We start from the raw sequence: 110,000 nt of genomic DNA on the forward strand, positions 1-110,000 counted from the left end.
TCGCGCACTTCTTGAGGGTGCACTTTCAAGGTGTATCGTGGAGCTAGGGCATCTTGCAATTTTTGCATCTCAGGAATGCCACAGGGTGTGCCTTTGGACAGTCCGGCTTGTTGTAACAGGAGTTCTGCTTCATTTCGTTGTTTGGCTCGATCGGATCGTTGAATAGTTTTCCAGGTTCTTTTCCATTCTACCGTGTCGTTCTTGTTGGCATAGGTTCGTCCCACCACGATGGCACGGGCTAAACACATCTGGTCTTGAGGGTTGTTAATTCGGACGAGACTTGTTTTGGTGTTGCGAAGGTCGTCCACCAATAAGACCTTTTTGCGTCCAGTCTCTTGAGGAGGAGAGACGTGGGCCATTTTCAGTGTGGCTTTACCATCGGTGATGTCAAACTGATCATTAGATTGTTGTACGTGTTGAATCTTGTCCATGACTTTGGAAGGGGTTAGTTCTGCGGGTCTGCTAAACTCGATCCAAACAGGGGATTTCAAGCTGTCGTGATCTATGGATAGTGTCAAGAAATCGTCTTCTTTGGGTTGACATTGTTGCTTTAGTGTGGTGAGCAAAGAATCCCACATCTCGGTGATAAACCCTTCTGCTTTCTCCAATGGTACGTCGGACTTGAAATCTTTAAACTTCACCGTGTAGGTGTAAGTCGTGGTTCTAAATTTTCTAGAGGGTCGCTTTTCCGTCTCTCGAATGTGATAGTACTTTTCAGGGTTAACTGGTGGACTTTGGTTTGGAGTGGGCTCTCTATGTCTGGTCGCAGACGTGGAAGGTGTTGGTTCAGGTTTGCTCATGTCTTCGTTTTGAGCGAACACTTCTTTTCGTGTGTGAGGCGATACGTCACTTCGCTGCCTCTTACGTTCTTCTTCTCTCTCACTGAAATCGTGCGATCGTTTCATCTCGATTGCTGATTCAGAAATGATTTAACCAAGTTCATTCTCTCCATATATACCCTCTCTACCTCTTGTTGTCACAATGACTTGGTATATTTCACAAGGGCAAGTGAAAGCCAAGCATATAGGAGCCCAACGACAGCGGTGCGTCTTAAACACCTCATGCATCTTGATGACCCTTCGATTCAAACCCTACCACAAAAGAAAAAAGTTGCAAGAAAAAAACCCAGACAGTTGGTGTCTTCAAGAGAGCTAGAGACGCCGGCACTGTGTCGCTGGGACACGTACGTACTCCAGAAAACTACGCCACTCGACAACGTTGTCTCCTTCTCTCAGTCACTTCTACTTTGTCGCTGAATACATTCTACCAACCCTGTTTTAACACACGTTTCTTCATCTGATATTTTTAAAAAATATACTAAACGCATTTTTAAAAGAACTACCCTTTTTCGACAGCAGTGACGGCGTCTCCTGCTGCTGTTACCACTGTTGCTGCACAAAGATGATCTTTCCTTAAGATCAAAATATGAGACAGAGCAAGTAAGTTGTGAAGTTGAGCGGAGGTGTCTAAACAACAACTGTCAAGCCCCTATGTTCCATTTCTGTTTGTGATAATAAACTTGTGATACTTCACATTTTCTAAAGTGGAAATCTTTACAAACCGTACAAAAGTTATATGACTTTGGCTTCTGACAGTTGTACAGACTCTTCACTTTATAAGTGTCACGAGAAAATAGTGTATCCAAGTTTTACCATTTTCCAAAACACCCACACACTTGCAACGTGACCAGAATCTGTACTTCTTTATTTGTGGATATCCAACAGACCCGTCCCAGCATATATAGCTGGTTAAGAACTGTAGGAATATCACCTCATTTTTTTCAGAAATATCAAAGCTTTTATGTGTATCTTCCCTGTTCCACCCTTTATTAGTGCTTAGGTATATTCCCTAAACAACACAAACAATTTGGAACAAAATTAAACTTTGAATTAAGGTTTCTCTCTGTTTATACATTTTTTTTCAAGTTGTTGGTACATGGCATATGACATCCAAATACTTTCTCAAACTGAGAGGCATTTCTACACATGTCATTGCCTTTGTTAACTTCGGTTTTGTTGGTTAGTCATCGTTAATCTTTAATTCTATTTTTATGATGTATTTCTTTTTTGCTAGAAGATTTAATTTATTTATGTTGTTTAGTCTGCTGCTGCAAAAAAGAAAATGCATGTATCTATAGCAAAGTGTTTCAGTTTGTTCAGTTTTTTATTTCAAGCTCTACAAAAGGTACCAAGTTTGTCTTGCAAGGGGATTGAAACTTTAAGTTACGCGGACGTGAAGGAAAACATACCTTTGTTACTACAATTTGCTGTCTTTGTGATCGTTCTAATCATGCTTGCCTTATATCTTTTTGTTTTAGGATCATATTTCTTCTGATGTAAATACATACATCAATGGATAGACAGCTTGGGTTATCATCCTTGAGGTTCACTGTACTTTTAGTTTCTTTACTTCATACAAACCCCAAAATCACTAGCTTGAAGGGAAAAAATAACAAAAAACTGACACCTGGTACTGTAACACATCTGTCTCTGTTGATGTGAGTGTGCTTGACAAAATGTTTGAGTAAGATTAAAAATGTTTGTCAGTTTCAAAACTCGAACCAGTACTGTGGCCGTTTAATATTTTCATGTGGCAAGAAGAAATGGTACAATACGCAACAAATGGATTGTACATTTACACTCTAATCTGTCTGCACTGCAATGGTAACAACGCTCTTGCGTTGACATTATTTTGCCACACTACCTAAGAAAAAACAATTCATCACTCATCATAAACGATTTCATTGGCTATACATATTTTCTTACCGCTTTCGCTTCGAATTGACTTCAGTACCTTTTCGCACAGTGACAAGATCGGACGTGTTTTTTGCTTTTTTTTTTATTCTGCGGCTGGTCGCTACACTACTTGCTCTGAATTTACAACCAAACATTGTGTTACGCATTGTAAGTGACTTCATTGGGCCAACCGATATTTTACACTTCTGTCTCTATTCATATGAGTGTGCTTGTCAAAATGTTTGAGTAAGATTAAAAATGTTTGTCAGTTTCAAAACGCGAACCGGTACTGTGGCCGTTTAGTATTTGATCTGGCAAGAAGAAATGGTACAATACGCAACAAAGGGTTTGTACGTTTACACTCTCCAATCTGTCTGCACTGCCATGGTAACAACGCTCTTGCGTTGGCATTATTTTGCCACACTACCTAAGAAAAAAACAATGCATCACTCATCATAAACGATTCATTGGCTATACTTATTTTCTTACCGCTTTCGCTTCGAATTGACTTCAGTATCGTTTCGCACAGTGACAAGATCGGACGTGTTTTTTTTTTTTTTTTTTTTTTATTCTGCGGCTGGTCGCTACTTTACTTGCCCTGAATTTACAACCAAACAATGTGTTGCACATTGTAAGTGACTTCATTGGTCAGTCGATATTTTCCACTGCCTTAGCTTCAAATTGGTTTCACTTGTTATTCGCACCGCGAGATAATCAGACGCGTTTTTCTGTACCTGACCATTAGTCACTTCACAAACAATAAAACTAACACACAAATGATCACGCCATGGGCGACTCATGGAAATTATGTTAGTCATGTTACGAAATATATCACGACTTGTTTGGATGTACTTTTCTGTGGTCACTCTTAAGCGGTAAGAAAATATGTATAGCCAGTGGAAAATATCGACTGACCAATGAAGTCACTTACAATGTGCAACACATTGTTTGGTTGTAAATTCAGGGCAAGTAAAGTAGCGACCAGCCGCAGAATAAAAAAAAAAAAAAAAAAAACACGTCCGATCTTGTCACTGTGCGAAACGATACTGAAGTCAATTCGAAGCGAAAGCGGTAAGAAAATAAGTATAGCCAATGAATCGTTTATGATGAGTGATGCATTGTTTTTTTCTTAGGTAGTGTGGCAAAATAATGCCAACGCAAGAGCGTTGTTACCATGGCAGTGCAGACAGATTGGAGAGTGTAAACGTACAAACCCTTTGTTGCGTATTGTACCATTTCTTCTTGCCAGATCAAATACTAAACGGCCACAGTACCGGTTCGCGTTTTGAAACTGACAAACATTTTTAATCTTACTCAAACATTTTGACAAGCACACTCATATGAATAGAGACAGAAGTGTAAAATATCGGTTGGCCCAATGAAGTCACTTACAATGCGTAACACAATGTTTGGTTGTAAATTCAGAGCAAGTAGTGTAGCGACCAGCCGCAGAATAAAAAAAAAAGCAAAAAACACGTCCGATCTTGTCACTGTGCGAAAAGGTACTGAAGTCAATTCGAAGCGAAAGCGGTAAGAAAATATGTATAGCCAATGAAATCGTTTATGATGAGTGATGAATTGTTTTTTCTTAGGTAGTGTGGCAAAATAATGTCAACGCAAGAGCGTTGTTACCATTGCAGTGCAGACAGATTAGAGTGTAAATGTACAATCCATTTGTTGCGTATTGTACCATTTCTTCTTGCCACATGAAAATATTAAACGGCCACAGTACTGGTTCGAGTTTTGAAACTGACAAACATTTTTAATCTTACTCAAACATTTTGTCAAGCACACTCACATCAACAGAGACAGATGTGTTACAGTACCAGGTGTCAGTTTTTTGTTATTTTTTCCCTTCAAGCTAGTGATTTTGGGGTTTGTATGAAGTAAAGAAACTAAAAGTACAGTGAACCTCAAGGATGATAACCCAAGCTGTCTATCCATTGATGTATGTATTTACATCAGAAGAAATATGATCCTAAAACAAAAAGATATAAGGCAAGCATGATTAGAACGATCACAAAGACAGCAAATTGTAGTAACAAAGGTATGTTTTCCTTCACGTCCGCGTAACTTAAAGTTTCAATCCCCTTGCAAGACAAACTTGGTACCTTTTGTAGAGCTTGAAATAAAAAACTGAACAAACTGAAACACTTTGCTATAGATACATGCATTTTCTTTTTTGCAGCAGCAGACTAAACAACATAAATAAATTAAATCTTCTAGCAAAAAAGAAATACATCATAAAAATAGAATTAAAGATTAACGATGACTAACCAACAAAACCGAAGTTAACAAAGGCAATGACATGTGTAGAAATGCCTCTCAGTTTGAGAAAGTATTTGGATGTCATATGCCATGTACCAACAACTTGAAAAAAAATGTATAAACAGAGAGAAACCTTAATTCAAAGTTTAATTTTGTTCCAAATTGTTTGTGTTGTTTAGGGAATATACCTAAGCACTAATAAAGGGTGGAACAGGGAAGATACACATAAAAGCTTTGATATTTCTGAAAAAAATGAGGTGATATTCCTACAGTTCTTAACCAGCTATATATGCTGGGACGGGTCTGTTGGATATCCACAAATAAAGAAGTACAGATTCTGGTCACGTTGCAAGTGTGTGGGTGTTTTGGAAAATGGTAAAACTTGGATACACTATTTTCTCGTGACACTTATAAAGTGAAGAGTCTGTACAACTGTCAGAAGCCAAAGTCATATAACTTTTGTACGGTTTGTAAAGATTTCCACTTTAGAAAATGTGAAGTATCACAAGTTATTATCACAAACAGAAATGGAACATAGGGGCTTGACAGTTGTTGTTTAGACACCTCCGCTCAACTTCACAACTTACTTGCTCTGTCTCATATTTTGATCTTAAGGAAAGATCATCTTTGTGCAGCAACAGTGGTAACAGCAGCAGGAGACGCCGTCACTGCTGTCGAAAAAGGGTAGTTCTTTTAAAAATGCGTTTAGTATATTTTTTAAAAATATCAGATGAAGAAACGTGTGTTAAAACAGGGTTGGTAGAATGTATTCAGCGACAAAGTAGAAGTGACTGAGAGAAGGAGACAACGTTGTCGAGTGGCGTAGTTTTCTGGAGTACGTACGTGTCCCAGCGACACAGTGCCGGCGTCTCTAGCTCTCTTGAAGACACCAACTGTCTGGGTTTTTTTCTTGCAACTTTTTTCTTTTGTGGTAGGGTTTGAATCGAAGGGTCATCAAGATGCATGAGGTGTTTAAGACGCACCGCTGTCGTTGGGCTCCTATATGCTTGGCTTTCACTTGCCCTTGTGAAATATACCAAGTCATTGTGACAACAAGAGGTAGAGAGGGTATATATGGAGAGAATGAACTTGGTTAAATCATTTCTGAATCAGCAATCGAGATGAAACGATCGCACGATTTCAGTGAGAGAGAAGAAGAACGTAAGAGGCAGCGAAGTGACGTATCGCCTCACACACGAAAAGAAGTGTTCGCTCAAAACGAAGACATGAGCAAACCTGAACCAACACCTTCCACGTCTGCGACCAGACATAGAGAGCCCACTCCAAACCAAAGTCCACCAGTTAACCCTGAAAAGTACTATCACATTCGAGAGACGGAAAAGCGACCCTCTAGAAAATTTAGAACCACGACTTACACCTACACGGTGAAGTTTAAAGATTTCAAGTCCGACGTACCATTGGAGAAAGCAGAAGGGTTTATCACCGAGATGTGGGATTCTTTGCTCACCACACTAAAGCAACAATGTCAACCCAAAGAAGACGATTTCTTGACACTATCCATAGATCACGACAGCTTGAAATCCCCTGTTTGGATCGAGTTTAGCAGACCCGCAGAACTAACCCCTTCCAAAGTCATGGACAAGATTCAACACGTACAACAATCTAATGATCAGTTTGACATCACCGATGGTAAAGCCACACTGAAAATGGCCCACGTCTCTCCTCCTCAAGGGACTGGACGCAAAAAGGTCTTATTGGTGGACGACCTTCGCAACACCAAAACAAGTCTCGTCCGAATTAACAACCCTCAAGACCAGATGTGTTTAGCCCGTGCCATCGTGGTGGGACGAACCTATGCCAACAAGAACGACACGGTAGAATGGAAAAGAACCTGGAAAACTATTCAACGATCCGATCGAGCCAAACAACGAAATGAAGCAGAACTCCTGTTACAACAAGCCGGACTGTCCAAAGGCACACCCTGTGGCATTCCTGAGATGCAAAAATTGCAAGATGCCCTAGCTCCACGATACACCTTGAAAGTGCACCCTCAAGAAGTGCGCGGACCTCTGTTGTTTCGAGGCCAAGACTTTAAGGACGGAAAATACATTCATGTCTATTATCACGATGAACATTTCGATACCATTACCGCCATCCCCGGATTCCTGGGATACAGATATTACTGTGAGAAATGTGACCGTGGTTATAATAATCGAGAGCAACACAAACATTGTGGATCGAAATGCCGAGGATGTTTGGCCTCTCCACCCTGTCTGAGCGAAGGGCAAAAACCATTGCATTGTCCTGCTTGTCTGCGCACGTTTTTCAGCCCTGCCTGTTACCAACAACATCTGAAGACGCAAGGTTCACAGCAGAAATGTGCTTGTCAACTCCTGAGATTGTGCCCTACGTGTGGACAAGGCATACGTACCAATAGTACCAAGGCACACGTATGTTCAGGAAAAAAGAAATGTCACATTTGTCATCACATCGTGGACTTGAAACACCAATGCTACGTGCAAAAATACCAACCCCAACCAGAGAAAGAGGATGGTCACAAGAAGAAAAGCAATTTCATCTTTTTCGATTTCGAATGCATGCAAGAGACTGGCATTCACATTCCTAATTTCTGCGTGGCTCATCGAGCGTGCGAGAAGTGCATTCAAGAACCTATCTTCAGTCATTGCCCTCACTGCAGCAAGATTCCTGGAGGACGTGAAAAAATCTTTCGGGGACCGAACACGCTAGCCGATTTCGCTCGATGGGTCTTAGACCCCATCGACAAGACGTGGAGCCAAGAGGACATCGAACGTTACGGAGATTGTCATCGTCATGCCACGGTGATGGCTCACAATTTCTCCGGATACGATGGACAGTTTCTTCTCAGATACTATACGGAACATGGCACCGAACGTCCTAAAGTGACTTTGAACGGAGCCAAAATCATTTTCATGCAAGTGGGACAAGTACAGTTTAAAGATTCGATGAGCTATTTGGCCATGCCTTTGAGTCGAATGCCTAAAACGTTTGGAATGACAGAAATGGCTAAAGGGTACTTTCCACACTTTTTCAATACGGAAGCCAATCAACACGCCGTTCTACCCCATTTACCTGAGGCTCACTATTACGACCCCGACAACATGCGTACCGAACAACGAGAAGCTTTCTACGCTTGGTACCAGGCTCACGCCTCGGACCCCTTCGACTTTCAGGAAGAAATGCTAAAGTATTGTCGTTCCGACGTGGACATTTTACGGCGTTGCTGTGGAAAATTTCGAGAACTGTTCATGGAACACGGAGGGGTCGATCCTTTGAAAGAAGCTTGCACCATTGCCAAAGCGTGTTCCTTAGTGTATCGACAACGATTCATGCCTGAAAACACCGTGGCTGTCATCAGCCCTCAAACGACCAACTTTGTCAAACGTCTATACTCGGTCAAAGCCCTACGTTGGTTACATTACTTGTGCGACAAGGAAAACAAATGGATTCAGCATGCCCGCAACGGAGGGGGTGAAAAGACCATCGGAACATATTCGGTAGATGGCTGGGACTTAGAAAACCCCAAGATCGTGTACGAGTTTAACGGTTGCTTATTTCACGGATGTCCCGTCTGTTACCCTGATCGTAGCACTAAAAATCAGTTTTTACAACGAACCATGGAAGACTTGTACCAGGACACTTGTCAGCGACGCCTAAAGTTGGAAGAGGAAGGATACCAAGTGGTGGAAATGTGGGAACACGAGTACGATCACCGTATGAAAACCGATCCCGAGTTTAAACGCCTCGTGGAAGGTTACCAGTTCATGGACCCGCTGAACCCGAGGGATAGTTTGTACGGAGGAAGGACCAATGCCACCTGTTTGCTGTACCAAGCCGACGAAGAGAAAGGAGAAGAAATCAAATACTTGGACGTGTGTTCGCTGTATCCCTACGTGTGTAAATATTGTCGCTTTCCTGTAGGGCACCCGCAATTGCTGACGGAACACATCGACCTGAAAAACATTCGACAATACGAAGGCTTGATCAAGTGTAAAGTTTTGCCTCCCACGAACCTATACCATCCCGTCTTACCTCACCATTGTCAAGGCAAACTGATGTTTCCATTGTGCCGTACTTGTGCCGAAACGTGCAACCAAGACCAACCTTGTCAGCACACCCAGGAAGAACGTGCCTTGACGGGAACCTGGGTCAGCGTAGAATTGTTCAAAGCTCTGGACATGGGATACCAACTGTTAGAAGTGTACGAAATTTGCCACTTTCTCAAGACACAACAATACCACAAGGGTGATCCCAGTCAGAAAGGCATTTTCGCTGACTACGTGGATGCCTTTTTGAAACTGAAACAAGAAGCCAGCGGCTATCCTTCCTGGTGTCACACTCCCGAAGACCAAATACAATTCAAAGAGAAATACTATGAACAAGAAGGCATCTCTTTAGACCACATCGAGAAAAACGAAGGCAGGCGATCGTTTGCCAAAGTGATGTTAAATTGCTTGTGGGGTAAAATGGCACAACGACCGTGTTTACCCAAGACGGAATATTTGACAGAACCTTCCCGCTACTTCCAGATGATTCACGACAAAACCAAATACATGAAACACGTGGACGTCGTTCGAGAGAATTTGATCTTGGTCAATTACGAAGAAGATCTGGACTTTGTACAAGACGACCCTTTTGGAAATGTCATCATTGCGGCTTACGTGACAGCTCATGCTCGCTTAAAATTGTACGAAGCTTTAGAACTGTTAGGGGAACGCGTCCTGTACTTTGACACGGACAGTTGCATCTACATCGATCGACCGGGTCAGCAACACCCTAACATCGAAGAAAACCGTTTAGGAGCCTGGACAGACGAACATCCCGACGACAAGATTCTAAGTTTCGCGAGTGGAGGTCCTAAAAATTACGGCTACCAATACCGGGACAAACAAGGAGAAGTGCACACGGAGTGCAAAGTGAAAGGACTGACTCTGAATTATCGTACCAGTCGAGTGGTCAACTTTGGGGTATTGAAAGAAGCCTTGCAATCGGGAGAAGATGGAAACTTTAAAGTGACCACTCACCAACCGAACAAGATTGTACGTTTACCCACTCACCACATCGTCAGTCGACCCCTGGAAAAAATCTATCAAATCGTGTACCAGAAGCGAGTGAGACTTCCCAATCACTTTACGTTGCCGTACGGTCACATCGATATTGGTCAGCATATAAAAAGGGACAACGTCCAAGACCAATAGTTCATTGTCACTACCAAGACCAATCGACAAAAATGAATCCTTTCAAACAGCAAGTATAGAGCGTAAGACTCAAGTCCAACGAGAAACTCGGGTGTGATTCTATGCCTCACGATCACATCACCAATGCAATACCACATCTTAGTTGTTATGTACTAATGCCATGACAAACTACGTGCAACCAGTGAAACTTCCAGACCACAAAACTTTACCTTATGTACATGCTGATATCACCCAGTATAAAAAGGGACGACTTCCAAGAACGACACTTCATTGCGAGGACAAGCGACGAGAAAGATGAATAACTCTACGCAGAAGAAAAAAGAGAAGGAACAAACATCATTGACCTCTTTCACCACCATACCGTCACAGCAAAGTGCGTTCAAGAAGGGAAAGGATTCAATAGACCTAAAGGAGTATTTTAGCATCCAAATGACCCAGACAGCGACCTCGAGAAAATTTAGAACGACAACTTACACCTACACGATGAAATTTAAAGACTTCGCGTCTGACATTCCAGCCGAGGAAGTATCAGGTTTCATTACGGATCTACTTGACTCACTGTTAGAGGAATTCAAATGTCATTGCCAAGTCAAAGATGAAGGTCGTTTGAGCCTATCTATGTATCACGACAGTTTGAACTCGCCTGTATGTTTCGGATTTAGCACACCTGCAGAAATAACTTCTTCCAAACTTTTGAGGGCTATTGAAGACGTGCGGTCGGTGAGAGAAAAATTTGACATCACCGATGGAAAAGTGACTATTCATATGGCATATGTTGCACCTCCATGGGAAGAAGACGATCACTGCTCTTGATCTGCTTACCGATAAGTGTACCTAGCACGATGGACGTAACAGCAGATTTACGACTGACAGGGAATACGAGATCGGAAACATCTATGCTGGGACACAAGTGGTAGCTGACCAGATATTAAACAACGTGTGTAACGGATAGAGAGACAAACACGAACTTTCTCTTATTTGATTGTTTGTTACTTGTTTTGTTTTGACTTTTTCTTATAAACGAACATTTAATGTAAATTCGTTGCATATGAAGTGATTTTAGAAAGGAGTGAACGTTAATTTTAAACATTAGTTTACTAGAGTCAATAACTAAACAACTCGTAAATATGTTTCTTTTATGCTCAAATGTTTATGTATTTAATGGATAGTGCTTAGACCAAAGCACAGGCCAGAGAGCCCATGTATATATTTACTTGAATAAATGTTTTGAACCCATACAACAGACTTTTCTTTATCGAGTCTCTATTCTATCTGTGAGTCTTTCTTTAGAATATTTCTGTCCTCTTTTCTGTGTGTTTCAATGTGTATTTGTTTGTTTCTGTATGTCTATGTTTGTCCCTATCAACCCTTTGTCCCTACAAATACATTTCACCCTATAAAAGCTTTTGACCCTATAAACCTATGACGTTACCAATGTTTAATTCCCACTGATCCCCAGGTGACATTCCCATGTTCAATTTCCATGTTCAATTCCCCTTGTCACTAGAGTGACCCAGGGTTTTTCTCCATGTTAAATTTCCCTTGTCGCTAGAGTGGCCCAAGGGGTTTTGTAATGCTAATTCCCATTGTCGCTAGGGTGGCCCCATATACTACTCATGCACATTTGTCCATCAATCCACCCATCTCTATCTTTCTCAATGAACAACTAGTCTAACACTAACTCACCCCAATACTTCTGCCCATGTACCATTCACTTTTAAGTGATTATGTACAAGAGATTGAATGTAAAATGTTCATACAGACTATGTCCTTTTGCATACCGTAAAATCCAGCATTATCATTACCTTGATAGCTTTTCACGCAGCTCATCTATTTCTTTCTCCAAGGCCTCTGCTTTTTGTTTGGTTTCGAAACATCGTTTCTCCAACCTTAAATGGTACAATGAAACGTATTATCCTATTCAAAGGTATTGACTGTGAATGTTATCGGCACTGTTCAAATGAGACAAACATGAGGGTACCTGTTTATAAGAGCCTCATACTAAATCACGCTTACTAGACCATTTAGACTATACATTTCAGAGTTCACCGATTCGCATGTTCTAATTCTTGCACACTACATGGGTATTCCGAGGCTAAAGTACACCTTGCCATTATTAACCTCTAAAAATGACGAACATCACCCTTAGATCCCAAAATACACATACAGAAGTAAGATAATTCGTTGTAACTATCATCTCTTTATATTCAAAGATTCATACGTATATAAAATAGTTCGCTGAAGCCAGACAGAACTGTATACATCGTCGTGTGACCTATTCTTAAGCAACCCGTTATCTATGGATTGTAGGGGTGAAAATAGACATTAAAAGTATTCCCATAAACTCTTTCATCGACTCCAAAAATACAATTCGTGTGAAATTGGACCTTTTCAATCTTGTTTTGATTTTCTTAAAAAATGAAAGTTTTAATTAAGAAAGTATTTATTTGCCTAAATATTGCATAATCTTTGAAATTTTCACAAACTACACCAGGTAAGCGAATACAAACTGATATAAATCATTTATAAATCTATAAAAGAGTGTGTATGCCCTTATAGAAACAGAGATAAATGTTTCAGAAGAAAAAAGTTGACAATTCATCATAAAAGATAGCCGCGGGCTTCACATAAAGTCGACGAAATTGCGTCTGGATGTAACATATATTTAATTTGTTTCTTTGGTGTAGAACAAACAAGATCGACAATGGGTTATTATATAATTAGTCAAGGCTATAATAGGGGAAACGGTACATCTACTTTCTCTAAGAAAGAAAATAGACAAAGTTCGCCAATTTTTTTCATAATCAAACTTAATTATCCCTTTTAAAACTCGAACAGGGACAAAATATCGAAAAGCGGTTTCTGCACAAATTCTCTATTAAACCCACTATATATAGTAAAAATAAAAAACTTTTATTATTTTCACACTTTTGTTTTTCCATTTGTAGTTCCAAACACCTTTCAGACATCGAGGAACAGTTTTCGCACTTGTTTTTCTGTTTTGGTTGCCTGTGTCGTCCGTTTCCTTCGGACAGTGAACGCGCTAGAACTTGGTGCCTGGGATTTGAATCCCCAGTGTCCAGGATCTGATAATGACAAAGATAGAACTAATAGAGACATAATAACATTATATGACATACTTATCCTCCTTAATTTTGGAATACGATATTCTAGATTTGATCATCATCATTGAAGATAATTAAGTCAGTAATTTGTTTGTGTAAAGTTTCCTCCATAAATCAAACACTTTGCATATGACTAATGCAATGCAAGTCTAACACTTTTTGATCACATTGTTGTTGTTGTTGTTGTTGTGGGGTTTAACGCCATTTTTCAGCACACGATAGGCTATACATGGCGGCCAGTATTAATGGTGGAGGAAGAACCCGGGAAAACCCCGGAAAGAACCACCGACCCACGAGAAGCTACTGGCAAGCTTTCTCACATACCCACATTGGCTGTGATCACATTGTACAAATATGAATAAATTAAATTGGTGTGTTTCATAAACAGTCATGTCTCCTTTGAACTCCGTTTTAAATGAAAAAATTAGCTACGTGGAATACAAGCATATAGGACTAACATAGCACTTCCTAATTATATTCAAATTATATAAAATCTCGGAGGTAGTCAGCTGTATTTTTTCTCCTCCCTCTCTCTCTCTCTCTCTCTCTCTCTCTCTCTCTCTCTCTCTCGCATCCCCCACCCCACCACTACCCACCAACACAAACATACAATGATATTAATCAACATCCTGGTTGTAAAAGAGGCACAGAAACCTTAATGTTTATTAACCTGGTTGAACCAAAGGCAAAGATACATCAGGGTGTGGACGTTTATTACAAATGATTGAACAATATGGGTGTCATTTAATATGCATATATTGTGAGAACGATAATTCACTGTTTCAATGTGTCATTCTTGGATCTCATACACTGTTTATTATGTGAGAAAGCTTACTGGTAGCTTGATATGGGTCCGTGGTTCTTAACGGGAGTTTCTTAAGATATTTCTCCACCTCGTAGTTTTTACAAAGCATGCAATACTGGCTGAAGGTCGTAAGAATGCCTTCAACTCGATACCCAAAACAATGGTATTTAATGTTGAAAAGATTAGATAAAACTAACAGTGTCAGCTGGGCTATCAAAGTTAAAGACACGTTATTTCGTTTCGGTTTTGGGTATGTTTGGCTAAATAAAGATGTTGGAGACGAAAAACAATTTTTGCAGAGAATTAATGACTAAAAACTACAAAACTGGCAGCGTGATGTTAGCTCACATAAATGTGGGTATTATAACATTTACAAAACCAAATTAGGACCGGAAAAATACCTCTCATGTGGATCATCGTATTTTCTTAGGAAATTATTTGTTAACGTTAGATGCTCAGCGCATACGCTGGAAACAGAGACAGGTAGGCATAACATGATTGAGAGAAATAATAAGTATTGGGAACTATGCCCGAAAAATAATAATGTCTATTTCGTAGAAGATGAATTCCATTTTGTGTGTGTTTGTCCAGCAACGACCATATAAGACAGAAATACTTCAATGAAGTTTATTATCTCTTTCCGTCTGTAGAAAACTTTGATTCCTTATCGAGTCATAACAATATATTAATTATAAGGAAATCTTTTTTACTACATCAATTTGGCTTTTCGTCAATACAATCTTTGATAACTCAAACGAATGGTGAATGATATACTTAGAGGAAGTAACATCTTTATAAAACAATGCACGATTATTGGAAATTATTTATCTATACTCATGATGAACACCACATTTAACTTTAAACCATGGTGGATATTATAGTTATTTGTATTGTATTGTATTTTGTAATATAGGTCGATTGCCTAAATTACTGAATAAAGTATTATTATTAAAATTATTATATTGCAAGAACAATACTGCACTGTTTCAATTTGTCATTATTTGATTTCATATACTGTTCATCATGTGAGAAATCTTCTTGGTAGCTTCCTTTGGGTCGGTGGTTCTTAAAGGCGGTTTACCCGGTTTTTCTCCACCAGTTTAATTATACTTGCCGCCATGTATAGCCTCTTTTGCGCTGAAAATGGCGTTAAACCCTAAACAACAAGTTTCAAGTAATGGCTGGCATATTTATCAGTGAAACACGTGAAACATACCGTTCTAATTGTCAGAGCATCGCCTGTACATTGACTCAGTAAATCTATGAACTTCTCTTTTGTCTCATCTAAGTGTTTGCTGAACCCTCCACGCGCTACTTTTCGCTGCTTTCGTCCGATGTCCTTTTGTAGAGTTGTGAGCTTCTTAGCCGCCATTGACACGCGCACGGAATGCACATACAGCAGTCCGCACTCCATCTTAAACACGTTTTCGTCAATCTCCATAAGCCTGTTTTGGAAGAGATCAGAAGGTGTAAACGTTTCTGTCTCGTTTTGAATGTTAATTTATGTACTTGGTAATGCTTTAATTGCTCATCTTCAGATAGAGTTACAGAAGTACGACTATTGCCTGCTCAGCAGTTTATCATTGGTAGAGAAGCTTTGGTAGCACAGTTGGTAGAGCGTCGGACTCTTTATTCAAAGTCAGATATCTGGGTGTGTCTGTAGGAAAGGAACTCTGATTCCATTTATGTAGCCAATATTGTGTTCAAAATGCCCTTAAAACCAAGAACACAAAATCTAGATTTAGTGCGACATGTGTGGAATATCTGAATACAATCAAAACATTTTGGTAATAAATAGGGTGCTTCACGAGTCGACAAAGAAAATTATTAAGTACGTGTGGGTGTCATTGATATACCGATGATATGTAAAAATGTTTCATTAAAATGAAACGAGGCTTACAATGAATGGTGTATCTATGATACGTCATATATACTATACATATATTTTGTTATTTCACATAAAATACACACACATACTTGTATTTCCAACGTAGTTAAGGTTGACTACAGGCAAGTGTGGATTGACGGAGTGAATGAACTATGTACATCCCAACACAGTGGTTTCACTAGAACATGCAGTTCTTTTCCTTCTGAGGCTATTCACAATCCTTTTTGCAAATTTGTAAGTTGCTTCTTTTAGGGTTTATATTTTCGTTCATAGCGATTAAATAAATTAGAGCCTTACAAACATGCCAGGGTTAGCTTATTCAGCTCGGAACACACAGCCATTCATTTACCGGCGAGTGGGACATATAAGCTAAGCAAAATGACGAACCTACAAGAGGTATTTGAATAAACAAAACCCAAAAGAACATTTCAATGTATTTACAGTTGATCTACGTCATGATTATGCTTTAATTAACATTGCTCGGCTGATTGTAAATTTTACCATCATATATAGGTTCAGAGACCACGGATTTTCGCTTGCATCTTGCTACAATAGTCCAGAGAGAGAGAGAGAGAGAGAGAGAGAGAGAGAGGCGGTAAGATAGCTTTTACACGTTGTGTTAGGTTGAAAAAAAGAAAAGAAAAGAAAACAAACAAAGCATTAGATAGCTTACAGCATGTGTGGGTGGCGCCTAACCAAGAAATGTATCGTACAGTTTTTAAATAGTCTACAGTATGTATGTATGTATGTGTGTGTGTGTGTGTGTGTGCGTGCGCGCGTGGGTGTATGGATGGATGAAACGAAATTGTTCGTTTACACACAAACTACAAAATTTCAATCCCCACGATTATTTATGATTGGCATGTACATAGGTAGGTAGGCAGGAAGGTAGGTGAACAAATATGCGTATAAACAGATTGTCATACCTGGAGTGGGGTAATTCCTTTCTACGTTGAGATGGCATAGGTGTTTTGTCATAGCGTTGCTTTAGCTTTCCGGACGCCATTCACTAACCCATATGCGATAAATTCATTTAGAGTTAGAGAGCACTAAACAAATACTTCAAACCCGTGTGTTGTTAAAAATAATACGCGGGTGTCAATCACAAGTCATCATGGCCGTACATATACACGTATTTAAATACAATATCCGAGACTGAGTTGTTAAATATACTTTATCTATCAAAACATGTATGACGTTTCGTTAATATGCTACCCCAGTTAATATAATACTATGTTCGAGTGAAAACTGACACGAATAGCTATATCTATGTCTCCAACTTAGTCATTATCTCTGTTTCGCCTGAACAGTATTATTAGGTAGGTATATGTATATGTATGCATACGTGCACGTATGTATAATATTATAGAAACATTTCGCTCATAATATACTGTTTACCTACTTTCTGTTTTACATCATACGATATTAGTGTACACCCCATTTTGTCATATATCTATTTGTGCGTTAAGAAAGTTTAATAATTGTTCCTTACACAAACTCACACCGAACGTATCTAAGCATTACTTTGTTCTCATTTGCCGCTTGCGCGCGGCCTGAGATTTAGTTTTATTCAACACCGTCTGTGCAGCGTATCGAATTATGACTATCATCTGTCACGATCCGAGATCATATAATGAGCCGGCTGATGAGGATCCATGCTCTATGTTGTGCCCATGATTTCAAGGGAACAATCGTAGAATATGATCTGTCTGTGCATTATGATAGGCATATATGTGTTAGTGTTGTTGGCAACTGGTTGCACTTTAATGACAGATCTGTACGGCATATGTAGTCGAATCTATTGCAGCAGCTATCGACATAACACTAGCTCTTTGTAGGGCCGAGTCAAGCAGTCTTCTTTACATGACTGACACTATTGTCGAAGACAAAGCTGTATTCAACGGGTGATGAAAATTATTTACAGACCCGTATTGCACATTTTTAAAAAAAAATTTAATAAAACTTAACCATGTAGGTTAACATAACTTTATTAGTACACATGTATGACCTGGTTGAGTTTTGTTCCCGAATCAAACAAGGAACTTGAGTAGGTAGAACTAACCTATCATAACGTTTTTTTCACTATAGATAATTGTGCAGCATAACCTCTACTGATTTTCTTAAGGGAGCAACTGGAAGATGACAACAAAAAGAGCCCAAACTCCCCCTTTCAAATAGATTGTTCAAATTTAAATTCCAGCATATGCCAAATTAGCTGTCCGTTTATACAGCCGTACATACGGTAAAATATTTCCTCTGTGTTCCTCCCTCAGCAAAAACATTATTAGAATCGATATGCTTGCGCGAACAGTAAGACGATAAATCTACGGGCACATTAAGTTTTGATTTGTTGATAGCGTTATCTCTAGAGTAATTTGATACAACCAGTGGCGTTACTAGGGTTGGTGTCACCCAGTGCGGTAATACATAATGTCACCCCTATGGACATCCTTCCGTAAGAGACGATACAGAATCTTAGCAATGTCATTTTGGTGTCACCCCCTCTGATGGTGTCACCGGGTGCGGGCCACACCCCCTCGCTAACCCCTACTGACGCCACTGGATACAACCATCGTTTATATATGTCCTTAATAAATACTGACTCATGGTTCTCGCTAGCATAATCAAGTGATCAGCTTATATATATAGAAACCATGCAACGCTACCGGCCGATATGGCATGCACACATCTACACATAGCACCAACCAAATATAGTCCATTTTAACGTGCTGAAATTACGTAAATAAATGGTATATCGATTGCTTCTGGCTTCATGTTATCCCAGGTAATGAAGTTTAATTGATCCTATTATTGACTTGACCCGTCAAAGTATTTTGATTTAAAGCTGGGTAGAAACGTTTGTGTTATATGTTTTGAGATTACAGATGGCGTTGTCGAGCATATTTTGCACATAAATTTATGACACTTTAAAAAAAGTAAGAACAAGACCAAAGTCTGTCATGACACTTCCAAGGACCGTGTACTTTGACGAGACAGGGTCGCGAGCAAGCTCATGCAGAGGTTGAGCAATGCCAGGATGAAAAGTAAGTTTGTAATATTTCTTCTTAATTAAATCAATTTCGTGTTTGAATTGCATTTTCGTGGTCTGTGTCAATGGCATTATGTTTACCATGTTCCTTATTATAATTGTAGCAACATACCTTGTCTAATTATACCTCTGATTGTTCTGGAAATGAACTTTTGTCCTTCATTCTGGCTATAGGCTTGTATCGTAGTGTTTTGTTTTTAATAAAATCTTGGCTATATAGAAATTATTCATTCGTGCTGTAAGATCATGAGGCAGAATCATAGATTGTGTGCAGTGTTTGATTTGGGCTGAGATTATTTAATTCAAAATATTCCTCTCTGGAAGCACAAGGTGCTCTACAATATTCTTGGAAAGAGACATTAACTTGAAATTATAATGAATTCAAACAAGAAAACATTGGATTATATAATAGTGATTCAACAAAAGACTGTTGATACATTATTACTATACAGGACATTGGTAGAGCAGTACATTCGAGACTACCAGTCTTGAAAGGCATCTCAACACATTTGGCGTTGGATATCAATTGGAATACTACTAAAGTTTATTAAGAATTTGATTCACTCTGACTTGAGTTAGTAATTCCAGCATTATTCGGGATTTAACTTGCAATATCGCAAGTACTTTTTATATTTTCACTTTTATATTCTTGGAAGATAAATAGTTTGTTGAATTTTACAAAGTTTGTTGCTGCTCATTCGTTTCTATTAGTTAGTTTAAGACCAAAATAATGTGATAGAAAACTCTCCTACGGGATATGAATTTCTCTAAAAAATGTCAGAACACTTTGTTTTTGAAATTTAAATTCATTTGATGCCGAATTTTCTTAGCCTCAGATATTATTTTGAATATTTTTGAAATCTTTAGCAAAACCACGAAGCATTCACAATGTGTTCTTTATTTTCAATCCTACTCAGGAAAGGTTAGAGTCATTGAAAGGGATGAATTACCACAGCTTGCCAGACAAAATGATCTGCCTGAATCTCAGGCTTTTTAAAGGAAACACGAAATACCAACTAGCTTGATTTCTTTTTCGGTAGAAAATATTATTTTTTGGGGGGATAAAATCCCTTTTTTTTTCATTAGTAAGTCTCGATTTGGCTCTAACTTGTAAGCTATTGAATTGAAATTAAACCAAAATCATGAAATCAAGTTAAGAAAGCTTGAGTTCCAGCAAGACGAAAATTAATGCAATTTGAGAAAGAGACAAATACAGATGCAGGAAGAAAAACAGAAGAAACAAATCAAATTGGAGAAAGAGGAGAAAGAAACAAATACAGTTGCAGGAAGAAAAACAGAAGAAACAAATCAAATTGGAGAAAGAGGAGAAAGAAAAAAAAACGCAGCTATATAAGGATGAAAGAGAACTGGACGTAGTTTTGTCAATTTAATTTGAATTATTTGTTACTTATTTTTTAATTTTTTAAAATTTAATTACATTCTAATATAATGTAACATTCTATGTTGGACTTGATCTTGTTCAAAATTGAATTCATTTCTGCATGACCTGAATTGACCTGTTCTGCAAAAAACTGACACATCGCTAAATTTTTCACTATGTGTATAGGCTTAAAATCAGAATTATTATTAATAGAAGTTACTATGTTTATTTGGGTTTAGGTGTAAGTTTTGCAATGTCCTTAGTATATTTGACATAGTCAAGGTTCTGGTTTCTAATACTAACTAAAAGTTGTTATTTTGTAAAGATCAGAATCATTCTAGGATGTTATTTATCCATTAGGTAATATTTTGTTTTTGAAAATGTTAGTTGTGACCTGAGGTCAAATAGAGAAATATATTATCTTTTAACAAAGATGATGTTTCAGTTGAGCTTTAAAATATAGCACTTTTAATTTGTATTATATTTTGTGTCCAGCTGCGATGAAATACATTGCTTTAAATTACTGAATTCAAGTGATTATTTGTCTGGAAATGCAAAAGTGCTATGATAAAATTCTTGGATAGAAACATTCACCGCAATTTATTGTAAATTCAAATCTCAGATTATATTACTATGATCCAACAAAAGACTCTTGACAAGCTACCACGTATACATCACCACCTTTGAATTGTATTCAGGAGTTTAAATGAATAGGACATAGTCTGTAATTCTAGGGTTATTTGGATTTGATTCGTGTAACCGTAAGTTCCATTTTTATTACATGTTACTTTGCATTATAAAGAAATAAATTATATGTATGATTTCACAAAGTTGCTGCTTCTCACTCTTTTCTGTTACTTAGTTTAAGAGCATATAAAGAGGACGAGAGAGAAAGAGAAGATAGGCTAATGCAGATACAAATGCAAAAGGGAAAGAGAAAGAAGGGAATTTTTCAATTTAAATTAAATGAATTTTAGCTAGCAAGTGGAAAGCTTTACACACAAATTAGTATCCCCTAGGAAAGGAACAGAAGTAGATAAACATATTCCTTATTTGTTTGAAAACATTCTGAAAATTTGATATGGAATCTGCTATTACAATGTGCTCTTATTGGCATGATTCGCTGCATTTAGTATTCTCTGTCAGCCAAAATGATCTGTTTAGTGAATTATTTTTTGTTCTTTGTCCTGAAGTAGATTGCGGCTTTATTACTATTAATCTCCACTGTGTACATTTGTCATCAGATATCTCCTCAGGATCCGTACCAGTTGACACGGTGACGTCTATGCTCATTAAAGGTATTCATGTATTACTAGAAAATGACCTACATGAAGATAAGATTGTGGTTAATCCACTTGTAACTTTCAAACCTTGTTTGGATCAGAAAGTCGATCCTTATTCATACCCAGCTTGTTATGATGCTGATCAGAAAATTACTACTTTAGGTGACACATTTATTATTCATAATTTGTGAAGGGCACGCTTGCTCCTTTGCTCAGTAAAAAGGTATTGATCCCAATGATCCTATGTTTGCTACTCATTCTCTTTATTCTAATCATGGTAACAAAGGACAATTACTTGTCGTCGAACAGGAAAAATGATCCTAAGAGCTTATGTTTGTTTCAGAGGGCTATTAGCAAAACTGAAGCCACAAAAGTACCGGTTTGTTATTTTGTCCTTAGAAAAAACGGAGACAACTTGAGGCACACGTTGGCGACGAGTGGCCGGTGAACTATCCTATTGTTGTTCCTAAGTCAGGACAGGATATTTTCAGAGTAGCACATCACGCCCCCTTGCCTGATCATTTAGGGGTCTTGAAGGCCGTAATGCCTGCATCCACAAGATTCACAACGGCAAGTCTTTTGATTAATATTAGAACTAAAACCATACTAACAGCTTTGATAAATTCATGTACTCAATTTGGGCTACCCAAATCTGTCCAATCTGATCAAGGGTCAACTTTTATGTGCGGAAATTTCCATCACGCATTGCATGAAGTAGGTATTCAGCAGATTGTTTTCTGCCTATCACTATGAAAAGCAAGGGACATTAAAAAGATCTTATCAATTTTTGAAAACATGATTAGGTCATATTGTTTAGATACTGACAAAGATTTGGACGAAGGTGTTCAATGACTGTTGTTTTCTGTTTGGGAATCAGTTGAATAATCTTTATGACTCAGACCATTTGAACTAGTGTCTGGACACAAGAGTCCGTGGACCACTGAAGTTGTTAAATGATAAACGTCTTTCACATGAGAAGATAGCAAAGTCAGTACACAATATAAATGGCTTGCCTTTTTACTGCAATTTTTGAAGTGGTTTACGTCCTATAATACTTCTGTGTGTGACTTATTTAGCAATGTCTACTTACGTAAAGACATTTAAAGAAACATCTCCCCCACGAAGAATGGAAATGATACTATGTTGCAAAAATATGGTATCAAATTGATACCTAGAGCATAGGAACAGGCAAACGATATATTTATTCTCAGTTGTTCCAAGTTCTGAATGAACTGTGAATTAGCTGACAGCAAACAGATGCAATTAAAAAATACACATTGTGGTGGAAATAATCATCACATTTGAAATTATATAATTTTCATAAACACTGTGATGTTACTCATCAATTGGTCTTATTCAGTTTGGTTGTTGTAACTCAGACAGGGATCTTATTCAGTTTGTTTTTTTGTAACTCGGCAATTGATGTTATTCAGTTTGTTTGTTTTGTAACTCAGCGATTGATGCCATTCAGTTAGTTTGTTTTAACTCGGCGATTGATGCCATTGAGTTAGTTTACTGAAAGTCAATAGTGCTCTTATTCAGTTTATTTGTTATAACTCCGCATATATTTTAGTCTCATAATTTAGTCATCTATAATTTTCACTTTGACATACATAACAAATATTTTCACGCCTTTTCCTGTAAAAATCGATCGTGATCCTTATTTGTTAGGGTGAACATGAAACACTGACCACAAAATTATGACGTGTCCCACTTGAATACGAAACAATGATCAAACAAATTATAATGTCACCCGCTTGAATACGAAACATTGACAGCAACACATTATAAGATCTCCCACTTGAACACATAAAACCGACCAAACAAATTATATCAAAGCATTCCATTAAACTGACTGGCGATCATATTTGGCTGAACTATGAATATATCTTTACTAATAAAACTGTTTACGTGTTTACCAAAATGTATCCTATATCATCTGAGGGTAAACGTCAGCATATTACCATTGCATTTACACAAATTTTGAGGGTCTAACTAGCCTGCCGCCATTGCTGGTTTGAATGTGAAATGAGCACCAGATTTATATATAATGAAAACTGAGTCAGATTTTGACATAATAGACAAATATAAAGGATATATAGAAAACTGATGATACCATCCTGAGTGAATTGTTATAATAATATTCTAATTTAGCAAAAGACACTAATATAATTTCCCCTCAGTATACCAGCTGTCGACCAGTAATGCACATATCCACCAAATCTAGAGCTAATATCCTTCACCTGCAATTATTATACTATTTAAAGTGGACTTAATAAATAAAAATCTGTTTCGGTTTTGATTCCATGATATTAAAATTAGCTAATAGATAAGAGCGAAAGCCAACACGTTTTGTGCAATTCTACAAATAATTTATTTCCCTAGTGTTATGTATATTTAATTTGTATAACTGGAATAGCAATGTGCTGTATACTATCCTTGAACATGAACATTATTTGGAAATTTAGTGAATTTAGTCAAAGATATTTTGGATCATATTATAGTGATCCATCAAAAGACTTAACACATCGCCACATTCTAAGGCATTGGCACTCTAGCACTTTCGAGACTACATGCACATCAACCCGTTCATTGTCGGATTTGTTTTGAATATCAAACGAATTCAATTAGTACTTCATACATTTGGATCTGTGGTAGAACTAATCGGAGTATTTGGGATTTAATTCACAATACTGTAAGTTCGTTTTAAGTTTTTACTTTGTAGTCTAGAGAAATAAATTATTTGCTCACTTTTAGAAAACTTGTTGGTTTTAACTCTTTTATGTTACTTAGTTTAATACGTAGAGTCGTAACATTAGAAGCGAATTTTGAATATTATGAAAGAAACCCAGATAACAAAACGAGAGAGTGAGGGGGGATGCAAGAAATCAGGTAGGAATATTATGTTGCTGCTGTTGAAGTAAGGAGAGTCTTTCCATGTCTCTTATTCACCTATGGTCGTCTTTCTTTATGTTAGATTTAGAAAGAGAGAGGAAAACGTCGCTATAGTAAAGGGTCATACAGGTATTTATGCTCATTTACTTCTCTTTAATTAAATATAAATTGTTGTTTTATAATTAAATTTAATATTAACTTTGCTTAACCCAAGTCTATTCAATCCTGATTGATGAATGCTAATCAACTTAATTGTCATCAAGAAACTTACAGACGATAATGATAGATCGCTATGTACTTCTACAACGGAGGCCAGGTACTAAAATTGGGTCAAGAAGAGAAAATGTCGGGTACAATAATCATAATATGGGGTGGTACGAGATTGTTTTTCAACGTGAGTAGCTTTCGTTGTGACGCCACAGCGCGACATTCAATCCGGATTGCACTGGATCACACCTTTAGGTTGATATCGTTCAAAGGTGTCCACGTCTTTTATCATTGAGTTTGGCCTATATGCGTTTCTGGACGTGTAAATAATGACTACCATAATGAATATGGATGTAACAGGATCCAAATGGCGTGAATAACTGCCACTTAAAGCTTTGTAGAATCAAGTTATAAAAATATCACCCAGTACAGAAACAATAAGTGTTGAATGAAAACATAACTTGTACAATTTGTTATTTCAGAAACTGGCAAGTCAAACGCGTTTCAAAACTATTTGTAAACAATTGTTATAACGAGCACAAGATATGATGCATTGATGTCTTCATGCCATATTGTACACCTATTCAAACCACCAGGGTCACTGGTGTCATCTACGTGTAAACTCAACTTTACAACTAATTGTTTGTCTGCATGTGTATGTGTGATTGTGTGCATGTTCGTATGCTACGTGTTCAGGCTCGAATAAACAGTAACATAAGAGAGAGTGAAAACAACAAGTTTTGAAAGATATAATAATGATTTCCCTGGAAAAAGTCTGTAAAAAATGAAAGAATATTTACTTACGGTGTTAAGAATCAAATCCAAAAAATGATCCAAGAATAATCCACGAATAAAATTTTAGACGTCCTAATAATAAAAATGTTCTAATGATTTCAAGTTCGAGTCTCGACGAAGAATCTAAGATAGAAGACTTTGACGTATGCTGTAACATCAAGTGTTGAAGTCTACAGTTCCTTGTAGAAACAAAAAATATCACTCCGGTTTTGGAAATCTGAATACATTTTGTATAAAAGCTGTCCTTGGTCAAGAATTTCATACGAGCACACGTATTTTCTAGGAAATCAATTAATTCTTTTGAATCAAAATAATTTGATATAATTCCAAGCGGCACAAAAGTCACTTTCCAGTAGCCCAACTGAGACTATTTCTCAAATCAAAGGCTATATCTTATTATAAAACGCAATTTCGAAAATTCTCAAGTTGCAAAATCGAAAAGGGAGGTCACGTACGCTTAACATGGCCCTGACGAAAACCAATAATTTGACTCTAAGAAATACAATAAAAATATTGTTTACATCTTAAATCACGTATTCCCATCATGACCTCTACAACAACCAATCATTCTAAAATAAAAATGGAACTTATTTAAGTGGTTGATACTAATTATGAATCAAGGTCAGGATTTAGGTCAACACCTGGTGTTTACTGAAACGAACAGTCAAGGTCAAACTATTTTCTGGACAAAATCATCTCCAGTGAATAAATTTACATTACAATAGCATGTACTGAAATATAATACAATTTTAAAACTGAAAAGGCAGACAATTAAATTGAAATAAATATATATTAAATCAGATATAATTAAATCAAATATACATAACAGTGTGGGTATTCAAAGTTTAAGTGGGAAAGTTTGGACTAACTATCTGGTGAAATTTTGCAAAAATGGAAAGAAAAAATATTCTGTTCTGCAGTAGCACCTGATAAACCATTAAAGCCTATTTGTATTCAAACGAACATAATCTAGTTGCGCTAGGTGAAAAAGCAACAAAGGGCATATAATCTATATCGTCTTTTAAGCATGCATCTTTGTATATGTTGCAGAATAAAACCCAGTGAATTACTATAATAATAAACAAAAGTTATTTTAAATAAATTCTGAATATCTATTCACACCAAAAGCACGAACGGTTCTTTTTATAAGCATATCCTAAACTGGTAAATATATAACATAATTTGTTACCCGATGGAAATGAAACGACCAATCTAATGAATGTTAAACATCACGTGTATATTAAGGCACCTTAATAAGCATAATGTGGAGATATGAACTAAGTGAATCCAATATTACTATTATTTACTCTATACTACTACTACTATTAATAATAATAATAATAACCTGTATTTATCTAGTGTCAAATAATTAGCAGACAGTTTACATTATTGTCATGCAGTTGAAGCCAATAGTTAACAAATATACGTGTAATTAGTAAAATATCTATAAAGCTAACTTATACAGCATGCAATAAATACAATCATGATTAATACAAATTATGTAAGGTTAATATGACGTTACATGGATATAGCACAATTACCACCTATTAATGTTATGGGGTCATGCAAATATGCAATTACGACCGCTCATTACAAAATATTTGTAGCGGCATAAAGCTGAAACATTAGGTACTTGTTTATTAAAATGCAGCAAACTCTTCAATAAAACCGTCCCTAGACACACACACAAGATTCCTAAAGAATGCTCTGTCCGAGATCAATGTTTTACTCGACATTATACTGCTTCTGCTAATGTTCTGTACAAACTAAACACGTATTAACATATTCTAGCGCTAAAGTATTTAAGACTTTGAAAGTATGAACAACTTTTCTTTAAAGAAAAGAATCCTTCATTGGCATCCATTTTAGTCTTGAAAAACCTGCTGAAGGTGTTAAAATATCTTTGACATTTATATTCATTCTGGCTGATATTGTTTTTATCTGTATCTGAATGAAAAAGGAACGACTGGGTTAACCTCCGACAGCAAAAATGTAGATAAAATGTGGAAACGCAAAAGTATTGTACACTTATTGGATGCATTAAGACAGAAGACTTCTAACCATTTCTAAAAGACAATTTTCTTTAAATACTCGTGAAATATTGTTTCAAAATTGGTTTGATTGGGATAAAATATTATCAAAAAGGATAAAAAATAGTATGACATATTTAAGTTTCAATTTTCGTAGCATTTGCTTCTAAGTAATTCTCAACATTTGGTCGCTCATTGTGGAGAGCAAATACTAATTAGTTTTTTCCTAAAGTTAAGCAAAGTTTCTTGTCCTACGTCAATTTGATTGTACATTGCAAATCTGCATTGTCTCTTACCAATTGTAATATATTTCTCGCTAATATATTGTGATGAATTATTTTAGATTCTTTGTCAACTTGTATTACTATTTACCAAATTTGAAGTGGTTTCTCTGTATTAAAATGCAAACAAACAGTGTTGGAATGAATAAGGTTTTGACCCTAAAGAGCTTGTATGATATATAACGTGATTAAAATTAGGGAACAATTTGACAACAAACGCGAACTACATAAACGGCAAATCAGATAAGTAAAAGACAGTATGATTACATCACATGTACAAATAGCACATGAAAGGGGCAGCATATTTATCATGTACAAAATCATTGGAAGACAATTTACATATATATTCTCGATGAAATTGCAAAAGTCAACAGACAATATGAAAACGCACTGCAATATATAAGACATATTGAAAATTATATCGCTAAGATGTATCGACTGGACAAATATACAGGACGACAAAACGAGAACAACAAATGAGCACTAAATATATTTTAAGGTCAAGGATCGAAAAGGATGTTCAAATCGATTTCAGACGTTACTTAGGACTTTTTACTCTTATATATCAATTTTGTGATCGTAATAACGAATTTAACAAGTACAGATTTTTCATTAGGTCAAGGCCAGTCAGAATGTTGATTAGATTATTGTACAAGGCAAACGTTTTAATTCAACAAAGAAAAGAAAAATAAAGACAAAAATTGGTACAGTCAATCGTTCTCTGATATCTGTTATATATTGTTTGTATTACGATTTAATTCATGATAAAATTACATTGTAAAAACTGGCATCATGTAAATCTTGCCTCGTCATGTTTTTTTAAGGTAACTGTATACTAGATAAATATAAGTTGCCTCCTTGCAACGCCACCTATGCGGGGAAATGCTCCTGCTCTCTATGTGTATTATTGTCAATATCCCTTGGAAAGGACTTCGTGTGGAGGAAAGACGGCATATTAAATAATTACGATGATTTTTGTATTTCCAAAAGCACTCATCCAAAATAATGATTGGTGCATATTTTCTAAATGTTCGCCACATTTAATTTGTCTTCCATTTACTTCTTTAAGCATGGAACCCCTGTGCAACACCTTTTCTCATAATTGGACCATCTTCGTGTGCGAACACTGCAGGCCATACGATATACTCTACATTATCACCTGATTTTGTGTATGGCATAAACCTTGACCTGTCGAAAAGACTAATCACTGGTTTATTATCATTGGCGACAGCGCTTTTTTCCATTTCACCAAAGTCCAAAAGCATTGGCGGATTCTTGATGCACATGAACCAGCAGATACGTACACAGGCATCGATGTAAAAAGCCAATGGGCTGGATGTATCTGTTTGAAAACTGTCAGATTGAGTCCGAAACCTTTCCTTTACTTCCTATATGATAAGAAATAAAATTGATGTAGTGACTAACAAATCAATGAACTAAACTGACATAATGAAACAAAATTGCAAATTTGAGTGCGATCATTTTTCACTACTAGTCCTTGCATCAGTGAATGAATATATATATATATATATATATATATATATATATATATATATATATATATATATATATATATATATATATATATATATATAAGTGGGGAATATAAGATACAAAAGAAGGTACCTCGATATTAGGATGGACCACTCATTACTTGAAAATAATATATAAGCAAGTGCGAGAGAAAGGATCTTCGATGTTGTAGTGGTCAGCTGATATTAGTTGTCACGATATGAGCATTGTGATTATTTCTTATAGAAATTTAAAATTTCTATGAATTTGTTTAGTCTGATATTAAATATGCTAAATAAGCGTGGAACGCTGCCATACAATGCATATAACGTATTAAATCTGTGGGTTTTTTTAAAATTAAAATATATTTTCTTAACACCATTATCATGCGAATGAATCGTCTCTTTGTTTGAATTGGATGTCATCGTATGTTCAGTTGGTACACCTGCACCATAAATGTTACCTCTTGAACACGAGCAATGTTACATTTTGACTTCGTCGTTCGATATTCACTCATTTTCTTCTCGATTTCCTGTAGCTCGAACTCGATGGAATTCTATGGAATAGAAAAAAAACCAATGTGTTTTAACAGATCAGTGTCTGACAACTTGTGTAAGCAGGCCTGAAAGATATAAAAAGATTTTAAAGTACTAATAAAACTTTTGATGGAAAATAGTTTCTGGCATTTCCTTCTCCATCAAAAAATATCATGTAACAGGTGTCATTCATAACACTGTAAAGGGTAATGGTAGATATCGATCTAAACGTCAACATGCAAATAATGATTCATTTGAGATATTAACATGAGTAGGAAATAAATACCTTGTCTAAAATGATATCTGCATATACCATTGTGTCAATCAGAATTAAAAGTGCGTGTGCATGTGAGTGTTAACATACTCTGTTTTGTTTGGTATTTCCTGATACTAAATGCAATGTTTCCACTATTTGGAACTTTCTTTATAAATATTGTTTCGTATATTGTAGATAAAGTGGTATGATTAATAGGTTTCTTGTTTCCACAAATATTAATTCAAAGTCAAATATTTTATACAGTATATATTTATAAAGAAATTGACCGATTCTTTGTGGCTTTAGTTTCTCCATTGTTTAGGACCGTTTACAATAATTATAATTTGGTACGAATTGAGCATTTGTTCCCATTTGTACCATACTGCATTTACCCGCAACAGGTTAATCCTGATGTTTTTCAATGGACTGGTGAGATACCAGATGGCGATGATTATAGATGTAAGATTCAATTAACTAAAGAACAGTGTGCATGCAGTGTATCGCATTAAAGGAGCAATAAATTCAATGCATATAACTGAGATTTAACATTTAACACAAACAGTGATACACACAAACAAGCATCGGATACTAATGAAATTTAGAATGTGTCATAAGTTAACATAGACTTCATTGACGCATCGATAAACTATTGAAAGACATGACTTTAAGATTATTGTTTGCCAGGAAACGTCTTATTCTCAACGAATTCAGTTTTTGACCTTTTCATCAAGATTTAAATGTCGATGGGTTCTCTTCGAAACGGCAAATATAACGTAAGACAAAGACGAGAATGTAACTAGTTTGAAAAACCATGTATGTTCCAATCATACACAATTTCGTCACATAGATTGCCAGCTATTAATTTTCGTCAACATATCAACACGAATGACATGGTCCATCTAATATGAAGTACTGTATAAAAAGCAGGTGCTAAAGCAAAAATATTTGAAACAGAAATCCGTTACTGGGAATGTAATATTTCGATGAGATAAACGCATATTTATAAAGTACATTGATTTGTTTGGTGTGCTCCAACATAATTTATAATAAAACAGGAGTATTTCCGATCCGCTTGATTTTCTTATCACACTTTTAATATGTGCATCGTAAAAGAAGAATCAGGATCTGAATCACCTTCCAAGGAGGAACTATAGTCTACAAAGCTGGAACTTAGAACGTAGTAAAGCGTTCAACAAACGAACATGTCGTCATTCTTTCTGAATCACACATTTAAATATTCCCAGTAATGCCTTGACAGTGGATGTAGTTATCGCTCTTAGCAAGTCGATATTTTACGCGAGTTAACGTTGTCTATTGTGTGTTTAAAATTAGTGCTGCACTTTCTGTCTAACAAAACATTTGCTTAAGCTAGATGGAGAGGATGAAGACGTTGCTGAAGAGTATCTGTCCACATCAAGACGGTTTGTAGGTGGTTTGGTTTTCTTTTTTTTTGTACATATATCTCGGAGGAACATAATTATTTGAATAATATACATATTTCAATGATATGTTTACTTACCCCACGAGTTTCTTAACTTGATATAATTTATGAGTATAAATATATTTTATGAAATGTAGTTCCACTCTTTCGATTGTGAAGTTACGGGATAGAGGATATAAAGACGTTTCATATTATACAGTAGGTAAAGATCATTTGAGGCTGTCTGACTTTCTGTAGCTAAATAGGAAATGTTGACATCATAAACGATAAATAGGTCACGATGTGACAGGTTAAGAGATGAAAATAACTATTACTACTGGTAGAACGGCTTTTCTCAGCACACGCATACCTCGTCATATAGTCCTGCATAAGACAACAATGCCTGCCGTAGAGTTGTCGCCTTTTCTTTTGTTGAGGAGAGACATATGTCATACGTTTCCTGTGAAAAAATGACATATTATAGTATTGCCTATGGGTAACGTTTTAGAAATGTTCATAGGAGCTGTCGTACTACATTCATTATTATCCTTATCACCTTGACGATAGCAACTTACCTGGGTTGTAGTGTACAGTACAATTTGAACGTGATTCCAACTGATTATCCTAATGATTACAATAGTCTATAGATATTGACAGAGATAGAACACTAGCTATATTCTCACTAATGCACTCATGGCAGGATACAAGAGCATTAAAACAAATTATAAAATGACTGGCACACACACACACACACACACACACACACACACACACATATATATATATATATATATATATATATATATATATATATATATATATATATATATATATATATATATCTTATATAAAGGAAGCATCCCATCCCGAAGAAAAGAAATCCCGCACACTCAATAACGTCCCTCTCAATAAAACCTTAAACAAAAGAAGACAAAGAGAACGCCCCAAAACATAAAACACAAGAAAGATATTATGGCGCTGTTATAAATCTGTTGCAGAGACTCTAGCGAAATGATGCAAAGACTTTAAGAAAGAGCAAGGTCACTTGTGAAATTTAAAATGGTCTTTCTTGCACAATATATACATATTATTTACACTGATATCTCTTCTATCTAGTGAAAATAAACTAAAACGTCAGACCCAACAGTATATAAATAAATGACACATTACAAGAACACGCTGCTGTTAAATGGTCAACTATATGTTAAAATTATTAGGTTACATTGACGCACTGATAAAATAGTCATTGCCGTGGAAGTCAGTATGTTTGGACCAATATTACTTTTGTTGCCAGATATTGATTCGGGAAAATATTCAATCTCAATAAAAGCAAACCATACAAAATGACACTTAAAATGTGTATAGGTTCACTCTATCATCATAACATTAATATAGCTCTGCCATCATTACATTGAGAGCTTCCGCCTCGGAAGCAGGAGGTCTTGGGTTCGATCCCCGACCGAGTCATACCAAAGACTTATAATAATGGTACTAACAACTGCCTCGCTATGTGCCCAGCATTAAATGGTTAGTGTTAGGACTGGTCGGCCTGATGTCAGGATAATGTGACTGGGTGGGACATCATGCTGCATGTCTACGGCAGTGCTAGACATCGTAGCGATATAACTGAAAATTTGTTAAAGCTACGTTGAAAATCCTAATCTCTCTCTCTCTCTCTCTCTCTCTCTCTCTCTCTCACACACACACACACACACACACACACCAACACTACACTATACTAAGTTTTGAAATGAAAAGATACAACACAAACGAGGCAGACATACAGTCACAAAGCACAGTGCGGAGAAGAACATTTTCATTGCTTAATATATTGTTAAAAAATACAACTACACTGGTAAGTAAAAACCGTGAAGGAAAGGCACAATTGACATACTTTGACATCTGAGGACGGAATCTTGGTCGCAGAGAAAAACACTCTGTGAAAATGAGAACAAAACTCGATGCTTAAAGTATATCTCTATAACTTAGATCAAATCATAATCCGCGTTAAAAGTAAAAGTAAACAAATGTTCATCGATTAAGTAAAACGTCACAGTTTGGGCATAACATATAAAGGCATAAGCTGCTGTGCCAAAGCATCACATATGTTATGGAATCAAGAAGGGACATGGACGGTGACGATCTTACTTGGCACACTGTTAAAATAAGTAATTAAATAAAATACAGGTTGAAAAGGCGAAATTAAATATAGCATGTACATCCCAAAGCGCAGATGCTGACACACAAAGGGGGAGATTGTTTCATGTAGAAATTTTTATGTATGTATGTATGTATGTATGTATGTATGTATGTATGTATGTATGTACGTACTTACGTATGTATGTATGTATAAATATGTCTCTGTCTGTCTGTCTTTCTATATATATTTTACTATTTACAAACATCAACAAGAAGAATTATATAATAGATCAAGATATTGTGATGCAAAGATTGCATTGAATATGTTCTGAACTTGACAATAAATGTGAAATGTGACATATTGTGATACATATTAAATTTATTTTGTGTGCTTGACCTTTGCTCATTTATGTCTTTACTGATATTTGCATTCACGGTCTATTCTGTTAGAAACTAAAATGTTCTGGAAATGAACTTCTGACCCATATCATGATAATTTAATTGTGTCTTAGGTTTTTATATACATGTGTATTTAACAACATTATTCACTGTTCATTTTAATTGCAGTTTGGAATTGTTTACTGATGAGATAAATTATCTACTTAAATTATGCATTGGAGTCAAAAAGTGCTAATTAACATTTCGGACTAAATCACTGCTTTGGAATTATTGTGAATACATTCAAAGACATTCTAGATTATATCATTAGGATACACTAAATCAATTGGTACATCAGCACTTCCAAAACATTGAAGACAATTTAGGATTATTTATGATTTATTCCCTTTGAATTTTCACTTTGTAAATTAAAGAAGTAAATTTTTGTTGAATTTACTAAACTAACTAAATTTTGATTCCTTCTTTATTTAGTTTTAGACCTTAGATTCGTAATAGAAATTTGGACCTCATCCGTGTTATGAATTTATTTAAAATACTTGAAATTAAATTGACATAATTTTCATTGTCCATGGTAAAGAGATTACTATTATATATTTAAAAATCCTAAGTGAGACAAACAATCAGTCACGAGTCGTCTAAAGTAGAGAGTTGTGTTTTAAATTTCTACCCTGCATTGGTTAGGGTGTCGAAAAAGGACATGTTGCTTTAGCTTGTTAGACAATGTGATCGTTCGGAAGCTAAGGATTCTGAAACAAAATATGAGTCAGAGATTGCAGAAATGAAACGTTGACACTAGGCACAGTAAGGACAAACGTAAATTGATTGCTGATGCAACATAATTTCAATGACCTTTTAAACTTTTCTGGTTTTCGTTAAATCGTGCAAGCGGTTGGCTATCCTAAATTCCTTGCTTAGTTTATGTTCTACTGGCCCAGCGTCAAAGTAATTATTGGATTTTTCCCCCTAGCAGGATCGTAAGTCATGCTTGGGTGGAATTACTTCAGATCTATGCTGCTGTCATTTAATTTGAATGAATCACCATCAGTTCAACATATTTTACATTCAGACTTCAGTTTTCTTGAATGGAAAAAAAAAACAAAAGGCAATTTATATACTAAATTAACTAATTCTGATTTTTGGCTTTTGAAAACAAGGAGAATAATATCGTAACTAGATGATACTATATATACTATCCAGTTTAGCTGCTTCTGATCCTGCCAGAATCGTATTACACAATGTAATCTGTATCTTTCCAGATCGTTATCGTTGCCAAACATGGAAGTACATATACAAACATTGTATAGTGGGTTGTGTGTGATCAAAAATTTTCAATAAACTTCATTTCAGCTTGCTAGATAATTTAATATCTAAATCTACTGCAGTGTTAAACACAGTGGCTTGATCAGGATAGGGTTCTGTGCTTATTGCTTCAAATACTCTGAACTCGGTTGCAGAGGAACAATCACCACGGGTAGTCTTAAGTCAGTGTTGTGTTTCTCCCTTAATACGAAGTCTACTTAAGTATTAACACATTACAATTAGAGTCTATTGTTTTATGACTGAAGTCTCCTCTTGATGTTCCTCTGATGCCTACAAAACAATATAATGTCTAAGTAAATGACTAGTTTGGTTATTCTACTTTAAATTATTAGTCCGTTATTAAAGTTAGGAATTTATATTCAACAATGTAAATCAATAATATATGAAGTGGCCTTTTTATGCAAATAGTTTGATCCTTCTTGTTAGGTGTCTGGCATTCATATGCAATTCTCTGCCGATTGTTTTCTGTAATCCGTTCATGTTCACTTCAATAGGGCATGACATCATCAATAAAACAAACTTAATTTATAGCTCACATAATAACTGGTTGCACGTAACTATTTTACTAAAAATGACCATACCTCTAAGCGATTCTCAGTCTACTCCATTCTTACCTTTAGAATCTGAAGGAGCAGCTTCACTGAAAGTTCCATCGTTTTTCCTTCTTTCGTTGTAAGATGTACATATGCATCTGTCCACTCGTTGTCATACATTTCTGAAAATTGTTCCACTAGCATTTCGGGCCTATTATCGTCACTTAGATCAGTAACATTTGGATTGTTGTCTGTCAACTTCATGGCTCCAATTTCACTTAGCCTGCATCGATATTTACAAAATATTAGCATTGAAGTGTATGTATGTATATATGTATGTATGTATGTATGTATGTAATGTTTTCTCCGTTTGAGTTTCGTTTTACCTGTTTAATAACTTATTCTTTTCTTCTGTCAGTTCTTTGACACGAACCTCCAACTGTTCTATTTTTTGTTTGTATTCGCCTTCTGTTTTGGCTTGTTCATGGGGATATACACTGCGAGGTTCTGCTTTCAGAATTCGTTGTTTGTCTTCTTCAACTTTTGTTTTAATTTGAGATGGTCTGAAAAAAGTTATTTATTAAATATCAGAGGATTCAACATAACAAAGCCAACGTCATACATCGGTATTTATTTTACGCCAATGTAGGAGTGGAAAGGTGAGATGGACTTTTCCATAAACGTTTCGTTCGTGAAGTAAATGGAAAAGCGTGGAGATTGATTCGTAATTTATTTCGATATGTTAGGGCCGTTGTACTGCTGAACGGCCAATATTTGCAACCATCCTCACTAAAATGAGGTCACGAAAGGACATTGCCAGTGTGGCTATTTTTGGTCATGATAAATTACCTAATATATTTATTCGAGTCAATTAAATCTGGAATACAAGTTGGTACCATAAGCATCTCATGTGTTCTACTAGCTGCATCTACGACCATTCCATCCTCATCGTTTATTGACATGAGTTGTTAGCTTCGGAAAACCATTACATTTAAATAGTTGTTACGATACAATAATGAAAAAAGCTATATTGACATATGTTCCAAGAAAAGAATCCTGAAAGAAAAGTCGTTCATACTCGGAGATAAGCCCTTTTCTGTTGTTATGTTACTCTCTCTTCAATCATTTCTAATACTGATCCAGTGACAAATACTGGTGAAAAAGGAAGATCAGTATTTTGTTCTTTTGTAGTTATTGACATAGTAAAGGATGGTTTGAATCCAGTAAACAGTGCTAAAACCTGGTGAAAATAGGTTTGCCTGGTACAATATATGGATGCTAATTGTGATTAAATTTGATGCCGTCATGGATATGTGACCATGAAGTCTATCAAAGAAACATCACACGAAGAATGATATATCTTAATCAGCGCTCGATTCAAGAGACAACAATAAGCAGTCGTGAATTGTGGTCAGTTAAGGGATATGTTGATATAATTAAATTAGGATTCTTTAATACAATCTGAGTTGCTGAAACTTTTTTATCACCGAAAGTTGTATTCAACAGACGTATTCTTGATTTCCTTAGGCATACGTTTGAGACTATTCTTTAAGATATATAACTTGTTGTTGGGAAATTTCAGCTGGGAGTCTTTTTCTACTTCTACGTGAACACCCTCTAATTTGTGACGAAACCTACTCGGAAAGGGAATATTAAAACAATTCTTAAGTGTTCGGAAGAGGGAATGTGGAAATCTAAACTAGAATCGAGACCTGAACTTTTCCATTATGTAAGTGTTTATATAGCTATTCAACCACTTGCTGTCTAGAAGCTTGGAAAATGTTTACCTGATAATACTTGGTCTTTTATGACAAAGAATAACTGTAAACATTGTAAAAGATTGGTTGCAGACAGAGTCAATTATATGCTTGTTTTCTGACAAGCCCTAAACGATGAAAATAATGTTTATGTTTGAGTAAATAATAGACGCAATGGACATAATACACTCATGCTCGCGATCCTGTCAGGGCAATATTAACTTTACGGCAAACGTTTATGTGCTTGGTGGCAGAAGGATTCGAATGAATATACTGATGACCAAATGACCAAATGAACATTAACATTATATCTGCCAATATTCTTGCACATTATATTAGGTCATTAGAGCCATTATTGACAAATAGTGGATCCGCAGTATCCAGAGCTAGAGGCAAAACAAAAATTGATTTAAAACGTGATAGTCAAATGTAAGTAATTCCAATTCTTCCATGATGCTTGCATTTTCTGTACCATGTTATTCATGATCTTTGTTCTATTTATATTTCATTTCTGGTGCGTTTTCTAGCTCATGTAATTATATGTGTTTCCTCAAAGTGTTACATTTCTAGGGCACGTTCGTACCCCTTTCCCATATCTTTGCATTCTTTCGCGCATACATATGTAAATGCATGCACACACACACACACACACACACAAACACACACACACACAAAACACACACACACATACACACACACACACATACATACATACATACATACATACATACATACATTCATACATACATACATACACCTTTACTAATGTTCATATCCGTTTTTACTTTATACCTAGTTCATCTATATAATAATTTATGTTTAATATGCTTTTCTAGTTTCTAACAGCTATATTGCATATCAAATATACTGTAAATATTAATAACATAGTGTACCGCATGTGTATGTCTAAATCGTTTGATGTTCTTAAACAAAGTCTTATTCTGAAGATAAGGCATTTTGCTATTTCCGTTGTTTTCCATTTTATGTTGTGATATTTAGGAAATTGAGAAAGAAATTATAATTTTAATATATAGAGGACTAATGACAATCATTGTACTTTTGCAAATATATTACATGTTTAGTCTGCTGTATATTTGCTAATGCCACTGTAATATTCCTGTTTCAATTATGTAATTTTGAAAATGACTGAAGGTAATATCTTATGAAGAGAAAATATAGTCATACATACATACATACATACATGCATGCATGCATGCATGTATGCATACATACATACATACGATGTTCTGTTTCCATCATTTATTTGTTTTGTATTACCGGTTTGATAACTGAATCTTATCGTTTGTCAGTTCTTTGACACCAGCCTCCAACTCTCCTATTTTGTGCTTGTATTTCTTTTCTGTTTCGGCTTCATGGTGGAGAGTTTTGGTGCAAGATTCCACGTTAAGAATCCGTTTTCTTTCTTTTTCTTCTTTTTTGTCGTGTCCTTCTTTCTTAACTTGAGCTGGTCTGAAAAATGATATTAATTAAATATCAGACGATGTAATATAACAAAGCCAATGAAATATGAAGATATATTTATGTAAATGAAGGACTGGTGAGGTATGTGGTAAAGGAAAATTGAGATGACGTTTTCTATAAGCTTTTCCCTGCTTGACAAAATGGAAAAGCGTAAAGATGGTTTCGTTTTTATTTTCGATATGTTATGCCCCTAGTTTTGCTCGACGAGAAACAATCGAAAAAATACTCAGTAACAACGGTTCGGTCAAGGAAGTACGCTGTCAGCGTGGTTAATCTTAGTAATGATAAATTACTGAATAGCTTTATTGTAGGCAACACAATCTGGAATACCTATTACATCTTAAGCATCCCATGCGTTATACTAGCTGACGACACGACATTGCTATCCTTATCATTTAATGGCACGAGTGCCTTGCTTCGGAACCTCAATGACAATGCATCAGTGTGGAGATTAAGATACAATGCTAATGAAAGGAATATTGTCATATTTTCAAAGAAAGCAATCCTGATAGAACATTTTAAATGATCTGAGATAAACAGATTCCTATAGTTTCGTCAAAATATATGCTGGGGTTAATTTCGCATTATTTTCGAATATTCCTACAGCCACAAGTGCTGGTGAAAAAGGAATATCAGTATACAGTTCAATTGTAGTGATTGGCATAGAAAAGGATGGTTTAAATCCAGTTAACTTTGCTAAAATGTGGGCGAAATAGTTTGTCCTGGGATGGTGTATGGATGATAATTGTGGTCAAAGTTGGCATTGTCGCAGAAACATGACCTTTTAGTATGTCTAAGACAAGCTGCAAAAGAATTATATGTCTTGATCCGCGCTCAAGTTAAGATACAACAGTAAGCAGTCTTGGATTGTAGTCTGTTGAAGGGAACCCGATAGTTCATTTAAAACGTGCTAGTAAAAACTAATTCAAATTCTTCCAAAATGTTTGCATTTTCTTTAGCATGTTATTCTTGATCGTTGTTCCTTTGATATTTCATTTCCTATCTGTTTACTCGCTCATGTAATTATATATGTGGATTTCGCAAAGTATTCCATTTTAATTGTATTTTTGTACTTTATTGTTACGGATATCTATGGTATATTAACTTATAGTATACTGTTTATTATGTCACTTGAGTAAATGTGATTTGTCATTATAACACTACAGAACGCACTTTAAATCTGCGGTCATGTTGCGAGTGTAGTATACTTGTACAATACGTTGTGAACATTCCATTAATGAATCAAAATCGATTGGTAAGTTTATATCGACATTTAGTTCCAGCAAGTATGCCAGTCATTATTTGAATGGAGATCATGTCAACATAGTGTGATTCTAGGGGGTACATTTATACTGTATAAAAGGCACGACTGCTGAAGCCGCTGACTGGACAAAAATAATAACAAAGTTGTAGACGACGAAAGTAAAGTGATTTAAATGTGTTTATTTAATACATATTAGGTGTCTATATTAGAGACTTAAAACACTGACTTATCATTCTTCAGTTATATTGAACATTTGTAAGAGTGATGCGATTAAATTGGGTTTATGTTATAATTTGTTCTTTGAAATTTCAGAAAGGAAAAAGCCCAGTATGCTGAACAGACAGTACCTTAAGGAACTATTATTAAATTATTCAAGGACTTTAATATTTAAATAATTACACTGGACTATATGAAACATTCAGGGACTTTAGTGGCTTTTAACTTTCATTGGATTACCTTGAAATAAAACTTCTGCATAATTAGAACAGTGATTTTTATTGTTGCTAGCACATAAACACATATGAATCCCCTTTTCTAATACCTTTGGATAGTTTCCGGATAATTGTAAAATTTATAGTAAATTTAGGATAATATTCTAGGAATTCATATACTGTAAGTTATTTGTAATTCATTCACTTTGTTTGATTTTATATATTAGGGAAATTAATTTATATTTTGGAAAATTGAAGGTTAGGTGGATTTTACCTTGTCTCGTTACATAGTTTGAACCCCTAGACGCAACATTGCCCAAATATTTGCATACTTTCGCTTAGACATACTTACAGGTATGCATAGATAAATATATTCACACACACACACACACACACACACACATATATATATATATATATATATATATATATATATATATATATATATATATATATATATATATATATATATATATATATATATATATATATATAGGTTACTGCATTTGTATGGGAAAATAGGAGCGAGTTTTTCGGAATGAATACTGCACGAACTTGTGAGTGCAGTATATCCTTCCGACAAAACGAGTTCATATTTTCCCATACAAATGCAGTAACCTTTTTATTATATGCTCATTTTTTTATTCAACCTAAGGTTTAATTATGTAAACAAAATACACTACAAGAAACAACGTAAATGAATGAATGCCGTATTCCAAACTAAATACACAAGCGCAGATTTGACATTACAAAATGACGTCATTATTAATGCGCACATAGCTCCGCCCAGATAAATTTGAACTTAGTCGCGAGCTCGACATAACTTTCGAAAGAAAATTGCGTGTCTAGTTAAAATTGAAATTTGCAGTCATATTGTGAATGAATGGGCATTGCAACGACTTTTCCATTTGATCTGGAGTGAATATATTTTGGTGTTTTGTTTCGATTCGACGAAAGTTTGTGATTTTGGACTAGATTCATCTGTGCAAATTATATATAAAATACATCGGATTTGAGTGGCGCGGGAGAAGCGTGTTTACGTCTGCAAATGTGTTTTTGTTTCTGTCACTGTATGTTTGAAATCATAACGTGGGGAAAATATGAAGTCTTTCAATTGCAATTTTCAAAAAGACGCTATGGAATTTAATGTGTATTTCATTTTGAGTGCAGTAAGGAGGATGCAATTGCACTTATCATCGAAATTACAGCACACTTTCGAAATGTGTAATCCAGATTGAAAACCTATGACATGACTCATGTAATTCGGATTTGCAGAATTAAGAAAAAACATTTTGAGGAAATTCAGGATGTAAAACTGTAAGTATATTTTATTTTGCCATTCTTATCACCAGCTAAAGAAAACAGTATAAGCCTTGTTATTTGTAAGGACCTAATCCGTTATTTATACAAGGTAGCTAGCCTAAATCCGTAACATTGTATCAACGCAAAATGTCAAGACAGCTGGGTTTTTTTGCAGTCTACGAAACATGTTTTAGTTCATTCAGAAACAAATAAACAACCACAACGTAAAGAGCCTTTTACGCGAGTGTACATAATTTGTTTACAAATCAAAAGTGCTGGCGTCTGAGTCCATTGTTTATTTACAAAACAAAGTAGTTTCTTTATTCACGTGAATGCTATATGTGTATTTTCGCGCGCGTTCAGTATCGGGGTATATTGAACGATTCTGTCAATGTAAAGTTAACGGGGAAAAAATGAGCATATAATATATATATATATATATATCTGTCCGAATTTACTTTATATCAGTTTCATGTATATAATAAATTTATTATTAATATACTTTATTAGTTTATAACAACTATATTAAAATCAAATATTCTGCAAATAATAATTACATCGTGTACTTCAAAACTCATATATAAATTATTAGATGTTCTTCAATAGCCATGTTTTGAAGACAAGACATATATTCTGTATATTTCCCTTGCTTTCCATTCTGGTTATAACATTAAAAGAATTGAGGCAGAGAGTATCTTAATGCGGATTACAAATGACAATCATTGTACTTTTGAAAATATTTTACATGCTTATTGTGCTGTATGTTCATTATTGTCACTTTAATATTCTGGGGCCTCGAGTGACCGAGTGGTCTAAAACGCTGTCTGTTCCGGATCACTGCCATCTCACCTCTGACTTCGTGGGTTCGAGTCCAAGGCTCGGCTAGCGTGGGTACGTGCGAAAGCCTGCCAGGTGCTTCTCGTGGGTCGGTGGTTATTCCCTGGGTTTTCCAGGGTTCTTCCTCCTCCAATTATACTGGCCGCCATGTATAGCCTATCTTGTGCTGAAAAATGGCGTTAAACCTTAGAACAACAACAACAACAAGTTTAATATTCTTGTTATTATTAAGTAGCAATAACTGAATATAATCTATTTTGAAGAGAAAATAAAGAAAACACCGCACAAATCCCTCCATCCCTTCCTCCAGCCATCTATCCATCCATACATACATTCCACATTATGTTTCATTCATTTATTAGTTTTTTGTTACCTGTTTAATAACAGAGCCTCTTCTTCCGTTCGTCCTTGGACAGGAACTTCCATGTCTTCTGTATTTTGGTTGCACTTGTCTTCTGTGCTGGCTTCTTTATGAACATGTTGTGTGCAAGGTCCTGTCTTCATAATTCGATTTCGTTCTTGTTCGTAGTCGTTGTCTCCTTTTTTCTCTTGTGATGGTCTGAAAAATGTTCTTTATTAAACATCAAATGATTCAATATACCAAAGCCAGTGTCATAGCTAGTATTTGTTTTAGGTCAGTGAAGGAGTGGTGAGGTTTGCGGTAAAGAAAATTGGAGGAAACGGAGGCAATCAGTGACACTGGATGGGCAACCATGTTTCTTTGAATGTCAGAATGACGTATATAATGAGGATTAACAAACCTAACAGCTATGCCCGGCCTTGCTTGCTCTTTTAGGCTTCAGGTACTTCCAAAAATTAACCAGTGCCGGGCTACCCAATAGGCAGTGTAGGCACCGGCCTAGGGGCTCCGCGACAACGGATCAAAATATATTGATACAACATATTAGGATATAATTTGCGAGGGGGCCTAAGGGCCTAAGGGCCACTGCAGGGTTTAAATGAAATTAAAGATAAAAGTCAGAAATTGTATAAACGCTTGAACATCACTTCAGAGCTGGTTCAAAATGACTATCAAAATTCAGTAGAAATTAGACAGTTAAATGAAGATGTATTTTAAAATATGAAATGGTAAGATCAGGTCATAGACCGACTTTATTTACCGTTACGTTAGGAAAGCTAATAAGAACAAAAAATGATAGTTGTAAAGCCTGGTGAAAAGGCAAGAAATGGTATATATATATATATATATATATATATATATATATATATATATATATATATATATATATATATTGATTGACTGATTGATTTATTTTTAACGGCGCATCGGCACTGTTAGGCTATTTAGCGCCAAACAAAGTGTTATTTCTATAATCTTTTAAAACGTATAAAAGGTCCTATATCGACCAGCGATATAAAAGAACAAATGGTAGAAATTAAAAAACGGTAAGATGATAACGGTGCAAAATAAAGCTTCCCGATCAACGGGAGATGTAAAAATGATGAATAGTTATTAAAATGGGACGGTATATGTATATTGCATAAAACTGCACAAGGTGATAGCATAAAAGTCAGAGTTTAGGGTAAATATTTACGGCTTTCAGGAACTCTATATATATATATATGTATGTATGTATATATATATATATATATATATATATATATATATATATATATATATATATATGTATGTATATTAGTGTGCCTTGACTGTGGATGTGAAGAAGCATTATACGGACATAACTGATATGCTACGTTGCAATGTGCGTAGAACATATGATACTGTGTAGTGCAATACAGTAAAATGGGTTCATCGTGTTTGGGTTGTACTTGTCGCGTTACATAGCATGAGCCATTAGGCGTAAGATTACCCATATATTTTATTCATTCACTCATACATACTTACATGTATGCATCGACAAATATATATTCATGCATATAGACATACATAAATACATTGGATTCCAACACATATTTACCTGTCCTTCTTCGCTTTATGTCTATTTCATCTATATGATAGTTGTATATTTAATATACTTTGCTAGGTTATAACAACTATATTGCAAATAAAAATATACTGCAAATAATACTTATAAGACGAACATTCAAACCCATATCTGACGTGTGGGAAATTCTTAAAAAGCCTTGTTTTGAAGATAAGACATATATTTTATATTTCTCTTGTTTTCCATGTTGGTTATAATATGAAAGAAATTGAGGCAGAAAATAAAATCTTCCTGCAGAGGACTAATAATACACATTGTACATTTGCAAATATATTGCATGTTTATGGTGTTGTTTATTCATTAATGTCGCTTTAACGTTTATGTTGCAATTATGTAAAAGAAATAACCGAATGGAATCGTATTCGAAGATATATATATATATATATATATATATATAGAGAGAGAGAGAGAGAGAGAGAGAGAGAGAGAGAGAGATTTATACATACATACATACATACATACATACATCCATCCATCCATCCATCCATCCATCCATCCATACATACATATATACATACATACCATGTTAAGTTTCCTTCATTTATTAGTTTATTGTCACCTGTTTAATAACGTATTCTTTTCATCTGTCAGTCCATGTACAGGAACTTCCATGTCTTCTGTTTTGTTCTTGTCCTTGTCTTCTGCGGAGGCTTCTTTGTGGACATTTTCAGTGCAAACTTCAGCTTTAGAACTTCGTTTTCCCTCTTCGTTTTCTTCGTTGTCTCCTTTTCCAACCTGAGATTGTCTGAAAAATGTTCTTCATTAGATAACAAAAGATTCAATATAACAAAGCTAGTGTCGTATCTAGGTTATTGATTTAGATCAAAGACGAAGTGGTGAGGTCTATAATAGAGGAAGGTGGAAAAAAAGGAGGAAATGAATTACATTGGATGGGCAAATTTTGTTTTGTTCATGTCTGAACCACTAATATAATGAGGATTAACAAATCTGACATCAATTCTCGACTTTGCATGCTCGTATAAGTTCCATGTACTTTCTAATTAACGTTAAATGTCAGAAATAATATTCAAGCTATGACAGCACTTCCAAGCTGGTCCAAAACATTGACCAAATACAGTAGAAATTAGACAAGGTAAGCGACGATGAATATTGAGACAGATTCTTGTGGGTCGGTGGTTCTTTCCGGGGCTTGCCCGGGTTAGTTTTCCACCATTTATACTAGCCGCCATGAATAGCCTATCTTATGCAGAATAATGGCATTAAACCCCATGACAATAACAACAAGAATAGTCAGTGTGGACCCAGAAAAACAAAATATATAACGGTAATTGTGCAATAATTTTCTGTTCTCTAGGAATGCAATCGACGCGGTGCACAGTGATCTCTGAAAAAACTTTGTTTTATTTTTAGTTGACAATAGGGCAGTTGGTTTGTATTTGCTAATCTGATTGCAAAGTTGTATCACAAGCAAAGAAGCAACTTCTTATAAGCGTCTGGGAACAGGTTATCGATATGATACTTGTGTTTATTTGTAATATAACTTTCGTGATATAAAAGTAGTTGGTGCCAATCCTAGCTCGCACACCTATATCAGTGTTTTTCATCATTAAGTACTGAGGTTACATTATTTTGTTTCGATGACTGCCTGTTGCCAGTGTATAAATGATATACAACTTCTATATGAAACAGTAGGCTCAGGTCATATACCAACTTTATTTAATGTATAAATGATATACAACTTCTATATGAAACAGTAGGCTCAGGTCATATACCAACTTTATTTAATGTATAAATGATATACAACTTCTATATGAAACAGTAGACTCAGGTCATATACCAACTTTATTTAATGTATAAATGATATACAACTTCTATATGAAACAGTAGGCTCAGGTCATATACCAACTTTATTTAATGTATAAATGATATACAACTTCTATATGAAACAGTAGGCTCAGGTCATATACCAACTTCATTTAATGTATAAATGATATACAACTTCTATATGAAACAGTAGGCTCAGGTCATATACCAACTTTATTTAATGTATAAATGATATACAACTTCTATATGAAACAGTAGACTCAGGTCATATGCCAAGTTTATTTAATGTTACGTTAGAAAAGCTACCAAGAACAAAACGTGATAGTTTCGACAGTGGTAAAGCGACAAGAAATGGAATATAAACTAGTGTGCTTTGACTGTAGACTAGAATAGGCTTTATACGGACATAACGGATGTGCTACGTTGTAATTTGCATATAGGATATGAAGCTGTGTTATGCAACACAATGTGTGTTCATCTTGATCATCTAGAACAGGGGTCCCAAACACGCTGCCCACCTTCATGCGGCTCGTTAAACCGTATCTAGTGGCCTGCAAAATGATTGGCGTCACAAGGTGTCATGACAGATAACAAAGGTTGTGCGGTCCTCATGCGGCCGTCAGGGTGGTTTGAGTTTGAGACCCCTGATGTAGATGGTAGTGTTACTTTGTATCGTCGTTGCAGACGCCGTTAATACTGTTTTCCTCAGTGTTAATTGTAAAGATTAAATAGTACCGGGATGGAAAGACTATAAGAAAAATTTGCATAAAGAAGTTAGGTATCATTATAACTTAAGGCGCGATAATCAAACCCTCAAACATGGTTTTCTATGGATATGATGAGGATCTCTATGAATAAGTATACGTATGCCTTGAGATTGTGTATCATTGAATAAGCTAAATACAGGACTGACTCTAACGCCAAGAAATTGAGCAGTGAGGACTTAAGTCGTTTTGGAAACATGATGTTAAGAGCGTATTGAATCCTTCCCTAGCTGATTCTGAAGTGAAGGTGACAGGCCAACAAGACATGGCTGTGATGTGATAATATCATTATTATGAAATACTTCGCTTAATTAGAGGCGAAAAAGCGGACCAGTAGTGTACTGGCTGACTTGAGCAAACATACTGCATACAGAGATATGTATTTTATACATTTACATACCATTTATAATATTATCGCTGAGTTATCGGCCGGGTACTGAATGTCTTCAAACAGAGAACGTTACGTATGCATTGGAAAAGTAGCGTGTGCTACTTATTTTTTTTTTAATAGCCTATCTGTGCATTGCTTTATTACTTCTAACTTCAGTGGAGTAATTTGAATAACAATAATCAAGTCGAAAACCAATGCTATATCTGACAAAATCAATTATGAACCTATTGCTATGGCCGCTTAATATCGAACTATTTATAATTAATTTTGGTATCAAGATGAAAAATAGAGCTCAAAGACAATCTGGTTGGCTTTAGTGGGCTAACAAGGTTTTTGACCGAAAAAATTCACTGGAGCGTTTTGAGAAATATAATGGAAAGAAACGTCTAAATTGGGAGTTGTTCGTTTGCTTCTTAACTGTTGCGGTAAACAATTCTTTGTAAGGTGTAGTCAGACAATTGATACGTCTTTCCGTTTGACAAATGGTGTGCCGCAAAGGAGTGTTCCATCACCATTATGTTTAACGTAAATATCATTACCTTATTCGTGATTTGAATAGGTCTTATATCGGATACAAGATCGGCGGTTTATTGTAAGAATAACTTCAATTGTGCTATAGATGTATCTGTATATTTGTCATATATTGGTAGATTACAAAATTATTAAGAAAAAGCGAACATTTCGCATTAAAATGTTATCAAATACAACACAAAAGACAGTATGTACCTGCCTGAAACCAAAAAATATGAAAAAGTGGCTATTCCTGAATGTATTCATTGCGGAAAGAAGCTTCTGTTTATCAATGAGCATATGTACCTTGGGCAGGTAATGCGTTCTGGTTTGCTAAATGAAAGTGTTATATAAAGACAATGCAATTCTATTTGTCTATAAATATAAATGATTTTAAGTACTTTTAAAACATGTTTTTTTCAGATGTTAAAATATTGCTTTTCAAAAGTAGTTTCAATTTTTGTAGCTTACTCCTCTGTGTACAACGTTTGCACTATCTACAATGACGCGGTTAAATATTCGTTACAACAATATATTTAGAATTATCAAGGGCAATGATAGGCGCCATAGTGTGTAATTCAGCAATAATCGATTTTTGGCGCAAATTGTTGTATTAATATATTTTGTCATATCTTCTGTGAAAGAACTGCCCTTTGTCTATGGAATTAAATCTGAAATAAAGTTATTAAATGAATGATAATATAATGCTTTTATTCACTGACATATAAACGTTAGCAATTCTTAACTCGCTTTTGTGTTTATTGTTTGTTTTATCATTGTTTTGCTAGATAAAAACAAATCTTGCGTAAATTAGCAGTGTGTGTGTGTGTGTGTGTGTGTGTGTGTGCGCGCGCGCGTTGAAAACAACTAGGCAAAGTGTATCTTGCAAAAAACCAGAAGCTTCAGAATTTTAAGCCATTTCAGAGTATAATTTTAAGAATCTATCTAAAAAGAAGACTTACTAACGGAAAGATTTCATTGTTCCTCGCCCATTTTATTTTATTGTCTTTTGTTTGGGGGGTGCACAGCGGCTGCACACCTTTACATCATTCCCAAATGCGAACTTAATTTCATTGAAAATAAATATTAACAAGAAATGTCTGCTTACAAATGATTATGTCATGAACAAGAACCGCTATTCTTACACTGTTGGACCATGCATTCAACCCGAAACGGCTCAGCCTCAAATCAGGTCATTTACATTCTGCTTTTTTCCCAGATCTGTATAAAATATTCCCCACTAGCTATTAGCTAACATATTACATATTGTCTTAGCATCAATCATGAATGCAAGATGTAATATAATCATGTAAACGCCGTTCATCGTATTCTTGAATGGACACCGTACGTATATAATAATAATAATAATAATAATAATAACAACAACAATAACTGAAACAAAATACCCGGCATCATTTCCAGATTCATTTAGCTTGTTTATGTTGTCCGAGCTCTCCGTGTCATCTGTACTCTTTGTCTCATTTTCAAAATCCGTCCTGTACAATATAAAGATGTTTTGTATTTAATTAAACATAAATACAACATATGCTAATCTGACTGTTGGTGTATATCTCGTCCAAAAGTGTCCATTCTGTTTCAATGAATACTGTTCCATTTTTTAAACTAACCATGAGTATCACTGAGATAATTAAATATACCTCGTTTTGTACTGTCTATAGCCGAGTCAATTGTATCCCCAACAAGTAATTTCTAGTCATAGCAAATCTTTTAAAATGTAATGAATACAAGTAAAAAATAAATTTGTGTTGAATTTGTTTGCTCTATCTTCCAGCTCCACATTTCTTGCACTTATAGTTATCTATGCTATTTCTTCAATACTTTGCTTTTTTATTCAATAGTTTTAAGTTTAAAATGTTTGAATGGTCAGCTTGGAGGTCGTGGTTCTTTTTAGTAACATATTATGTCTTATTTGTCCTTGGGAAAACATGAAAGAAGATATAGAGATTACTTTATTAAATTCATATTTCATTTTCAAAATTGAGATAGTTTTTTGTTGAGCATTTTATTTGGATTGTCACACGTGATGAACAATCGCCTTCCTATATATTTACAAAACTACTTTTGTGTTTTGTTCCGAGCAGGCGGAGGGAACGAGTTTGATACGGCGTAGGAATGTCGAACCCGTCAGACCGATACTATGTTTTTCTTCAGTATCAAACAAGGTCTATCTCCCAACGCTGAACAAGATACTTCAGTGGTTTTGTATTTATTACATATCCCCTCTTTATTCACACGTTCTTTTTTTTAATAAAATTTATACCTTTCAAAAATGAATTGTACATTTGGCAATGTATGAAAGATATTGTACAACCCATCCCCTCGTAAGTTACCAGGATTAGGGCTAAATAGCCATTGTAGAGTTGCGTAATTGGTCTATCTGCATTGCATATATGGTGGTTAGCTTTGAATTTTTACAAATGTTTTATGGGACATGTTAACTGATTTAATTGCATTCACATGAAAGTCAATTATTTTCCTCACTTCTTAAATGGAACATAGGTTTCGCCCAGTAAGGCCCGTCACAAGAAACTCACCTTTTCCTCTTACTTCTTAAATGGAACATAGGTTTGGACCAGTAATGTTCCGTCACATGAAAGTCACTGTTTCCCTTATTTCTTAAATGGATGATAGGTTTGGACCAGTAAGGGCCCATTTTTCTCAAACTAATTTTAATGTTTAGACACCATCAGGGCAAATTTTACAGACAAACATTAATTAAATTTCATTCAAATTGATACATTAAGCTCACGAATTTACATGTAATAAATTGTTGATGCATTGAACTTAGAGTAATACGTTAAGCATTCTAACACGCTGACAAGATTTGCATAATTCAATTTTTTGGACATAAGAAACAAGTACATTCAAAACAATATTACAGTATTGCTCTATTTACTTCTTTTTATCTTCTACTTAAAACAATTGCAAGAATTTAAAATGTAAACATACAGTTTGTTCCATGTGACCCATTACTGAAAAAGTATAAACACACTGTTACAATATGTAATTCTTCAACATTTGCGTCACAATCCAAACAGCTTCTAGTTGTATCCGCAGATTTATCAAACAAATTCCATTCCTCTGTAATTTTTTGCAGAAAATTAAAAGTCCTTCCCCTTAAGCATGTTCCTTAAAAATATAATTCCGAGGACCGTATTTTTGGAGCTTTTGACGCTGAAATGGATGATTGCTTCGGCTGGTCTTTCAGATGACTTGCATTGTAGAGTGTCTCTTGGGAATTAAATAATGGGCAGGGGATTTCCAAACGCTGATCATTTCTAATCATGCCTCGAATCTTGACATGGCTACCTGAGTGTTCGTTTAAACTTTGCTTGAATCTAAAAGATATCGATACGAGATTTCAGCGACACAGTAAACCCCCTTTTGTTTGACGTCACTCTGCACACTGCTTCATTTGATAACTCACTATCAACATTCTCTCGAAGATATTGTTGTCAGCCTCAACTAACTATAATATCTCTGCATAGCTGCCGTGAAATACACATAAACTGCCCGTCGCTACTTACGGCATTCTTCCATTATCACCAGATGTAAACAGAGCCAAACATGACTGTATTTTTACATATTCTAAAGGTGTGTTATCATTGTGAATAATTCGAAATGCATAGTAATGAATTATTCCTAATCGTTTGTAAGTGGGATATTATTTAATATTTCAAGTCGTAAAAGTAGTTCCAAGATGGGTGTACGATAGGAATGTACGATACGGAATTACAGACTGAACATCTGTATCGGACGCCAGACAAGCCATGTACGATTAAATAGGTTTGTACGAAACGCATTTACATTGCATGTTGAATCAACAGGATGATTCTGGAGATGAGAAATTTATAGAACCGTTGAGTTGACGTTATGCGCTGAAACATATAAAAGTAACGTTGTGAATTGTTGCATATTCGCAGTATATCAGAAGCTAATGTGAAACAAATATGTATACTGATGAACTGAATTTACATAGTCAATCAGAATTCGTACTCACTTGCAATTAACAGCCATTGTAGTCGTTTTTGAAGCAGGGGAAAGTTTTTCAGTGTTGTGGCTGTAGGAAGAGAGAAACACGTTTGTGTACAAAATATATAACTATATCTGCAAACTATATATATATATATATATATATATATATATATATATATATATATATATATATATATATATATAAAGTTGTATGGCTATGACTTTCAATATGACATGTATTTTACAAAACAAAAACTGCCTTCCTTTAGATGTTGTTGTACACTATGACTCACACTGGGGAGACATTCTTGCAACCTTTCTGATAACGTGCTTATCACCTATAAGTAGGGTGGCAGCTGGGTAAAACGATATATAGCTTATACATTTTCACTCATATCGCTACGATGTATGCAGTCTGGCAGTTAATAACGATGTCTAGCACTGGGGCTTCGTGCCGCAGACCTGTCCCACCCAGTCACATTATCCTCACACCAGGCCAACTAGTCCTAACACTAACCTCATAATGCTGAGCGCCAAGCGACGCAGCTGCCAGAACCATAAGTCTTTGGTCTGATTCGACCGGTGTTTGAACTCTTAACCTGCGTGACCTCCCGCATCCTATACAGCCATATTAATTATTCTAAATTTTCTTTGGCTAAAATGGTTACCGAAAGCTTTGTTGTGCAAACATAGAACATTTATGGTTAAACATTGCAGCAGGTTGCAATTACACAGTATCGATCGTATTGATAACCGCCGAGTTTATCCCGACTCTATTGGCGTTCGAAAATCAAATAGTCATCACAAATGTTTCATACAGCTGCAAAACTGTGCTCTTCCAAGAACGTTTATTGAGCAAGAAATCAGAATTCAAAGTTACTAAAACTGCATTGAGATCTAATTAATAAGTCAGCATTAAGTTTAACAGAATTTATTTGTTTGTTTTGCTATTTCGTCTGCACGAGATGTTTGGTACTCAAGTTTGATTCTAATTTCTCATATTTGCTAATTTCATAGATTATTATCACAGATATATGTACATTGTTTTAATGACTTAAACCAATATTCAAAAGCTTTAATATTTGCTCTCTGACATTGTCTGAAGCAAGTATAAAATGCATTTTGTTTCTAGCAGGCAATTAATCAGTTCGAATAATTTCTTCTCAATGTTTATCAGACGTACGATTTGCATTTTGCAAATATTTCACCTTTCTCCAGGCTTTATTTTTCCCTTATAATATAGTAATATTGCTTACGACAAAGAAATACAATATTCTTACAAATTTAATTGCAAAGACAATTCACACAGAAGTTGAGAAGAAGTAAAGAAAAATTATTTCCGCAACTGCTGCTCTGTTTGTAAATGATCTATGAGCTTCATTTTTCAATTAACAAGCTATCCCAGGATAAATCCATGAATTCCTGTAGCATGGGCTGAGTATAAGTTAAAATAAATGCTAACATAGAACTATCAGTTAACGTCAGAAATCACACTTTCTTTCGTGGCAAAAAACGAGTCAAATGTAATGCAACCAAAGTTGAAAGTACAACAATTATAATAAGATATTGAAGACAGATCTAGTACAAAAAGTCAAATATATGACAGAATATACAGAAAAGAGAGACTGAATCTTCATGTGACAGGCCGTTCTCTTCGTACAGTCGAATTTAATCGCAATTATAAAAGATTTTTGGTAAATGTTAAATTCCAAAATCACGTAATATTTACTTGTACTTCAGACCGTCAAAACTACGTCTCTATAGGATAAAATGATAGGGAACTAAATAACACGGAAAAATGTTATGAGGATAAAATATTACTGGACAAACTGTTACGGACAAAATGGTCTGGACAAAAATGATATAAAGAAAATGGTGTCGACATTATGACATGACATAAATTGTAAAGAAAAAAAATTGTAATTTTCTTGAATTGCTAACAAGAACGTTTTGCTTTAAATAAATCTTAGAAAAGGTTTTATAGTGAATTATACTTAGTCCCAAACCTGAGCCATATCTTTTATAAATGGAACGAGAATAGGTACCCGACTTGCATGAGCGCGCTTTTAATTATATTAATTTACTCCATTTGGCCAACGAAATAAATGACACCAATGTCAGAAGCAAGAATGCTAACAAATTTCATTTCGATATCCCATTGATAACTGCCTGAGAATCACCTTTAGTATAGCAAAAACCACATTCGTAATAATAATTAACGTTTCTAGGATGATTAATGATTATAAAGTCAACTTGTATATTGCGGACATATTTATAACAATACATATTGTAGATTAGATGCACTTGGTTCTAGAACCATACAACTCTAACGACAGTTTTGGTTTTATTAGATATATTTTTATGCAGCAACGAAAAGGGATATTTGGATTTGTTTTGTTGAAATCGGTTTTGATCTTATGGTCGAACATACAAATATAAATAAAAATAAAAAATATAAATATAGAGCTATTAGAGACAGACGGAAATGACGAAATTGACACAATTGATTGATTGATTGATTGATTGATTGATTTTTAACGGCGCATCGGCACTGTTAGGCTATTTAGCGCCAAACAAAGTGTTATTTCTATAATCTTTTAAAACTTATAAAAGGTCCTATATCGACCGGCGATATAAAAGAACAAATGGTTGAAATTAAAAAACGGTAAAATGATAACGGTGCAAAATAAAGCTTCCCGCTCAACGGGAGATGTAAAAATGATGAATAGGTATTAAAATGGGACGGTATATATATTGCATAAAACTGCACAAGGTGATAGCATAAAAGTCAGAGTTTAGAGTAAATATTTACGGCTTTCAAGAACTGTATAATACGAGTGATGTTTATATTATCAAAAAGTTCTTTCATGTCATGCACAATGTAATAACGATCGCGCGTAGGTTGTAGGTCAAAGCACTCTATCATAAAGTGCTTGACAGTGAATGGTTCATTGCAAGAAACGCACTCTGGTGGGTCTTCACCTTTTAGTATGTGGGTGTGGGTGATATAAGTATGACCAATTCGGATTCTTGCAATGACTACCTCCTCCCTACGAATGGTTCTGTAGGAAGGAGTCCATTCTCCTAGAGTTGGTTTGATTGCGTGAAGTTTGTTATTTACAGCATCATTCCATGATGCCTGCCACTTCTGACGTAAGAACTTTCTGATACAAGGTTTAAAATCAGTATATGGTATTTTAAAATTAGATGGTTCTTGAGAAAGGGCCATTTTAGCAGCGCGATCTGCTTTTTCGTTACCTTTAATACCAATGTGGCTAGGTAACCAACAGTATATTATATTGTGGGAGACACTCAGCTCGGTATTTTTTACAAGTATGTTTTTCAATAATGGGTTCTCCAGTTTTCTATTGTGTAGTGACTGGAGTACTGATAGCGAGTCGGAGAAGATGATAGAGTTTGAAATACGGTTCTTTTCTATATGTTGCAGAGCAAGGTCTATTGCTCTGATTTCGGCTGTAAAAATTGATGCTCCATTTGGTAAGCGAACTTGCGTTGTGTGATTTCCACAAACAAAGGCTGCAGCAGCCTTTTCCTCATCCTTTGATCCATCAGTGTAAATTCTGGTGTAGTTTTTAAATTCGGTGACGAGTTCATGGTAAGAGTTGTGGAAGACAGAAGGGTTTGTTTCGGATTTTTTTCCATCGTGTAGCGTAAAACGTACTTTTGGTTGTTTAATTAGCCAGGGTGGTGTTTCGGAGATGGATGTTTTCTGAAGTTTAGAAAGATCTATATTTGTAGTGTCAAGGCTGGATGATATTCTAATGCCAAAGGAAGGTATGGCGTTTGGTTTATTTTCGTATAAAGTTTTGTATTTGGGTTGAAAAACAGCCGAAAAAGCAGGATTCAGAGGGTTTGATTTTAATTTGAGAGCATACTGTGCGGAAAGCATTTCTCTACGATGCGATAACGGTGGTTCATTCGCCTCAGCTAGAAGGCTTTCACACGGGGATGTTTTAAATGCTCCCAGAGCCAGTCTTATTCCCTGATGATGAATTGGATCAAGCATTTTAAGATACGATTTTCTGGCTGAACCATACACAACGCAACCATAGTCTAGTTTGGAGCGAATAAACGTTCTGTATAAATTTAGGATGACTTTTCTATCAGCACCCCAGTCAGTGTGCGCTACTACTTTAAGTAGGTTAAGTACTTTTAAGCATTTAGCTTTTAAGTTCTTTAGGTGTGGAATAAAGATCAGTTTTCTGTCAAAGATTATACCTAAAAATTTGGTTTCCTCAACAACTGGAATAGGTGTTCCATCCAGAGTGAGGTTCGGTTCATCATGATGTTTTCGTAACTGACAGAAATGCATGCATACCGTTTCTGATTTCGAGAATTTGAAACCGTTTGCATTGGCCCAATTTTGAATTTTGTTTATATTTTGCTGCAGTTGCTTTGACCGATAACATATTAGAAAATCATCAACGTATAACGAGCAATCCACACCAGGAGTCAAACACTTGGTGATGCTATTAATTTTGATGTTAAAGAGCGTCACAGATAAAATACTGCCCTGGGGCACACCCATCTCTTGCTCGTGCAGATCTGAGAGGGTAGAGCCCACTCGTACTTTGAATTCTCTGTCGGAGAGAAAGTTGGATATGAAAGAGGGCAGACGGCCTTTTAGACCTAGATCGTTCAGGTCATTTAGTATCCCGTACTTCCATGTCGTGTCATAGGCCTTTTCTAAATCAAAGAAAACCGCTACTAAGTGTTCTTTCTTGATAAATGCATCTCGAATAAATGTTTCTAGTCTAACCAGATGATCGTTGGTGCTCCGGCCATACCGAAAGCCACTTTGGAAAGGAGATATTAAATTATTAGTTTTCAAGTACCAGACAAGCCGAGAATTGATCATTCGTTCCATTGTTTTGCACACACAGCTTGTGAGTGCAATTGGTCGATAGCTGTTAGGATCTGCGTTATCTTTACCGGGTTTGGGAACTGGTATTACTGTTGCCTCTTTCCAGATTTTAGGTACATTACCAGTAATCCATAAATTGTTGAAAATTTCTAGAAGGGCTGTTAATGAAGGTTCTGGGAGGTGTTTCAAAAACTGGTAATGTATTTCGTCAGGCCCAGTGGATGTATCGTGGGCCTTATTCAGAGATTCCTTCAGTTCATACATTGTAAACGGTTGATGATAACTTTCTGAGTTATTCGATGTAAATTTCAACCGTGTCTTTTCTTTGTGAGTTTTTAATCTTCTGAATGCTTCTGAGTAATTAGAGGATGAGGAATTTTTTGAGAAGCTATCAGCAAGTATGTTAACAATGTCATGTTTGGAATTGATATTCTTGTTGTTTACTTTGAGATGTCGAAAGGAATTGTATTTCCTATTTCCATTGATTTTGCGGATCGTGTCCCAAACTTTCTTTATAGAGGAACGAGAGTTTAGAGTTGAAACATATTTTTTCCATGATGTTCTTTTACTTTGTTTAATCGTGCGGCGAGCATTGGCCCGAATAATACGGTACTTAGTTAAATTTTCGGGTGTTGGACGATTATTAAAATTTTTCAGTGCTTCTCGGCGTTGTCTAATGGCCTCTTTACATTCTTTTGTGAACCATGAAATTGACACAAATGACCAATCTCTAAAACCTGCGTTGATATACGTAAATGTTTGTTACTGGAGGCCTTACATGCGTGTTACTTTTATCTAAATGATATACACATTTCGTACAAAATTATGTCTGTATGTGAACAAGAAACAAATACATTTTAAAACAGTATATGCGTAAAGGCGGGTATCTCTTGAATATTGTCATTAAGGCAGCCTGTCTTGAGGCAAAGCAATTTATTATAAAACTGTTTGTATACTAACCTTTCCAATTTCACAAATATCCCCCGTACTTCCTGGAAATTGTGATCTCTCTTCACAAGAGAAGTTTTAGGTTGGATTTCAGCTGGTTGCTTTGTTGCTTCGGGTGTAGTTTCAGCTTCAGAAAGTACATGGTTTTGACAATCTTGTTTAAGGGAATCCAAACAAGGATTCACTTTTTCCAGTCCTCCAACTTCCTCTGTCGTTCTGGATATATATATATATATATATATATATATATATATATATATATATATATATAGGCACAAACACACACACAAAACAAGCACTGAAAATAGCAGTGTAAAACTGGTGTTAAACTACCCTAAGCCTCGTTTTAATTTGTCAGGTACACAAAGTTAAATAAAATAAGTAAATTGACAAGTGAGACAAACAGGCACGACAAAACCGTAATTACTGCAAAGAATCTACACAGCGGAAAGTTGGTAGAGCAGCGAAGTCTAAGGACGTAAGCAAGTGGGTCGGTAAAATAAATATTGTCAATAAATTGTTCGATTAAAACATTTGTCCCATATACACAATGCTGTTGAAGTGGCGGTTATTTTAAACTAACAAATGTTTTGTTCTAAAATAGCATCTAGAAACTGTGTTGTGACTACCTAAAAACAAAATTAATTAAATTAAAAGCAATGGTTTACATTTCAACAAAAGGATTGATATTAAATAGCTGGAAATGGTTTTTGGCAATGTTTATTCGATATGTCTTCTTTACTATTGTTGAAATAAGTCTGTTTGGATTGTTTTTATTCGTTCATCTGGGTCTGAATGATCGCAATAGGCAAATCGAGTAGATTTATTTGGATATTCTAAGTGCTGTGCTCCACGTTGAGTTGTGGGTATTTCCAGTAAGTATTACATCACTGAAAGCGTGCCCAGAAGAATGGAAATCCTCTGCTACTTGGTTTCATCCCGATTAGTCTAGTTTGCCAAAGAGATCTGCGGAGATTCGTTCAAATATTTAATTTGTTTGTACCGCCAACACACTGTATGCTGCAAACCTTGCATGTAAGACTGGAGGTAATAGTTTCGGTGTTGCATGATTAAGTCTTGCTGCGAATATTTGACTTTTTACCTGTAAAACTGCTCGCAAACGTGTTTGCATTATTCCTAAATTGGCACGTCCAGCATTTTTTTGTCTCCACAAGGCTTTGCTATTGGGGCTGTTGTTTGACTTACTTAACTCATGGTTATCTAGATGGAACGTGAGGATGCAGGCTATTCATTACACGTTTACTTCTTCCAGTATAGAAAGTCATCACGTTTATTTTTGTTTGCTGTGGTCTTTGTATTGCGTAGGATGTCAGATCTTTGCTGTAGCCATCCTTTCGCATATGTTGGGGTCGCTCCGCTCTCTGCATCCTTAATCCATATTTACAGCATCAGAGCATAATTAATTGATTGTATAGTCCTAGAAATTCATTCACTTTGGGTGCCATATTTAATGTCTCCTCGTAGTTTTCTTCTGTATTGTTCTGGCTTTTGATACTGGCTCTATTCTTGCAGCAAATCGTCTAAATACCAAGTACTCTGGCAACGTATTCGTGGCAAGGTTTATATCTCACTCTTTCACAATCTCTTAGCAACAACACTTTGATTATTCTTTTAAGTTTCCTGATTCTGTTCATAGAAGGTTTTTTGATGATGTTCTAAGATATTTAAGCAGATAGAAGGCGGGAGAATCATAAAAGCATTTGATTTATCATTTATCTCTGTTCTTAATGCTTTTGTTTCAACATTTGAAACTGAAGATGTGACAAAGTGTATACTAGACAGGGGCCGCACATGAATTTTATATCAACACATACACGACGTTAAATATTGGAATAATCTGAATCTGTTGTTTATACCATAACTTGAACTAAATGATTTTAAAGGGTGAAAATACATTGCGAACGTTCACTCTTTAAACTGCTTTAGAACTGTATGTTGTAATATTAGTCATCATTATTAAAGCTAGACATTTCTTTATGCGACTTGCTCGCTCAGTGTCTTGACCTTGGGTCAAGATCACACGTTCGACAGCAATAACATTTCATCGGGCGCTCGATATGCAGACACTGAGCACCATGTTTATTTCAGTAAGAAATATTTTATGATACCTTGACGTTAATCATTATTTTCTGTTACATTTATGTATTAATATTTATTACTAATGCTAACTATGTGCTGCGTTAACGTATCGCTATATATTATTAATGGCGCAAATATAAGCTAATGGATTTATAGGTTTGTACCCTCTTTGTGCTAGTTTGTAAGCAAACTTGTGACCAATTATATGTCCAGTCGGTGACTTAAGTCCAAATTTCTTTCCTACCCGATGACTTCCCCATTTGGATTTTGTATGATTAGGTTAAATTTTGAAAGACATCGTTATCAATCGAGAAAGATATGTAGTCTTTTGATACACTTTAATGTTTTCCATAAAATCCTTACTACCACAATATCCTTTGGTTATTTTATTTTTAACAATACTCACTTCTGATTTCTCCAAGTGCTTTTCACACACGCCTGTTATTTTCTACTCTTTCGTCAAAAGACAGAAACTTTGGGTATAATATATATCAGTAAATGCATTGAAGAAGTCAACTGTCTACAACATTCAGGTTTATCAGCATTTATGTGAGTCGACATCCTAATGCACATCTGTTACATGCATCAGCAACTTTAGAATTTCCTTGATATTAACTATATCTTCTCATCGTAAAGAGAAGTTATAATAAGCAATAATGGCTTTTCTATGATATCTTTTAATCGTCCGGGTTTGGGGATCAGTATGATTGACAAGATATTTTGATTTTTGTGCAAACGAATTAATCACGCTTTATAGTTTCTACAGGATACTGAATTTTAAGCTAAAGAAGAAACAATTAAAACAAAAGAGGAAACATAATTAGATCTGTAATGAGATATAAAAGTAATTTATGCTATGTTCATTTCAAGGCATTCCAGGGATGTTGTTATTGTTGTAATGGGGTTTAACGCCATTTTCAGCACAAGATAGGCTATACATGGTGGAGGAAGAACCCGGGAAAAACCTGGAAAGAACCACCGACCCACGAGAAGCTGCCGGCAAGCTTTCTCATATACCCACATTAGCCGAGCCCGATACTCGAACCACGCAGACAGAGGTGAGAGGGCAGTGATCCGTAACGGTGAGCGCTTTAGACTACTCGGCCACTCGGGGCCCCCTCCAGGGATGTAACTATTTCGCTAAATAATACTTTCAATTATAAATTTGATAATGTGCAAAAGTTATGAATTTGAATAAATTTGTTTTATTTACTAATATGAGAAAATCAGCTTTTGATAACGATCCTTTAATGTCTAAGTAATACGATGCCAAAGTTTTAATTTGATACTAACTAGTGCATTAGATTATGGGATTTGCATCCAGATTACTTTACAGTTAGTGCACCAGTCATTAAGGAAGTTTTTAATTCTAGTGTGGGTATATATACATATTATGGGATTTGCATCCAGATTACTTTACAGTTAGTGCACCAGTCATTTAGGAAGTTTTTAATTCTAGTATGGGTATATATACATGTATGAATATAGATAATAGAAAATCTGGGAATGCAGTGACTAATATAATGCTTGACCGACCTTCAAAAAAAAAATAGAAAGTCAATTGAATAATTTGTTAATATTTCTGGAATAAGTCTAACGATTTGATAAAAGAACAATATGAATTCAAGATTATTCGAAAAGAGGATTGAGGTCAAAACATTCATCTTAAAAGGGACGATGATACGTAGGCTTTCTCTATTAATGTCACTGTCGGAGGTAACATCGAAGTTTTATAAGCAGTTATGTGATATCAGAATTAGAGCAGCTAGTAACGTTGTAGTTAATAATAGACCATTTGAAATTTCTGAGTAACGTCCCCTTTGCCTAAGTCCATTAGTTAACTGGCGTAAAAAATACCTTGTGCTTCGCAAGGTGTCAAGTCGGATTAGTTAAAAAAAACAATTTAAGTACAAAATATGCAAGACGTCGGTATCAATTTACCAAAGGCATAAACTACAAAGCATATACAGACCTAAACTATGCATTATTTCTGAGTAATTGTCGCGATCGATACCAAATGGAGACTGAACTCTAACCTTTGTAGCTTTTCAGTGTTTAAACTTCAACATTTTTTTATAATGATTTGATAAAGATTCAATTCACCTACTTGTATGTTTTGATGAATTTGCAAGAATCCATTTATATAAAACAAATTTTGTACAATATCATGTTATCATATGTGATACTGAAGCCTGTGGAAAACTAAACGCGATAAAACAGTTAACGAATTCTATACTTGAGAGACTTGTATTTACATTTAGATAGGAAAATGATGTTAATTTAGATGCACGCTTTAACTGGAATGTTAGGTATGTAACTTTGTAAAACCTTACTAATCATACTAATTGTATATGATCCCAGTATCTACCATGTATTCCTGGTCATTAATATATTTCGTCTTGCTTACTATGTAATGACGACATGCCCGATCATGTTCCATTTCTAAAGAAGCGGACTAAGCCATTGTACATTAATTACACCAGTGGACACAAGGTAGCTTTGCTGGACAGGGTTATATGGCTCTTTCATTGATTATTATTCATGCATGTATTTTCATATTTTTAATCTCAAGTACATATTATATTAGAAATGGACAAGAAAAATGTATGAAGTTTTAAGCAGGCTTATATTGATAGAACATGATATATCAAACAGATATAAGACGGAGCAATACATGGCTTAGAAAAACCACGAGTGGGAAGAGCTTATTACAAGATGAGATCCCTGTAAGGATATAATATAATGTTTCTACATTCTCTGCAAGGTAGCAGTAGACTAAGGCTATTCATAGTTTGGTTCCAAATATGCTTACGTGACTGTGCTTTGGACTCTTAAGGTTTTAATGAGTTCTCAAAATATGCGCGTGTTATCGACTAAATTTGTACATCTTCATGTACCTGTTATGTTTTTGAGTACAAATGTTTCATGTCATAACAAAAGTAATGACTCATCAAGGTAATATAGGGCATGCAATACAATATATCTCTTTGCATTATTTCTCCTCTATCCCATATTTCCTTCCTTCCTTCCTATATCCCTTTCTTTCTTTCTTTCTACCTTCAGAACCGTCAATTTTTTGTTGTATTCCAAATATATTGTTAGGAATTTGTGACATTAATCCAAGTAGAAGTTTAGTTGATACCATCATCAATATGAATACAGCCTGGCCTGGTTCTAGTTTTGTGTTTGAAGTTACAAAGATAGAATGGTTAACAAATCAGTCATTTTGAACAAAAAAAGCCCAGATGTATCAATACATAAGTCTTCCGATACCTAACTGAAGATTGATAATTCCCCAAAAATGTAAAACCTATGATTTCTTCATAATCTAATATTTACATGAGAATAAGTAGTATAATAATAGAATTCTGCTTCAGAGTGAAAAAATAACAATAAAGGCATGAGCACTTTTAATAAGTCAATAATAACTTTATAGGAAACAAAATAGCGTACAAAGTTAAAGGAAAAATACATTACCATATCAGGTAACTGTTATTGATTAAAATCTCAGAAATACCTTTTCTGGAGATTGTGAATATCTTCTTTGAGGTGTGTAATTTCACTTTCCTTCTGAGCAAGCAAATCTTTGGTTTTCTCCAACCTAAAACACGATATAAGTTTTATCTTTGAATCCATCACAACATCTATCGTTTTCATTTCGTTTGCTCACAAAAAGTCTTGCGAACTATAATTTTTGTAATTGTTTTCAAAAATGTTGAAAATAAACAGAAACATTGAAAGAAACAAATATCATTTTAAAGTCAAACAAAATAACAAACATGGGTACGTAATAAGACAGCTTGTCTTTGAGAAAATGTCTCTATTTATTTTGTAAAATATTCTAAAATAAAACAGAATATGTCAAAATTAGATTTGAAAAAATATGAACGCAATCTTCTGCTGAGACGTTTCACTCTGAGAACCTTCTATGTGAGAGATAAGTTGAGATGGAAATAATATACGGATCATTCCAAACATTTAAGTGATTATAGTTTTGTGTATGTTGTCTGAGACACTGTTAACGTAGCGTCTCAGCATATAGTGACCATTCTCCGCTACTGATACACCTTTAAAGAAATCAACAGAAAAGGGACGATACTCGGCCAGCTCAATTACATATCAATTTCTTTAAATCGCTCATTTTTGGATTCAGAAAAGTATCAAATAATTAAAACAAGACTTATTAGTAAACTGTGAAACTCTGACAAAAACTGGATAAAGAATGGTATCACAGTCTTTTATCGCATGATGAATACAGTCAGTTACAAGTCTACCATAGTTAGTTGAGCAAACCTTTGTCCAGTCACACAACTCAATAAGCCAACAGTTGATTCACATACGCCACCTGCTACCCACATATTAATTGTACGGTTCTGACGCAGTAGACAATATCTGCTGTTATATGCTCAATAAAGACTGAATAATAATAATAATAATAATAATAATGAGGACTTTGTATAGCGCCTAATCTTTAGAAGCTCTAAGCGCTTTACAACATTAGACAACACCTATAACATAGGAAACACGTAAAATGATATGATTGCAAAAACAAACACCATAAAATTAGAAACCATAAAAAACATGCTGAAAATATTTAAGGTAGGAAAGATTATTTGGTCTTTAAGCTTGTTCTTGCAGTCGAAATAAGCGAGTTTTAAGAGTATTCTTGAATGGGATCACTGTGTCTTTGTGTCGAAGTTCAATGGGCACTCCATTCCATATTGCTGGGCGCTGGTGTGCAAAAGAACGCTGTCCATATGACTTTATTTTCATAGTGGGAATAATGAGTATACGACTGTCAGAAGAATAGCGTAAGTATCTTGCTGGTGTTTACACATGGGTGAGGTCGGATAGGTATTTTGGACTGGAGTCTGTCAGTGAAACGTAGCACAGAGAACAAATTTTGTGTTTGATTCTGAATAGAAAGGATAGCCAGTGTAGGGTACAGAGCAGTGGGGAGGTGTGCTCTGATCGTGGTACTCTAAGTATGATCCGAGCAGCTGTGTTTTGAACATTTTGAAGTTTCTGGAGTAGATATTGAGATGAATCAGACATAACTGAGTTACGATAGTCCAGTCTTGAAAGTACTAATGAACACACAAGTGTTTTAGTGGCATCAACTGAAAGATATTTGCGAATGGAGCTGATGCGTCTCAGCTCAAGATATGCAGCCTTGCATATTTTCATGACATGTTGGTGCAATGTGAGAGTACTGTCCAGAGTAACACCTTGGTTTCGTACTGATTGTGTGAATTTAATGTTGGTGTTGCTGATATTTATTGTTTGAGGTAAAGGATTTGAATGAGAAAATCTTTTTGTTATGATCAGAATGGCCTCAGTTTCATCTGCAGCTTGTTACATGTCATCCATGATTTCACATCAGAAATGCACCTTAGTTGGGTGGCTAGATTTGTATATTTGGGTGTCATCAGCGTACAATTGGTGAAACACTGGATGATGATCTATGACACTTGAGAGTGGCTGAATGTATAGAATGAAGAGAACAGGTCCAAGAACAGACCAATGTGGAACAACACAATATAGTTCAACTGGGCTGGAGTGGATTCCATTTGCATATACAATTTGTGTCCTGTTGACCAAGTAGGACTTGAACCACAGTAAGACGGTATCATGAATGCCAAAAACATGCTGGAGATGGTGAAGTAATATATCATGGTCTATTGTGTCATATGCTACAGACAAATCAAGGAGGGTGAGGACTGTAATCTTACCGCTATCCAAAGCAGATAAAATGTCATTAGCTACTTTCAGAATCGTAGGTTCAGTACTGTGGCAAGGGCAATATGCAGATTGTACATTGCTAAAAAGACTGATTGAATTCAGATGAGATACAAGCTGGGATAGAACAACCTTTTCTAAGATTTTTTTTATATGAATGGGAGATTAGAAAAAACTGGGCGGTAGGTCTTTAAATCGTTATGGTCTATTGTTGGTTTCTGATTGATTGATTGTTTATTTTTTAACGGCGCATCAGCACTTTTAGGCTATTTAGCGCCAAACAAAGTGTTACTTGTATAATCTTTTAAAACTTATAAAAGGTTCTATATCGATCAGCGATATAAAAGAACAAATGGTTGAAATTAAAAACGGTAAGATGGTAACGGTGCAAAATAAAGCTTCCCGATCAACGGGAGATGTAAAAAAGATGAATAGGTATTAAAATGGGACGGTATGTATATTGCATAAAACTGCACAAGGTGATAGCATAAAATCAGAGTTTAGAGTAAATATTTACGGCTTTCAAGAACTCGATAATACGAGTGAGGTTTATATTATCAAAAAGTTCTTTCATGTCATGCACAACGTAATAACGATCGCGCGTAGGTTGTAGGTCAAAGCACTCTATCATAAAGTGCTTGACAGTGAATGGTTCATTGCAAGAAACGCACTCTGGTGGGTCTTCACCTTTTAGTATGTGGGTGTGGGTGATATAAGTATGACCAATTCGGATTCTTGCAATGACTACCTCCTCCCTACGAATGGTTCTGTAGGAAGGAGTCCATTCTCCTAGAGTTGGTTTGATTGCATGAAGTTTGTTATTTACAGCATCATTCCATGATGCCTGCCACTTCTGACGTAAGAACTTTCTGATACAAGGTTTAAAATCAGTTTCTGAAGCAGAGACGCTACAATGGCAATTTTGAAAAATGATGGGAATTTCCCGGACGAGAGAGAGGTATTAATAACATCGGCTAGTGAAGGCAATACTGGATTTAAGCACTCAAGCAGCAGTGATGTTGGAATTTAATCAAGTTCACATGACTTTGGTGCACTCTTCATCATGATTGTACGTACTAAGTCCTTAAAGACAGGATCAAATGCTGCTAATGGTTGCCGCTCAATTTCTGTATCTCAACTGCATGGTGACGACGAGTCAATAGAAAGTGTGGTGTCAAGCTTATATCTAATGGTTCTTACTTTGTCGCGGAAGAAATTTGCAAACATGTCCGGAAGGTCGACTGGAGATAAGGTAGTTGTAAGTGGTGTAGATTTGTTCCTTGACATTAGCTTGTTAGTAATCTCGAAGAGCTCTTTGCAGCTGAAACTTTCCATGATCTTAGTAGTGCAGTGGGCTGATTTCGCTGCATGGACTATATTTGTGACATTCTTTTAAGCGACTTCATAGATTTGCTTATGAATAGTGAGTCTGGTGGAAAGCCAGAGCCTCTCAGCTTTACGGCGGTCTCTTTGAGCAGTGCGAAGCTGGTCCCTAACACTGATATACCATGGAGAACACTTTTGAATTGATACTCTGCACTTGGTAGCTAGGGCATGTTTGTCGAGCAATGAACGCAGGCAGTTGTCGAGTTGTTCTGCTGTAGGATGTAATCATGTTGTTAGATTTGCTTGGATGTCGTGCATTAGTTTGGTTCTATTTATCATACGGAGGTTTCTCTTAGTAGCAGATAAAGGTGGAGGGTTAGGGACTGATACGTTAAGATGGCATATAATTCAGAGGTGGTCTGATGCAAGGTCATCGGATACCAGGGAGGGCCGTAGAATGTTATCATCAGGTCTATGAAGAATCGAGTCTAAAATGTGACCATGTTTATGGGTGGGTTGGTTAACTGACTGTTTCAGGCTGAAAACATTAATGGAATCCAGGAGTTTTGATGTGTTTGGGTTTCCGGGACAGTCAAAGTGAAAGTTAAAATCTCCAAGAATAATCAGGTTGCCACTTATCGAATTTCCATACTCGAGGAGATTCGGAAACTGCTCCAAAAAGACAGATGCAACCAGCTTGTTTTTTTTACTAGGAAGAGGGCGGTATAGGCAGAAAAAATGGACTGACTTTTGCTCCAGTGTGAGTGTGGTTTGGACTAGTTTAAACGATGTGTGGTCGAAATTGAATGTTGTGGTGTGGTTAAGACGTTTGATCATGGAGGTCTTTGTGATGACAACAATTCCACCCCCTCGAGAGTTACGGGGGAACGACTTGATGGAGTAACCAGTGGGTGTTAGATCCGCGCACTTGGGCTCATCGCCTGATGTTTTTAGCCCTGTTTCTGTCAGGAAAAAGACGTCGATATTCTGGTCGTTGATAAAATTAACTATTTCTGTGTGCTTTTCCGGTGGTCCTACTGATTGGACATTGCATAATTCAATACGCAGAGGTATCTCTTGGATAGTTGACACAAAGGTTGACGATTTAATAGGAATTTGAATTAGGTTATCTAAATTAACGGTCGAATTTTCAAATTGTTGAGCGGGAAAGGTTATAAGGGAGATAACTGAAATTCTTCTTCATGTTCTACGCCATCCAGCTTTGGAACAACGTTTCTTTTTTCGCTTCTGTTTACATTTAGGTAATGATGAATGATGTCCCAGTTCGTTTAGTCTAAAGCACAATGTAGTGTGGAGAGCCAAGGAGTGGTCATTTAAAGCAATTAATTAGGGTCCATCATAGCATAAACAGGTTGACTGGCGAGTATCACGTGATGGTGGTTTGTTCAAAATCAAAGGAAGTTGCTGCAGCGGAGCAAGCCAGCTGAGAAAAAGTCAAATTGTTCTCGTTTCCAAAACAAGAAGATGAAGAAATACATACGAATTGAACAGCCAATACATGATGAACACAATAACGTAAACTAAGATAGGCAACTAGCACATATGTCATGAAAATGGCACAAAAAAACCGGAACAGCTGCTTCAAGCCGGTTAAGCGATAGCGGCCATCTTGTCACATATCATAATGCAGGTCTTTCGTGTAACGTTTAATTATGGTATAATTCGCGTATCGTGCGAACATAATTCATTATGGTGTGTACTAAACATGTAAAAATACTTTTCGAGTATCTGTCCATCTTAAAGAGATTAGAAAATGCTTTCAATATTAAAATCTCAATAAACAACAACAAAGTATTAGTTTATCTCTTTCATCTTGCCTGTGTAGAGAAATTAAGAGAGTATGATATAAAATATATACATAGTTTGAAATCAACGCATTGGCTTGTTCATAAATGGGAATTATTCACTTTATTTGGTATAGAGTTTGTTTATTGTAACATGTTTGCTTTAATGACGCAAGCTCAAGTCCATGACGTTAAATTTTTTTAAAAATCACAGTTTATGACGTCAAAAAAGAAAATTTAGCAGTATACTTTCTAATAAACGTTTATGCATAATAAATTATTCTTATCCAGAAGCCTGAAAAAAAATTGATACCGATACGTCGTTTTATTGCAAATCTTACTTTCATATAGCCAATTAACCCAACTATTTCAATTATTTGTCTTAAACAACCATTGCACATACTCGTCTTTCAAACTTTTGTTCTCTTCATTTGATTCCTTGAGTTTTGTATTTTCCTTCTGCAGTTTCTGTATTTCTATCTGCTGTTTATCTTTCTCCACTAGTAAATCAGAATTCTGTCTGAAATATAATATTATGAAAAAACATAATAGGATAAATAATACATATTGTATTTGGCAGAAATACGAAAAGCCGCACAGAATAATAACAAGTAGAAAGTAAAGAAAAAGAAAAAGAAACAATATCAAAGCAGAATTAACTATATATATATATATATATATATATATATATATATATATATATATATATATATATATATATGTTTAGAAATGTAAGGAGCAAACCAAGGCGGATCAAACCTAAGAACAGTATTGCGCTGAACTAGTTAGTGTGACCTAAATATCTATCTACATCATGATGGCTTATACTAGTTACTAAGGGTGTAATAGACATTATAAAATTATATGTCGCTTCTAGTCTTTACATCATAGATATAACTTCCATTTAAAGAAAGAATATATATATATATATATATATATATATATATATATATATATATATATATATATATATATATATATATATATATATATATAACGATTTACGCTCGCGTAAGGACATTTATGGGATGTGTGATTGGGTCTACAATTTCCCGCAAGATTTGTCGTGTAACGCGCTGTCAAGGGCCAATATATTTAAAGCTTTCAATCACGTGTTCTGCCCAGCCAGTCGCAATACTCTCGCTCCGGCAGCGCGTGGAGGGATTCTCTCTGATAGGGACTTCGGCGTCAGTTGAGCCAATTTCCTTATGGGGTACGGACGTGTGTCCTTTGTTCTGTAGAAATTTTTCTCCGTTGTTATCGGCTCACTTTGTTAGGTATCTTCCTCATTTCCTGGAATTTGGACCGAGTCGAATCGTCCTGGAAGTTAAGTATTTACTTACATTAACTTGTTTCCATTCCACAAATTCTACTAACGTTTCTTTTATTATACATTAAGTCACACTCATACTGGGTCATTCCATCTGTAAAAGATTTCAATATCATTTGAAATCAGAAATAGACAATCTATTGCGTCCCGATTTTAATACTCGGCGCTATTCTAAAATTTATATGCATGGGGTTGGGGGCAGAATTGTCGACACAATTATCTGGCTCGATCTCTCTGTCGTACGCAACATTAAACCAGAGAACCATAAAGTTAGACGTAGATATACTTCCCATCGTCTCGTGCATAAATTCCTTTCATAAATATAATAACCTAAGAGTAATTGCAAACGACTCCACGTTTGTTGCAAGCTTCAATAGCTCAACTGGTATAGCATTAGTGTGCCAAATTGTTGCACTTAAGTTCAAATATCCAAATTAATGTATCTACAAATTCGCGGTCTATTAGTGGGGGTATATGCATAACCCTAGTCTTTCGGTTTGGTTGATTTATTAATCGGTCTGATATTGCAGCATAGGTGCACCTTCCTAATACCAGGGTTCATACTGTCTTTGAAGGTCTTTGACAGTTTGGGAAAAATGAGGTACCATTTTCAAGGCCTTGACAGTTTGGGAAAATCAAGCTGATTACTCTGGGGTCTTTAAAAGTATTTGAAAATTAAAATAAACCCAAAATTTTAATTTCTTTCCATAATCACAAATAAAGTTGTCCAATGTTGTTAGATTTAGATGTAGTCGAGTTTTTCTGGTTTCTTTCTTTTGAAGACCCGTTCAGTTTCATTTCATCATTAAACAATATTATTTTGCATTCTTTGTTTTCTCATATAACATAACTTGTATACAAAAAATGTTAGCGAACCTAGGTCTTGGAAATCTATGTTTGTGGTCTTTGAAAGTTTGGGAAAGTCTTTGAATTTGTCATTCTTAAATTCTGTATGAACCTTGTGATACGTTTTTTTCTGTCTTTGTGTACCTTTGTTATGTTGTGTCGATTATGGACGAAACGTTGTAACATATTGGAAGATTGCATTTTCTGTCGATGGTCGGTCGGAGGAGCCGTTTGTGGAATAATAACAAACATTTCCAACATGATGGTGTCATACTTTGTTAATACTTTAGGATTGTTCGAAATTCGAATTTTGTCGCCCAATTTTCGGTTATTTCGTTCTGCAAAATTGTGTTGACGAGTGGTCTTTCGGTTTGGTTGGTTTGTTCATCAATCGGATTGACAATGTAAGTGCGCTTTCTTGATTTGACTTTACATGGTTTTGTGAGGTCTTGTGTGGCTTTCTCGGGCTGAGCAGTATTTAGTAGGACCCTTTTCATTTAATTGGTTCCGTACCACTGGATTTTATGTTAGCCTTCTGTTTCACAGTTGATTCCGTATCACTGGCCTGTTTGTTTACCAGTTGGTTCCGTACCACTGGATTATACGATTACCAGTTGATTCCGTATAACCGGCCTGTGTGTTTACCAGTTGGTTCCGTACCACTGGATTTTGTGATTACCAGTTGGTTCCGTACCACTGGATTTTGTGATTACCAGTTGATTCCATATCACTGGCCTGTGTGTTTACCAGTTGGTTCCGTACCACTGGATTTTATGATTACCAGTTGATTCCGTATCACTGGCATGTGTGTTTACCAGTTGGTTCTGTACCACTGGATTATACGATTATCAGTTTATTCCGTATCAGTGGCATGTGTGTTTACCAGTTGTTTCCTTACGTTTTACGGTTGCTACCAGTTTCTTGCTTGGCGTGCTTGGGTCCCGCACCTCACTACTTGACACTTGATTAGTCATTCAAGCTTTCTTCTTCCACTACTTTGCTCCATGTTAATGGGTGTTGTGTTTCCAAGCTCGTTTAGGCCCACTGACCTGTAATTGTTCTGTTGATACTGGTGATGTTGCATTCCGCACCTTAAAACAATAACCCATAATTTTCATAACGTTCAAATTTTGTTCTTTTCTTCATTTTTTCTTTCTTACTATTACCAAGTTTGTGCCTTATCTCACTACAGTGAACATTGGTGTTCATAACATTACAGTAAGCGTTAATCATTTGCAACGATTGCTACGTAGTAATACACTGAAATGTATGTAAATAACTTTTTCTGGCATTCGTTACAGCATGCCATTTAAATAGAGGGCTGCGTTGCAAATGGCAGTGAAAAGAGCCAGACAATCAAGGTCCAAAATCCAAGAGGCGGTGAATAGGCCCATAAAGAAGGCACCGTTGTCAACGCCAACGCTCAACCTGGATCATCCAGCGAAGGGGCTTGGATGGACCCCAATCTTCTTAATGGTATAACTCAAGAGGTCTCCGACAGGTTCACCTCCCATGTGACACAGGAAATCCATGACAAATATGATCAGCTGGTAGCTATTCGCAGGCCGTCCACGGAAAATGGTCCACAAACTGGGTTTCAACTTGGACCCTCCGTAGCAACAGACAACAAACCAGCAGCATCCATGGTCTCCCGTGCCATAGTGGAAACCAAGGCTTCACTTACAGGTACAGCGGTGGATACAGGTAACGTTGTCCAAATCGTTTCTGCCTCCGGGGGGCATTCACAATCAAAATGTGTAAGCTCGTCGTTCACACCATCAACTCTAATCTCTGATAAAGTTAAGGCAAACAAATGGGCTGACTCATACATAAATTTTTTCTACCCTCATGAATAACTCGCAGGATTCTAGTTTCAAATTTCAGTTAGATACGCACAGTACTGGCCCTGAACGTAGCATTGTTCCAAAAATTAGGAACGTCCAAATCACAGTAGGACAATGGATTCTCGCTACATGTATAAAACAGCTGGGTAGGGGGTGTTTTATGACAAAAACAGACATATCAAATGCTTCCATATTCTTCATATTTGTCCCATGCAATATCGTTGATTTGGCTTTTTGTGGTGGAACATGTATTGTTTTGACAAATGCTTACCAATGGGTTGTAGTTCCAGTTGCAAGATAGTTGAGACCTTTTGCAATTATCTTCAATGCGAATATAAAGTTATCTATAACATACATAACACATATTTTGGACGAGTTTTGATACTAGATGCAACTCGTGTCCAATGCCAGCAGAAGCTCGATCTCTTCCTGACTGTATGTGCCGACATCGGCGTTACTATGGCTGCGGATAAAACATTTCCCCCGTCAACAACGATGACGTAACTCTGATATGAATTGGATTCCGCGAGAATGGAGGTTCGCCTTCCCACGGACAGACTAGAAAAATGTAATAAACTCGTACATTTATATCTTGCTTGAAATAAAATTACCCTCAAGGAGTTGCAATCCATCATATGTACTCTTAACTTTTCTTGCGCAGTTGTTTTGCCGGGACAAGCGTTTCTTTGGCGACTCATCAACTTGACAATTGGCATCGCAAAAACACATTAGAGTAAAAAAAGAGGTAAAGGAAGATTTAAGGGGCTGGCAAAACTTTTTAACCGGTTTTAACGGTAGATCCTTATTATTACCTGACATTTGGCTGACCTCCGACACGTTGGACTTGTACACAAATGCTTCTGTCTCAGTCGGATACACTGCCATCCGGGTCACACACTATTTCTATGGCATCTGGGATCAAACATGGGCATATCAAAATATAACGCTTCTAGAATTCTACCCCATCGTTCTGGCAGTTGTGGTCTAGGGAGAACACTTATCCAATAAATGTAATAAATGTATCTATTTCCACACTGACAATCAAGCCTTAGCTGAAACCATAAACAAACCATCCTCTAATGACACAAAAATCATGCATTTTTTCGCAAATTTGTACTCTTGCTATAAATTAAATATCTTGGTCAGGGCATAACATATACTAGGTAAGCGGGTTTGGACGCTATATAAAGAGTTCACATCTGACAATTTGACCGTGTTCTCGCTATCAGTTTAAATAATCAATATGGCCCTTTCAGATGCATTTAATAAATGCATAAGGTTAGGCAAAAAGGTCTCAGCTTTGTAACCCTTTAATCACTTTTTCTAAGATCGCCATTCCGCCGTGTGCTAATTCCTCTTTCAGGTCTCGTGGGTTTCACAGACTTAGAACCATAGGCATCGAGCGTGCTTTGCTGGGATTCATTCACTCGACCCGGACTAATCTGTGTCTACCTGCCTTTTCGACCGCCAGGAGCGTACGAGGGTACTCTAACAGCTCCGGAAGACAAACAGCGCATTCAGGAAGAACGTGCCTCCGTTTTAAAGTTTCTTCCCAATCCTCCATACATGCTGGATATATCCTAACTACCGGGGAGTATGAGGGTGCTCTACTGCCCGGCAATACAGAATTCATCGGTTTAATTTTGATCAACATTTATCTTTTCTTTGATGCTGGACATTTTTGTTCTTTGCCCTACCCTCCTTTTTGTGGCTGCCAGACATACAGCATTCTCTATTTTCTGTATTTCTGTTTATGGCGTTGCAGTTTATAAAATGTCTGTATTATATGCTATGTCTCATTGTTCAATTTTTTAGCACGTTTACGCAATAGACTTTGTCCACATAGTTATGTTATGCTGTAAATACATAGCAAATATTTGGTTCACTAAAATCATTTATGTTCAATACAAAGTCACGAAAGTGGCCAGCATCAACCACAACGTTTGTTTTAATTATGTACCCATATACTTTGACTTTGTAATATTTGCACTACTGACCTAGGGTATTCTGTCCTTTCACTCTCTATCTTCCTCTCGACTCTATCGATGTCGGAAAGAGTAGGCTGGTGCATGTACATTTCAGTTTACAATCTCATCAAACAAGTTAATAATACAAACCATCGTTCTCATTCACTTTCGTTCTGACAGTAACTTGCACCCCTCTTCTACATGTGCATGATCACACACACACACACACACACACACACACACACACACATGTATATATATATATATATATATATATATATATATATATATATATATATATATATATATATATATATAATACGAGACAGCGATGGTAAGACAACAAAAACAACCGCAATAATAATAATAATAATAATAATAATAATAAATCACCAAATGGATGATTGGCTGAGTAAGCTTATAGGGTAAGGTGTTCCAGAGAGGGTGAAATTACACTATGCCTACTGCCTAATAAGTATATTTTGTTTGATGTTTGATCGGAAAAGATCTTCACTATACTTGTTTGGCTTTCGATAGTCGTTGTTTCGATAATACAAGAGCTACATATATTTAATTCGGAACGCCGCTGCCTTTTACCTTAAGGCTTGATCAACCGTTGACTCAGAGTCCTTAATCGTCTTCCTCAATTCCTTGACCACTTCTTTGCTTTCTTTTCTACGAAAGAAAGAAAAATAACTTTTTAATTATGGACGATATGGAACCATTTTTCACACTTCAGTTGTAAGAAGCTATATTTCGTCCCGACATTGTATGTGAAGAAAAGTAGCACGTGATGGTGCATTTTGCAACATAAATTGTCAGCTTTTATTCTCTTGTCATATTTATAGGATTTAGACATAAGCAGGAAAATGGTGGTTTTTTTGGATACTAACGCACTCAGTTACCGGTATATCTGTTTGTGAAAATGCCTTACTTGTAAGTTGTGTACAATCAATATTTTGTTTTAGAATAGATAACTTACTATGGAGATCTAGTGGAATAAACAAGATATTTAAAGGTATCTTCAGTCATGCTTAGTAAAGCATTGTGCAGGAATATCAAGCATCTACAAAATAATGCGCAACTCCAGGCGAACGATTAAAACTTTATTAACATCTGTCTCGTCTCGACACTGTTACAAATTTGACCTAAATCAAAATGGAATTTGCAAAATTATTTCAAAATGTAAACAGTATAATACTGAATTTCATCGATCTGTGCTAAATGTAATGCAGAATAATTCAGTTTGTCATAGATTTCCAGTGGCATCATATTGATTGCCATGTGATTTCCTAATTAAACTATTATAAGAAATCATTGCTTACTTGATGTATTTTGGAATATATCAATGTCGATATTGTAGTATGGATAATGTTTGCACGCAAAGTAACCGAGAATAAAATTTGACATATCAAAGTTTCTCTGTTGAATACTGTCGAATGTGTGTGTGTTTGTGTACATATACTGAATACACCGCATGCAGGGAAAGAATCAAGATTTATTTTGCGCCCCTAATGAATAAGGACTTTCATCGTTACCTTTTACAGCAGGGTACTACATGTGAGTCTATATCATTACAAATACCTAGTCGTTACCGTAACCGATCATGCGAATATTATGGAAAAATTTACCCGTATTTTCATGTATGTTTTTCTTTTCGAGAATGATAATCTGTACGAAGCAAGCCAAAGTGCAAAATGTGTAAGAATATTGCAGCCACGTACTTAAAACATTTTCACATGAACTGATATAAATGAGTCACCAATTGTCTCTAAATATTGATTCTAAGATCAACGAAATTGAGCTTACAGAAACATCTATCCCTCAATCCATCTGTCCATCCACCAAAGATACGTTTCAACATACACGCACACATACATGGAGCTAAGTGTAGTTAAATATAGTGCAAGATTTAATTTATTATTTACAATACACGCATTCGTTTATTTACGTTAAATAATGTTTTTGTTTTCCATTGTTTTCTCAGACACGTTATAGTTATTGTAGTTAAACGGCTGTTGGGAGGTGTATATTTCAATGTTTCCTTAAGATTTTCAACCGATGTTGTCTTTCGATATTTTCTTTTTACTGTAGATGAGTAAGCCTGATTTAACACCCAACAGTGTGAAAATAGTGTTTGTTCGTTAGGTATGAATTTTCGGCAAACCAATGGGTCCGTGTCTGCCTATTCAAAATTCCTTAAAAGATTTCAAATTAGTTCAACCTAGAAATAATGCGTCAAAACAAAATTAAAGAAGCAGTTGTTAAATTAACAATGTTTCAGAAAATTTCTCCATAACTGAATAAATATGTTACGGAGTAGGCATTATGCGAAAGAATAATAAAGTTTACGTATCAACATTTCGCTTCGAAGCAGTACCATGAATCCTTTGTTTCGACTGTTTTGCTGAACCTGTATCCTGGTTTTCCTTTCTCTGCTTTGCGTTTTTTGTTGCTTGGGACATCTTACAATTACAATGTATCCTTCGGTTCCCTGGATATCTGAATAGGTTGATGAAATTTTAACACATATTTAACCTGAATTTCTAACAGACTAGTTCCAAAGCTTCAATAGCTTGAAAACAGACATGAGTAGATATCTCAGCAAAGTCATGATTGCCTTAAATGTTGATTGTAAACATTATTGTCCTTTCTTACTTAATCTTAATACATTCTCTACATTGTTATGCAATTGCACGTTTTGGTGCACTACGATAGCATGATTCTGGTTGAGTAAAACATCTGTACGTGAGAAAATAAGAAAGATATTTGTCGGTGTATTTTTAATTTCTTTCACATGGCTGTAAACGATCGATGTTTTCAGATCAGGCAGAAGCATGTGAATTGACCAGATGCCTTACAATGGTCAGCCAAGTTATTATATGTCTGTACCATCTTCAGTGCAAAAAATGTATGAAACATTTGAATCCCTGAACCGTTGTCCAGTTACGATGTTGTGATTTTTTCCCATCAGTAACATTGTCTTCAATCATTTAAAAGAGTGACACTACAAAGTGTTTGTTGAGGACATGTGATTCAATCTTCTCAAACACATTCAAATGTTAATAGGATTCAAGCTTAATTTGCCGATCAAATTTTTGGAAATGCGCTTTAGACGTTTTACAAAGTCCCATAAACCACGCGAAATAAGTTTTACGTATTGTTATCAATGTCAAGGTAATATTATAAAATTATATTACTCATGGTTAGATTGTACCTGTGAAAACTATTTTGCACGATTGAGCAAGAAATAATGAGAGGGGAGGATTAGGTATACAGTTCGTACAGTACACAATTATCCTCGTATCACAGGATAGACATGTTTTAAAACCAGAATTGGATTAAGGTACATTAAAATAAATGCAGTCTTAGGTCGCACACTAAAACGACTTTCAATGTGTCAACAATGCTCTTCCCACCTCCACCCCCGATTGGAATAAAATAAAGGATTAATATTAAGCTGCAGACAGGCTATAACGTGCACTATTGATTTTTATTCACTCTGGGAACATATCGCGTGTATCAGACCCAAAACGGGCTAGAACGTGAACTATTGTTTCCCTCATTAAATATTAACTTTGGCGAGCCAAAGAATACCCAAAATGTTGTTATCCTACAATGCTGATTAAAGGTAGATAACCCTGATGGGAATACTATTGGCAATATATAGCATGACACATGAGATCAAACAGAGATTATGATCCTGTAATTTATGTATCATTACATACCTGTTCAATTTTCCCTCAGTGAGTCTTTTGCGTCAGGAATTACATGTAATTATGCATTCTACAAATTCATCTTCGAAACAAGTGATCCGTCGATGACATAATTAAACTAGGATGTTACAGGCCTTTAAACGATCTTGAGAGAGTTATTATGAAACACGTTAAGTTTGAGGACCAGCCAATCTCAGAAAAAGTGATGTCTAGTATCCCGTTTTAAATCGAACGATAAAGATTGTTTTTATTTTGGGCATTTATCGTTAGGTTTTTCACTGCTACAAATTAGGATCAGCTATACAAAGATGAATGGATATAGGAATTGTCGTACACAAGATTTTAACATATTTAGGTCACAAGAGTGTTACCTGTTTTACCTGTTACAAGTGGAACATTCCGATTGGCCTGTGTGTACCTAGCTTGAGAACTGATTTACTTCCCTGACAACACCTCTAGCGGTGATTCGTCCTGGTAAACGATATAAAAAATTAACGGAAGGCCCATAACGAATCTATAACCAACACAGGCGAGTCGACGCATGTGATTAAAGACTGAAACCTATCAGAAAGATGGACAAAATTGTCTTCTTTATACACTTTAAAGTTACAATGAGAGCAACCGCAAAACAGTCATACAAACACGTCTAATAACTTCGACAGATTAGCGGTTCATTTCGCTACACTATTATTAAGTTTCTCTATGATATCATTATAGACTCAAATATATATGCATGAATTACTTTGACTAAAGGAAAACATATGTACTCAATTCTTTTCCATCTCTTTCTGCTACATTGAATTAAGGAATCGAAGTTCAGCGCTATTGTGTTTTCTGCTATATAGTCAAAGTCATATTCCCTTCCTAGTGAAACCAGAGATGAACTCTCGCAAAGTTGGCGAGATTTTATCCGAAGGAGAAAATCGGTCTTGGTGACAATAAGACTCATATGCGGTCAGTCTTGAAGCCAAATTACGCCGATAGCAGTACAATTTTACCAAATGTTGATGCCTTCCAAAAAATCCACACGGAACAAAAATATAACTAATAACCACTTGTTTTTCAAGGAACGTGGCCTTAAGTGGAAATGTCTTTAACATAATGTCATCGAATCTATTACATCTGCTTGTATAGGTGGAATAAGTAGGGGAGGAATTCAAAATAATATGGTAAGTATACTTGAAGTACTGAACAAAAGTAAGTATTTAGATTTATTTTGCTTGTTCTTTCGAATCAATCCTTTCAACTTAAGCTCGAAGACCGCATTAGTTCCTTGCTAATTGACCTTAAAACTTCAAACATTAAGCAAATAAATGAAGGGAATTAAAATTAGCGTGTTGACTGAAAGTTGAGTAAACAATATCTACATTAAATTTGAACAAGTGCTAATAGCATATCTTACAAAACCAATTCATCCAGTACAGCGTGTATTATTAATACTCACTAAACGTGCTTTACGATGTACGACTCTTTCACATGATCGTATTATTATATTATATTACGCTGAGACAGTTAGACGAAGTTGGTAGTGTCACATGGGCTATGAAGATCAAAGATTTGCTATATCAATATGGCTTTGGATATGTATGGATAACATGTGATACTGGCTCTGAAAAAGTATTTATTTCGGAGTTCACACAAAGGAATAGACTTCGCATATCAAAGTTGGACAGAACATATTACCAATGATAATACTATAGTCTGTATAAATCCCTGCTACAATATGAGAAATACCTCTCATGCAATACACCTTTTAATTTAAACGAAGCATTTAGTGCAGCTAAGGTGTTCTAGCCATAAACGAATGATTGAAACAGAAAGAAGGGGACAATTTATATGCATTCAGATTTTGTGGACCGTGTAGGAGAACAAATGTTTATATAATAGAAGATGAATTTTATTTTGTTTGCCAAGAATATGATATTATTAGAAGACAATTTCTATAAAGGTATATTATGTACAACCAAGCATTGAAAAATGTGTCTCGCTTATGTCTGGTAATGATGTAGTGACTACTTGTCAAGATCATTTGCTAGGAAATCTCTATCTCCATAAGATCATGTGAAAATATTACTATTCGGAACTAAGTGTATAAATAAATCAAGAATTGATATTGTGTCTGTATTAAGGAAAATTCGGCGTTCCAATTGTGTGTATCATAAATAGAATTTGTATTATGGGTCGAAGGCCTCTATTATTGAAATAAGGTGATTTGATGACCATTCTTTAATAAACGACAAGGCTTGTCCTGCACATCTCCGATGGGTTCACGTCATGAAGATGTCTAGTAAACGTTTCATTTTTTTCTGTGTCTCACAAATGCATATATATTTGAGTAAAGCTTTCAAAGTTAGAAATAATTTCCAAGCATACATTATACATTTTGGAAGAAACCTATAATCCCCCCCCCCCCCCTTCTCCTAGGCTACCGATGACATTATATTTAACCATAGTAAGTTGCGTCAGTGTTGGTGTAGACGTACTATACATTGTTATTTCCTCTTCCTTTAATGTGGATTTGTTTCTGAACTCAAAAGGTGAAAATGTGTAAATTTTAAGATATATAATTAAGGGCCAGGTTGCTAGACGATTAGTTGTATAAAGCATGGTAGGATAATGATGTTTCTTGAAGATGTGCAATTAGGTGGTGATGGTGCCCTATTTGCGATATTTTGTAAATCGAGTAGATACCAAAGAGCGTTCCTTTCTTCTAGCCTACATAGCTGATATATTGAATTTAAGAAGCTGCGTCTGCCATCGGCATGAAATTCGGACTACGTTTTTATTTCATCACTTTGTATGGTCCAGTTAGAAAGAGCGGCTGTAACTAAATGCTAAATCGTTTTTTTTTTGTTTTATTTTCGTGCATGCAAACTATATACAATTCGATGCACGAATTTGAACCACCTTGCTAGGCTTAATATTGAGGGATAGGATCACACGTCTTGTTCACAAAGAGAATCATGCCCTCAGATAAAAGGGATGGGAGCTCAAAATTTATATCCTAATTACTACATATTTTGCTAGAAACTAATTTAAATTTACAATGACGTAAGTGTCTGTCAGGGTATAAGTAGACAATCATGTTTCTTTTAGAATTAATATTATTCGTGTGTCATGCCAGTCATGTTTTTGTATTTGTTCTAGCCACCTAGAGTCTAATCCTTGGGTCATAGCTTAGAAACCATTGAGATTCTAAACCTAGCCTCATGTACCATAATGAAAACTAGGATATGTGCTATTTATATTTTTTATTCCGTGATTGGCTTTGTTAGATTTTAGTGATTATTCCCTGATGATAGGGAGTAGGTGTTTGGCAGATATTTCTAAAACCGAGTAGTTAGATAATTTCTAGGATTATACGTCATATTGTACAGTATTCACCAGACTTTAAGGAAGCATGAATTAGTGTCTTAAATTGGACCCAATCTAATTCATTAACTTAAAAAATTCTCTGACATTTAAATGAATACGCGTTTTGAGATAGGAATAATGTCTTGTATAAAGTGTTTGGGTCGTGTCTCGTTTTGCATTACTTAAATTATTAATATTCGTCTTGGAAAATCTTATGGATGAGTCAAACAAATGTGACATAAGGAAAACCACAACAGTGTGATCTTATTAGAACTTCATGGTGTATGGTGATTATTGGAAAAACTTAGTATTAGTATAGGTGTGTACAAGTGCCCTTCTATTAGCAACACATTTTGTTTAGTGAGGTTTATGAAAATAGGGACAAAATCAAACTCAAGCCTGGCAGTGGTTATCTGATTCTCTCGGTAATAAGCCCGCACCTCTTTTCTGTGTGCAACAATATATCCTGTAGGCAACATAAGGCCATTTCATTTATGCAGCCATCATTATACCACCCACTCCGTACATATGAATGGCATTTGGTTGCGGGATTGAGTCATTGAATGTATGTATGTATGTATGTATGTATGTATGTACGTATGTACGTGTGTGTGTGTGTGCATGCATGTATGCATGTATATTGTACGTATGTATGCATGTATATTGTACGTATGTATGTATGTATGCATGCATGCATGTATGTATGTATGTATGTATGCATGTATGCATGTATGTACCATGCACGTATATAAGTTTTCTTTCTGTTGAGTTCTAAATTTAGTGGTATCACATTCCCAAAATAGATTCCAAGTGCCATTGTGGCTGGTATCTTTAGTTACATCAACATGTATACATGTATTTAGCCTACAAAATGGCTGAAATGGGCTTCTTATACACAGGCGTTGATTATCACACATCTTTCTTTTGTCCGTTCGCGACGATGAAAATATTATAAACTGTTCTGAGAAGTTTGTAATACCTATAGGAGGGAATCCATGATTGGTTAAGCGCGAAAATATTGTCTGCATCATAATATCCCTTTGTCTCATAATCCATGTTGAGGAAAAAAAATGTATTAGGCGAAGTGCTCAAACGGTGTATAACCGGACGTCTGCCCCGATATTGGGATATGAACATCCGTGCAGTGAGAAAGCCATTGGACAAACATTTTGATCTCGTCACGGTAGGATCAATGTAGCTTATAAAAAGTGAGAAAATAATAACTCATTAAGGATGGTTCTTACGGACCTCTTTGTAGACAAGTTTCCCTCGGATTGCAGGAAAAGGTTGTCTGACGCAGTCTCTATTATCATTCAGAAATATATCCGTCTTGCAACACGGTCAGCTGCCTGCAGAAACATATATTACTGGGAAACATGTTTGTGTACCTTCCAGCCAAAGTAATATCAAGCGTGGTTTCTCAGTTATATTGTTCACTCTGTGGTACATATATGCTACATCTGTTACAAACTGGCAATCTGTCTATTTCAGATGACAAAGTATCAGGACTTCCCCAAGATATTCGAATTAGATTCCCACCCCAAATGTCATCCTGTAATGTATGTACCTACCAGATTTCTGTGGCTAGAGAAATTGGTTTCTGAAACTGAGTTACCAAACTTTCTAAACCGCAAGTTAATCTTTCGGCGAAACATGGTTTAATTTCAAAGAGTTTGATTATTTTACTTTCCTCGGTCATAATGGGCAGATTGATAAGGAGACACAATAATTGGAACATGGATGTTGTCAAAATAACATTCTAATATTAATGGGGAATGAGTAATTAGTTCGACGTCAAGCTTGTTCAAACGCCGGAATCTATCGTGTTGCTCGAGTGTAGTGTTTGGATTTTAAAAGGCCTTTCTCGGTAGCATCAACAGTATGAGCGATACATAAAACGTTCTGAATATACTATTTGTGTTTTTTTATAACCATATGAATAAAGTTAGCATCTACTGTTACATAAAATAGCGTCAACATGACGTGGAGTTGCATGTTATATATATCATCATTGGCGGCTCAGTCTCGAAAGACTATGCGAATAGCGCCCTTGAAGTGTCGTCTGTCACTGGGGTGTTGGCATCGTCTGCTGTGGCTGTGGCTGTGCAGGCCTACTGGGAAATCGGAGTTACTGGGCTTGCTGCCGTTCTCTTCTTTCTCTCACGTTTCTCTGCCGCCAACTGGCCTCTCCTTGCATCAGCGACTGCTATGCCCTTGCTTAACGTCAGTCTCCAGGTGCCTCGGTCCTCGGCCAGCACTTCCCAGCCGTGGGGTGAAATGTCGCATGCCTTCATGTCCATCTTGCACACATCCTTGAAACGGAGTGAGGGGCGGCCAACTATTTTGGTGCCATTGTCCTTTGGCAGCCTTCCGTCTTCGATGTGTCGGACGTGTCGCAGCCATCAAAGACGGCATATGCTCACAGGGAGTACATGCTGGGGATACTTGCACGCTGCAGGATCTCGCTGTGTGGGAACCGGTCTTGCCAGTTGATTTTCAGGATGCGTTTTAGGCACCGTATATGGAAGAGTTGAACCGGCGCTCTTGCTTCATGTAGGGGCTCCAGGTCTCACTTTCACATAGAATGGTGCCGAGAACCCAGGCCTGGTAGACTTTGATCTTGGTGTGCTCTGTCAGCGCATTGTTTTCCCACACCCTCTTCGTTAGTCGTGCCATGATAGTGTTTGCCTTTCCAAGCCTTCTGTCCAGCTCCACATCAAGCGAGAGAGTGTTGCTGATGGTTTACCCCAGGTGCGTAAAGTTGTTGACTACTTCCAGGGTGACACCATCAATTGTGATGGAAGGGGATATGGTGGTATCTTGCACGCTGATGTTTGTCTTTTCCAGGCTGATGATGAGCCCAAACTGCATGCAGGCATTAGCGAAACGGTCTCCCAGTCTCTGGAAAGCATCCTCGGTGTGGGTCACAAGAGCCATGTCATCTGCAAGAAGCATCTCTCTGATGAGCAGCGACCTCACTTTGGTCTTCCAGCGCAATCGTGCCAGGTTGAACAGCCTTCCGTCGGACCTGGTGTGTAGATATACGCCATCAGTGGACGAGTCGAAGGTGAGAGACAGGAGCAGGGATAAGAAGATCCCGAAAAGAGTTGGCGTCAGCACGCAGCTGTGTTTACGCTGATGTTGATTGGGAAGAAGGCTGAGGAGGATCCATCATACAGAACTGTTCCCTTCACATCGGCATGGAAAGAGATTATCATGCTGTGGAGTTTTTTTTGGGGGTGGGTGGGTGGGTGGGTGGGGGCAACCGATCTTACTGCAAAGCAAGAGGGTATGGAATACAACTACATATTATTACCTATTTGCTGTTTACCTAAAATCTTGTATTTAATTTTGTACTCGCTGTATTTGACAGACGTCTTTTTAATGGGTTATTAGTGAATACAGATGATCAAGTCTTTCATGATTTCCATGTGTAACTCAGTTTTGGTTTTAGCTGTTATAAACATCTGCAAATAGGGTCGAAAATAGCAGTTTTGAATGTGCACCATGTTTATAGATTATGAAAGCTGAGTCCGATGTTGAATATAGGACAGATAGGAAAGATACATCAAAAGTAATGATAATGTCTGTTTGAGTAAAGTATGATAATATTATTGGAATGGACAGACCAGTTCTGATTCAGCAAAGAGGAATGCAATTCGTATAGTCCACTCAGTAAAGTGACAAGCGGTCAGTAATGCATCTATCCACCAAAGCTAGAACTGCTATTCTTCAACCTAAAATCCTGATTTCTTAATTGATTGAAGTTTATTTCGATAAATACAAATATGTGTTACAAAGGAACGTTAGTGAACGACAAAAACATTTTTATTTGGGCAGGTCTAAGAACTGTAACCAAATGTAATGCATTACCTAATTTATAAAAAAATAAAAATCTTTTTGTAATCTTGAATATATTTGTATTAAAGTAGAGTAGAAGTCAATGGAAAGACACAATACTAGTTAAAGTACTCTGTGACAAAACCTTATTATGAAACATCATCTTCGATCGTAATGCCAATATTTAATTATTGACATACCTCCTGGGAGCTGAAATTCCGTGATCTCGTAAACATAATTCCTACGCGGATTTGGTTAATTTCGTGATGTGACGCCATAGTAGCTTCTCCAACATCCTGACTGCAAGTTGCTAGCGTTCGTTCCGCGTGAAAGGCTGCCATTTTGATCGTTGCTTATTGGTGTTATAGCACAGTATGAAAAGGTTGTGGATTACATTTTGTTTCTCTAACGCATAAAGAGAACATGATTACGTTATAGCAAGGGTGTTGTTTTCAAATCAACCGTGCATGTTTTATACTTAAAGGAATGTTACTAGAGGGATCACGAAACAAAGGTCCTGGGAAAGCGTATGGACTATGAAAAAAGGCAGGAAGTTGAGGTAAGTGACCAGAAAATGCAACACACAATTTGCATATATGCTATCCTCACTACATAACTTATCACACCAGACAAGTTTATAGTATTAAATTTGTTCATACGCTAATTGTACCATATATGTAAAATAATCTGTATTTGAATCATAAGAAGAAAGCTTCTTAATATTTAAATTAATTACGTTTCGATTTCCTTTTTGCACATTTTGATTTGAAGAATCAATGCTTAAGTAACGTCTAATGAAAACTGCTCTCAATGCCTTTTACACTTCCCTGGTACGGGATATCGTTTTATAGACAAGTCGGCCTCTTTCACCCAAATTCAGTATTTTCTCTCAGTGTTGTATACATTTTCAAGATATTTAGTCCTTAGGTGGTTGTATTTATGTGGGTTGGTGGGTGAGTGAGTGGTGGTTGCTTACAGAATGCATGTAATTTACTTATAGCGGGATTAATTCTCATACTTCCTAAATGAAGTTAATGCAGGGTGGTAAATTTTGAATTCTTACATTCAACATCCTCATTTAATCATGAACATTATCACATGTTTTACAGCCCACACTATATAGGTATTCATTTTAAAAGCATATTGCTTCGTAAAGTCCAAAAGATGAAACGTGAGCACCTTCTTACTGTTGTGCTCTGCTTTCAGGTCTTCAACACAATGTTACCCGACAATAGAACGAATAATGAATCTGAATAACCAGAGAGTTGCTGTGATTCGGATGAGCCTTCAAGCACACATTCAGATGGGCTTTCAAATACATATCATGTACCTGAGAGTGGAGTGTGCGATGCGCAAGACGTGGAAGGTGATCATGATTGTGTTTAGCTACTACAATTATTACACAACAGTAGACCAGTAGAAAGTTATTTCCTTGTTTCAGAATGGAAGCTGTTTGAACTTCGAAAAGTATGTCACTATTGCCAAGTCATTGTCGATGTCACAAGTGTCTTTGGAACTAATATGACTATGGATTCCATCTGTAGTCATGGTCATGCTTCCATACGACAGTGCCATAATGTGTACCAGAAAATACCATAGGGCAATTTATTGCTATCAAATGGTGTTTTGGTTAAAGCACCTACCAGAACACGAGCTTGTTATATGCATTGAATTGTCCCATATTTTGGGATAGAACATATTACAATCTGCATGTTTGAAATAATAGCATCTGAAAGTGAAATTAATTACGCAGAGTTTGATGTGGTGAAAATTTCAAAAGCACTTTGAATTAGTCATGATCACTTAGCCATGGTACATATTCTTTAAGACTTAATATGCAGTTACAGTCAGGTTCTTGTTTTACAGTCTAATAAAGAAAGCAATTCATTCCAGATGGAATCTAAGGGTTTAAGAGGCGTCTTCATAACCTGGAGGAACATGAACATGCTTACTGTGGAGACCTTGGTGGCAGATTACCATCTCAAGGTTAATAACGTCATGACAGAAGTCACAAGAAAAAATTCATTAGTTCGATATGTTGCATCTTGCAGAAGGGAATCACAATCAAACACAAAAACATATTTTATGTTTCCGACAGGTAGCAATATTATATTTTAATATTTGCCTCAATGTAACTTATTTGAAAACTTGATTCATGTCATTAATAATTATTTTACGGTAAACACAACCGGATAAATAAGATTATAACCATTTCCCATCTCATTATTTCCACCTTTTTATTTATATTGTTTCATCTTCTCTATCAAGGCAAGGAGAAAACGGATTCAGTATATGTATTTAGCAGCAAAGATAGTATCTAAAACAATTAAAAACTTTCGTATTTATCTATTTTGGATATAGAGTTCGTTTATAGACGGTGAAGATGTTTCATTCTGAACAATTCTGTCATATACTATTTATTAGATGTTTGAAAAACTGAAGATGGCACTAAATAATACAACATTCTCAGAAATCTGTTCCTGGATTAAATCCGTTTTTTACTGTCCATCATTAACCATGTCTTAGACATCCATGAAATACATAGTCAGGAGTTTCAAAAATGCGAGCATGATCAGCTAGATGCTCGTTAGGGTATTAGGCAAGGTACAGTAATTCGGATGCAATACAACTTTTATCATGGAGCTACATCATTGGCATACTTTGATGAAAACACACCTGACCGAAGGTTCATTGCCACAGAAATCCATTTTTATAAATAATTTGTCATGTAAAATGCACATTTCCATTTTCTCACCCTTCCCCTTGGCTACAATCAAGCATGCGAAATCAGGTCCCACTTAACAACGAGAGTATCCAGAGGATAATTGCTGACGGCTACATATTAATTAAAATATAGCTTAATCTTTAATAGTTAACGCTTTAGCGTGATTGTGATAACTAATTCTTTGCATAAGAGCTACTAGATGGTACATTTTCAGACTTGCTACATTATTTCGGTATGGGAAATGCGCTTCCTCTCAGTTATCTCATTTCACTCCGTTAATGATGCATTTATTACCAAAATGTATTTTATGCAAAAGTACGTGCTACTAGGAAATTACCTCTATTTGGAAAGACATTAATCAATATTTCATGGTCAAGGGTTCACAAGAAATTTAGGGAGATTGTGGAATGTCCAAATATTTTGAGAGATATTGAAGCATTTCCGCCCTGCTACTTAACATATAAGTATATATATATATATATATATATATATATATATATATATATATATATATATATATATAAAGTCTTCCATAATATTATGCACCCAAATGCACTAATTTCTTCTTTCCTGCAATGCAAGCAGGGTAAGGTGTCATCCATTTAAATTTACCATTTGTGACAGGAATATGTAGAAACAATGAGATGCTCGAATGTATGTGTTTATTTTAAGTTCAAAGGCACTAATGCCATTACGCATGATACATTAAGGTTAAACCTAGAGTATCAAGAGGATAATGTATTGTTATTAGCATGTCTCAAAAATGAAGTGGTCTACTCAATTTTTTAAAATGAGGGCAGTTATCATCTCTTCATTAAAACTGTACACTTTACAAATTTTCAGCTTGTTTAAAGGTGCATTTCACGACAATGAAAACCGTTCAAAACGACAGTCAATTAATAGTGCTGGGCAACTCAGATAGAAAGTTTGCTACTGCACAATCCAAAATGGACAGGATGCAGTTGGTGGACCATGCAAGGTGTAGTCAACATATGATTTGTTCGTAAATTAAATCTGACATAAGCTAACTTATGGTTCAAATATCGTTTACAACCGCCAACACCTTGCAGGTACAGAGACACAAGGAACAAACGTCATTAAAATTTGTTAATTAGATTTGTTTAATATAACACATATGTTTACTTTGTCGATGTCCTGTTGAAATTTGTAATTGGTAACTACAGACGTAAACATTGAAATGGTCGTGATTCTTCTTTTATAGATTACATCAAGGAGTTGAAATAAGTAGTCCTGACAAGACGGGTATCATTATTCAAGTATGACGAGGCTTTCAGGGAAGCGCGGGACGTTTTAGGAGATGTTCGAGACAACCTAAGTGATAACTATATTCCAGTAAATAAAGATGTTTACTAGAGAAGCACAAATCAAATTTTCCATTCAAACCTATATAGGTTGTTTTTATTCCCGATTGGAAATAGATAGCATACTGTTACAACATTTTGTATTTCCATGTTTGTAGTCAAAATCGTAATCGAGTCCTGTTGAGGAGTTTTTAAGTATTTAAAGGGAGAAAAATATAATGAATAAATTCTCTTACATAGTTTCAAATGTTTTAAGATTAATAGGAAGTTGGTATATATATATATATATATATATATATATATATATATATATATATATATATATATATAAGCCAAAAGTCTGATTTACTTAGTGTTATAATAATTATCAATTAAATAGACATGTGCCAGAGGATCGGGATATGAAGTATTTTCCTAGTTCCCCTTCGAACGTGAGTCCAGACAGATACATCTCACACATTGGCGATAATTGCTTTGAATGCATCATGATCTGTGATGTACGCAATGCCTGCTCCACCCATGTTGACACATATCATAGGCACTTCAGTGCAAAACAAACTCTCATTGCATGGCCTTGCAACGCTCACAATCACACTGGAAAAGAGACAAACACCGATGGATGATATCTGTAAACAAACATGTTATTTACTCTAGAATTGACCAGAAAACTCCCCATTGTAGAGCACTATTCTGTCTTCCTCTCTCTCTGTGTTACATACATACAGCAGGTATACAAACATACACATTTTAAATAAAATCTTGCCTCACTGTGTATGCAGAGATGCACAGAAGCACACACACATGCATTACATTTGCATGTACAGACACACTAAGGCTTATACGTGCATTATCGTTTCATGCCCATATGTACATAAGCAGATTCTGCATACCACATATTGCGAACCAGCACTAAGGCTCTGGCATTGATACCACCAGCGTATACTTATCAAACAAAATACAGATAATATATATATTACACACAAATCCTATAATTAATCTAGGACATTCGCTACAAGTTTTGTTCTGGATCTTAACCTGTATACCAGCATAAAGTCAACAACCAAAGAATATATGCTTTTCATTTAAAATATCGGTGGGGGACTAACAACATGAGGGTGTACGAACGTAAATGCATACGTATACATTGCAAATGATGATAGTAGTATTAATGACCGATGTTAACGAAATGTACAAGTCTTTCCTTGACAGGTAAATGTGTTGCTTAATATGCAGTGATGCCAAGGAAGGTATATATTGTTATATTTTGTTATTGGCCTGGTCTTTAGTAAATGGATTAGGGGTAGACATTATTGATGGTAGTGTTGAGGTGATGCATCATCTTTCAACAATTAGAAAATAATTCATGGGTTATATTGGGAAACTATTCTGAAAAATGGTCTCTTATTTCGAGGATGAATTGTTTGCAATTTTCGTATAAGTACAGGCGTGATGAATAATTAATACATTTCTACTAACTTTGCACAATAGTTGTGATTGTGCTTATGTGCCATGTATATATATATATATATATATATATATATATATATATATATATATATATATATATATATATATAGATTCATTCAATCAAAAATTAAGAGTGCCCATTTTCTTGAAACAAAAGCAATAATGGTAGGACGAATGAAAACGTATTAACCAATATTTGTTAAGCCTACAAAGATTTTATTTATTGACCCGTTCAATTGGTTATTGTTGACATATTTAATGGACCTGTAACCGTACTATCTTTCATCCACTGTAGGATGTCTATAAACCAATTAGTGTTTGTCGATCTTCCTCCTATTCTGTCAGTGTTTCCTTGGTCGTACTTGAAGTTTCAGACTGCATAAAGCTCTCATCATCATCAACTATGGCACAGTTATCCATAAGTGGTTCGAACTGGTACTGTTTGATGTGATGTTTCTCATTTTATTCCGAGGTCTGGCTAGCATAACGTCACGGGACCACATGATCTGTCGACTCACCAGAAATGGGAAAAACTCAGTAATTTATGGCATCGAAGTAACGTCACAACAGATGCCACAATACATTTATTGAAAGATTTTTACATTCGGATTAGAATTTGTAGAAAATTACATATTAAAAGAAAAGCTTTTTCCAAGTCTCCTTTAAGACATTTCTATATGATTACAGAGTCCATAACTATTTCTATAAATTTCACAGTTACAGAGTCATACCTTTGCAGAACTCCTACATTATTGTACCGATTCAATTCCCATATTAGGCCAGGTCGTCTGCTGGGTTGTATTATTAGACAAGGCGCCTTGTTCTCTTTGCCCCCTTCCCCCCAATAGATAGACAATATTACTAGGCAAACAACCTTCAAGTGGGATTAATCCAAATAAACTAGAGTGTTTTGTGCATATAAGATACAAATCGTTCATTTGATCAGAAAGAGAGACAAGGGGGGGGGGGAGGGAGAGTTTCGTTGCTTTTGAAATGAAAAGAGTTCTCCATGTCTTCCGATGTCTAAATTTGCTGTATCTGTTGGAGATGACCAATATACAGGTTGATGGAACAGTAGGAGTTTGACCTGTTTAGATAGATGCTAGAACTAGCTGTTAATGTTTGTTGCTTAGAATGGCACTGTTGTTTCGATTGGGCTGAGTCATTTCCTTACTAAAAATGTTATTATTGTATGCCATTTCTTATGTCGAGATTTATTCTCTTTGAAATATTGGATAAATATGTGATCATTCTCTATTTTTCTTATACATTCTATGTCCAGCATTTGCTCCTTTTCTTTTCAATCTTACTGATGTGTTAAGCTGCGTGTTTTGTTTCTGTTCTCCCAATCTTGCATTATATCGGTGCTAATTTTTAATTTGTATAATATCTACTTAGTCATCAGTTGATGTAGATCATTTTCCATTAGAGTAAATTTATATTCCATTTTGCTCTTTCCCACCCTGGTCTCTCTTTTATGGATATATTAATTTCACAGAGATATTGTCTGAGAACATTTGATCTAATATGTTGCATTATTTTAATTTTTTTCCTAATATTTTGCTAATATAACACGAATCTTGTCATCCCCGCATTTTTATTGTCATTACATGCTTATTTCCCTCTGTTAGAATTTAAGTTTTAGAATATGTCACTCTTATAGTTTCCCATGATGAACTCTATTATTTTATTTAGCCGTTTTCCCTCTTTCTTGAAGGTTTTTGGTCTTGTCGTAGTCTGTTAACGTCCGGTTTAGAGCCCCTAAAATGTTTTGTTTACTAGTGTTTATAATAATGGTTCAATGTTTGCCCAAAAAGCATTTTGTCTCTGCATGTTCATCCGCTGCATATGGTTTTGGTATCAAAACGCATGCTTAGGACTTTTTATGAAGTATGATTCCCTTAAATATTAGGTTAGCTTCTATATTTTCCAAAAATGTTTTCAAACAGTTTTGGATAGGATTGTCATTGTCTCATATCTGTTATAATTTCTATGATTGACTATAACTATTGCACTTAGTTCGTCTACTATACGTGCAACTTCGTTGTTATTAATTTTTCCGATTCCCGAACTATCACGTAATTTCCTATCATATTGTTCCAAATGCTTTTGATCTGAGTTTTCGTGGGTTATGTTCAGTCATTTCTTTGTTAGATATGTTAATTTTATCACTTATTCGTTTTTTCCTGTTTCGTTTTTAATATATCGCTTTGTATCTGTTTTCCTTGAGTTTGACTTCTGGTCGTTTATGTTTCGGTCTTGCCTTGTTTTTGTTGTTGGTATATTATATGCTGTTTAATGTTGTCTCTTTTTATGCAGTCGTTCTTGAAGCAGGATTTGTGGTTTAGACATTTGTTGGATAGATGAGGGGAGGAAGATCGCTTTCCTTTTGCGGTCAGGGCTGTTCCCTTGGATATGTTTTATTTCTCCCTTTTGTTTATTGTCTTCTTATATCGTTCTATGCATGAATTACCTTATCTATTTCTCATGTTGTATTGACTTTTTAAGCTTGGTGTATTTTTGTTCTTGTCATAATTTTCCATTTCTACTGTCAGTGTCTGTTTTCTTATTATGAGGGGGCGGGAAGTTGTTTTCATCGAGTTCTATTCTTTTTGCATCTTTCTCCCTTTTGCCATGTTTTTCTCCTATTTCATCTTTTGTTGGCTCTCGTAGGGATAAAATATATAAAATACACCTGCAGAGGTCCATTAAAATATTACTTTTCGCTAAGAGATTTCCTATCTTTAGTGAATGTTCCAGATTGCTTCTCCTTTATCAGATGTGACAGGTGGTGGTTCTACAGTAAGCTGCTACATGGGGTTCGGTCAGATTTCAAATGGCTGGGAATATTCTCCTGCAAATATCTGACCCGGAGTGATCAGTTTTGTTTGTCCGAGCTGGAAGTCGCAGGTGATAAACTATTTTGCATTCAGAAATAATGTAATCTAGTTACTGTTATCAGTAAAAATGAATTAGATTTTATGGTATGTACTGTGCACACGTGAAATGTTTTGTACAAAATGCATCGTGAAACGACAAGGAACGGCGCATAAGCCATAATGCAACCGGAGGTAAATAAATCTATCAAGAAGCACAAAAATGTTAAAGACTTTATTTTCTACACGAAAACATCAAACAATGTTCAAAAAATGTTTCAAAGTTTAAGAAGAAATCAATACTATGTATATCTATCTTATGTTCATTATTTTCATAATGAAAGGTTCGAAATGGTTAGTTTGTTACTAATATTTTAAAAGCTAATTTTATACGATCGAAGTTTGCACTTTAAAGATCAGTCATGTATAGTGCGGATGATGTTTTATTCATAAGTATCAAGATTGAGAAGAATTAATAGTTCAAATAAACATCATGTGATCCAAAAGGTCAAGAGTTCCTGGAATGGAGATCGTGGGTTCTTTAAAACAATCAACTGAAATATTTAACGATTAGCTATTATAACCCACGTGGCCCTTGTGTATTATATCGAAATACCAGATTATTCATTCAAAGCCTCCGTGTTGCATGCACTCTTTATTGGGTACTGGCTTTGATTATAAAATAATTATTATGCTGAATCATTCATTACTAATAGTGTTAGTGATGTTGTTAGAGTTATTGAAGGATTGATTGATTTAAGAGTGAAATTATAGTGCTCAAACGTTTATTTAAAGACTATTTGATTATATAATAGCTGTAAGGAATTATTGGGATTTCATTCAAAGACCTTTAGATTAACAACTGCATTTTAATTTCCGTGAACTCATAAAAAGACATTTGAATTGATAGATGTAATGAAATCACTGTGAATGCATTTAAAGCTTTTTTAAGGACTATAACACAGTGATTATTCTGTATTGTTGGAACATCAGGACACTACAGTCATTATTGAGAATACATCTGGAAATTATTCGGATTACTTGGAATTATGAGAACATTCAGGACTTTAGGCGTTTATTCACTATGCAATAAACTTTATTTATTTATTTCAATTTGTGTTTTGGGACATAACATAATGCTTTCATTTATACAAAACTTGTTGGTTATCGCTCTTTCTTGTTACTTAGTGTAAAACCCTAGAGTTATAACAATTTCATTGTTCGCATAACGTTTAGTAGTACAACTAATAATTTAATTTTAGTTCAGATTCTGTTACATAGTCATGAAGAGAAATGTCTAGGTAAAACTTACATGTAAACCTTATTGTCTGATAGCCAGATGAAAAGTATGCTAAGGGAAATAATTAGCAACACACGTACTGTTGCTCGTGTCCTTCTACACACGTAAGAATAGTAAGAAAAAATTGACTCTACGCTTAGACTTGATAAAATGAGTTTTTACAATTTTTAAGGTATTATTAATTGTAGCAGTTCTCTATTTTTCTTCTCATAAACCAAGAATTTAGAAGAATTGCGTAGAGTAGATAAATTGTGGTGTCAGCGTTAATAAAAAAATAGTCTAGATCAGGTGTCTATCAAGCCTCTCGTATATGTTAAAACTCAATGAATCGCGAAATGCAACCAGAGACGCGAATATATCTAAAATTATAATACATAAAAGCTCTTATAATTAGGTCTGAATATATATCGTAACTAATATTAACGACTATTGCTATTTATAATAGTATACAACACAGGTAATGATTTTTATTACTTTATTACCCGATGATAATGAAACTACAAATGTAATGAACGTATTTCACAGCGTGCATAGCCAGGCGGATTAATGTGCACCAGTTAGGGATATTAATTACGTGATTCAACATATTACTATTATCTAATCTCTACCAATAATAAACTTAATAATAATATTAATAACTTCTGTATTTATCCAGTGTCAAATAATTAGATAACACATCGTTTACATTATAGACTTGCAGCTGGAACAAATAGGCAATAAATATTCGTTTAATTAGTAAAATATCTATAAGGCTAACGTACAATACCTAAAATAAACCAAATATAGATTAATACAAATTATGCAAGGTTAACCTGATGTTATCGTACTTATATATCACTCCTGCCATTTATTATTATGTTGTGGTCATAAAATCATGATTGCTCAATAAATTATTTATAGCGGTATGATGTTTAAAAAGCTGAAACATTAGGCACTTGTTTAATATCATGTTGCAAACTATTCCATAAAACCGTTCTGGCATGCACATAAGACTGACTAAAACAATCATTGTTTTCACTCTACAATATACTGCTTATGATGATGTTATTTAGAAACTTAAAATAATTAAGATACTCTGGCGTTGGATTTTTGAAGACTTAGAAAGTAAGAACTTGTCTATAACCCTTCATTGGCATCATTCAAGGAATATTAAAAGAAAACATGTAGATGGTAACATATCTTTCAAATTTATATTCACTCTGGTTGATATTTTCTGCAAGCATTATTATCTTCTCCACATACATTACAAACGTAGGCAAAATGAGGAAGAGCAAACGTGTTGTATACTTTTCAGATCTACTGATCTGACGGAATATTTCTAACCCTTAAAAAGTCCCATGTTTTAGATGCTTTTAAAAAGTGTTTCATTAGTTGGGATAAAATAGTATCAACATAGTTACCTAACAATGTGGCAATTTTTAATTGTAAGAAAACTCTCTACATTTGGTTGCTAATTGTGCCGAGCATATAAGTTATAACTGTGTTTTCTCTAAAAGTAAGCAAAGTCTCTTGACCTGCATCAATTTCATAGCAGATTGCAAATCTAGAATATTGTGATGTATCGTTCTAGATTTTATGAAATATTTCTTATTTTACTATTTAGCGAGTCTCATCTGGCTTCCCGCTATTAATATGTCAAAAAAGTTTCTAGAATGATGACGATTATGACCTTAAGGAGCTTCTATATTATAAAGTTTTCTTATACTTAAGAAACAGCCTGATTACGAACGCGTACTAAAGTCCGTAAATCAGACAGGTAAAACCTAGTGAAATAACATCACCTGTGCACACAGGACAGAAAGAACGAACACGTCATCATGTATAAATCACCGGATGACTAAAAAATAAATGCCTATTCTCTCTGTCAATGAAAAAGTGAGTAGAAAATATGAAAACATAATGCAGTATATACAAATTAATTCAAAGTCTATTACTGAAATTTGTCGACTTGACAAGTATGTAGGACGACAAAACGAGAACAAAATAGATGAGTACAAAATGTATTTGTGTGGTTAAGTATAAATTTGGACGTTAATGCATTTATATCAAAATTGATTGTAAAATTTCCTTAGAATAATATTTACTCTTAATACTATTTTGTCATCATAATAACGAATTTAGCAAATACCGAGTTTTCATTAAATCAAGGTCAAGAAAAATACATATTGGTTTTTTTAACAAGACAAATGTTTAACTTAAACTACAAATGAAAGAAAACATGGAATAGTCAAGTGTTCTTTGTTTCCCATTACAAGATGGTTGTATCTCCGATTTAGTTCTAGAAAAATTAAAATGTAAAATGCGGTATCACGAATTGTTTCCTCGCCGTGTCTCCTTAAAGTAACTGTATGTTAGCTGTATAAATGCATCCTTGCAATATCTCTAGTTCAGTGAAGCCCTTCTGCTATTTGCAGTGTTCATTCTTAATATCACTTCTACAAGACTTCTTGTGGAGAAAAGGTAACATTTGAAATATTAACAACGATTATATGATTTCCGAAGACAATCACCACAAAATAATGATTGGATGCAACATTCTTAATTGTTTATCACATCTATTTTTTCATAACCATACGACGTTAAGCGTGGGACGCTTGTGCTACACCCTTTCTCAAAATTGGACCACCTTTGTATAAGTACACTGCAGGCCATACTATGTAATCTACACTATCACCCGACTTTGTGTAGAATACAAACTTTGAATTGTCAAAATGGCTAATTGATGGCCTTGTACCATTGGTGGCAACATTCTCTTCCTTATCACCAAAATCTAAATGTATTGGTGGATTCTTGATTGACATGAACCAGCAGATTCGGACACAGCCGTCAATATAAGCAGTCAATGTGCTAGACATGTCTGTTTTAAACTGGTCAGGTCGATTTATAAACTTTTGCTTGACGTCCTGAAAGATAAGACAAAATTTCGATATAATGGATAGTTTTAGGTAAAAGGTGTAGCGTTTCAAATCCATGACGGCAAAAACCAAAATTGCAAATCTGAGGGTAGTAACTTGTCACTTCTAGCCTATGTATTTACATGACGCAAGTTTACAAAGTAAAATTCTGAAGTGCTGGACAGATTATATATATATATATATATATATATATATATATATATATATATATATATATATATATAATCTAGTTAATCAGATTTATATATATTTATAAGGAACATACGTTGCATAAGAGGGATTCAGGTACCTGGAATTGGGATGGATCGCTCATTACTTGGAAAGAATATATAAGCAAGTGCTAGAGATGGAATAGTTGATCTGATAGAGCTCAGCTGGTGCGAATCACCATGTTCAGCACAGATTTCAGCATTCTGATTTTTTCTAAAAGAATTTTAAAATCTCTATGAACTTGTAACTAGAGTGAGTAGAGTTAGTAGGAGTGTTATTTTTATTTTGTGAATCAACACTCTGTTGGTTAGCATTGATCGTATTCTTATGATCGATCGTAGACCTGCACCACAGAGTTTACCTTTTCAACACGAGTGACATTACAGTGTGACTTCTTCGTTCGATATTCACTCATTTTCTTTTCGATTTCCTGTAGTTCGAACTCACTAGAATCCTATAAAATAGAAAAAACAACGTGTTTTAATATATCTGTGTGAGACTAATTGTCTTTGCAGGTCCTAATTGATATCCACAGACTTTAACATACAAATAAAAGGTTTAAGAAGAATAATGTTTTGGCCATGTTGAAATATCATGTAGCAGGTATTGTTCGTATTACCGATCTAAACTCCAAGATGAAAAAAACGATTTATTTGAGATATTAACCGTTGTAAGAAATAAATGCATTATATGCACGTCCTTTGCACATACCATGATGCAGTTTTAAATAAACGTGCGTGTGAATACACATTTTAACAACTACCAAACTTTGCTTTTTATTTATTTGTACTAAATGCATTTTTACTTTTCCCCCCACGATTTTGAGCTTCCTGTAGAAATATTCTTCAATATATTGTATGCCTAATTGGTTTCTTGTTTTAAACTACATTCATTCTAAGTCAAAAATATTTGTAAAGAAGTATAAATTATCAAACATTTACCCGATTCTTTGTACTGTGGCTTTAACTTGGCGATTTGTTTAGGGCCCTTTACAATAATTATAACATGGTAAGAAAATGATAAAACGATGAGTATTTCCCCCACTTTGCATATAATGCAATTTTATGCGCAAAACCTTAATCCTGATGCTTTAATGAACCAGTGAGACAGAAGTATTTAACTGAGAGAGATTGTTATAAATGTAGCAATTCAACTACACTTAAAGTACAGTCTGTATGCAATGTATTATATGATAGGAGCAATGAATTCAGAGCATTTAACTGAGATGCAAACATTTCAGACACACACACACAGATAAGCACAAAAAAATCGAATCCATATCAAATTCAAAGTGTGAGTCATACCTTAATATAAACTTCAATGACGCATGGGGAAGATACTTGGAGACAGATTTTTGAGGCACATACCTGTCAGGAAACCGTCTCATTCTCGACAGATTCACATTTGAACCATATCATAACGATGTAAATGTGAACTGCTTCTCTTCTAATCCGTTTAAAAGAACATAGAACACGAAAACAAAGAAACGAGAGTGTCGGCGAGAATTTAACTAGTGTTAAGAACTGATTACTGTATATATTAACATTAATCGTCACATACACTGCTAAATGTACTTTTGCGTCAACACATCAGCAAAACTGAAGCAGCTTATATAAAGTATTGTATATAACGCAAGTGATAAAACAAAAGTATTTAAAACAAATATCCGCTAGTTATCCAATTAAAATTTAACATTCTGATGACAAAAAATAAACGCATATTTATAGAGTATTCTGATTTCGATAGTGTACTCAATCAGCTCTTTTCATGAAACAGAGAAAATACATTTCTGATCCGCTTTTTCCCTGAATGTGATTTTGTTACGTGCACTTCAAGAAAGAGCCAAAATTTACATTACCTTCCAAGCAGTTCTAATACGGTAAGAATGTTTTAAATCGTTACAAACTTTGATTGCAGTAAATGAGTTGTGGTCCAATTTCTGATTCTCCACCATGCATTTAATCATTCTCATTAATGGTTTTACAATGGATTTAATATGCATCGCTATCAATAGACTGACATTTTCCTCGATTTAAATTCTTTCGATTGTGTGTTTGATAGTAGTTCTACACATTAAAAGCTCTGTCTTGCATAATATTTGCTTGATCTAGATGCAGATGATTTGGATGTTGCTGGTGGGTATGTGTCAAATATGAGACGATTGTGAGATGGGTAGGTGTGCTTAGCTGTTGAACATATATCTAGTAAGAACATAATTATTTGAATAATATACCTTTTTCGGTGAGGTGGTTACTTATCCCCCTTAACTTGCTATAATTCAGGAGTATACATATGATGTGACAAAAAGTAGTTCCACTTTTTAGACTGAATATACAAAATGGAGGATATTACGAGGTTCATATTATACAGTCGGAAATTGGGTTGTATGGCTTTATTTAGTTAAAAAGGAAATGTTTACATCATAAGTAGTAAAGAGGTCATCATTTCACAGGGTAAGACATGACAACTACGTATACTAATCATTGAACGGTCTTGAAGTTTTATATTTCATTTTTATGGAGAACATGTTATAATTATTTGAGCAGTCACATACCTCGTCGGATAATCCCGCATAACAGAGCATTGCTTTCCGTAGAGTTGTCTCCTTTTCTTTCGTTGAGGACAGGCATATGCCATAAGTGTCCTGTGACAAAAATGACATAATTCTAATATAGCATATGTATAACTCTTCAGACAATTTCGTCACAGCTGTCGTACTACATGCATTATTATGCTTATCAAATTCACGATAGCGATGAACATAGATTATAGGGAATAATAAATACGTATGAAACGTGATTCCAAGTAAGTATCTTAATGATTCCAGTTGAATCTAGATAGATCGAGAGTGAACTATTTTTCAGCATGCATTCGTAGCACAATCACATAGCTATTGAATAAAGGACTCCCCCCGGAAAAAATTAATACCCCACCCCCTAACTCATCCCCACCCCAAACCCATAGAAAACAATAAACATACTGCGAGAAATAACCCAACCAAAAACAAACTTGAAGCAAGACAAAAGAACAATAATTGTTGACATTGTCATATAACTGACTCTTAGGTAATGGCTCTCATAAGATATGAAAAAGATCTATCATGTTTGTGAAATTTAAAATGGTATTTCTTGCACGATGTATACATATTATTTGCTCTGACAAATTTTGTATCTCTTCAACTTTGCGAATAACAAACTAAAACTCCATACCCAGCAGTAAAGCCATTAATGTCTCGTTACTAAAACATGCTGCTGCTTAATGATCAATCACGTGATCAATTTATACCCTATACATTGGCGCAGTGGTAAAACATTTATTGCTGTGTGAGCCCATTAGTATACCTGAACGAACAGAATTTTTGTTGCCAGGCTGTGGACATTAGTTTTGGACAGGCTTCAAATACAATATAAGGATAACACTTAAAAATCAATAAGTGCACTCTATCATGTCAACCCTTATTATCGTTATATCAATACTACGATGAGTTTTGAAGAACACAGACAATACAGCAACAACAGGCAGACACACAATCGCTAACAGGAGGCAATACAGAGAAGAACAGATATTATAGGTTATTCTTATGCTGTTAATAAGTAATCACTGCACTAACAAGCAATAACATTGGTGGAAAGGCATAAGCCTCGTACTTCAAAGACAAAATTTTTTCTTGCTCGCATACACAAAATTCTATGCAAAATGAGAAACTAATCCGTGACTTAAGTATATCAATATAACCCAGATCAAATTTTATCCCACAATAAAAAAGAAACAAAAGCTCCTCTATTAAGAAAAGTTTCAAAATGTAGACATAGTATACAAAAGAATAATTCACTAGGTGAATGCATCACATAACCTATAAAGTCAGTAATTGAAGGTGATGATCTTGCGTGGTACAATGATACAAGTAAATTAGAAAAAAAAATATACCCTGAAACAACGAAATAAAAAATACCATGTGCACACAAATGAGCAGTTTAAGATTTCATACATACATGAAGGAGGAGCTGGTTTCACGTGGGATTTATGTGTATAATGTCATGTGACAGGATGGCAACAAAACATTTTAGCGTAGTATATAGTTTGAAATATTAATATTTATACAAATCAATATCAAGAATTATATAATAGGTAAATATATTTGGAACTCAACATTCATTGAAAAAGTGTTCAGCTTGAAAATAAATGTGTCGTATTGTTTTGCACCTTTAATGTATTTTGTGTACTGGACCTTTGTCCATGAATGAGGATTACGTTTTGTGTCCTCCTGCTTTTCTCTAGCTTGCAAGTTATCAAATAGGTTATTTACTGATATATGAGTTCAAAGTATAGTTTTATTAGAAACTTAGAATACTCTGAAAATGAACATCTGACCCATATCAATGTCATTTTATTGTGTCTTAGGATTTTATATAAGTGTGTTGTCAACAAAAGTTATTGACTCTTCATTCGAATTTCAGTATATACTGTTGTTTACTCTTGTTTGCTGATATAATTTGTGAGGCATTGTCTACTAAAAATGATTCATTGGAATTCCAAAGTGTTCATTAACATTTAGGACTAAGTCACAAATGTGGAATTATTGTGCATTCATTTTTATACATTTTGGATCATATAATTAGGACACATCAAAACTATTATTACATCATCACATTAAAGACATGAATTTAATTTGGAATATTATCAACTATTAGAGTTCTGATAGAAAATTTAGGATTATTTGTGATTTATTTCATGATACTGTAAATATTTTGACTTTGTAACTTAGAGAGCTAAATTATTTATTGATTTTACTAAACTTGCTGGTTTTGTGTTAATTTCACAGATTTAAGACATTTTTAGTCAAACCAACAAACATCCACAATGTCAACTGAAGAGGAGAACTGTGTTTTAAATTCTACCTAGGAAGGGTTAGAGTTGCATGATGTTGCCGGGAATTGTGATTTTTCTGAAGCGCAGGCTTCCTTAGCAAAACAAGAATTTGAAATGAATGAGTTAATGTTGTAGGAATACAACAATACCAGTTACAAAGTTTTACTGACTCTTATTGACTGTGTTTTAATCTACTCTGCAAGCGGTTGGCTCAACTAAAGAATTGGTGCACAGTTTTATGTTCTTCTGACCTAGTATCTTTCAAAGTATTTGGGGTCTAATTTTCTCTAGACGTAACTCCAGTCAAGCTGTGGTGGAATTTTCAAATTGTCGATCAAAATGGGATTACTTCTGATCTATACCTTTGTTTGAATAAATCATAATCAGGTCAGGGTAAGATATTTCACATTGAAACAGCAGTTTTCCTATACGAAAATAAACAACATGCAATGTGAATGTTAATTTCGACTAATTTTGATATATTTTGCCTGTTAAATGTCAATAGGAAACATAGTAACCAGATAATAATATATACACTGGCCGGTTTAGCTGCTTCAGATCCTGCCAGGATCTTATATCAAACTGTAATATGTATCTTATCATGGAGTTACCATTGTACAACATTTAAGAGTTTATATCAGTTTGTTTTAGTGGTTTGTATGTGAACAAATATTTTACATACAACATGTTTCATTTTATTAAACATTTTTAAATATCCCATAGAGGGCAGTGCTTATTGGTTAGCTTAATCTTAACTCAATCACCACTACCATTATTAAGGCCGATGAGTTTTTCTCCGTTGATACGATGGCTACTTAAGTGTAAACACATTAAAAGTAGAGTCTTTTGATGTTCCCTAGAGTCTACAAAACAGAATAATATTTACGTCTATGAGTATACCTAGTTAGGCTCATCTACGTTAAATTGTTACCGTTCGTTAACCTAAGACTGAACTTAGGAATTTATGTTCAATTTTAACCTAAGCTTCGTATATGTAATTGTCCTTTACGTAAATATTCTGATCCAGTTTGCACTGTTGTTTTGGTAGTCGTATGCATTTTCCGGAACATTTGTTTCTATGATTTATTCATGTTCTCTCCAATACGGCATGAGACAATCAATACAACAGACTTATTTCATAGCTCACAAAATAATTGTAGTAAAAAGAAATAAAATTATCCTTGATCTATTCCTTTCTTACCTTTAAAACCAGAAAGAGCAGTTTCACTGAATGTTCAAATGGTTTGCCTTGTTTCTTTGTTAGATGCTCGTATGCATCCGTCCACACGTTGTCATACAACTCTGAAAAGTGTTCCACTAACTTTTCGGGCCTATTAGCGTCACTAAGATCCGTGACATTCGGATTGTTTTCTGTCAACTTCATAGCTCCAATTTCGCTTAGCCTGCATCGAAATTTTTAAACGTTAAGCGTATGTATGTATGTATGTATGACTGACTGACTGACTGACTTTATTTCCTCTTCAACAGAGATTACATCACATTAATCAAATTCAGGATAATACAAGATCATAAAATAGAATAGAAAAGTGACAAAAATACAATAGTAATACTGTGTCAGCTACCGTATTGACAAAACGAAATATCTCAATACCTGCAATTATGCAAATCTGCAATCATTTGGCTGAGCATGGCACTGATCTTTTAGTAGTTGCTTGATTATGGTAATATTTCGAAAAGTTAATACGTCTATATTGTTATGTGCTTAACATTAAGTTCGAGATAGCAACGAAAAGGAAATGGAAAACTCATAACAGTGTAATTCTATATGTAGTTCTTTTCATATGACACATGTATTTATGCATATATATACTTGTTTGCGTGTATGAAGGTATGTATGAATGTACGTATGTATGTATGTACGTACGTCCGTACGTTCGTACGTATGTATGCATGCATGCATGCATGCAGGGGTTTACAAATCATTTTGCCTGTCCATTGGGACCAGTGAAAATTAGGCTCCGCCAAGCTCAAGTCTATAAAAGACTAGATGCTCGTATGCATCCATCCACACGTTGTCATACAACTCAGAAAATTAATTCAAGTCTCTAAAAGATTTGACAATGGGAAAGTCGGAAAAATTTAGTTGGGGAATGTTAGTGTTCCGTTTGCAGTGACACAATACGTATTTCTATCTTACTAATTTAAGCACGTTTTGACAAATAAATAATAAATATTGATATTCTAATTTATCAGTTATATTGTAATCGTACCATTTGTAGGTATCGGTGATTAGCCAAAGTTCAGGTCCCTAACCTAGCCTACAATAACAAGGCACAGGTGACACATGATTGACATCCAAGATGTCTTTCAAAACATAATCGATCAACCAAAAATACAACACCCACACACGATCTTTTTGATTTGCGATTTATATGGTAATTAACAGGCGACCGATAGGCATACGTAAATACTGCCCAACAAGCAAACAAATGGATAAAAGCTAGTGTTCACAATATCAAAAGTAGGCGTCCCAACTAATTTTACGCATATCGGTGATTTCAAAGTGACTAGATGATAATAGTGAAGATCACTGATAAAATCCGTGTTCACAGATCTTTCAGTTGTGAGTATAAATCAATCACTATAAGAGTCTAGTTCTCAATATTCTTCATATACTTGATGAGCCTGCTATTGTTTTTAGCCAAGAAAAAGAAACTGGTCGAAGCTTCTAGCTAGATAATGAACCCAATTTACAGAAAAATAAGCAGCATGATGCTGCTTAAATTGTAAGAACGTTTAAATCTTTCGAAACCATTCTCTGCGTGACCATTTTTGTGGCAGCTTCAATTTCCCAATGGCAATATATGTATGTATGTATGTATGTATGTACGTATACACGTCCATATGTTCTATGCATGTATATATATTTGCTTTAACTCGTTCATCACCGGTTTATTTCAACTGTCTTCTCCATTAAGTGGTCTCCTTTTGCTGATACAATACTTTTGTTTACAAAATGGCATTGCGAATGGGGTCTGTTACTACCTTGAAAAAACCCAACATAAATTCAAACTGCCTAAAAGATGGCTGAAAAGCGATCATTTATACGGTCATTATTAATTACATACCGTTCTTTCCAGGTGTTTATGCTGGTGACAACAGGTGTTCAGTTCCCCATAGAAGGCCAAGTGTCTCGCATTTTAAAGTGTGGTCATAACTATCGTATAACATTACAGGTTACGTAGATGCTTGATTGGTCACGTGCTACTGTCGTCTGATAACACTTTGCAAACATTGTGTTGCCAGTAATTAAATAAAAATAACCTTTACAATAAGAAACAAAATCTTGTTACAAATTAAGAAAAGATGTTGAAGCCAAAATTTTGAAACAATACATGACTATAATGTAATATATATATAGGTGCCTGCGGAACCCGTAAAGGAAAACCATTTGACAACTTGTAGGCAGTTGTAATAACGCGAATACCTTGATCATGTCAGTTAATGTTTTATCAATACAGCTTGCATTACGATTAACGGAGTAACAAACTATATGAAATAACTGAAGCCAGTAACTCAGTTCAGACGTTTTTCAGGAATTTTGCATTAATAGATTGTTAGATTCAGCATCAAGTACCATTCGCAGAGGCATTAGTTAACAACTATACAACTCTAAAATTGAAGTTAAACTTGACAATTAGATCCTGTTTAGAATACTAACAAATTTATTTATTTCCGTCAAATAGTAACATTGCATTTAACATTAAATGTTATCATATAACCAACTGAATAAACAATGTTAGAAGGTATGAAGCAACGTGATATATTATATGTGAGATACGTGCGACCTCTCTTAGAACTTTCATATTTTCCTTAGTGTTTCCCTATAACATTGCATTTAACATTAAATGTTATCATATAACCAACTGAATAAACAATGTTAAAAGGTATGAAGCAATGTGATATATTATATGTGAGATACGTGCGACCTCTCTTAGAACTTTCATATTTTCCTTAGTGTTTCCCTATAACATTGCCCCTGTTCATTTGTCTTGCTAAAGCCGACTATAACTCTATCGTCTAGCCTACGAAATCATGTCTAGGACATTACGTTATTATTCCTTACAGGCACAAAGACCCTATTGCCATGGATTACGCTTATCGAATACAATTTCTGAGAAGAGAAGTGGCTAATGGCAAAGTTTCATTCTAACATTATAACTGGTTTTATCTGCTCAGCCGTGTTCAAATATGATATCTAACCAACTACCTCTGGTGCTTAAAAGTCCTTTTTGGTGTAGATTGTATGTGCGTAGTAAACGAGCAATTAAGACAAGCGATTGGTCACAGTCTGTTGTGTGTACTTTGGTTGGAGCTCTTTACTCATTTGCTAAAAGTAGTTTACTTCTTAAAACAGCGGACTATTAGACATGTCGTGTGTAATCTCCCCTGACATACATATTCTGCATATAAATGTATTAGGCAGCTACATGCACCGGAACACCACAACATGGTGGCGGAATGTTTATATTCTGAAAGAATTAGGTATTTACATTGCTAACTTTAGAAGAAAAAAATAAAGAAAGAATACATTGTTTCTTATTCGGCATATTAACATAAATACATATTTCAATAAATTTATGTAGATTATTTAAGTATATGGACTTCGATATTATTTCTAAATAGTGATACACATCATTCTTCCCTTCAGTGGATGCTGACCTTGTAATGGAAACGACAAACCATGTGTGGTTATGTCATACAAAACCGGATACGGTTTATAATAAGTAATGCTGCTGAAGAAAACAAAATCATTTAAAGTTTAGTATAAGGGCACGTGACTCCAAACATACATTGAGAGACGAATATCAGACCTGGGTTCTATATAAGTACTTCAAAGCACAAGCTATATTTATTGGTCATTACAGGTATGTACTGTCAGCTATTTGGGTAGCTATTCAAAACCAATGATATAATTAAGGAATATAACATATCCTTCGCTGTTCAAATGAAAATGCTGTTAACGTCCTTGTCAGCTCCACGATGATGCAGATACGTTGGGTAATCCGAACATGCATTAAGTGTATATACGCTTACAACCAATTACAAATATGCATGATCACGATCATGTCTTATATAAAACATGTGTTATTAATATTCCTATCAAGTAATATGTTTTGGAGATGATGATAACGAGAAAAAGATGTTTTAGGTAAGCGAGATTTACAACTAAATCTCGTGACCCTGATTAGAGATATCATTACATACATACATACATACATACATACATACATACGTACATACATACAATGTTCTGTTTCCTTCACGTATTAGTTTCTTGTTACCTGTTTAATAACTGATTCTTTTCTTTTGTCAGTTCTTTGACACCAGTCTCCAACTCTTCTCTTGTTTTGGTATATCTGTCTTGGGTGCCGTAATTTTTGTAACTCTTTTCAGGGAAAGATTCTGCTTTCTGTGCTTGTTTCCGTTCTTCTTCTTCTTTTGTAACTTGCGATAGTCTGAAATTTGTTATTCATTAAATATAAGCGGAGTCATGACAACAAAGCAAATTTCATATATAGTCATTTATTGTATGCCACTGAACGGGTAGTGAGGTCGATGGTAGATTGAAGTGGAAATAGCCTTTGCCATAAGGGTCTCGTTCTGCTCAGCGGCCAACAATCGATACCATACTTAATAAGAAATGGGGTAAGTCAAGGAAGAAAGCTGTTAGTGTGGCTATTCTTTGTCATGATAATGACCTAATAACTTTATTGGAGTCAACAAAATCTGTAATACAAGTTAGTACCTTAAGCATCCAATGTGTTCTACTAGCTGATGACACGATCCTGCTATACTCTTTGTTTAAAGGCATGAGTAATTCGCTTCGCAACCTGAATGACTATAAATCTAAGTGGAGACTACGATACAATATTCACTAAAGCAATATTGTTGCATTTCGAAACAAATAATCCCGCAAGAAAACGCGTTCTTGCTCGTAGACAAACAGATGCATCTAATATTGTCAAGAAAATGTGCTGAGGTTACCCTATCCATACATTCCTAATACTACAACAATGCATAGAACAGTTCTGTTCAAAAAGGAAACTCAGT

General features: G+C 35.3%; 3 protein-coding genes across 4 annotated transcripts in view; all 3 read right to left on the bottom strand.

Annotated features, from left to right (window-relative positions):
* Nucleotides 1-12,006: 12,006 nt before the first annotated feature.
* LOC149772521 (uncharacterized) lies at nt 12,007-17,236 on the bottom strand (the record flags this gene model as incomplete). Its single annotated transcript, XM_089947679.1, has 4 exons — nt 16,946-17,236; nt 15,348-15,576; nt 13,130-13,287; nt 12,007-12,090 (listed from the first exon to the last, which is right to left on the bottom strand). Coding segments are annotated over exons 1-4 (551 nt in total), but the record flags the coding sequence as incomplete, so codon positions are not given.
* A 9,164-nt stretch (nt 17,237-26,400) lies between these two features.
* LOC149772522 (uncharacterized) lies at nt 26,401-79,218 on the bottom strand. Of its 2 annotated transcripts, XM_089947677.1 has the most exons (16): nt 79,060-79,218; nt 77,712-77,833; nt 75,929-76,006; nt 69,748-69,864; nt 63,992-64,075; nt 58,387-58,590; nt 52,567-52,626; nt 49,952-50,041; nt 45,655-45,840; nt 43,502-43,687; nt 39,091-39,282; nt 36,442-36,618; nt 36,137-36,338; nt 32,035-32,124; nt 29,916-30,008; nt 26,401-29,328 (listed from the first exon to the last, which is right to left on the bottom strand). In XM_089947677.1, exons 7-16 carry the CDS (start codon nt 52,581-52,583, stop codon nt 29,005-29,007), a joined length of 1,557 nt encoding a protein of 518 aa, XP_089803803.1. In that variant the 5' UTR covers nt 52,584-52,626; nt 58,387-58,590; nt 63,992-64,075; nt 69,748-69,864; nt 75,929-76,006; nt 77,712-77,833; nt 79,060-79,218; the 3' UTR covers nt 26,401-29,004. The 2 variants fall into 2 exon arrangements, with proteins under 2 accessions (XP_089803803.1, XP_089803802.1); XM_089947676.1 differs by lacking the exon at nt 77,712-77,833.
* Nucleotides 79,219-94,851: 15,633 nt separating this feature from the next.
* LOC149772523 (uncharacterized) overlaps nt 94,852-110,000 on the bottom strand; it is a 57,317-nt gene continuing 42,168 nt past the window's right edge. Inside the window, exons 7-11 of the mRNA XM_089947678.1 lie at nt 109,232-109,405; nt 105,127-105,328; nt 101,611-101,700; nt 99,418-99,510; nt 94,852-98,834 (exon numbers count right to left, since the gene is read on the bottom strand). Of these exons, the coding sequence (XP_089803804.1) occupies nt 98,511-98,834; nt 99,418-99,510; nt 101,611-101,700; nt 105,127-105,328; nt 109,232-109,405 (883 nt within the window). The 3' untranslated portion in view covers nt 94,852-98,510. The remainder of the gene's footprint in view (nt 98,835-99,417; nt 99,511-101,610; nt 101,701-105,126; nt 105,329-109,231; nt 109,406-110,000) is intronic.

Source organism: Sinohyriopsis cumingii, unplaced genomic scaffold, assembly GCF_028554795.1.
Source record: "Sinohyriopsis cumingii isolate HCF-2022 unplaced genomic scaffold, ASM2855479v2 utg001412l, whole genome shotgun sequence".
Taxonomy (NCBI): domain Eukaryota; kingdom Metazoa; phylum Mollusca; class Bivalvia; order Unionida; family Unionidae; genus Sinohyriopsis; species Sinohyriopsis cumingii.

Excerpts from the sequence above, each read along its gene's own strand:
- LOC149772522 (XM_089947676.1), bottom strand. Across the intron at positions 43,688-45,654 it reads AAGAATACGTTATTAAACAG|ACCATCACAAGAGAAAAAAG; the intron begins GTGACAATAAAC and ends AACATTTTTCAG. Across the intron at positions 30,009-32,034 it reads ATGCAGGACTATATGACGAG|AATTCCATCGAGTTCGAGCT; the intron begins GTATGCGTGTGC and ends TCTATTCCATAG.